At 34.5% G+C, this 144179-nt stretch overlaps 3 protein-coding genes across 4 annotated transcripts; 1 reads left to right on the plus strand and 2 right to left on the minus strand.

Moving 5' to 3' along the window:
• Nucleotides 1–36488: 36488 nt before the first annotated feature.
• Nucleotides 36489–106349, minus strand: LOC121739317 (knirps-related protein-like). 2 transcript variants are annotated; one of them, XM_042131707.1, is made up of 3 exons: nucleotides 106055–106349; nucleotides 56055–56132; nucleotides 36489–37918 (listed from the first exon to the last, which is right to left on the minus strand). In XM_042131707.1, the coding sequence occupies exons 2-3, from the start codon at nucleotides 56130–56132 to the stop codon at nucleotides 36902–36904; spliced, it is 1095 nt and encodes a 364-aa protein (XP_041987641.1). In that variant the 5' UTR covers nucleotides 106055–106349; the 3' UTR covers nucleotides 36489–36901. The 2 variants fall into 2 exon arrangements, with proteins under 2 accessions (XP_041987641.1, XP_041987642.1); XM_042131708.1 differs by lacking the exon at nucleotides 106055–106349 and adding an exon at nucleotides 56808–56900.
• Nucleotides 106350–134556: 28207 nt separating this feature from the next.
• Nucleotides 134557–137435, plus strand: LOC121739078 (transcription factor Adf-1-like). Its single transcript, XM_042131397.1, has 2 exons — nucleotides 134557–134921; nucleotides 135925–137435. The coding sequence occupies exons 1-2, from the start codon at nucleotides 134780–134782 to the stop codon at nucleotides 136635–136637; spliced, it is 855 nt and encodes a 284-aa protein (XP_041987331.1). The 5' UTR covers nucleotides 134557–134779; the 3' UTR covers nucleotides 136638–137435.
• Nucleotides 134953–137422, minus strand: LOC121739077 (protein ALP1-like). Its single transcript, XM_042131396.1, has 2 exons — nucleotides 137127–137422; nucleotides 134953–135855 (listed from the first exon to the last, which is right to left on the minus strand). Exons 1-2 carry the CDS (start codon nucleotides 137420–137422, stop codon nucleotides 134985–134987), a joined length of 1167 nt encoding a protein of 388 aa, XP_041987330.1. The 3' UTR covers nucleotides 134953–134984.
• Nucleotides 137436–144179: the final 6744 nt, after the last annotated feature.

A 144179-nucleotide genomic window follows, 5' to 3' on the forward strand; every position in this document is an offset into this window, starting at 1 on the left:
ATCATTACTGACAAAATTACGCTCGTGTCATCAAAATTTCTGCCAGCCCAAATTCTACAACTTACAACTCACAAATTACGCTCGTTTTGCTTCACCCGGAACCATAAACGCATTGTAATAGACAATACAATTACAAGTTCACATCTATAAGACCTACAGCGTTGTACTATAAATTATACTTTTGAGTCCCTTACGTTTATTGGCCAATCAGAGTTCCCGCCTACACGGAACTCTATTATTGCTTTATTTATTATTTGTTTATTATTTATTGTATTAGGTCCGCCATTTTATAATCGATAATGAGATGGTGACGACAGCGTATTATATAAAAATAATACGCTGTCGTAGTTGTGTCTGTCAGTAGTATAGTGTCGTAGTCGTAGGTTGTGTCTGCCAGTTCTTAGGACGTAGTGTAATCTATCCACTGCTCTACTCGCAGTTTACAAATATAAAGCTTAGGCCAAACCTACGCGTCCAGGCGACTGCGAGGCAGAGCGTCAAGTTGTCAAAATATGTGTTTTTTGTATACAAAACACACATTTGACAACTTGATGCTCCGCTTCGCAGTCGCCTGGTCGCGTAGGCTTGGCCTAAGCTTTATGATTAACTGCCGCACTCAGAAACGAATATTAATTACTTACTGTAACTAAATAAAGATATTGTCGTAAGCTCCAGGCATGATCTGTCAAACTATTTCGTAAGCTGCAGGCATGATCTGTCAAACTATTTCGTAAGCTCCAGGCATGATCTGTCAAACTATTTCGTAAGCTCCAGGCATGATCAGTCAAACTATTTCGTAAGCTCCAGGCATGATCTGTCAAACTATTGTCGTAAGCTCCAGGCATGATCTGTCAAACTATTGTCGTAAGCTCCAGGCATGATCTGTCAAACTATTTATTAAATTGAAGTTTTATCACCATTTAATGTCTTCGAGTGCAGCAGTTACAGTCTTTTTGCTTTGTGTCGTGGCAAGGTGATGCGACAAATTCGAAATTGGAATAAAGACAAGCTGAACCGCATGCACCAATGTCTGCCAAATCAATGCGTACCTCCTTGCCTAGTTATTAAGATTCAGTTTTAAGCAACTCATTTAAATGTACCATCGAGAAAGTTGATTCCTATGCAATTGACAGACCAACGTTATTTGGTCGAATATGTCAATTCAATGTTAACTGTGATCTGTCAGCAGCTGACAGTCAGCTGGATTTGACGTAACGCAACCAAACTACTTAGGTCCCCGATTTGCATAGGAATCAACTTTTCTGATAGTACATAACGTATCATATCCTCGTGACCGTCTCTGTTGCGCCAAAATTAGTTTATCGCTCGGAAACCGTGCATTTTATTATATCATAAATAAATGTATACTAATATTAAATAAAAAAAAAGCGGAAGAGTTTGTTTGTTTGTTTATTGTGACGCGCTAATCTCAGGATACAGTACTGGTCCGCTTTGAAAATTTATTATATGGATCTTCACTCGTCATAATACAATAATTCTCTATTTCTTCGAACATAATAAATGACATGTGTAACGCTCTTGCTACGTCAGTCGTCCGCTACGAAACTCTACGCGGGGCTCTACGAAGACTTTAGTAAGCGAAACGCAAAACTACATAACTTTTAGCATTCGGGTGAGCCACGAAGCTGCTGTCATTCTAATGACACCATATTCTTAGTTTACATTTTCCGACATGTAAATTGGTGCTCAGATGACACAAACGAAGGGGCGAAACGTCCAACGACTGTTAATTAAGTGACACTTAACACTACAAGATGCACTGTACTAGTTTTTAAATCAATCGTGTTATAAGTATTATTTAAACGAAAAATCGATAATGTATATAATATCGAAATATAATATAGAACGGATCATATTATAATTATCTAAAGTTATCATACGTGCAGGCACAACCTAAACTAATTTCTTTTCATTTACAAACATAGAAAATCAAATATAATTACAGCGATTAAATATAAGGTGTGTCGGTTTATCACGCTATCCGGAACGAATACATAATCTTATCTATAAAATCGATTTAAATCGGTCCCATAATTATTTTCTCAAAAAACTCGATATACTAAATTGTTACATTTAACTTTTTATTACTAACATTATAACATAGCAGAAATGTCACTTTAAATAATTAAAATCGTTAGAATAGACATTAGCTGGCGCCTATCTGCTATCTCGCTTCTGGGGACTTTATTTAGATCTTATTGCTATAATGATAAGGCTAAAGTATATGTATTGTGTGTGTTAAAACGAGATAGCTGTATAGGGACTGATAGTATCGGTTCTCGGGACTCTTACTAATTAAGAGAGCACAGACTCGGGAAAGGATTATGCAGTGTTGCTAGCCTGAGGGTATTAACACACCTAAGAAATTACCATCGTTATATGGTACACATTTATGTACTTTTAATTGGTTAAAAAGTTGGCATAATGCTAACTGTATGAAATGGCTTGTGTATTTATTTGTGTAACTATAACATTAACTGTAATAGTAAATTGAATGGAAAACTGTATTATACATTTACACGACAGTAAATACACTACATCATATTACTGGACTCAAAATATTTCCATACATAGCATTAAATTAAATAAAGAGTTTTCAGCGTGACACTGGAGAAGAGAGAGAGAGAGTAGGAAACAAACAGACAGATTCGAAAACGATTTTTGTTTTAATTTCCCCATATAGTGGGAAACCTGAGGAGCTGACAACACTATCTTAATTTGTTGCACTATAAGCGCCACAGTTTTGAGAATCTTAAAACAAAGTCCAGCTAGAACAATTTGTATTCAAATCGATAACGTTCTGCCCGCTGTGTAATAATGTATAGTTTTAACCATGAAGCTATTATAGAGAGGAGATGGCCTAAGCAACTGTGCACTGTGATTTTCAACTAGGTCCTGACGTCATCTTTGTGGGCAGGGCTTAAGTCAGTACACTTTCAGCGTTTGTCAGGTGCACACGTAACGGGACTCCCAACAAATTGGTGTTTTTTGCGTTTTTAACAAGGAAAGGATGAAGTATTGTGTTTTACAATGTCGAAAACACTCAGACAGACGTTCTGATAATATAAATACCATTACATTTCATTTGTAAATAATTTTAAATGTAATTTAAATATAAAAGTTCTAGAACATTTTAGCTTTCAGCGTTAATTATACTACTTGACACTAGATGGCCAGACCTTTGAAAGATAATACAGACGTAAATGCTTATAATTTTGCATAAGTTTATTGCAATAATCATACTTGAATACTTAAAACCGTGATACACTTTGTCTTAAACACATTTAATAGGTAAAACCGTACTTATATAGCTTTTATTGTCATATTACTTATAAAGCGCCATAAGTCGTCATCTTGGATAACTATTATGAACGTAACAAATATCCAGGGCCGTATTTACGTGGGCGGGGGCGCTGCTGATAAAGGAGAACTGTAAAAAATGGCGTTTTTTGTATGATGACAGCGTTAGTTCCTTTTTTCGCCACGCGCATTTAAAAGGTTTTAAATGAGCGTGGCGCCATATTTAACCATAACCATAGGGTTATGGTTAAATATGGCGTCTTGATGGCGTCAATTTTTAACTTAAACCAAAGATTTGACATTTTGAATTATAGTTAAAGTTAGTTGGTGCAACCCAGTCTTAATGTACAGAATTGGTCGATTACTTACCTATAAATTAATGCTATCAGAAAATTTTGCTAACGCTACTTTTTTAGCAAACAAAACTATCATTGCGATCCCATTCTGATCGCGCGTGGATTCATGTACTTACCATCGAAGAAATTGATTCATAGCCCATAGTCCCCCCCCCCCCCCCCTATTACCTCTTAAAAGGCTGGCAATGCACCTGTAGCTCTGCTGATCTTGCGAGTGTCCATGGGCGACGGAAGTTGCTTTCTATCATCATGGCATGGTAGGCATCATGTAGACGTTCAGAGAACATTAATTGCAAAAATTTATTCTGAATAAAAAAGTTTGAGTTTCTCAGGTGACTCGTTTACTTGTTTGTCCCCTTATTTTACATAAAAAAACCGGTCAAAATACTAACCATTATTTTATTAATTGAACATATTTAATATACATTTTTTAAAGTTCTGAGTACGTCCCATAATATTCAAGAATTTTGACATCTAGTGTTAGATAGCTGAACTACGTAGTAACATCAACATCGACCTAAGCTAGTAGTTTTGCTTTTAGCCGATAGATGAAATATTGAAAAGTGGGCGGAGCTTGACACCCCCTCACCCCGCAAATTGTCACGCGTCGTTTCTTAAGGAAATTCGATTACGACACCTCCTCTCTTTATTAGCTTCATGGTTTTAACTGTTTAAACTTTTAAGAAGGATTTCAATTAATTCCTTTTAGACAGTTAAGATTGTTATGGCTTTTTGTTTACGACTAGCTTAGTATACACTGTATAACTGTTCGTTATATTAAGTTAAGAAACCTGACATCCCAAAATTAGTATGTACTAAGGCGTGCGAAGAAAAGACTTCAACGCGTTTAATATTGCAACCAATGTAGCTTCAGAGTAATTGATTTATAGGCAGAGGCGGATCTATTTTATTCAGTCGCATTATATCAAATTGACGTTATTCGTGATCAGTCAGATGAAAATTGTATAACCTGTTTGACACTTATCGGAGTTGTATATTAAGAAGGCGACTAATCCAAAATTGTCGATTTTATAAATCATTTTTGTACTTGACAATAAGCCCCGAATTGTTTAATTTTCTAAACACAGATACTGCATTATATTTCCGAGCATTCGATCTGAGCGAAAACACGATATCGTAAAATTTTCTCGATAGAAAAAAATCATGAAAATGCATCTAACTTTGACGATTTTTTTCATATATTGCCAAAACCATGCATTAAACTGAGTTAATATTTTTACACATCTAATAAAATTCTATCACCGAGGGTTCGACCCAGCCGATTTTTAATATTCTTTATATTTTTAAAGATATTTAAGAAAAACCACATTGGAGCTTCACCGCTAGATTTGTCTCGCCTCTCAGTCGCCAACAGTCGCGTTCGCGCGCGCCTGAGGAGAGGATGTACTTCTTTTTCCTTTACTCCGGATTGAGAAAAATATTTAATCGAAACCATGGGAAACAAACAAAAATTAAATAAACACACTAAAAGCAACCATTACAGGAGAAAACGGAAGCCGATGAACAGTTGTAGAAGGCTTTTTAATTTAATATAAAATATGTTTATTTGTTTACGAATATGATAATATTATCATGACAAATAATTTGTCAAACCTAATTGTTGCCGCCGTACTTGCGTAGTGCTTCGTGCTTGAGATGATACCATTGGACGATCTGCGTGTATCGTCCAATGATATCGTCTCATAGCACGAAGCTTCGTGACGATAGACGAATCAGCGGCCGCGGCAATAGAGATTGAAAAAATAAATCGGCTTTAAATCGATATTGTTTTGACAAAAACTAGAGTATGACAGCGATTTGAAAATCGATTTGGTTTCAATGAATTAATATTTAAGGGGGCTACCATACAAAAATTACAATTTTTGGGCTATTTTTAGCTCTATAACGGTACGGAACCCTTCGTACGTCTGACTCACACTTGGCTGATTATTTCGAACTTACTGTTATTCAAAGTAATCACTCGTGCAATCAATGCACCTTTGCCAACGCAGTGGCAGTGTATGGATGCCCTTCTTGAAAATATCAGCTGGACGGCAGACTACACAAAATCTTTGACATTCCCGAACATGAGATTTTACTAGTATATCGAGATGAAATTTGAGCTGGGTTTTTTATCAGCACCAGCATCAGAGACGATTTTAGTGATACCATGGCGGGTAACTCCGCCGTTAGTTGACGGATTTGCAAAATTATTTTGTTATTGTATAAGATGTAGTCCGAATTTCGTAACATGTTAACAAAAGTGGTGATCTGATGGTGCAATTCATGAGAAATCGTGGGGAGCTAAAAGGAGGAAACTAGCTGACCCGGAAAACATTGTTTTGCCAATTATTATTTTTTATAGTATCAATATAAAAAGTAAATAAAAACCTATTGTCAGGCCTAACGAATGTATATAGCATTATAATCGGTTTAACCGTTTTGAATGTGTTCGCCCACAAACACTGTGACCCGAGAATTTTCTATAAGTACATATTTGACTAGATGATCCGGCAAACGTCAGTTTGCCACATAAATTATCTCTAGTATCAATATAATTTCTAGTATAATATATTAACTATATCAAAAAGCAGATAAAAAATGATCCTCAAGCCTAACGAATTAAATATGCAAAATTTCATTGAATCGGTTGAGCAGTTCGCTTACAAACATTGTGACATGAGAATTTTGTATATTTTAATCTGACAAATGTTAATATATTTTACGCAAGTACACACAAAAACTAACCAAATTCGGACGTGGACGAAGACGTGATTATATTCACGTCTTCGTCCAGAATCGATCCAGTAGTGTCAGAACCTCTTCGATTTCGATAAATAAACCTAATAATTATCATAAAGTATTACTAGTGTTTATGGCAAAAAGTATTAATTTGATTCTCAAAGTACAGATAGAAAATGTGACTCGAACTTCTCAAAATTTTATCTGATATATTTAGTTATACTACGTTCGTACTAAAAGTGATTACGAGAATAATTACACAAAATAGCCGCGGAGACATTTTAAATGCGCTGGGCGAGTGCGGGGGGTATGAAGTGCGCGGAGTGAAAACCAATTTTTTCTGTCATAGGTCGCCCCCTTAATTTAATTTCTTAACATTATACATATAATTCTCCATCCTTCACCATGGCTTAAGACCACCTGGGACCACCATGAGACCACCATTTACCACGTGACCACCAGAGTGGTGGTCCGGCGGATACGGGCGTGGTACTGTTAATTGTGCTAAACGATATCTCCATTCCGACTCGCTAACGAACTAGTATAGTTACCGCTACAAAAGTTACAAATGCGGCTACGGTTTTAAGCGATTTCAATAAAAAGGAGTTTCTTATTTATTAGTTTTTTCTGCTTTATTTAAGCGCAGTTGTTTGTTCGTGGAGCCTATTGTCATGTATGGCCTTAAACATGGCAATGTACATCATATTTTATCTGTATTTCAGTAGTATCTTCAGTTCTATGTTAAGTGTTTAGGGTTCTAATAAGACACATTATAATAATACCTGTTAGTGGAAAATGGTGCTTTGACAGCAATAATGTTACTATAATCTAGATGTCTGGTTTTCCGTAAACCTCTAAACAAAACGTAGTTTGTTAAACCCGATTTGTTAAACAAACGCCTCAAGTATTGTTTGAATGGGCATTAAGATGATGCGAGTAATACCCGAGTAATAAGTGGAACACCGTACAAGGCGTCGCCGTAATCGCTGGGAATCGATCGCGTGACCCGATGAAACTCATTTAAGGATGAACCATCGTGAACATCATAGAGTATGTTATAGATACTCCGGTTGTTACTACTATCGAAAGAGATTTTTTTTTTCAATTACAATCAGCTTAAAAATCGGTTCACAGTTATAAATGTTTGTTTAAAAATTTTGAATATCAGAATGTATAGGAGGAAATTTAAAGACTAATATGAGGTTACTTACGTTTATACGTGGGAGAGCCATGCTTCGGCACGAATGGGCCGGCTCGACCGGAGAAATACAACGTTCTCACAGAAAACCGGCGTGAAACAGCGCTTGCGCTGTGTTTCGCCGAGTGAGTGAGTTTACCGGAGGCCCAATCCCCTTCCCTTACCTTTCCTACCCTCCCCTATTCCCTTTCCTTCCCATTCCTACCCTCCCCTATTACCCTACTTCCTCTAGAAGGCCGGCAACGCATCTGCAGCTCTTCTGATGCTGCAGTGTCCATGGGCGACGGAAGTTGCTATCCATCAGGTGACCCGTTTGCTCGTTTGCCCCCTTATTTCATAAATTTTGTCGACTCCAACGATTTTCATGAAATTTAGTTTTATTATTTAATTTTATTATTTATTTATATATGTATATATATATATATATATATATATATATATATATATATATATATATATATATATATATATATATATATATATATATATATATATATATATATATATATATATATATATAGGTTTCGGGGGCGATAAATCGATCTAGCTAGGAATCATTTTAAGAAAATGTCATTTTATTCGTGTTTTATCGAATACCGAGCAAAGCTCGGTCAAATAGCTAGTATACTTTTAGAATAACAAATTAAAATTCCTCCTTTACTCATTATCCAATCATTACCGCTTTTATTCGATTATGAATATTTACCTATAACGTTTCAAAACTTTTGCCCTATCTGTTCTCTTATCTATGGAAACCGTAACGTATTTATTTAATAGAGACGATTAAATGTTGCTCTACGTAAAAACGTTTGTCAAACATAATATTACTCAGACAATTTAAATTTCCTCTGTAACAAATCGATTGAAGTTTATATGGAACTTCACAAATATTAAATTTTCGTGGAATGGTTTGGTAATTGAGGTTGAGTCCGACAAAAGTAAAACTGTGGCGATTGGTCATGGGAGATTATACTTTTGTAACACAAAATGGTTGTGTACTGCAGGGTGTTAACTATTTTTAACTCTTGGGTAAAGAAGTCTCTAAATAAATATTGTATATTCTGTACTTTAAAAGTTATTAAATGTTCGTAGGAGGGGACTTTTTATTTTATTTTAAACTTACAGACGTGCTAATGGCGACTATTTGACAAGAAAAAACTTCAAAAGTCTGCATTCATTTGAAGATTTAAATATTACAAGTAAAGCTGTGTAACAAAGTAGTTTTGTTCTTTTTTTTCATGAATATTATTTAAAAGACTGGAACGAAAGTTTAGATTAAAAAAATATCAGTCCAATAATCTGAATTGTCTAAACCGAATAAAGAATAACCTTTACTCTTGTAACGAATCAATATTATACGTAGAACAATAACAGTATATATTTATTAATAATTTAATATGTAGCGATACATCATACAATTCGACTTAGTAGCACTGTGAGAATATGTATGCCCCGCTTTACGGTTAAAACTAATAGTTATAGCGTCTAGCCAGCTTAATAGCTTGTTACAATTTTCACGCACCAATAAGACGAATAGGGATAAAATAAAAATATTAAACAAGAGCGAAAAACTTTCTCGTTAAAATATATCCTTAAGTTTATTAATACCTGGAAAAATTACAAAGCTCTCAATTAATCAAATTATTGTGATATTATACTATCAAGCATGTTTTACGAGAGAGTGTCTGCCTGTCTGTCCACCAATTTTGCTGAAATTTGGAAATGACAAATATATATAATGAATTTTTGCCCAACGGAGTCGCGGCGCGTCTCATGTCTTATAAAGCAAGAAATCAAGTTAGAAATCTATCGAACAGAGCTATCAGCTATCATATTGTATCACTTAGTGTAAGCACAGTGTTCGGTAATGGCGGCTGATGGAGCACTTAGGGCGTTCGCACGGCGCCGTGATCGCATATTGTTTTATAAGTACCTCCATATACGTAACGCCTGAAGGTATAGAACCATCTGGAGCCCTTGAGAATTGAGACCTCACTTGGAGCTTTGTCTGACTATTCCTTAAGAGATATCTGTGAGTTTTGTTCGACATGTGGATTTGAAAGGGGTTTTTTTTCAGGCGGATTATAATATAGATTCATTTTAATTAGTGTTTTACTTGTTTAAACTACTCCTCTGTCCTTTTCTGGTATAAAAAATATAAAATTTCATCTGACTCGGTACAGCAGCTTAAAGCTAACAACTTAATACATTGAAATGGATCACTAAGATACCGTATATAAAACGGCCAAGTGCGTGTCGGGCCATGCGCAATGTAGGGTTTTTGATATTAATTTTTGTATGGTCAATGAATGTCCATTTTAACATTTTACACTACTAACAACCATCTCAGTTCCGTTTAAAGGAATTTGAACGAAAAGTTATATTTATACATTTTTTTAGTTGATCGACTATTACTCAATAACTTTTGAAGTTTAAAACACTTCTTGCATCATTTATGTTACTCTCAAAACCTTTGTCAAAATTTAATTTCTTATGAAGCTAAATTAGCGCACTTCAATTTAGTCTCACTGGAGCATAGGCGTTGCATCTCCGATATTGTTTTTTAACGGGAATTTAGACAGCACCCCACTTCTAAATAAGATCAATTTATCAGTTCCTCGACCGGGTAGCCCTACTCGAAATTGAAAATCCTTTGACATACCTGTACACCACACAAATTATGGACAAAGCTCCCCATTATATCGAATGTGTGCCTTATACAATAAGACCTGCGGTGAAATCGATATTTTTGGTACTTCTGTCTCATTATTCAAAGATAAGTTATATAAAATTGTAAGCAAACATTAGGTAATAAGAGTTAAGCACCATTTTTGTAACATAGATTAATTTTGCATGTAGTATTCACTTCATGAAGGATGTACACTACGTTATGATACTTATATACTAACTTGTATTTAGAAATAAGTTGTAAATGTGTATTATCTAGTTTGGTGAATCAATAAAAGAAAAAATCTTCTCAGCCGTAATAGTTTTCCTTTCACATATTGTGCAGAAACAACCCCTTATAGCTGGTAGAGGGACTGGTATACTGGACTCGATTTTTCCACTTTAATGATGATTGAATACTCATAATATTTTTTTAAATCCTGTGCAACGACACCCCACACGATGGGGTGAACGCGAAAAAAAAATCATCCCCGCTTGATGTGTAGGGGAGGTAACAAAAAAATGAGATTTTATGTACCATTTTGTCGGCATCATTAATATGCGCAATGTGCATTCATGCCCAATTACAGTTTTGTAAGTCCTATGGTCTCTGAGCAAAACCGCGGACAGACAGACGGACAGACAGATAGACAGACAGACGGACGGACAAACCGAAACTCTAAGGGTTCCTTGTTGACTACGTAATCCTAAAAACATTCCGAAATACATCTGGCGACTTAGCGTGGTAAAAATCCGTTCGATTCATTTAACAAACTAAACGCATACCGTAAATATAACGAGGTAATGAACATTTTACTGTCCAATAAAGACATTTTGGAATGCAATAAATTGGGCATAGACAATGTGTCTACGTTACTCTATGCTCGTAACTCTATAGTCTATGGTGTCATGGCGCTCCCGCGTTTACTGTAGCGGGGGGCGAGATGTTATCAGTCCACCTTGTATCGTATTTAATGGTACCAGTTATTAATTACAGGTTTTATTAATTTACATCGTTTCATAGTTTTGTCTCGTTATTAATACGGTTGTTCACATAGTTTTCTTTTTTTGTCTGGTGACATTGGCTCGGTTAACATTTATGCCAAAGGGAGAATCGATAACAGATTTTTTATATAATATTATGTTCCATATTTAAAAACTCCTTTATTACTATCTGATAATATCATCTGAATATCCGATGCCGTTGTTACAGAAACCAATTCGAAATTCAAAATTAACACCTTACCTAAACTGCGAATTTTGGCGGTTTCCAATCTTTTTTTCGCGCCATTAAAATAATTTTTCTTTGCTTCACTACAGCTTTGTATGCTGACAAATCCTTATTTATTATCACACACATCCGTGCCGTAAATATAAAATATAATTTACGGCACAAAAGTCACAACACGAAATAACTCGACCATAAACAATCATAGAAAAAAATTGCGACACACGCATTCCACAGACAATGTAGCGACGCGTTTAATATAAAATAATTACATCAGTTTGGTGGCCATAACAATATTTTAGAGGCGACCCGCGGCGTTCACAGATCACCAGATATCAACCATAACTTACGTACATTTTAAATCTTATAATAGGGTTATCAACAATACAAAAAATTCCAAAATAAAAAGCCTTAAAACGCTTAAAAATGGCAGCTTTTTGCCAGCCCTACGCTCAACATCGGTGGAGCATTATTTTTATTTAATTGATGTGAACTACACGAACATGGTAAGCGATATCGATCTATCGAATGTGGTTTTTGACGACTACTTTACTCGTATGTTTGAAAATGTTAAACATTATGTTATGTCAAATACATATTATGTTATACCTTACTAAAATTAGGTAGTCGTGTAGTAGTAAGAGCTACATAACGGTCGGTAGCATTTCATTATATTCTATATATATAAAAATGGATTTTCAATTATGTTAGTAACGCTAAAACTCGAAAACGGCTGAACGGATTGGGCTAATTTTAGCCTTTACATATTTGTAGAAGTTCAGGGAAGGTTTTAAAGTGACACGAAGTTCACCGGGACAGCTAGTAATAGTATAGATGAATGACATGTATGTTGCAGCGTGTGAGAACGAGTTTTCAGTGCGTAATAAAACGCGCAACGAGTGTTGCCAGTGTAAAAACCTTCTAAATTATTATTCATTCAGTAGAAAAGTAAACTGACAGATCTTACCAGTTTCTAATCTCGTATTTTTTGCGACCCCGGTTTCTCTAGGTTCGTGACGCATATTATAATTATAATGGTATCATTTATATTAAAATAACTACAAAATGTGTTTCTACCAAAATATAATTAATTTGTTACCAATTTTTTTCATAATAAATAACAGAATTATTTCAGTAAAATAGAACATTCTCGGAATCGTTGAAGATCGTATATCATACATAATGTACGGTCTATAATTTATGTGGGATCGGGTAAGCGCCCCGCGTAGCGCCCTACGGCTAACACACTGAAACATAATATCGCCTATGTGCGACATGCTCTGTAATGTGATAGCCGTACAGTAGGCTATATTTATTGTTTACATATTAACCAGTTCCTATATTTATATCTTTTTCTAATGAGGTTCTAGATACTTCATCTGTTGGGGCAGCCCTGACTCACACGAAGTTCCAGTGGACTCGTGTTTTCAACTGTCAATAAGAATTTCCGACACTTTTCTACCTAACACTAGGCGGAGCTATGTGGCCGTAGGGTTTTTCGTGTGTATAGTCTTGTCAAACTCATATAATGTAATAAACTATTACGAGCCTAAAATCTGCTAATTGAACCTTCTGAGCTTTTCAAAGAGATCTTTTTGTGTTGGCTATAATATTTCAAATTACCAAATAGCGAATAGATGAAAAAGATGCATATAAAATATCAAAATTAGTATTAAATTCTGTGACTCGTTATTTCGCTTATTTTATACATATTTCTTCTGTCAACTATACAATTCTATTTTTAATTTGAAAAAAATATATTTATTATAGCGAATCAAAACTTATTTAAAAGAACAACACTATGTATTAAATTACTAATTACTAAAACTATCAGTTATTAGTAATTTGAAACATTATTAGCATTAACAAGACTGTTTCAATTCTCGTATAAATATATTACTTTATCTTATTTATGTTGTAGAACAAATTAATGTATCTCGCTTATTTATCAGAAGTTAGACAACTTGCGTTCGATAATTTAAACAGCGAAGACAGGAATTAACAATATAAAGCGGGATAACTACAGATGAAAAAAAAAATGTGTTAAGGGGGCACGACACGCATCGTGAATCGTGGCATCGTGCGCGGTCTATGTGAATCAAAATTAATTTAAAATGTTGATAGTTTCGGTTAAACTCGGGAATGAACTGATTTTGCTAATTTTATTCTTGAAATCTTTGTGGAAGTGCAGGGTCCAGTTTTATAGTAGGAAAGAAGTGATACGAAGTTCACAGGTCATCTAGTCCATACTATACACCAGAATATCACAATACCTACGAAACACTAACAGAGTAGACAGAATGATAGAGTATGCCGACTTAGAACTGATGTTGACATTTTTAATTTTGACGTATTATGACGAAAATCGTCGCTAGGGTTGTTAAATTGTTACCTACGAATTTAAAACTATGACATATTCGCTGGACGTGTTCCTCTTTGGTCGTATTGTTGTTTGTGTTTTGGCACATGCGATTAAAATTGTCAGAATCCAATTTTGAAATCTTTATTTTAAATATAAATTAAAAATAAATTATATCAGCCAGCGCGAGGCACAATCCGTTCATAATCCTAGTGAAACCCGACGAATTTGACAGATACTGAAACCTGTCCGTCTCTTTGCAGTAGAACTACTGGTAGTTATGTCTATTGTGACACTAACACTCAAGTTTACGAAATAAAGCCGTTGACAATAATTGTCACTTCTATAAATACACAAAATTGTGTACCGAATACACGCATAAAGTATTCACGTATTCCGGTCTCATTTTGAAGACTCGCGGAACAAATTTTTACACAGATACTCTTCCTTAGAGTTTATTATGCGTAGATTAGTATGGATCAAAAATGTCCATTTCTCGAAGTCTATGGGATGTAATTGGGATGTAACACTTGACAAATCCATCTCTTTCTAATTGTGAAATGTGGGTATCGATAATCGAACATTTGAAATTCGAATAGCATTAACAACACGCAAGCCTATCATCAGTTTCATCAAATACCTATCGACCTGACACCTGTACATGCCTAATGCGACAAGTATTTTGAACTCTACTGCTATTATAATAAAGTGCCGTCGTTTTATATTATTACTAGATGTCCCGCGCGGCTTCGCCCGCGTAAATTAGAAATTTTACAGAATCCGTAGGTACATTTTCCCATAAAAAATATTTCCCCCGTTTTTCCCACATTTTCCTGAGTTTCTTCTGTCGTATTAGTCTTAGAGTAATAATATAATATAACCTTCTCGATAAATGATGAGTCTTACTCGATAAATGATCTATCTAACACTGAGATAAGTTTTTAAATCGGACCTGTAGTTTCTGAGATTGACGCGTTCAAGCAAACATACTCTTCAGGTTTATAATATTAGGTAGATATAGATTTTTTTTAATTATCGCTTGACAAACTCGAGTCTCGATCTAAAAGACTATGAAATGGTATAATATGGTAGTGATGATGATGATGATGATGATGAAGAATGTAATTTGCATAGTAGCATATGCTTTCTGTTCTTAAAACAACGCCGAAACTCCCAAACTTGTATCTATAAAGAATCAGGAATTCTCTCAGCACCTTCCGAACCACGGTATACCAGGTATATCTCGGTGCAAAATCTTACTTGTTGGTAGCATATGCTTAGAATACTTCTCACGAAACCGAAGTCACCATAATATGTTTCCCTATAAGTTTTGAGGAGTTCCCTCGATTACTTATGGATCCTTCATCAGATCACCACTTTTCTGAATATAATACCAAATTGGGATGATACCCTATATACCAAAAGAAAAATTTTGAAAATCGGTTAACAAACGGCGGAGTAATCGTTGAATATAAGAAAACGAACATAACACCTCCCCCATTTTGAAAGTTGGTTAAAATTGTAGCCTATGTGTTATTTATTTAATATTTTAATCAGCACATGAATTGAATAACAAAATTTTTTTCAAATTAATCGTAGCACCATCTGTCAGGACAAACTAAAATTGAAATAGAATAATATTGAATGCGATGATAGCGCCGTCCGCCGGATCTAATGTAAAACATTCCAAAATCAACAACTCCTTATAAATAAGAAATTAATTGAAAAAACATTTTCCAGTAGACCAAACTGTAAATCTAAACCATTCTCGAATCTCCACGAACACACACAAAAAATTTCATCAAAATTGGTCCAGTCGTTTAGGAGAAGTTCAGTCACATACACACGCACACAAGAAATATATATATTAAGATAGGTTAAGCTTATACGGAATATTTGGTCTCGGAAAGCTCATTTGGAAGATCACGCGATAATTCTAATGGGTTCATTATAGACAGTCGATATCGATAAACAGGCGTGAACGACCCTAATTATTTATAACATCGATATAGTCTCATCTCTAAGATTTATTCGAAATTTTCGGCCGTTCTACACTGTTTGGTAATTCTCTGATAAGTTGAATGTATAAGTTTAAGACAGCATCATATCATCAATAAATAGAAATATTTTTCCCGTAGTTTAAACTTCAAACGCAATGATATTCTATGTTACTAACGTAACTTTAGAAACTCATTGTTCAAACGTGATACTAGAGTATAATGTTTTGTACCTTACACTACAAAACTTTATACTCTAGTATCACGTCTCATGATTTTGTCTACATTAACGACGTGCGAGTTGGACTCGCGCACGAAGGGTTGCGTACCATTATAGAGCAAAAATAGCTAAACAATAAACATGTGTTTTTTGTATGGGAGCCCACCTTAATTATTTATTTTATTTAAATTTTATTATTAATTTTTAAAGTATAAATACAACTGAGTATTTTGTCAACATTTCAAGTAAGTAAGTATCTATATTGCCATTATTGATGGCGAGCAAAAAATAGCATAAAATTACGTTTGTTGTTTGGGAGACTAAAAACAAAATACTTTTATTTATTTTGTTTTTAGTATTTGTTATTATAGTGGCAATAGATATACACAATCTGTGAATAATTTCAGAAATCGAACTATAGCGGTTCTTGAGATACAGCCTGGAGACAGACAGACATCGAAGTCTTAGTAATAGGGTCCCGTTTTTACCCTTTGGGTACAAAACCCTAAAAACTATGCTCTATCTAAAGCGCGCCAAAAGTACACTAGAAACGTACAATTTCTCTTATTATACTCTCCTTTTTCTTTGTCACTGCTGGTAGTAGAACATCGTTTGATTGCTTCTTAAGATACATACTTTATACTCGTAGATTAATAGCATATTATGTTTTGTTAATGTTAAATTACAATAACATTCCTAGCGCAGTTGGATAAACTTAAAAAATATATGTGTGGCACTTTAAAATTACTGAATAGAATTTTTTATCAACTTATGCAATCATATCGCATACGTCTAGTCGCACGCACACATACACCGTACCGAAGATGCCCGGCAACGCTGCACCACTGTACTAGTCGGAGTGAGGGGTGTTAGGTTTTTTTCGTTACGGAATATCTTGATCGGTCGCCGCCCTCGATAAAAGCCATGTAATAGCTTAAGAGGATACTACAGCGGCTAGAGAAATGAAAAAAAAGTACGTGTAATATCTATAGCTGTCTCCCTTACCTCAAGCCTATACCGCAGAACGCGATAGAGACAACTGCAGAAAATCCAGAAAATCGACGATTCGTTGTCCCCTGATTCCTTCTCCAAAACTAAACCGATTTAAGTACTTTTTTCATTAAAGATTAAAAAAAGGCTTGAGCTGTGTTCCTATGTTTTGCTTTTTTTGTATAATCTATCCAAATCTGTTTTCTGGACGTTTGAACACAGTGGAAAATCTGGCCATTTTTTTGGGTTTTTGAACGTTCATATCTTATTTAATAATTAAATTATGAAAAAAAAGAAAACATAGGGACATTGTATTAGTGGCCGTAGATATTCAGGAAAAAAATAATAACTCTACTAGCATTATCCAGGGAGGAAACAGGGGACAACGTTTGTATGGAAAAAATGGCGGTGTGGAATCCTCTTAAAGATATCAGCATTTTATACACAATTTTTAGCGCTTGAAAATATCCGTACCTATATCTATTATATTCCACGCCAGATTAAATGACCAATAATTACAGAATACAGCCAATTTGCATTATGGCCGTCATCGCCGCGACAGTTAGTGTAATGGCTTCATCGAGAAGATAATAATAATAATAATCGATGATCGAGTACCGATAGAACCATAAGTATGTAGCTTTAGATAGCTCTACTCAAGTTAAACTCTAGTGTTTTCAAAACAACTCTTAACTTTGGTTCATAATATTTTTTTTACTAACTCATCAATGAAAAAGGCTGTCGCTTGGGGATTGATGGGGGAAATGTATTGTGTCCGCGATACCCACGATGGACGTGTTGAGAATGAATTTTATACGAAAAAATAAAATTCACAACCGAATTCACCTCCTTTTTGGAAGTCGGTTAACTAGATGACGCGGTGAACTTCGTGTGACTTCCTAATATGTTATTTTCTCACTGTAAAAACCTTTACTGAACTTGAACGAGATTTTCTTAACTTACTATTTTCCAATTTTAACCCAAAGTTAGAAGGAATTTTTTGGTATTGCATTTTGAAATTATAAGATGATGATGATGATACTGTAAAGTGATTGTTCGAGTTATATAGTATATAATTAGAGTGCAACACAATATATTGTGGCGATACTATCAGTTCGAAGCGGTGGCCTTTTGGCCGAATGTCATATCAGCCTATCGAACCTGCAATTGATGCGCTCTGTAGTGATGTGCAAAATATAATAGGCATGCATCGATAAATAATGTTCAGAATTTATTTATACTGTTGATACAACTGAGCTAGCAACTCTACATTCGTCGTGATAAAAATATGGTAGAATGGGTGTTAAATAAAATAAAGCATTATGATATACTTAGTTTACTTTATTAAAATCTGCTGTTTCTCACATGCTCATGTGCGTACATTATATAAATTATAAAGTGGCTGGTTTTCTTTTAATATTTTTATTTTCCTTTTAAAAATATTACACTAATATTACAGTTTTTACTTGATATGGTCGTGATAATATAACTAAGCAGATATTTATAATAAGTATTAGTTTTAAGTTTAACTTTTACATATTTTAGTCTTGAGTACTAAATTTTTAATATCGTATTTAAAAAATCTGAAGAATCGATTTGATGACGTCACTTCGGCGCCACACACCGTGTTATCGCATATTAGTCGAGTCTACATTTAGACGGACTCAAAACATCGACGCCGGCACATCCCTACACTAATAGCATATAATTGTCATTTGAATGCGCCCTCGTTTCAGTGGATTTACGAGCGCGGTGGATCACGAGCCGCGAGTAACTGCGGCCCGGACTGATTTGTCCTGCCCCCTCACCCGGACTAACAAGATTGCGAAATAGTGTTGTACCGGTGTCGATAGGTCAGAGGTATTCAAATTGTTGTAAAGCAATGAAACGTGCGCTTGTCATAGTAGATGTTTATTTGTGTAAACATCGATATCCTTGTTTAGAGCCTACGTAAAGTGGTGGTTTGGTTTTAACCAAAAGGCCAGTATTAAAACTTCATATGAAATTGCAATTCTCTGCGTAGATTAAACTTTATAGTATTTATACAATTTTGGTTTGTGAATACTTTTAACCTAATGTACACGTTAAGTTAATTATTTTAATTAATTAGAGGATATTTTGGCAATCAAATCTATTCATATTGATGTATAGATTTGATTGTCAAATCATCTTCTAATTAATAAAAAAATCAATGACTGACCCAATTTTGATGAAGAACATATACAAAGTAGACCATAGGAAGATAGTAGAAGTGAATAGAAGTGGATAGAAGCGGATAGAAGTGGATAGTATCCACGATGATGGAAAAGACGCGTTTCATGGTTTTCACGAGGTTCCCTAAGGAGAAGAATCAACGAAGTTTCTTAATAAAGATTTTTACAACAATTAAACCTTTGAAGTATATTATGAAACGTGCGCTAGCATTAATAAGGGTCACAGTGGGCACTGGCCGCATATATATCGTCGAAACCTTCCATCTCGTTTCGTCTGAGAAATGGTCGCCATTTGTCAAACATCGCCTTCAATTTGTTCGAACCTGCCATTGAAATAAATTGGCGCTGGTAATATACGACGCTACGGCAATTATTAACTAATTTGCTAGGTTATTTCTGTAAGCGCAGACGGGCGACTGAGGTGCGACAGTAGCTGCAGTTGCTCTTATAAGTTTTATAATCGCACCTTTAGTAGACCTTATTGCTATTGTGTGGAAAGTATTATATTGTTAATGTAGCTAACTAACGCTGACGCTAACGCAAGCGCTACAAAACGTATGCGATTTGACATAAGCCACTTGTCTACGGGGGCAGGGTTAGTTTACATTGAATCGAAATAAAAAGAGACTTGGCGATGGATGATGCAATAAAATTAAACTGTCAAATAGCCTACGGATGAAAACGGAAACGCTGTTGTGTATAATCAAATATTATACTTTACATAATTTTTTAAAAGCATTTTAGAAGTACTGCATGTAAGCACTGCTAACGTTTCAGTGTAACGCCACTTAATTATTTCTATTGAAAATGTTAACCACGGAAACTTAATATTTTCTGCAAAAATAATTATTCGATATCCTTTCTTAAGACTAAAAGTAATAATACTCCCCACACCGGTTTCGGTGACGGTGGCCAGTTTCATTGAAACCAGGCCAGGTACGCAGGAGTAATTTTATAGTGCTCAAGTGTGTGCGCAGTACACAGGAGCTCTCTTTCTATTCCTTCACTCTCATAACCCAGTGGGACGGAAGACTGACACGACTGGCGAGAGATCAGGCGCATGATCGACTTTTTACATACCCATCTGACGCATGGATCATCTTACTTGTCAGACAATCAGGTGATCAGCCTGCACTGTCCTAATCAAACTTGGAAATAACATGTTTCCAACGCGGGAATCGAACCTACGCTCTTAACCACTAGACCACGGAGGCGTTAGACTGAAATTATCTTTATACTAAATCAGTATAGCTGTTTAAATCGGAAGAGTAGACAGGTTTTCCTTTATAAAATTAGTACGGACGTCTGTGTGCTCGCATCTTCTTGTATCTCGTCTGCGCTATCCTCTAACAAATTTGCTAGCTGATAATAATTGAGCATTAAATGAAGCTCATACCATAGCAGACACTAGACAGCAGGTGAACGCAAAAGTTGTGATAAATGCGAGCGCTGAAACCGTCATTACAGTAATTAGTTTTCAGTGTTCACAGCCATACTTATATTATAAATACGAAAGTGCATCTGTCTGTCTGCCTATTATCACTCCTCAACCTCTGAATCAATTTTTCTATTTCGCATGGAAATACTTTGAGTCTCGGGAAATGACACAAGATACTTTTTATGTAGACTGCCGAATGTAGGTCTCCGTGAGTGCCAATCATTCCAATCTTGGGCACCTTGAGACCTCACCCATCCGCTGCCTGCCACCCTCTTCAAGTCTTCGGTCCGTCAGGCTGAACTACGTCCTACGCTGGACTGGCCTAGTCGTCGACCGTGGTCCTTAAGAATATGCTACTAACTTTAAATTAAATGTCAAAATTGTACTTGTCCCGTAACTCGTCTGTAGTTATATCAATCAATTAAGTCTTACAGTCGCTCTTAGATAAGTCTTTATTAAATAACTTTAATGAAGAGTTTCACAGAAAATTTAAGGAGTTTATGTCAAAATCTTGATGAAATAATCATTAAAATCTGTCAGCGAGACCGGAAGTAAAGGACATTTAGAACAGAACTTAAACATTTAGTGATAATTTGTTCTCTCGTTAAGCACGTCCATTAAAACATTAAGTGTACTTTAACGGTAACAGGGGTCCCGTGGGCAGATAATTCGCGGCCCCTGACCCGTCTCCGCTTGGGGCCGCCTGAGAAAGGCCTGTCCTTTATCGGGGACACTTGACGGATCGTCCGCAACGATCATCGCATGAACCGAATAGTGTATAAAACTGAGTACTTAGACAAATTGCATTCGAAAATTTAAAACTGTTTTAATTAACTTCGTCATTTAATTCAAAATATTATTATTAATATTTTAAATGTGAAAGTATGTCTCTCAGTTTGTTCAGCGAAGAGTCTTGATTAATCCGTCCTTCCTGGATCCTTAAAGAAAGAGACAAAGTAATAATACTCCCCACACCGGTTTCGGTGACGGTGGCCAGTTTCATTGAAACCAGGCCAGGTACGCAGGAGTAGTTTTATAGTGCCCAAGTGTGTGCGCAGTACACAAGAGCAATCTCTCTTCTCTCTCATAACCTGCAGCTCTTCTGATGCTGCGAGTGTCCATGGGCGACGGAAGTTGCTTTCCATCAGGTGACCCGTTTGCTCGTTTGCCCCCTTATTTTATAAAAAAAAAATAAAAAAAAATAACCCACTGGACGGAAGACCGACACGACTGGCGAGAGATCAGGCGCAGGACCGACTTTTTTACATGCCCATCCGACGCATGGATCATCTTACTTGTCAGACAATCAAGGTGATCAGCCTGCATTGTCCTAACCAAACTTGGAAATAACATGTTTTCAATACGGGATTCGAACCCACGACCTCCAGAGTCGAGAGCCACGCTCTAACCACTTGACCACGGAGGCGTTATGGGACAAGTAGTGATAGTTGAACGGATTAATTTCTCTCTGTTCGGTGTCCGGCCTATATGCTGCGTCCATGTTATTCCAAGAACGTTATGTAATTCACCAGGCAATCAAGTAATGATGGATGCTGTGAAAAACTGTGATAAGTCAATCAGAGCTCATGAATAAAATGCTCGTTAGTTAGATAAATAGCTCATGCTACGGGTCATTGTAGGTCTGTGGCTGGAATGTAGCGGGTTCGATATTATGAACAAACGAAATAAGAGCAATGCCATGTTTCGACACATTTTGTTCTAAATGTGGATAAAGAAATAAAGGGTGGAAATTGCATAGCATGCTGGCTGAAGAGAAAAGGAAATAGCAGAGCAGTTTTCACAGCGTGGTAGAAAGATAGGGCCAAATTACTCCCTCTTATACACCGTTAGCGGCTACTCACCGTTCGACTTGCGAATATTCTATCAGGTCCTGGCCCTTTAGCCATTACCTTCCATTACCACTTCTTTCTAGAATCGCGTATCAAAATGTATGGAATTGATATAAGCGTTCGTTAATATGACGTTGACATTCTACTAGTTTAATGTCAATTCCATACATTTTGATCGGTGATTCTATATAGAGAAAGAAGGGATACAGAGAAGTCTTGGCTACATGCTCAGATGCAAGTTTTAATCCCATCCAAAAAAAGTGCAGCGAATGTAAATTTAGCGTCTGATGTGCCCTAAACAGAATGACTGATTACGATCTATTTTTTCTTGTTTTAAAGGTAAAGTTATTGACTGTCTTTTTTATTATCATTATCAATTTGCTTCCTGCTTTTATCTTTATAAGTTAAAAAGTTTTCATTAAAACATATTGATTTATTAAATTAAACAAGGATCTCGCTTCGCGCCCATTTACGATAATTAGTAAAATCTTAACCGCGGACTAACCATTCTATTATTTTAACTGTACTGGCGATTAACGTGTTACGTCCAGTTAGTGTCTAAACTGTTTGACTAAACTATTAAGGAAACCATGAACTGTGACTATAGAGCTTGGAGAAGTGAAGATAGGGGTGTGATTCTTGGATAAGTTGAATCTCGTCCATGGTAATAGAGTTGTGTCTCCCTCGTTTGTCAACAAAGTAGTAGAATGTGTTAGAATACATTCGCTAATAAATAAGATTTTCTGATATGTATACCTTTACCGTATTTTAAGACAGAAATTATTTAAGAATGATACAGTGAAAATTTTATATGAATGTCTTTTGCTAATAATAGCAATGTCTTTAAAACGAAGTAAATATTCATAAAATATGTTTACTTTGTTTCCAGTGTAAAGCCCGCTTACTTGGCCACAAGTTGGGGGCGACATTCGGTATTCCACACGTTGCCACAATGAGCCCAATAATTACAGCGGGATTCTCGATAAATAGTCGCTATTGGATAGAATCTCAACTAGACATTGTCTGTATTGCACGTAGTTTTTACTAAAGGTAGTCGCAACTTGTCTATTTAATACCAGCGTTTCTACATTAAAAAAATGTATTTAAAAAATACTTTAATTCGTGATTTTTGCATGTTTTGTTATGTTTGTTACTCTTTGTGTTTAATTAACTACCGACTTTAAATTTCTTGTTACATTGTTGTCTATGTGAAAACTTTTAATTGGCCTGCATGTGTGTGTTCTTCTGTTTATAATTGTTTGTAGCCATAAGTCTTCCGAATATTGATAAAATAAAATAAACGTGTCAAATCCATACTTTACTTTAGTCTATGGCTCGACCACATGGTTGTGGCTTTAAACAATTATACACCAAACTTTCTTCCTCATAATTTAGTTTCCTCTAACATTATCATCAGCCGCGCGAGCCGCTAAGTGATTCGATAAACGGAGGAGGAGAGAACTCTGTTCGAATATAATTCAAATAGATGCTGCTCGCTTCTTCGTTGTGCAGCAATGAGGGCTTTGAAATTCGTGACATGTGATCAAAGCTGTTTGACACTACGATTGACACGAAAGATACGTAGCTACATAGCTCCGTCTGGTGGTAGGCAGGAAAGTGCCGGAAAATTCTTGTTGACAGTTTTTGAAAACACGAGTGCACACGATGATGTTTCGTGTGAGTCGAGTCTGAAAAATCTGTTATATATAACAGATCTTGTGCAATATCTACTGACAAAAGCTTGTTGCATACTTATTGCTTTACGTAATCGTCATACAGCCATGTTTCGATAATATTCCTGGGATTAACAATACACACATTAAGTCAATTAACATGGGTAATGACAACAGCATCTCATGTCAGCTGCGCGTGCGCACGAAGCCGATCACTCGATCATGAATAAGTCATTAAAAGTTATCAGCTGAACCCGCGACCTGTTACATACTGGGGCCCACTGTTCGCAGAGTAGCAAGGAGGTAAAGTACAGAGTATGCACAGACAGACATATTGTACGTATAGGTCAAGCTTAGCTTTAAGATCGTCCAAAGAGTGGCAGTAGCAGTGGCAAAATGTGGAGGTGGCAACGATGGGACTCACTGTTTGCAGAACACTGATTAAGTAGAGTAACCAGTCAAATATAAATATACAAGATTTTTCCGTTTAAAGTGCAACAATAAATATTGAGGTCATGAAGAATTAAATGGTATGATTTATCAGCTGAAATACAGTGTAATTACGCATAGACTTATTAATAAACTTTTTAACCCGTAATCGACTAATTTAAAATGTATGTATCAACAGGTCGTTTATTAGAAAGCATCGGAAATATATCAAATAATCGATTGGCTCATATCGATATTGGTACAAATGAGAACCGGAGAGCTTATCTAACGACACGTTGGTCGCGTGAAGCCGCGGTGATAAATAACGCGATTATTCAAATTATATTGACGGCCTGCTACATTTGGACATGCTTGAGAAAAAAAATCGTTTAAAAGTTTTATATCGAGTTTAAACTGAAAAAAATATAGAATGTTTATTTTCCGCAACTACAAACCTGTATAATAAAGAGCTTTTTTTTCTTTTATAGTTTTTCTAACGCTATTGTATTATTCATCTACTAGCTGTTGTCCTTAACTTTGTTTCAAATTGTGCATTTTGCTCCATGAAAATTGTACTATTTTACTGTGACTCAAAGTATCTGGTTTAAATCGGTTCGGCGATTAAGGATGTTACAGACGAACATAGTTTCGGATTTATAATTTGTAAAGTATGGATAGCGGAAACCTTTTGATAGGAATATTCATATTACACACGAGTTATTTAAAAAAATGCGAGGTGTCGGGAAGAAATGCATTAATATTTGAATATTAGGTATAACCACTACGTCTATTTGAATTAAATAATATCATTTTTTTGAAATTTAATATTTATTGCTGTAATTATGTGAATATTAATTTATTGTATCATGTATTATGATAATTGGACGTCACGGTTATTTTTTGTAACAGTTACAAAAACATGAACATGTTTCAATGTAATCCATACCTCTCTCCTACTCTCGAGCAAAAAATGATAGAAGAATAAATTTTCATAGATTATTTTTAAAATGTGTAACTACATTCCTTATTAGGACCACCGACTGAATATAGAGGATTGATATGACTCCTAGGTGACCCGGCTCTCCACCAAGTCAATGCCACGATATCTAATGGAAAAGAAAAAAAAGGGTGGGACATCACACCGGGCGATATCTGATGACTGTCTTGCTATTACCACCGCTCCTTCAGGGCACCAAATATATTTTAATGTTGTAATGATATAATAGCCAAAACAAATCCTGAGCTATAATGGACCTAAAACACACTAAGATGTAAACTATGAACCTTTGTACGCGAACTATTCTCTTCTTTCAAATTGATTTGAACCTCGTTAGTATAACTTAAAGTAATATCGATAATACCTTTCGTCATGGCTCGGCTTATGTCATAAATACAATCAAAGTAACCCGTTAGGTAATATGTTTGATACACATAAAGTGTTAATGCGTGCTCTCAACGAGATTTGTCATTTTAATTCGGTTATTAATTATAAAGAAATCGATTTTGTTATCTAGTTCATTATCGCTTATCGCTTTCGAATTAGCATAATTATTAGATGCTGTTTAACATAATAATATAATATCTGTTATAACCTATTACGTTCTCTCATATAGATCCTATAAACGAATTAAAATGTGTGAATTCTTGATGCTGACCAATATTATTATAAAAATTAATTATTATATCGATCGATTGATCCGTTTACATATTTATGTCTGTAATTATACTAGATTTATTTGGAATTCTATTTTGGAAGTTCCGAAATATTTTACGGTAAAATGTGTCTTAATGGATAAAGTTTTGTGCTAAAACAAAACCACGACGACAATAAATTTTACACCTTCTTCCAAAGGCCACACTCTCTATTGTGCAATTACGCTGTGCAGTATCACTTTTATCAAAATTATTATTATTATTATTAATAGATGGTGTCCCACTGCTGGGCAAAGGCCTAGAGTACTAACTGCTATTGGCGCGTATCACTTTAGAAGAAATCTCTATGTCTAAACTACTCTATACAATTTCTCAACTAACCGTATAATATTGTATGTACTAGTACAGCAGCTAATAATATAAAAAGTACAGATCATCCGTCCCGCGGGTCGCGGCCATATTGATAGAGCCATTTTTTGCACATCAGCTACCAGTTATATTATTATGTTTGGATGTTTCCTAACATAAGGTAAAGTAACCATACATTGTAGGTCTTGATTTGTATTAAATTCGCATGGACTTCATAAGTTTTCTTACATTAGCTAATAATTGTGATAAATTATTTACTCAATTTAATCATCTTACTTTAAAATTTACGTCAAAATCAGTTCATTATATCTTTTTGACCCACGATGCCAATAAGCGTTAAGAGTTTTAAAGAGACATCCTAATTTAAATTAGGTAGGTATAAACTATTCATCTTAGGAATCAGATACCAAAATTTACTATTTTCGAACAATCCCGATCGATTGGCTTATTGACAAAATATCACAGACGGCTCGCATTACCTTGGTAGAATATTGTTCCATGTTGCTCATCTTTTCAGTTATTTCCAAAACGAATTTTTTTTTGTTTTTTTTTTTAATGAAATAACGGGCAAACGAGAAAACGGGTCACCTGATGGAAAGCAACTTCCGTCGCCCATGGACACTCGCAGCATCAGAAGAGTTGCAAATGCGTTGCCGGCCTTTTAAGAGGGAATAGGGTAGGGGAGGGAAGGGAAGGGAATAGGGGAGGGTAGGGAAGGGAATGGGGTAGGCCTCCGGTAAACTCACTCACTCGGCGAAACACAGCGCAAGCGCTGTTTCACGCCGGTTTTCTGTGAGAACGTGGTATTTCTCCGGTCGAGCCAGCCCATTTGTGCCAAAGCATGGCTCTCCCACGTATAATAAAAAAAGAGGTGATCTCTTAAACGCACCTTAATTCTTAAGATAGAAACATTGATATAAAAATCATCTCATCCATATTTCTAAAAACATATTCGCAAATTAAAAATTATTTTATTAGTTGGCAATTTATGTTTATCGTGTGAATTGCGCGCCATTCGTCACCCCACGTCACCGCCCCGCTGCGCCGCGCCGCGTCGCCGCTCGTTACGGCCGTGATATATCCTCCGCGTGATATATGTCCGGCCATCTACATTACCATATACATATAATTGCTCTGCACTTGTGGGGTTGAGAAAAAATATGCATACTATAAATTATACAAGCTGTAACAAAACTAAATGATACTTTAGGGTGCGTATGGGTCCACTATATAGGTACTACACTGTAAAAGTAGCAAAGACTTTTTTTAATGATTGTATGGACAAACTTATAACGCTGGGGCGCTTGCCCATACAAATCAAAACAAAAAAATATACTCTTTCAGTGCTGCTACTTTTACGGTGAATTCTATATAGTGGACCCATACACACTTTAATTCATGAAGCCCTAAGCGGCCGCATCCGGCCGCGATAACAATAGATAAGCTATTGTGTCTCGTTATTCCACGATCGATGGGTGTATTATCATTTAATTTAGTTTTGTAACACCCTGTATAATTGCTCTACACTTGTGGAGCGGAGAAAAATGTGCATACTGTAAATTATAATATAGAAAACTAGTTTACTGCCCGCAACTCCGTTGCGCCAAAATTCGTTTATCGTGCGGAAACCGTACCGTACCGTACCGTACCGTTTTTCAGGGATAAAAAGTATCCTATGTCTTATCCCGGGATAGGTCCAATACTTTGAGTCCCGGGACTCAAAGTATCTCCACAACAAATTTCAGCAAAATCGGTTCGGCGGTTTGGGCGTGAAGAGGTAACAGGCAAACAGACGGACACATTTTCGCATTTATAATATTAGTATAGATGTGTCTGTCTGTTACCTCTTCGCGCCGTTTTGCCGTTGATACAGGGAACATACAAGAAATTACTTGAAACAAATATCGTGATCAGTATTCGTGTTTTTTATTTATAAAATAAGGCGGCAAACGAGCAAACGGGTCACCTGATGGAAAGCAACTTCCGTCGCCCATGGACACTCGCAGCATCAGAAGAGCTGCAGGTGCGTTGCCGGCCTTTTAAGAGGGAATAGAGTAATAGGGAAGGGAAGGGAAGGGAATAGGGTAGGGGTCAGGGGATTGGGCCTCCGGTAAACTCACTCACTCGGCGAAACACAGTGCAAGCGCTGTTTCACCCCGGTTTTCTGTGAGAACGTGGTGTTTCTCCGGTCGAGCCGGCCTATTCATGCCGAAGCATGGCTCTCCCACGTATATCGTGTCTGTTTTCTGTTAGTTTTTCACGCTCACTACTGAACAATATGGATGAAATCCTTAAGGCCCAGTAGTCCCTAAAATTAGCAGGTCGATGTCTGTCAGTACGAATATCGACGTTAAGGACATTAAAATAACATTCATATCAGCGCGCCTTGTACAGTGGCTGTTACGCGCTCGCCGCGTGCCTTGATAATAGAAAATAGGAGTAAAAACCTTTTGTTTTTAGTATTACAATTTACACAAATTAAATATATCAAATCGTTTACGGTAGGTTACGACACATATACTACATTTTTTGTTTTTTCTAGAAAGTGTGTAATTTAGCCATAAAATGATTTGATTATGAAAAACAGCGTTATAACAGTCATCTTTGAGATTTTTTTCTATCGAGCAGAATTTTTCAAATTGTGTACTGATATACCTTTGCGTATAGGAAATTTTCTCAATTTTAAAACGATACTTATTTTATACTTAAATAATGACATTTCCTTTACTAAAAACGTGTTTTAAAAAAACCCATTTTACGTAGTTGCAACAACCACAGCGCCTTAAGGGCTAAGGCTGCCTTCACATTAAGTCGCGAGCCGCGCGGCAGTAGCGCGACAGCCGCGCGGCTCGTTTTAGTATAGCAGTCGCGCGGCTGCCGCATTACTCGCGACTTAATGTGATGGCAGCCTAAGGCGCTCCCCCTACGGAAATGCCGTAGGTAATTTACCGTTTTTAGAGTCTTATTAACTTTGAAAAAATTATGAAAGCTACAAAATTATAATAAAAATACAGCAATTCGCCGTTTGAATTTCTTTAGGTCAATTTTGAACTAAGATAAGGATTAATAAAAGGAGTAACCGATTAATCCATCCATCACACGATGGAACAGCTTCAACGAACTGGTTATCGTATCATATTAAGTTGTTTTAAAATTAAGCGCGTTGATGTTCTTTGCTCGCGTGTGCAATTTCAACGGATTTTTGTGTTATTGTATTTAAATTTACTGTTATATTTAATTTCTATATTATTTTATTTCATAAGATAGATCATATAGAAAAATCAAAAATCTTTATTATTTTCTCCCACAATACAAAACAACATGTACAATTATTATGATGTACCAAGTTACAAAATATTATAGCCTGACTGGTGCCCTTACTAGGTTGCCCTGTATTAAGGGGTAGATAATATTTTAGTAAAGAAAAAACAACTAGGATAATAAAAATAGAATAAGGATATAATCTTGTATGAGTAATGTGTGTATGCTGTGAGTTGTCTAACTATGTCATATTTGTCTAATAATGAAGACCTATTATTGACTTTCTTTTTTGTATATTGTTTCTACTGTATTATAATAATTATAAGCTGTATTGCGGTTTTCCCAATAAATAAATAAATAGATAGCGCAAAGTACTCTATTCGCTAATTACAATAAAATTCCTTAATATAAAATTATAGTATTCAACTATGAAGTCATTACCGTTGTCTTAACCCTTTAACCATTGAGCTTAAAATCAATTGTAGTGCCTCTAGCGCCGGCACCATAAATCGAAAAATTTATACCTACAACAAATAGTGATGTGCAATACTTATATTTTTCGATGTCGAAAATTTATTTCTTAATTTATAATTTATATAAAGTATAAATTGATATCTAGTATTTGAATCCATAATGTTGTTAAAAACGCTGGCAAAAACATTAGATAAAAACAGCTTGAATAGTGAAGTGACATAATTCCCGATATTTGTTATTACATTTCAAATAATATTAAGTTCATAGTTTCCACGGATTAAATAACTAAGTTGTTGAAATATATAACCTACTACAAATATACATTTTCAATAGTAGATCGATATCCCATCCCCTTTACACGCATACAATTTCATCTAAATGTCGTAGCAGACAGACAGATAGGAAAGCGTTACTTTGTAATTTATTGTAATTTTATTTCTAATTTAAGTATGCACTACAATAAAATTTATCGATAGCATCATCATAAGCACAACACTAGTGGAAAATTCTAGAAGGCGGCACTCGCTTATGACGTCAGAAGCGGTCGTCTTTTTCCGACCGTGGCGCAGGATGTGCCGACAACATTCATTTCTAAACATGCAGGCTAGGGATGGGAATCGTCAATTCAATCACTGAAATTTTTATACTATATTTATTGTAAATTAAGTAAAACAAACACGTTTATTTGTTCAGTAACCATTGCTTTATTTGTTTTATAATGAAATTAGTTAGTAAAAACAGAAATGTTTTAATTTATGTGGATTTTTGTATTTTTTTTTATGAAATAAGGGGGCAAACTAGCAAACGGGTCACCTGATGGAAAGCAACTTCCGTCGCCCATGGACACTCGCAGCATCAGAAGAGCTGCAGGTGCGTTGCCGGCCTTTTAAGAGGGAATAGGGTAATGGGGGAGGGTAGGGAAGGGAAGGGAATAGGGGAGGGTAGGGAAGAGAATAGGGTAGGGGATTGGACCTCCGGTAAACTCACTCACTTGGCGAAACAGCGCAATCGCTGTTTCACGCCGGTTTTCTGTGAGAACGTGGTATTTCTCCGGTCGAGCCGGCCCATTCGTGGCCAAGCATGGCTCTACCACGTGCAGTTGTATCAGTAAATCATTGCTTATGTCCCGTCCCTACTGTCGGATTTTTCCGACTCGGTATGGACATCAATACACTTTTCTAAGAATATTTTCGGTAATTTATTTAACTTTAGACATTATTTTTAGGTCTTCTAATTAAGAAAGAAATTCAATTGTAAATGATTACTTCGTTAACTGTTTACCAAGTATAAACATTATTTTAATATAATACAGTGCTATCAAACAAAAAAGGCAGATTAACTGAGCAGTGGTACTAGTCGTAAATATCCGACCTTGGCGAAATGGGCACGAAAATATTTGTCGGATTATTCCGACCTTTTACCAAGCAGTGTCATGGCGAATCGAAAATCATAGACGAAAAAAATTACAACAACTGTCAAGTTTTGATAAATGCGTTTGGGTAGCTTATGTATCGTTTCTTGCTTTTTTGTTGATAAAATAACGTAACTAGACTCCAAAATGATAAAACCATGTAAAATCATCGCGTGACGTCACATAACCTTTGATTTGCGAGTTTCTTACGCCGGTTCTTCTCGGCGGGGTAGTTCCCGAACCGGTGGTAGGCAACGTAGTTTCTTCGTTCGACTTTCAAAAAGTGTATCATGATACCTATTTTGAATAAAAATATATTTTATTTATTTATTTTGTTTATTAATCGTGATTAAGATTATGAAATCAATTTGAAACAAAACGAGATTTACATCCCCGTTAGTACGCGTTTAATGAGAACTAAGTTTAATAAAACAAAGTTGTATGATTGGTGAAATCCTCCCTTAGACATTAACGACGTACTACTGAAAACAAAATCAATAGCATTATATTATTTTTATGGGAAACATGGATACGACCGCGTCGAAGTTCAAAATGAAATTGCTAAGCAAACTTGCAGTAATAAGCAAAATAGTCACTAAATCTCGCAAGATATATCCTAATATATCCTACAATCTCACAGTCAAACAAAATTCTTAAGTAAATAAAGTTCATACACAATATTATGATCAATTTATCATAGCATTTACTAAATCGTTTGTTTGGGAAACATTGTTAAAATAGCACGTAATTTGCCAATAGTTATGTTAGTTTTAGTTTTAGTTTGTAGTTATTAAATAAGCCTGCGTTTGTCGTAGAAATAAAATTCAATAATATAATTTCGATAACAATAAGTTTAGACAATTTAATAAAAATAAAACGAAGTGCTAATTTTTGATTTAGGACTAATCTCGTAAACATAATCTCAAATCATGATATTAAATAGATGACGTGGCGAACTGAGCCGAGGCCTCGCTGGCAAACAAGCACGAGTTAACTGCGAAGTTTACCGAACGACGCATGAGTTTCGGCGGGGCCGAAAGTTTCGGCTATATTTTGGCCGAAACCGAAACTATGGCCGAAACTAGATTTTTTGGCCGAAGCTGGTCGAAACCGAAACCGAAACCGAAAGTTCGGTCGGTCACTACAATTTGTATTTTGGATGTTTATTTTTCAGTCTCTCTCTTCAGAGAGTTGTCGCTTCATAATATGTTTTATCATTTAGTAGCTTCAGTTATCCTCATCTTCGTGTCTTATACAGTCCACCTCTCCCGTCGTTATCAGCATAAATATTATTTATTGGAAATCTAGGCAAAGCTAACGAATCGATGAAGCCAGATCTAGGTTTATATTTGTCATAAGTTTATGTATGCGGAGTACGGGTTATTGTGAACTACTGTTACACAACATGTTACTTGCGATAAACAGATGTATAGATATACAAGTAACTAGATGAGACCTAAAACAGTCAGTACCTAATTTAGAATTAGATATTGTCCATTTACGGCCGTTCCCAATATTTGATCTATCTCTGGTTTTGCCCTACTAGAGATAGGAATAGCTCACAATTGACATTAATGTCTAATGTGAGCTATTCCTATCTCTACTAGGGCAAAATCAGAGATAGATCAAATATTGGGAACGGCCGTTAAAAAAGCTCTGATAAGATGTAGCCTAATCTTCTTATTGATAGTTATTTGAAATCAGTTTAGTATTTTCAAAGCCCATTTACTAACGGAAATAGAGAATAAATAATAATATTAATGTAGTAAATATAACTTAAAATAATTTATTTATTTCGGAAAAGTAACTCAACAATCTCTTTTTAGTATCAAAATTTTGCTATTTGCTACACGAAATTTTGCAGAGTCGAAATAGATATGGCATATGTATGCCATATCTTGGGTGGTTTATTCAACTAATGTATTAAAAAATACATTAGTTGAATAAACCACCCAAGTTTTGGAAAGTAGAAATAGATCACATATAATACAAAATATGTATAATGTATATGTATACATTATACATATTATGTATATGTAATGTATATGTATACATTATACATATTATATATTATATGTGATCTATTTCTACTTTCCAAAACTTGGGTGGTTTATTCAACTAATGTATTTTTTAATCTCTTGAATATCATCGAGATAATACCATATCAGAAACACACGAATCGATAAACCGATCTAAATTTATAGACACTGATTCTAGTTCTTTATTTTGTTATCTTTTCAAAGGTATTTTAAGTTAATTCTACAATAATGTGAAGTGAAAGCATGGCTCTAGGGCGTAAATTTGCTTTGGAAATAATAATTATATTATTATACAGCATTTAAAGACACCACATACACTGCTCATTAAATAAACTTCTTTACTCGACTGTCGCAAAGAACTATAATAGCCCTTATTTTTAGAACTCAATGTACCATCAAAAAACCAAATAAAGTAGGTCCGTCATTTGCCTATGAATTAATTTCTTCGATGGTACATAACATATTTTTTTCCATCAAAGCGCCAAAGCTATGGATTGTGGTATCAATATTTTCGTAATAAGGACCAATGACAAAGGCTACAATAATAACCATTTAGGTCGTCATCAATGTGTAGCTAATATATGTAGCTTTTGATTATTATGTTTTATAGTTATATAAAATACTAACAAGCTTACTATCTTCTAGTATCCTTCTAAACTAAACCGTCACATCCAGTAGCCATACATCCGCGTGATGTGCACCGCGGGTCAAGGCGCGCCGCTCACACGCGCCGCGACCATCGCCCATCGCACCGCCAAATGAGATAGCCCATGGGCCGCAATGTCAGACGTGTACGGTTGGTGACAAATCTAGTTTATCACTTTTGAATCTAACCACGCTAGCGGATGGAGTGCGCAGTGGTTGCGAGGCGATCACTAGATCAAGTCACCAGCAGTATTTCCGGATTAATACGACTTCAAAACCTGCAAGAAGAGATACGCTCTCTTTCTAAAGGCCGGCAGATCAAAGATGGTTTGAATTCGCAGCATTCGAGGCGTTCAGCAGATGACGTATGAACGCACCGCGCAATCGCTCCACTCGCAAACCAGTATGAAATGATCCAAGGAATATTGATACATAAAAATGTCGTAACTTTATTTTCTCCCCAGAAAACAGAATTTTGTTCTGAGATTTGAGTCATGTAAAACAGTTTATATTATGAATGGTATCTACTGTCGATCCTAACTTGTTGGGTTTGCAGTAGTGCGATTGTGGTCATTTGCTGAATAGGAAAGATCCAGTATTTGAATTAAGAGCCGTGCCCTACGAATTCTGTTAAAAACTGTGAAAACTTGTACCAGCGACTTCTCAACGGCTCCTGATTCTATTTTAAGTCAGAGTTCATGCTAAACTAGATGACTGCAAGTCGGAGAAGTCAGGATTGACATCCATCCACAACAAAAATTTTCATTACGTATACGTTGTTGTTAATACTTCCTACTGTTTTCCTACATCTGAGGCTTCGCTACAACCAAAACCTACGGACACAATAAAGAGCCATTCGAAGACCATAATGGTCTACTAAACGACCATTTAACAACTCAATTTAGACTCATAAACCATAACAGCCTTCCCTTAACTGAGCTTTGATTCTCGTAAACACAAATTAACAATGATTAAGTTGCGATTCAGCGTTCGTAAAATTTTGAATTGGCTTGTTATAGCACAGTTTGTTAAAACTAGTAATTGGTTCGTCTAAGTATTGCTTAAGACTTAGTAGTCATTAAGTAATGTGGTAAGCTGATAAGACAGTTAACATAGAATACTATGTCTTAATTTAAACGAACTATTCTTAAAATAAATGTTACTAAGAGGAGAATGAAACTCGGTTTACATTTCCATTCATACTTAATATTATAAATGCGAAAGTGTGTCGGTCTGTCTCTCTGTTACCTCTTAACGCCTAAACCAATGACTGCCTATGATCCGATTTGTTACAATTAATTAGAACTTCGTAAATTCTTTGACGTTTCCTGTTCTCTAGTTTTTTGATCTGCGACTATGGTAGGATAAAAGAAATAAAACAAAATATAAGTGCTTCATTATTTTATTTTGTACGTGGAATGATTTGATAGTAACTAAACACACCATCAAGCATTCAACCATAGAGGTGTAATGTAAGACATATTATAGTGTTTTACCACTGATAAATAACAAATCACATTCGTTCTATAACAGTAACGCACCAATGGCTGCGCAGCCTTAACAATATCGGCCAATCAAAACGCAGGAATTTGTTTTCATTAATACAGCTCTAGTAAGTATATTATGCTCAATGAAGCATACTGTATATAATATACTTTGTACAATTGAGTATGTTGCGACTATAGTCACGTTCAGTTATTTTTCCTCTTGGTTTCTTTGAATTTGATCCTTATGCTTTCGACATGAAGGTCCTGTCAGAGGTAAAAACAATCTGAACGAATATATTTGAGTACATTGGACATTTGAGCAAATATAGGAATGTATAATATTATTACAATATTGCTCTTACAGCACCATATTATTAAATTCTTGGCAGCTAATAAATATGAAACAATTATTATTAAAAATTTGCTATGATATTGGAATGTCTTTCTAACACCCAAATTGGCCTAAGATTTTAATTAACAATATAAAAATACTTTTGTAAATACTAATATTGGAATGCAATGTTCTAGCTAAGTCTTGGAGTGTCCCAATGTTTATGTATTAAAACATACACAGTATACAGATACACGTATAAAATACTAACAGGGTTTACCAAGGAAAGTAAAAAATGTTATACATTCACAATACATTAAACTATCGAACACTTCAATGAAACCACTAAAATAATTTAATTAATACGCCAGCATATATTACAAGATCCATTTTATAAAACCAACTAACTAACCTAACTTAGAGTACAATAATTTATTATTTACATAATTAACACTCGTACACCGGGTCGGTGCCTAATTTAAGTATTTGGATACTAAGTATTCACACTAATCTCCGCTACTGGCCCTTACTTTGTATAGTGACGTCATCGTCAGACTTTGGTCGTCAGGTCGAGGGGGTTCTGTTTGTGCCTCTTCATGGGCGAGAAGGAGATATCTTCCTCCTCGCTCGCGGACGCGTGGTCGCTCAGGGAGTCGGCGTCGTTGTCGGGGGCTAGCGCCTCGCTGTCGTCGGACCCCCGTCGCTCCGAGCTCGACCGCCCGTCCAACTTCACCGACAGATCCATGGGATTCTCCTGCAACGGTGACTCGGATGCTCTCCTCTCCGCTGGAGGTGTGGGCACGAACTCCGGCCCAGAGACCACTTCCTCTCTCGGTATTGCTGGCGTCGTCCGCTCAGGTTTTAGATTGGTGTCGTAGAAGAACCGCTTCGTCGGACTGCTGTTGTGGTCATCAAATCTAAGATCGTTGTTGTTCTCCGCGACCTGTCTGAGCGCGGCCTGCTCGAATAGGTGCCGGGAATACAGCGGATGGAATCCAGGTGGCAGGAGGAATGGGTGATTCGGCACAAACGGGTTGAACGGGGGCGGCTGGAGGAAGGTGGAGTGCGCGAAGTGGGGCAAGGGGAGCGGCATGGGCACGAAGTCTCTGGGCGGCGTCAGCGGTCTCTCTGGTTGCCGGGAGTGGTTGATTCTGGTTTTCTCTTCCTGTTTTGGAGACGGGCCGCTCCGGTGTGAGTCCGGGGAGCTCGAGCAGGGTGCTTTGTAGTCATCGAAGCCGAGCAAAGCAAGCTCCTCTGCGGTTCTCGGTCTGGCGAGTCCAGGGAACAGATGAGGGGGGAACGGCGGTGCCAGGTGCGGGGAAGGAGGCACCCTGGGCGGGGACTGCGATTGCGAGTGCTGCTGCTGCTCCTGGAGTAGGCAGTGGATCTTGAACCAGTTGGATCTTCGGCCGTATCTGGAGCCTGACTTCGACATGCCGACGATGAGGCACTTCCGTAACCGGCACGCCTTGCACGCCGTTCTGTTCTTCTTGTTGATGACGCATTCCCCGTTGTTCTTGCACTCCGTTATCGAGTTCAAGTTGTTGTAGGAGCGCCCGAAGAAGGACTGGAAAGAAAGAGAAGGGACTATTAATAATTTGAAGACAAGAAAAGTATTTACTAAGGTACTAACATTATTAAAGCTGCGAAAAAGTTTTGATGCAGTCCGTATAAACGTCAAACCTATCAACGTAAAACCAGCATCAATCGCGTTCTTATCGGTAAAAACAAGGTAAAAACTCCCAAAGCAATTATTTTCGTTTTCGAAAAATAACTTGGTACAATCCAGGCGCGGTCGCAACCTGAAATTTTGGGGGGGGGGTGGTTAGGGGACACAGTGGTGGTTAGGGGATAGCTAGAAATTTCCTTTTATTATTTAGCAAGATTTTAAGATTTTTCAATTTGACCTTAGATTTGGGGGGGGGGGGGGTCATGTCCCCTGTGACCCCCCCTTCGGACTGCGCCTGGTACAATCTAGATCAAAGCTGTAATAAGATCAAAGGTGTTGCAAATTATGTTTGTTTAAGCTCAAAAACAAGCGTTTACACGGGTAGTTGGTTGTGGAGGCTCTGGGCCTCTATCATGAGCTCTTAAATCCATTCTTTTTACGTCCTTATCTGACTGTATAAGGACGTAAAGTGAATGGATTTAAGAGCTCATAATAGGGCACCTGGGCCCGAAAGCGAATGGTTACGGTTACGGTTACGGTAACATCCGCGGGATATAGGCCGGCCGGTTCTGCTCGGTTACGTCCGTTTATGTACGGTTTCGATCGCCGACCTTGGCGTTTCGATTAATTGCGTAACCCATTGTTTTACTTTTTGCCATTATCTGGACTGAAGTAAAAAGTTTTTGATTTAGTTGCTGACCGCACGATGAAAACGCTTATGTGTACTGGTATTAAAATAAGATTTTTTATGTTGTTCATCTTAATGATTTGTCTTATAAAGACAATCACAGTATAGAACAGCAGATGATCCTAATTTTGTCAATGTCTGTTAGTGTTGATAGCTTATGCCATGTCTTCTCTATCATTAACACAAAAGCTTATGTGTACTGGTATTAAAATAAGATTTTTTATGTTGTTCATCTTAATGATTTGTCTTATAAAGACAATCACAGTATAGAACAGCAGATGATCCTAATTTTGTCAATGTCTGTTAGTGTTGATAGCTTATGCCATGTCTTCTCTATCATTAACACAAAAGACGACATAATTAGCATGATTATGAAGCAAACCCTTATTCAACAAATTATTATAAAGTAACCTCTTTTCATTTAATTGTTTAAAAAGATTTGAACATTAAACCTCCTCGTTTTTAGTAGAAATTTAAAAATATATTTTGAGTAAACCTTTAAATTTTTCTTAATTTAAAATCAAAACTTATTATGTCGGGCGGCGCGGGCGCACCAAAATCCTTATCAATATAATCTGTATACATAATGCAGATCACGCGCCGATTTTGGTATTGTTTCATTTGGACATTCCTCGGACATTGCGTAACCAATAATCTCATGTATGATCACGATGTCAGTGGCTTTGGGGAATTGTCAATTTTTGGACGTCTGTAACTTTAAAAACAATAAGCATTTGAATTTTTTTTATTAGTGAATTTGTGATAGCCACGTTTTGAGTGCTGCCATAAATTTGCTTCTGTACTTTGATTAGATAAAATATGCGCAATCATATTTTAATAAGATATCCGTGTTTTTGCAGAAGCTGCAAAGTTTTTGACCTATATTATGTTTGCTACCGCTTCACAATGAAATCGCTAAACAAAATATGATGTTTGGTATGGAGATACAGTTGCATAAGAGGCATAGAGTAATTTCTAATTCGGAAAAATATACGCGATAAACCATTTTCGGCGCATCAAAGCAAGCAACATCCAGTTTTTAGTTTAATTATTTTATTTTAATTTAGTTTAATAAATAATAATTATATCATTATTTATAACCTTTTCTAAGCTAAAACGTGTGCATCATGTTATGCTATACTACCAGTATGAGCTGTGATCGGCAATGCCATTTATGTACTGCAATAAATAATTTTCATAATGCGTTACACGTTATAGAGGTCGTCCATTACCGTTTTCCGTGTGACAACATTATAATATTAATGGTCCATATAACTGAGCCGCCATTGCAACAGGCTTCCAGTGTGATCGAGCACACAAGTGCTAGAAATAAAGGTAAATTAATAGTAATAAACATTGTGTGCTTGCTAACTGCTAAACAGCATCTATTTTTACTCGATTCACCAGAAATTTGTCATTTTGATTCTTAAGGCAAACAGTGAACACTCCAGAGAAGCTTTTTATTAAGCTAAACTGAAAATTGTGTTATTTGGTAGAGTATTGAAAAAGACCAAATATTATGTTTGTTTATTTATAAAATGTTTGTTTATGTTAACGCGAATACGAGTAATGTGTATGTATAGTTTATTTATTAATTAATCCTATCGGAACTCTCATTTTATTTCTGACGATTTAGAATTATAATAATACTTTCAAAGTCCAACTGACAGAGTTTATAGACTCTATTAAACACAAGTTAACACTTGTGTTCGTGATATTACGATGTTTTCCTTCGAGCAGGTAATACGAAGAGGTCCGCGAGACCTCTGCCCTGTAGTACGCCCGTGTCACCGCTTCTCTCCCATACCTTATACTACATAAATTTATCTATCTACACTAAATTATACAGAGGAAATTTTGTTTGTTTGTATCGCAATAATCTCTGAAACTACTCGGCCGATTTTGATAAAAGGCGTAGTGTAGACGACGGGGATGAGTACAGGATACTTTTTATTGCAAAATGTACGATTACCGCGGGATCTAGTATTAGAATACTATGTAAGTATACCTTTTTTAATTCATTACGTATTATAGCGCAGGAACGTAAGGATGCAGATGAGATGTTGAGTGTGAGATGTTAAACAGACTCACACTCAACATCTCATTTATATAAAAATACTAGCTGTCCCGGCAAACGTTGTTTTCCCATAAAATTATTTTCCCTGTTTTCCTGCTTTTTTCTTGAAGTTTTTTCTAATTTTTTTTCTATAGACCTCACGGAGCCCGAGACCTTTCCAACGAATGCAAAACCGTGGAAATCGGTTTGTGTGTTCTGGAGTTATAGCGTCAGGAAGGAAAATCCGACTTATTTTTATATACTAAGTCAGTTTTATTTCGTCATAAAAACTACATAAAACGGAATAAATTGTAATGCAAGTGTCATAATAGACGACTGAACGTTTACTATTGCATTTTCCGAGGGAATACAAAAATTAATAATGTCCAATAATATAATAAATCAACCAGCTGAGCCGTCTTATGATTTATCATTATTAATAATTGTTAATAAATAATAGGATGATAATCAATATTGAGCCGGTTTGCTTGTGAAATATAACTTAAGTAGGTATTATACCCGCGGTAAATGGTATTATTTACAACATTATATTAATAATAAACATAGGAATGCAAATGGAGCGAGAAGAGCAAAAGTTTATGAATATAATATTATTTTTACATCTGGGGGTTAAAAAAATATCGTAAGGTAGATTAAAAAAAATAGCCTTTCTACGGTCTCTGCGGAGTATGACGCATAGGAAGAATGGTTTAAAAACTAGCTTGTTGTCTACATTACTATGTGTTAGTACAATAAGTAAATTTAAACTATTAATATACATCTATATTTCTAGCTAATGATCCTATGAAGTAAGATCTTTCTAGCTAAATAAGCAAAGGTGGACAAAGGAAAAAATGGGAAGATGATCTGAAAAGGGTGGCTGGTACACTTTTATTATTCGAAGCTGGTACAGAATGGATCAGAGTTGCAAATGACAGAGAAATATGGAAATATTTGGGGGAGGCCTATGTCGAAAGACACGCTTTAGCAAAAATATAATCACCCAAACGCCGCTAACTTAGCTACAACTAGATTAAGTTATAGTAAAATTTAATGTTTTATAACTTTACAGCAATAAAGGCTAATTTTATTCTTATTATTTTATTATATTTCTAGCTGTAGCTAAGTAAAATGTTGTTATTCTTACAGGTAGAGTTATAGAAACTATAATACATAGCAGTTTGACAGTTAGTCTTATAATTTTCGATCGTGACTTTCTCGCTAAGAGAATGAGAACAGACAGAAAATTAACAAAAACCTGACTAGTTTCAGAAGGACATACATGTCACTTTGCTCTATGAAAAAACATAGCAATATGTTGTAACAAGGTAGCAGAGATAATTTTAACATACTGTTGAGATATAACATAAGTATGGGTTTTGAGTACAATGTCAATAATTTCGATATGACCCCGCCTGGTTAATAGGCCCTTCTAATGTCGACCTTGTGCAGACCGTATAAGGCTCATTATGTTTATGAGCTGGCGATTCTGACAGGTATTTTGAAATATGTAAGATCTTCAGCTTAGAGTGAAGTTACACTGCTTCTTTGCGTTGCGCCGTTGGAAAAACGCATTGTATCATGTATGGCGTTGCGGCTGCGCCAATATAATATAATACCTTTATATAAAACACACAGATCGCTAAGGAGTTGCTATGTATTATAAAAAAATATTGAAGTAGATACGGCATCGTACCGCATCGCTACTAGTAATTATGGCTTCTTGTTCTCGTCTAAATGAAATCCCATGGCACTTTTACCACTATAATACTAGCATCTGTTATTAGTAGTACTGTAATCACTTTTTCATGAGTATATTATCTACCATGTACTCATGAAAAAATTACCAATACAAAAAGTATATCCTCAACCAAAACAATCCCTCTTGCTTTAAATATGGTGCTAATTATACAATTCATCATCAAAGTGATTTTTCCGTACGTTACATTGTAAGAGACATAAACAAAGCCTTGAGCGCATCGCCATTAGATGCTCGTAAATGGGGTATTAAAATTATGGCATCTACCTACCGCACTATGCCACATAGTGCCCCGACTTAGATTTACGCCACACATTATCTCTTATCAATACTGTCCGCCATTTTAATCACCATATTTTATTATGTTAGATGTCTCTGGAGGTGTAGTAAAGTAACGATACCAAACAAAGTAATGTGGCCTTGTAGAAAGGAACTGAAGCATTTTGAAGAGTTAATAATAGTATAATATGTATGTATATTGGTTCTAGTTAGTTATGAAATCTGATCTAATTTAATTCAATATTGTAATAAAGAAACTACACAAATAATATAATATTATAACGCCAGATATATACAACACTAGAAGGATCTTTTGGCGTGTGGCCAAAATCAGAACTAACACTATGCTGTAAAAAGTTGCAGAGATCTAGCTTTGTCCACATTGTCCCTTTTTATGTTCGTCAAGGGCATGCGTTATAGCGCAGTCAACAGCGAACGTGAGGCATGCCCTCTGACCGTATCCAAAACTTCAAAAATGACAATATTGGCGTTGCGTTCCTTGACGCATTCAATTATTGAATGCGCCAATATGTAAGTTGATGACGAAAATTGAAGATGAAAGTGCACAGTGTGGACATAGCTAAAAGCTATGTCCACTCACTCCTGTCAATGTCTTCTAAATGTCAGTAAATAAAAAACTAATGCTGGTGTCATATTAACGGCTGCTTTGTATCCACGTCCTCATGATATCTGTACATTAAATCACTTTTAACTTACGGCGGTTCCCAATATTTGATCTATCTCTGGTTTGGCCCTACTAGAGATAGGAATAGCTCACATTAGACATTAGAGACATATATTTTATGTCAATTGTGAGCTATTCCTATCTGTAGTAGGGCAAAACCAGAGATAGATCAAATATTGGGAACGGCCGTTATAAGTTATAAGCCTTGTTTAATGTCATTCCAAACTCCCAACCTTTATGTCACGGAATACAATCGCAATTATTTGGTACAATTTTTGTTTTCGTTCAAATTAAACGAATACTAAACAAAGTCTACTCTAAATGTCCCCGGTATTTCGCAAAGGAAATGTTATGATCATATTTTATGGGCATTTATGTTTTATGATTCCGTTTACGAGCACAATAAAGTCTGGCGGGTCGAGACACGAGGGTAATGCTTTGACATTACCTTTTCCATCAGACTTTGATGGTTAACCATTAAGGCATTACGGAGTTATTAACGAAGTCTTAGTTATTGTTAACCCGGGTTTGGTTTCACAACAGTAAACTATCTTGTCGCAAGGTGCTTTTTGACGCTTGGTCGCATGTCAATTTTACGCGACTACGTTATGACGATTATGTTTTTTCAATGCTATTGAAAATACATAATCTTTGTATATCTATATTTGTTGAGGAGGATATTTAGAGAGCCTTAGTGCTTGTCATATTTGAGCTGAAGATAATATTAGGTTAGACTAAAACTGAAGCGTTAATTTGGACTAGCTGATGTATGATGGAAGAGAATTGAGAGCGATACATCAAATCTGAAGTCTCATTATTTTATTAGAATAAAGCTAGATGTAGCATAATATAAATTGGTTTGTTGGCAAGTGGTAAAGGAATTTGATCAGAATATGTCTAACCCAGCCGACGTTCTACGTTCTTTGAAATAGTTTAGATACACCCAACGTCCGTCGAGCAAACGAAAGCCTTATTTTTCTAAAACAATATCGGAATGAGGACAGCAGTCATCGCCGCGGGGCAAACCTATTCCTAACACGTCAGATTGACAAATTGTATGTTGCCTGTCCGAATTTTGACAATTAAACTGACGTGGACAAGCGTGAGAACGTCTTCTGACCCTGGACTGACCCTACAAGCTGATATAAACTTTAAAATGAAAGAGCTAAAGTCGATATCAAAAATAAATTTGAAGATCGCACGCGTCGGATCCTACGCGCGAAATAAAATTGAACTTTAAACTTCAATGTACAGGGTAGATTTCAAAACGTACGCTTTATATCAACTTCCATGTAAACTAAAATCAACTTTAGTGCTTTTCAAATATGGTTGAACTCTAACGTGTATGTCATACCGTCATATCAAATCCCATCTAATCAGAAATGGAATCTAACCCGCCAGTATTACGGTTGAAAATCCACTGCGTTAGTCGGAATGCGCACGCGTCAGTTCTCGTTTACATCCAGAAGCGGTGACCCGGGTGTTGTTGTGATTGCGGCTGGCATTACAACTCGTGCTCCTGATGCCGATACCGATCTTCGGTATTCGAACTAATTTTGACAGACGAACTTCGGATAACGATATTCCTGGTATGAGGATGTGGCGTATCATTATGGAGCAGCAGAGTGATACGTTAAGGTTTTCTAAAATATTTTGTTTTTGCATTTATGATTAGCGCGACCCTTAGTATCCAATAAAAAGGTTATTTAAGTTGCATATAAAGTGTAAGAAACAAAGTGTTGATAGTTTAGGGTGTGTGTCACATGCGTCCCTCATGTAGAGTTCACTGTGTAAGTAGCAGCGCTGTTAAAGTAAGATTTCAATTCTATGCTTCTATGAGAAATGCCCCGATTCCATGCCCCAATGGCATGAATTTTCTTATAAAATAATTAATAACAAATGTTATTTTTTCAGCTCTGCTACTTTTAAAGTGAAATCAATATAAGATAGGACACTGGGTGTTTTAAATGTATTTCAGAAGATATTCAAATAACTTACTACAGTCCAAAAATACACTACAAATTTTGACATCTAATTTCATATTAGACGCTTCCTAAGCGCGTTCATCTCGATTAAAACGCGCCTTGTGCTCACATCCTTATGTTTTAAAATAACAATCAAACGACAAATCTGCGTGTCATGTGATTGGTCAATATTGATACTGTATCAGCCAATAAGCTATAAACTATATGTAGGTGTGGACCGTGACACCTGATACGGATGTTATAGATATGGCGTTTATCATAATCTTAGTAGGTATGTCATTTATTATTATGTGGCGAAAATGGCGGTCTGATTTGCTAAAAGTTTTATCTAAAACAGACAGAAAAATATTAAATAATAGTATTATAAAGTACTTGATAAACTGTTAATTTTTTTCGGGATAAAAAGTATCCTCTGTCCTTTCCCGGAACTAAAAGTATCTTTAAACTAAGTTTCAGCAGAATCGGTTCGGTGGTTTAAGCGTGAAGAGGTAAAAAACAGGCCCACCTTTTAGCAAAAGGATGCGAAAATTATTATTTTAAAAATGTGTAATTAACTACAAAAAAGTTCTGTAAACTTACATCTTATATATAAAATTCTCGTGTCACAATCTTAGGCCGCGTAATCCTCCGAAACGGCTTTACTGATTTTAACCAAATTTTATATGCATATTCAGTGGGTCTGACAATCGGCTACTGGGTACTTATTATATTGATCAGTGTATTTGTTGAATAAATAATAGTAAATTGTTACAACTCGAGACTGACGACGACCATTGTTTGTGCGACGGGATAGCGATGTATATTGCCATGGTGACATACTTATTTAGTCACTTCATTAAAATATTATGGGCGAAATCTTATATCTTTAAACGAGCAATTCTTGTATAAATATATATATATATATATATATATATATATATATATATATATATATATATATATATATATATATATATATATATATATATATATATATATATATAATTGGAATCTCGGAATCGGTTATTCTATAAATTTTTAGTGCTCATCATCTGCGGCTAAACTTTCGCAACTTGTTACTCCAATGACGGCTACAGTATTTTAAAGCGAATAGAATTAGACCCCTTTCACAAAATTAAAAAATAAATTCTTTGACATTGGCTGTATTTTTATCGTCTTGTAAAGGTCTTGTATAATTAATAAAGCGACAAACAAGAGCGAATTCAAATTAATCGATACAATGCAATACCATTCGATACGGGGGTTAATTGTTAGCTATATCCCTTAACCGATCGACGTTAAGACGTTGGCGTTAAGGTCGAGAGTCCTCTGACAATTGAGCAATATTGGCAACAGTTGGCACACGATTACTGGAGCGAGTCGTTGTCATTCGAACCACGAAATGATGCCAACACCATAAATACTCGATACAATGTTATATTAGTCCGGCCAAATCCATCGTGAGTCAGTGCTAATGTCAAAATGGCTTTGATAAACGTGAATACCGTTTCGCGACATTGACTTTTTGATTTTTGTATGAATGGTTGCGAATAAAGGCCGGCAACGCACCCGCATCTCCTCTGATGTTGCGACGGTGGTTGCTTACCACCAGGTGACCCGTTTGCTAGGTTGCCCCCTTTTTTAGGGTTCCGTAGCCAAGTGTTTAAGAGGAGTCCACACCGCCCTTTTTTCCATACAAACGTTGTCCCCTGTTTCCTCCCTGGATAATGCTAGTAGAGTTATAATTTTTTTCCTGAATATCTACGGCCACTAATACAATGTCCCTATGTTTTCTTTTTTTTCATAATTTAATTATTAAATAAGATATGAACGTTCAAAAACCCAAAAAAATGGCCAGATTTTCCGCTGTGTTCAAACGTCCAGAAAACAGATTTGGCTAAATTATACAAAAAAAGCAAAACATAGGAACACAGCTCAAGCCTTTTTTTAATCTTAAATGAAAAAAGTACTTAAATCGGTTAAGTTTTGGAGAGGGAATCAGGGGACAACGAATCGTTGATTTTCTGGATTTTCTGCAGTTGTCTCTATCGCGTTCTGCGGTATAGGCTTGAGGTAAGGGAGACAGCTATAGATATTACACGTACTTTTTTTTCATTTCTCTAGCCCCTGTTGTATCCTCTTAACTTTACTACATTTATATACTATGTATGAATATTTGACACAATAAATTATATCTTCATAGGTAAATCCATACTTACATAATAATTATAAATGCGAAAGTTTGTCTGTCTGTCCATCTATCTGTTACCTCTTCACGCCCAAACCGCTGAACCGATTTTGTTGAAATTTCGTATTTTGAGTCCCGGGAAAGGACATAGGATTATAAACTTTTTATCCCGGTGGGTTTGACTTAACGCGACCAAATTACTTAGGTCTCTCATCTGCCAAGCAATCAACTTCTCTGATAGTACCTACATATTATATTTTATTCACAGTCCATATTTTTATTCAACCTCTTTGCATTAAACCAATTTTAAACAAACCAGTTTACAAGCCCAGTTTAATGATAATGATAATTATCTGTCTAATTATCTGTTAACACGCATCGTGACCCCATCCCACGTGACGGACGGGTTTGATGTTCATGCTGATTATTATTATTGCTATCCAAATGTTGATATGCTTAACATTTTAAACTTTCGCGTTGCATTATAATTAAACTTTTTAATCGGGACTTAACGGCCGAAACGTCGAGAAACTCGTAGTAGCATTACTACTTAAATAAGTCGCGTTAAGTCCCGATTAAAAAGTTTAGTTGATATGCTTGTTCAAATTTAATTTTATATCAAGCATGCTGACAGATCAAGGTACTAAGATGAATCGCATTTAATAATAATATCAAATAATAATTTAAGTAAGCATTCGATAATTTCAGCACCGAAATTAGAAATAAAAATAAAATAAATCGTCGCTAAGGCATGGGCACTTTCGAAGCGTAACCCTGTATTAAAATATTATGTATTTACGATTGGATTCAATTAAATTGGATGTCGAAATTATATTTTAATGTAGCTTGTCCAAATTCACAAAAAGTGTATTTGACTTTAATTAAGGCATCACTCAAGTCACAGTCTATAAGGAGTCAAGAGTACCTACTTTTGTACTATAGTGATACAACCAGAGTAGACTAACATATACACCGCGTATTTATATCGACTACCGCATAAGAAGCGACAAAAGTTTATTAAAATCGCTATGCAAATAGTTTCAATACAGACGGTATCATTAATCGTATTTAATCTGCAGGTGAGCTCCTCCAATTAGTATTGTCGGCCATTTTGTTTTGTTGTGACAAATTACGCCGGCGGCTTTGACTACCGCCGCCCCACAATGGACAAAAGCACCACAGATATATATGTGGAGATGCTGCACGAAAAATGTTAAGCTTTGTAAGGAAATAGAAGAAACTGAATGTGGCCCGCAATGCCTTTTTGATTTTATTTATCACAGAAAAAAACTTCCTGGAATACAACAACAATGTATTGGGATAAAAATTAAAAATGTTGCTTTGGGACCTGAGAAAAGAAGTACTTATTTTCAAAGCATTATTAATTAGAATTGCATAATATCGGTTCAGTAGTTTAAGTGTGAAGAGGTTACTGATAGACAGATAAACATACATCTGTACAGGTTTATATTTTAATATGCAAGTATCAATTGGTTTAAAAAGGTTACAATACATTCCAAAAATCACAATGACTGGTTTTAACGTCTAAATAATAATTTTGGTACGTTTAGGATTTATCAGACTGTGACGCCTTAATTTGCTTCTTTACATCATTTATTTCCTAATCTTATCTGATAATGATGCCTGAAAATTATTAAATTATTACTTCTTGTTTAAAAATATTCGTTCTCATGCGGTGGGATCTATGTGTGTATGTCTATGTGCCGGCGCTTGTCTCCAGTCTCCAACTCTCCACACAATACGATTACACACGCAGATAGCACAAAACCTTTAAAAACAAATTAGTGGCCATGATTTATTGCGTAAGACCCGCGCCACGGACCTGCGGGCAGCGGACTTGTGAGGTAAACTTGAGATATGACAGTCTTAAGAAAAAATATTTCTATACAAAATACATTTAAAAGAATAAATAATTGTGTCTTAACTCTGATTTCTATGCAAAATACATGAAGATGAGTCTTAAAACAATACATTATTGTGTCTTAACTCCTAAGTGAGCGCTTGCACAAATTTAACTAATGAACTAATTTAAAAGTAGTCAGCTAATTTGAAGTATAGGTCGTTCCACGTTCATGAGTTTTATAGAGAACAAAACTGACATTTTTTTTTATCATTCCAATACGTTTTCAGTCTACTAACAATTACATAGTGCCCTCGAAAATTTGTCCTAATTTCAAGTAACTGTCACTTTTTGCTACCCGCTTCGCTTGTCTCAGTTGCCGGCCACTTGCTGAGCGTTTTCTGTTCGCGTGCATTACTGCAATTTGAGTTGCTCTCAATTCGAATATAATTAGCCGTGTGACCCCTCAACTGTCGTTTGAAATCGGAATACATTTTGAAATTCATAAATGGAACTCATCCAGTTTTTTCTTAAATGCCGTATTCTCTAAGCAAACAACAGCGAAGCCTTCAGCCAAGGTTATGAGTTACGACTCATAATATACCTATAATTGTAGGATAATGATACCATATTTCTATAAGAAACACAAAATTATCTGTAAACGCAAATCAAACTTTTACGTCCAAATTTGGGGCGGGCCTATAAGGTAATAAACTATAATATAAATCAAGAAAAAACGTGAAATAGGTGATTTAAATAATAAATGTATCATTAATAAGCTTTAACACCTTATACGATTCAATTTTATTCGATGTTTTATTTTATTTTATACCCGGATATGTGATTAGATCATGAATAAGAATAGGCCAATGTATATCCATATCTTGGAGGATCAAAAAAGTATTACTTTATAGTTATATTGTTAGAAATGATTAATATTTTTAACCGACTCCCAAAAAAAGGAAGAGGTTCTATGTTTGGCTGTGGATTTTTTAAACAACACAGTTTAAAACTATGTTGAGACTTGAGATACATTGTGCCATTCAACGCTAAACTTAGACAAGTAGTATTATTTATTCCAAAATATTCAAATTAAACTAAGCTCTGTTGCTAAATTGTTAAAAACTATCGAGCCACATTCGTTGTATAAATATTTTATCGGTTTATCTAGATTTTTATCATTTAAAAGAGGAAATAAAATTAAATGTGTAACGGCCCAAGGCAACATAAAATTAAGTAAATTAAAGTTTAAGACGTCATGTCTCATATTAATATGTGTCTGAAACTCAATGATTAATTTATTTGTCATAAATCCTTTTTTTTACTCAAATAAACAACTTACTGGGCTGTAAATTCAGAAATTAACTCTAAATTGGTAAAAAAGTAACTCTGATAAAAAATACTTGATTTGATTTGTATCATCATCCGTTGAACTAATCACAATTTAAGGTTGTGTAAGATTTGGTATTGAAGATTTTTTATTATACGATACACATATTTGATACACATCCATGACCCAGGAACTTTTTGAAAACTTTTTGTTCCGTCGGCGGGATTCGAACCCGCGACCCCCGGCTTGAGCTACCAATAGCCTGCCAACTGAGCCACAGAGGTCGTCAATTAATTTTACTACAAAATAAAGTTGCGAGTATCATATAGTATTATATTGCTGTTTTTACCCAAGTCGATTTATTTTTTAAAGACTGTTAAAACAAGAGCATTCCTACAGAAACAAACAAGTTGTAGAATTGTTTTGCACCGCAGCTAATTTTTTGCCACATCTCTCGGCAGTTCTATTTCTTACTACCGCCAAATATAGGGATTAGTTCCTATTAAAAAGTAATACGGCACGAGAAGCTTTAATACTTGATAAATATTAAACTTACAACGTGACCACTAACAACTAAGTCCACTAACTAGTAACCACTAGCTGCTCCAATTATCGACACGTCATTTGTAGCTTCCCTAGGTCTTTTTCTGTCTAAAAAGTGTTTATAAATTAAATATAACTTGCTTTGGTTTGGAAAACAGTGATATTTTAATGGCAATTTATTTTTTGTTATTATGGCATAAATATATGGCGTAATAACAAAAAATAAAGTAACTGAAAGAGCTGACAATATAATATTATTCATTATAATTACGATAAATGTATGTATTTATTACGTGTAATTAGATATTATGTGGAAATTGATACCAATTACTATACGGTAAAGTTAAATTCTTTTGTGTCAAAAACATAACATACTAAGTATATCGAAATAACTGATAAAAACCGCACAAACCACTTCTTTTGCAGTATTTTAATTCGTCCCGGTCGGGACAAGCAAAGGGAGCGTTGCCCAGCCATTTCTATGTTTTCTCTATTTAATGAATGATAGTGAAGGCCGAAGCCAAGCAGTATTTTAGGTAGCCTAATAAAGTATTTTTTTTAATTTTGAAACTATTAGAACTAGGTTTTTATGCCTAATGCCCGTTATAGTCAAAACGACAAAAGGAAAAGTGGATTCATCAAGGTCACTTTTCATAGGTCAGGGACTCACGACAATTTAAATAATTACTTAATTTGAATTTGGAACATAATATAATTAAGATTACATTTTAATTACTTTCGTCATAGGTGAACATTGATGACATTTTATTAAAAATATCTCATTAAAGATAGATTTTTAAATATAACCTAAAATTCTCTCTCTTTCTCTACTAGTAGTTAGCCAGTTCATGATGGACAAAATACACAAGCGATTACGAATGTGATTGCTCATAATCGATGTCAATTGTAAAGTTTTCTTGGCAGATTCGAAATCGTGATGGCAATCATGGACATTGGATATTTATTATGGCCCTATGTAGAGATATTTTACTTCAAAATGTTACATTTTTTACAGGTTCTAAAAAGCCTTCACGTACGGTGCTGCAGCAGCGCCAAAAAGGCATCCTAATACTTATGAAATTTAATCTATAAATTAAATAAAAATTTTGAAATTCAAATACTTAAGTAAATAAATTATTAAAAAACTATATAACTGCCAATGAAATTAGTAGCATTATAACATGTTAATCGTTAAACATCATTATTGAATGAAAACTTAACTGAACTATTTATCTTGTTCAAACAATTATGAACAATTAAACGGTTAGTAAGCACATTGTAATACTGTAATCAGTAACAAGATAACTTTATGTACAACTAATTGACCGCGGCGCACGTGCCGTGACGGACCGACACGCAGTTTTTACTGTACATAATATATATTTATCTGTAAAGATGTTAAAATCAGCTAAGCTTTTTTGGCATGTTATGATTTACTCTTTGGTTGAATAGAAGTACTTAATACACAAAATAATTGTCATGGTCGAAGAAAATGAGAAAAAGGTTAAGGCTGCGTATCCACCAGAGATGTGTTGCGAGGAATGTGTTTTTAAGACCCAATAGCATCGTCGCGCTGAGCGATGTCATGGCACTCAAGAGTCATGGCGAGCTCACGTCAATGAAGCGATTCTATTGGTTCTCAAAAACACATTCCTCGCAACACATCTCTGGTGGAAACGCAGCCTAAAACTGAATGTTACCAGTATGAGACGAATTTTCACAATCAAAGGTCTACTACATCAGCTATAATATAATAAACTTCTCTGATAGTCCGTTTTGTAAGGATATTAGTAACGTTGGAAACACAGATTTTTCTAAATAACTACCTTCTTAGAGCTACCTATATTATGTGGGAGAACCATGCTTCGGCACGAATGGGCCGGCTCGACCGGAGAAACACCACGTTCTCACAGAAAACCGGCGTGAAACAGCGCTTGCGCTGTGTTTCGCCGAGTGAGTGAGTTTAGGCCCAATCCCCTACCCTATTCCCTTCCCTACCCTCCCCTATTCCTTTCTTTTCCCATCCCTACCCTCCCCTATTACCTCTTAAAAGGACGGCAACGCACCTGCAGCTCTTCTGATGCTGCGAGTGTCCATGGGCGACGGAAGTTGCTTTCCACCAGTTTGCTCGTTTGCCACCTTATTTCATAAAAAAAATAAAAAATAGTACGTATCATAACGCTATGTCCAAAATATCCTTCGTTTTGTAAGGATTTTAGTAACGTTGGAAACACAGATTTTTATGAAATGATATTTTCTTAGAGCTACCTAAACGATGTGCCGATAAGATCTATGTGGCAACAATGTAGATCATTAGGCAATTGATATTTCAGAAATTTTCCGGCCTTTGACCCGTATTGGGCAACGGCCATCATTTGTACATTATCATCAATCATTTTTAGGGTTCCGTACCCAAAAAAAACGGATCCCAATTACTGAATTCATGCTTGTCTGTCTGTTTATCTGTCAGGCTATGTTTAAAGTGTTTAACAGTTAGACATTTTTACACATGATATGTTACTGACGAAGCTAAATAACAAGAATACGTCTATCACAAGAGAATATGGAAGCTAATTGGTTCAATAATAATAAACGTAATTTTTGTGGTTTATACAGAACCCTACGTACCTGTGTCAGAATCACACTTCGCTGGTGCTATCGGTGAACGTTTTGGTAACAAGTTAGTTTATGATTATATTTACATCTTCACTAATAAACACACCTTAGATCTAAATGTAGTGACAGCCTTGCAAACCTGTACCTACATTGTTCGAAAACATCTTTAGGTTGTTTAGATCTCGATCTAAAATCGCGAAAATATAATATGTAGCCGTTTTTATGAAAATTTTCTGATTGCTTTTGTTGTTTGGGCTATAATTGACTGCCATGCTTTCTGCACGCATTTAAATATTTCGTCGTTTGTGACGTAGTCTAAGAGCCATAACATCTACGCCATCTCGTTTCCCTACGAAACAGTACTCTACGTAGTCTAAGAGCATAGTGATGCTGATCGTGTTTCCCCGTGAAACTAGTCTGTTTCCCGCGTCCTGTGGTGGGTTCCGCGTGACGCAACTGTATTGTTGTTCCACATCAATGGACATACCTCGCCGGTACATTTACATAACACGCACTTGTTACCTCACTGATACTAAGAAATTAGGGTCCTTTTATTATAATATGCCATTTTATCAACAAACCTAAAAATGTAGATGAAAGTTCACTGCCGCTTGCTACGAATAAAATTAAATAGTAGTTATTACTATATTGCATCGAAATAGCAACAATAATGTAATTTCAATGGCCTACGTGTAGCCATAAAAATTACCTTAATAACTATGTGAAATATATCTTTGTATTTAGTCCTATTCTCCGATTCCCAGTATCGATTCGCTTTAATATCGATTTACATGATTCAAAACCTAGTAAACGTACCATAATATCTTTAGTGCTTTAATATTCAATAAATAATGTAACATTAATAACTTGTAAATTGATACATCCATATAAATTTTAGTGCATAATGAAATTTGGTCCGGGTACGGTACCGGTGGGCCATAATGCTACCGACACTAACACAACTACTTATAGAATACATAAAATATGTGGAAATATTATATGTAACATACATTACTATGTTATGTATGTTACATATAATTACAGCTACAATATTGGTTTAATAACTTTAATATAATTGTACATATTTGATGTGTTTTGATACTTAAATATGACTTAAATTAAGTTTTTGATGACTTTTAGCTGAATAAATATCGGTATGTAGACTGGAGAGTGTTGACAAAAGAAAAACTAATGGGTGAAGGAATTGGTATTATTCAGTATTTTAAATTTCTGAATTGATTTAAATGATATTTGGTCTGAAAATACTTGAAAAAAAAAATGTAATAGTATATGCTCATATGACGGAAAATGCGATCAACTAATTTCAACGCGGACAAAGTTGCGCGTAATCCAGATCATAAAACCTCTTACACGGCTATAACCGTTATGGCGACCGTACTTGGACACAGAATCCAAAATATCTCAATTATATATCACTCGGTATCTATTAATTAATATGATTTTCTAAGGATTGTTCTAATTAGGAGCGTCAGCAAAAAAATCGTAACGGAAACGTTGCATGCCGATCGAGTTATCGGCGTGCATCGCCCGGATGGACCTCGGCAGGCGAAAATGGGTTCCTCCTCCTACACTCGACGTGGCGATAAGGTGCAAAATTCCGCGACGGGACAACCGATCAATCAATTAATATTAGGTCGGATGTTATGTTTGTTGTAATGTGGATCGGTAATTCGTTACCGTTATATCATTTCCGAAAATGACTTTAGCGCCTTTAAAAAAGGAAACTGAAAATGAAGATATACCGCAAGTATCTATTCTGCACCATGTTTTTTGTTGCCTACCTTCAAAGTAAAATTTTGGCCATCTTTATTTAACAGTGAAACATTTAATGGGAAATCTGTAACACCAACTGCAGGTGAGGAGTTTAAATTATAGTAATTTATGGAAATAGATGTCAAAAGTTTTTGTCAATTTTTTGCACACCGTACTTAATAAATCAAAACGTTTAGAGATCTAGTTATTGCAATCATGCCTTATTTGCAACACCTTTGGTCCTTGCGTTGATGGAATTTTTATTTTTTTTAAAGAAAAATAAGGAAATTACCTTGCATCCTTCGCAGGTGAATGCTCCAAAATGAAACCCTGCCGCGGGCTCCCCGCAGACTTTGCACTTTTGATTCATCTGAAAAAAAAAAAAAAAGAAATGTCAAATTTAAATAGGAAATTAAAAATTATAAAAACACTTTCACTGCAATTAGAATAATTAGCCGACACAGTTTTCTAAACATGGTGGTAAAGTGTACATTATTTGATGTACAAAATGTGCAATTGACAATAATTCACGATATAGCCAAATAAAATATTAAATTATTACACACCTTAAATTTCTATCACAATTAAAATCTAACAGGAAAAGTTACGACGACTATGCAACGGAAAATAATACGGTTTCTATTTAAAGTGCGGAAAATTTTCAATCACAAAACAAAACGTGGCACAGATATTATTATTATAATCCATCTTAGACAAAATAACAATAGCATACGGCTTTGCAAAAACTTAATCTACATAATTTATTTTTTTACGCACACAGGCAAAAAAAAAAAACGCTTTATCTGTGATTGGACTCACACATGAATGAAAAACTGACCTCACTCTTATTTGTAGAACTGTGTGTAAATTTTCTTTGTCTGAGATGTCAATATGAAGTTTTGTGCCTGTCTTGACTATAGCCACGATGCCACATGTTATAGAAATCTAACAACCTCACCAATAAAGATTATTACGCAGCATAATATTATTATGGGCTCGCTTTTTTGTAATATTTTTATTAGAAAGACGATAAAAATTACATCACCTGCGCCCAAACCACGCGTCTTAAATCTAAAAAAAGAACTGAAACTAAAAAATGTCCACCTTATCAGCTCACATTAAAATCGCCACACAAATCTAATTCAGTGTTAATACTCCGTGACCGCGGTTAATTCCGAGCCGTGGTATTGTACATAATTGTGGTACGATTTAATTAATCCGTGTAACTGGAACCGTGGAAAATGGAAATGATGAGAAAACTCGACGAAGAAAAACTGGCCCTTTATACAAGTCCTTTTCTTTATCGCTTCTTTATAGAATCGATCGAATTCGACTCGTCTAATGTCAATTCCATACATTTTGATCGGCGATTTTATAAAGAAGCGATAAAGAAAACGTCTTGGCTTTATACGTGGGAGAGCCATGCTTCGGCATGAATGGGCCGGCTCGACCGGAGAAATACCACGTTCTCACAGAAAACCGGCGTGAAACAGCGCTTGCGCTGCGTTTCCCTTCCCTACCCTCCCCTATTCCCTTCCCTTCCCATCCCTACCCTCCCCTATTACCCTATTCCCTCTTAAAAGGCCGGCAACGCACCTGCAGCTCTTCTGATGCTGCAAGTGTCTATGGGCGACGGAAGTTGCTTTCTATCAGGTGACCCGTTTGCTCGTTTGCCCCCTTATTTCATAAAAAAAGGCTTCGGGTACTTGCATTCGATAGAGCAGTAAGCGAAATTAGATGTCGAAGATGAAAGGGATTTAAAGCAGCGCTTTGCTAGTGTTTTGTTAATAAAACGGGTAATGGGTATATTCTCAAGATGAGTTTAAGTCCATACAAATATTATTATTAGTGCGAAAGTGTCTAGCTGTCTGTTACCTCTTCACGCCTAAACCGCTGTAGGAAAATTCGTTTTCTGAGTATGGAGATATTTTGAGTCCCGAGAAAGGACCTAGGATACTTTGAAAAGTATCCTAGGTCCTTTCCCGGGACTCAATTATATTCACAATATATTGTGCGGGACCCGTACTTTGGGTGAAACCCAAAGTACGGGTCCCGCACAATATACAGGCGCAACGGAATTGCGGGCGTCATCTAGTAGCACTCAAATAAATTAAGAAATTTTGCAACAGGAAACGAGCCGATGATGCTGAAATATGGCTAAGAGGTATGTCAGCTTAAAAACAAAAATTTGCTCAAAATCGGTCCAACCGTTTAGATGGTTCGATGCCACGAATAGTCACACAGACATCTCAAATTAATGGAACCGCTTTTTTTTCGTCAGGGATTAAAAAGTAAACACTTAACCATCGGTATCAAATTTGAAAACAATGTATCAGTGCTTACATAATATTTTCGCGTATAAACAACGCTAATCAGGATCAAAACGAAGCGTAAATCTCGCAGCGGGTGCTTATCGTGGCATCACCCTTAAATTAGACCGAGCGATGCCCTGATGATTTGTCAGTATTGTCGCTGCGAGTAAGGGTAAGGATATATTAACGAGAGAACAGATTTTTTGGACTGTCAGTGATGCTTCTTTCTTATCCTTTTTTAAACATTTGTAAGATAAATATAATTTGTAACGTCACAATTCATTATTTTAAAACATCTTTTTACATTGCTTTCAAACATATTGTTCACAACGTTGATTCGTTATGAACAATATGTTATCTTAATTCTAATGTGCCGGATTCATTGGAGTTAAATTTTGAACTCATTTGAATTTCAATTTAACATTTAATCGATAACCAGTTAATTAAAACCATCAATTAATTGTAGATAAGAAATATTAACGAACCGCTATTTAAATGAATTCTGAACATTACTTAATATATTTTTACGATCGGTTGAATTTTATGTATGACATTTACGTTTGAATTAGCTAGATACTAAATAAAATTTGTAATCTAGGTTTATCTAGCAATATGAGCTAGGTATCGAGGATATACCTTATTAATCGACTACATGTTGGCATATTATGATGGACAAACAAGGCAGTTGATAATGTGTAGAGGGTCCTATTCGTCTTTGCCCAAGATCTATACTAATGGTACTCACTGTAGTACAATCATAGTCATTCGTTCTTAGATGACGTCCAAACTCCAGTGCGCTGAAAGTCGTTTATCATGCGGGAACTTAACTTTTTCTGTCACAAAAACTATCTTATGTCCTTTCCCGGGACTCAAAGTATGTGCATACCAAATTTGATCACAATCGGTACAGCGGTTTAAGCGTGAAGAGGTGACACATAGACAGACATACACACTTTCGAATTTATACTATTAATATGGATGATGGGGTAGGAAAGTATTTTGTGTGTGTGTGTATTGTTGGACCTGTTTCAGATATTATTAATAAGGCAAATCTAATAACAGCAAAGTATGGACATAATAAAATTAGATCAACATTTTAATGCCAATTATAAAGAAATAAAAATGTATCTACGTTTGACCGTCCGCCAATTTAATGGTTTAGGCTTAATTTATTGTGAATAATTAATTTTAATGTTCAATAAGATGGTAATGATGTAGTAAAACTGCTAAAAGGTGCTAAATGTGATCCATATCAGATCGTGGAGATAATGCTACTGAGTTGAGTAATGGCTACGTGCACCCATAGTAAGCTAGCGTAGACACTAGAGAGTAGAAGCAGCTTTTTATGACATGATGATGATAAATGTGAACCATGGATGATAAATGTGAATACTTGACCAATCAAACATAAATTTTATTGTAGGGGTATAACAAATTCGTATATATTTTTTTTAACTTCGCTATCAAAATAATTGAATACAAGTCTTGAAGTAAGGTCTTTAATTCTCAGTAATGGTCCAAAAGCCACAATGTCTATAGTTTCTTAAATCCATGAGTCATGACATCATCATCATAAAAACAAAAATGTCAGGTTATCTGTCGGTCAGTCCTAAAACAGTTTTCGCTACCGCCGCGGAAGCACAAACGTTTAACCTTATCGGAATTTACGACTCATAAAAGTACATTTTATGTCCGAATAATGATTTTATTTGAGCTTATTTTTAATATATTTTACCGCAAAAATTAAGCAAAGTTTCGAATATTTTAAAAACGGAAACTTGTGCAAGTGTTTGTACAGTCCAGTGACAGTTTCAGCGCAGTTTCAGTGCAGTTACAGTTTGACCGGAATCAAAGTTGTCAATAGATATTTTTTGTCAGTAAGTTACAGTCAACTACAGTGGTGTTACAGTGCAGATGCAGTTATACTCTATTCAGCAGTTTTAACTTCATGCGACATACGACGAACCTATCCTTTACTCAATTAAAATCGTTCACTGTAAAAAAATTGCTTCATATCTTTGAAATATTTTTAATCTTATCAAAGGGACATAGTCCAGGGGCTGACGGTGAAACAAGACCACTCGGCACGTTCACACCTTGTCACTAAGCCATCACCACGTCCGAGAGGAGTAATTAATCTGGTGATCGCATGTGTAGATCCGAGATAAGTAAACGAACCTGTGGTTTTTAATCGTCGATTTTCCGTTTACATGCCCGAGTGAACGTCAACCAGCGAGGGAATTTCAACCTTAATTTTAAGGGCGTAGAGTGCAAATCGGTGTGGTGATTTGAGACGAATATAGGTTGGTCCGGACCAAAAAATGTAAGCGCAACTGACAAATTAATTAAGTGGTACTCGAAGGGAATCGATCTGTCTCGTCTCGTTTCCTGCTCGAATACCCGCGATGTGTACTCGGACGTTTTTAAATTTTCGCATACGAGATCACTGACCGAGATCCGTTTAATGCGAAAATTCCAAAAGCGACGGGTGGAAAAAATGAGAATTATGTTCTTTACATTGTCGCGAAATCACTACATAGTATAATAAAAAGTCCCGCTGTCTGTCCTTATGCTAAAATTCTTTGAAGGATGCAACGGATCTAGATGTGCTCTATTTTAATAGAATTCAAGTGTAATATATAATTATTATATAGATGTTATGCAATATACATGTACGTATGTAGGCAAAACAACGTTTTCCGGGTCACCTACACTTAAATAAAATTATTCATTATATTAACATAAAAGTAAAACATTGATACATTGTCAAATCGTATTGTTTCGTATTTGCGAGATTTAAAGGTATTTGTAGCAAACAATAAGTAGTACAAAATAATGGATCTGCATACCTTCACGTCAATAAATCAAACACTTTATCACACCACATTCTAGACTTCTAGACTAGACCCACACAGTCAGACAATACCTTAGCTGATTTGTGGTCGCTCGCACTAAGTAGTATTAATAAATTGATATATACAATGACACATTGCTTATTTAGAGCCCGGTCTATAATTGTTTGTTCGACAGATGACATTTATTTGGCATAGTTACTAGTTGATCTTTTCAATAAGAACCTCCTTAATCTTAATAACACCATAATCAAAGTCATTAGGAATTATATCAGTTATTAATTAATAAAGTTTTTCACAGAGGAAACAGGTGTTATTTAGAGTTGTTTGTTACAGTTTAGTTTGACGATTCTGCATATCTGTAATTATTTAACGTAGCATCCAAACTGCACCGATTTTGACCTAGATTTTTGTTTAAAACTTTTATTGGGATATAGTTATTTTATATACGCTATAAAACTATATTCTTGTATACTATTGAATTAAAAATACATCAATTGCAATAACTGTATACAAAAGAAGTATTTGTATCGTAGTACAGTTCAGTGTTATTGCCTTTAAAACGCTCCACATTAGAGGCAATTGTTGCGCGCGTGTGAACGCCGCCCTGTCATTTGCCGGCCATCACCTGCGTGGGAAAGATCATGCCAATCACACTATCAGCGCATAGACTATACGTTGGGACTTGGGATCCACTGTCAGCGCATAGACTATACGTTGGGATCCACTGTCAGCGCTTAGACTATACTTTGGGATCCACTGTCAGCGCTTACACCATAGTTTCTCAACCTTATTTTGCTCACCGCCCACTTTGAGAATATGTTTTTTTCTAGAGCGGTGACCCCATCTTAATTTTACTTACCATCTGTTGTGAATTAAAACAGCTATTGCCACGATTATATTTAAACGTAAGATATTATATTATAGTCGTAAGATAGGAATATTACCCCTTTCATATTTCTGAGTTTTAAATGAAGAATGAAAGAAGAATGTTTCAATGGGAGTAATTAAAACGCATGCTTAGTTATATTGAGCAATATTTTGCATACGGTATATAATACGTGCATACGTGACAAAAATGATTACAATACTTAGGGGAGCCCAGCTCAAAGCGGCCATAGGAGGCAAAGCGGCCACCCTTAATATTTCGGTTATTTATAAAGGCAGAGCAACGTTGCTGCTCTGGCGCATAGTGAACATCCAGCCCCGCCTTGGCGGTTGGGGAAGGCGCGAGCTTGTAGCGCCAAAAATATTGGAATTGCACGTTTTATTAAAAATATGCAAGGTCAATTCTTCCTGTTTTAATTATTTTCTTGTATATTTGAATGCTTCTATTTTCCCGGTGTCGTTGCTTATCTATTTAGCTTTATCTATGTTGTTTTTATTCTGGAGTATGATAAAAAATGCGAAAGAAAGTTTAAAACAGATTGCCAAAGGGCAAAGCGGACCGGGCAAAGCGGTCAATAGGCCGCTAAGCTAAATGATAGTTTTTATATGATAATTACTTAAAACTATTTTTAGATGATGAACAAACTTATCAAAAGAAAACTATCCAGTCGTGGGAAGAGACTACGATGGCGCAGCTATTAAATATGTTTAACAAAATCGGGGTTCAGTCAAATTAGTAGAAAACAAACATAGTCATACTTAAAGGAGACATTTAAAAACAGGAATATAATATCGATAAAACAAAGTTTTATAGGTATATTTTGACTATTTTTATTTTATAAGAGTTAATCATTTTTTATAAAAAAATATTGTGATTGTTGGAAGATAAACTCCTGTTAAGAAACCTTAGAAACCGGGCAGAAGCGATCTAAGTAGTAATTTACAGAATTGTTTTTGATAAATACCTATTTTTGAACATTTTTAGCATTCATTTTATAAAAAATATATTTATTTAATAGAAAAAAATACCATTTCGTGTGAACATTTGGGCTGGCCACGCTGCCCTTACTCCCAACGATATCAAAATACGATCTAATTCTATGCTTACCCCTATGGCAGCCTCAGGCAAAGCGGTTTTTGTGGACTTCAAAATGATGAAGATTGAGTACAGAAATAGTTGAGGTTTAGCCGAATTCGGAAAAAGGCACCATTAGATAGGAAAAATTATTTAATACTTTTTAGTTCATATTATAAGGATGTTATTATTGTTTTTACCTTGGAAGTCGGTTTTAATTTTTTGTTAAAAATAATTTTCAAATTGAAAGTTAAGGTATAGTGGCTATATAAGGCTTACACTATACACTTTGAGCTGACCTCCCCTACCTACAATGACAAAAATTAAACAATATTAACTTTTAATTTACTTTAGTACGTGATTAGCGTGTATTTTTTGTCTTTATAGACTATATTTTTTAATCCACCCACGTCCCATCTGCGCCATCTCAATGCCCCCTAATTTTCTCTGAGTCTTCTACTGCCCCCCCGAAAGTCTCACACGCCCACAGGGAGGCGTTATCGCCCACGTTGAGAACCTATGGCTTACACTATACTCTCATATTACATTCAGACTATTTTGGACATCAACATTTTAAGATGGAAAACCTCAGTAGTGGTTGTCAAACTAATATGTATTCTGTGGTAGTGGGCATATCTTTAATAAAACTCACCGTTAAAAAAAACCTACAATTTTTAAGTTTGATCTCAAACCTTTGATGAATGGGATATTTGTATTTAAGGCTTTCTTTCTTCTCACAGTGAACCCAAGTGCCGAATAAAAATTTGATTGTGTTAGAATTTTTGTTATACGACCAATACTCCTATGTATAAGTTACAACTATAACCGTGGAGTAGGTGCAATATAATTCAATAACAATGAAGTATTTTGGTAATTGTTTACCTTGAATTACGATACTTTATTACAAATCAGCAAGTCACTACTGGGTGTACTGGCACTTGGCAGGTACTTGTCGCATTAACTCACTACCTATGTAATTATAGGGCATTATGCCTCAAGAGAAATAGGGTTTTTTTTTTTTTTTTATTATAAAATTGGGGCCGTCTATAGACTGTTCGTCCATATCCTTTTTTTGTTATTTTATTATTTAGATTTTTCGCACCAAGGATAATTGAAATAATGTGAATAATATTATGAATTTTAATTAATTGTGGTCCATCACGCCATGGACACTTTTTTTTTTTTTTTTTTTTTTTTATATATATATGTGTATATGTATATTTAATAGAATAGAGTATAATATGTTATACATATAATAAATAAATATATACATTTATTGTTTTATAAATTGCATAATAATAATATTAATGTTTTGAACGGTGAGGTCCCAGTCGGTGTGGCGGCCAGTAGATCCGACATTTTCCGATTTCCTTAGATTTTATGCTGCTCCACCCTTTGCCTTTAGATGTTGTGACATTGGCTTGGTGGAGAGGGGTCACTCAAGCTGGGTGGAGTTTCTAGGTTGTTAAAAAGACATCGTTCTGTGTCGAATCTACCCGCCATGTGGCTTAGGACTTTATCGTTCCTGTCTTTTATAGCCATTTTTATATTATAATCTCTTATGTGTTCGGTTGACACCTCCGTGGCTCTTTTTATGAAGCTTGCCACAGCGTCTCCATCAGTGTCAGTGTAATAGACACAGGTGTTAGTGTGCCGGGATATGGCTACAACTGCATGAGGAACGCTGTCATGGATTGCCAGCTTTCGGGACTTGGTCTGTATGATGATCACCGAGGGACTCGTTAATCCCTGAGCTTCATGGATTGTGAGGACGCGAGAGTCCGTTCCCGATCCATAGCCTGTATTAGTGAGGGCTGCTTTCTCCTCTTGTGTGTGGACAAGATACAGGGTATTTAGATTGGTTTTAGGTATTCTCGCTCCTGAATACTTCATTAGCTTTAGGGACCGCACTATTTCCTTCGATGAATAGATGTTATTATAGACCATGCTTAAGGCGTATGCCACATCCATAGGGCTCCTGTGTGTGCAAGACAACTCCTGGGTGATGCTGGTTACCAGGTTTGGACGAGTGTAATTAAGTTTAAAGAGGTTTTCACGCTCTATAAACGGGAGTTGGTTAATATCTCCAATGAGGATAACATCGTTGGCGCCTGTTAAGAGAAATAGGGTTGTAACTTTTCTAACTAAGATAAGACACCTGTAATATTTAAAAATAGACGTTTTAAAAAATGACTAAGTGTTGCTCGGAACCGTGTTACACCGAAATTAGTTTATTTCATAGGAACCTACATTTTCCTGGAATGGAAACTACCCAATGTCCTCTCCCAAGACTCGTAATATCTCCAGATGATATTAAAATCGGTTCATTGGTTTAAGCGTTAAAGGGTAACAGCCACAAAGACTCGGGAATAGTTTTTAAAGTTTTACAAAATATTTTGATACAAAAAACTGGTGACAGCCCTAACTATTGCCAAATTGTTGCATGAGTTCGGTCGGAGGCTTGAATACTAACTGTGTATTGTTACAAGTTGGGTTAGGACTTAGGACAATAAAATGACGTTGGACAGTTGAATACATGAATTAAAACGGTTTAACATACAATAATTTAATGCGTATTTTTTAACAGGCATTATTATATTTCTACCACTTAAACTCATGTAAAGCAGGTATCCAACCACATTTTCCTATAATATTTAAAGGATATATTATACTTAATGATTTTTTGCGGTGTTGCAAATCTTTTACAAGAATATTAGGCGAATGGCGATTAACGAAATAATAATTTTATGACCGTTTCTTCCTGATCCAGCTACCGTGTACATAAAATTTTATAGATAGGTTTTATTGATCTATTTTATAGTGTAACAAATTCAGATATCACGTCGGTTCACAGACTATTCAGAGTAAGTGGGCGCGAAGAATCAGTAATGCGCGGGAACACGGATAAAAAGTGTTTTATACTTTTTAAATTACGTGCGAGAATTGTGTGTTTTGCCACTTAGTGGTATATTGGTGAGACGAGTAGACATAATATTATGGATTTTTAAATTTAAGCTTTAAACATATTTTAAGTAATTATTTTCGTACTTATATAGTATATTTTATATAGTATAGTATTTTTATCGTACTTATTTTTTTCATAAAACTGGTATAATGTAATTAAGTATGACAATATAGTCCAAGATTTTGCTAAGGTTTAAGCGGAAGGGAGATACGACTCCTTGGTAAACACTCTAGAAAACTTCATATTAAGTAAATGTCTTTTATACGGACCTTTTGGTAGAGTCTCTGACAGAATTTAATATGTTTTTTATACAATAATAAGTCGAGATGGTGGCGAACGGTGGTGGATCATGGTCTTCCCACAAGAACGAACCATATAAATATTAAAAAAAGGTAATAAGGCAGTGTAATCAGTAATGGCGCATAGACAGAGCGCTGATTTCGTTTTGATAGGCGCTAATTTGTTCTGCTCTCGCACTTGGCTGACGACCTCATTGACACTGGGGTATCGTGATTTGACGATTGTAGGTTATTTTCATCGTGTGGCAGAAAAGGAGGAATATCACTGCCTCTATCACGCCACGCCGGCGGTGTATTGTGTAATCTCCCTTTGACTTATCACTTAGATATTTCGATCATTTACATTTTTTTGCCAACCCCTAAAGAAACTGTCACTTACAAAATGCCAGTTGTATCCGGAATGATTCGTAAATGTATTCATATCACAGAGGCGTAATAATTTAAAAAAATCATTCATACAAATAATAAAAAAACATAAAAATTGAATGAGATTGTACAAATTGCACGTGAGATTCGTAGATCATGAATGATCAAGCCCCTAAAATGATCGATGATCGAAGATCTACGTCACGGTGACCGAGCGTCGCCATGACAAATTGTTGTGACAAAATATTTCAACAGTTGCCTCATTTGTACAAACCAACCCCCTGCAATTATTGAAACTCACCTAGTATTTATTCATTTTGATTCGAATGACAACCGAAATTGTACCTTATTATGTGCGCTTAAAGTTCAATTTTTCATTCTACTGACGTTTGAAATATGCGACTTCTACTTAACAATCAAAATTCTACCATATAGCGTTTGTATAGAGTTGATTTTATAACAAGGGATAGGCAGGTCACCAATGACGTAGCAATCTGAAAATGTATGAATGAAACGGTTATGTAAAATCATTCGAATGTCTCGTTCGAAATTCAAAAATTCAAACCATCTGCGCTTAATCAATACAATCAATCTGAATGCAGAATTTAAAAATAGAATCATTAATTTTAGAATAAAATATGCGCATGATCGTTCGATTAAATTAGAATAAACTTCATTTATCATTGTAATAATCAGTATAATTTGCAAGTAACGTAAAAATTCTATATATTAAGCTCTACAAGTACATACTGTAATAAGTACATTAAAGTAATATGTAGCGACTAGCGATGCTACTTCCCAAGCTTCTCCGTCTGGACCGATAATGTTGAAATCTGTAGCTCCACCATGAGTTTAAAGCTAAAGTATTTATCGATAATCGATACCGACTACGTAAATATTTATTATGGCGATTTTAGTTCCGTAAGTAACCGCTAGAGGCGCTGTAAAATTTTCCACAAGTACTAAAAATTTACTTATCGAGTATCAGATAAATCAGATAAATACTATAGCTTTAAACTCATGGTAGAGCTACTGAGAATCGGCCAATACTATAGGTCCTGATACAGGAGATAACAATTGCTTCTTTTAAGGTATCATCATTTTTTAATGTTGGTGAAAGTAAGTTAATGGAGTAAAACTTAAATCAATCTTGTTATGGAGTCATATTTGTTACAAAAAAATTAAACAAAGCGTTCCTCTGTAGACAGAGACGTGGGCAGAAACTACATATTATTCGATATTATTATGTACAAACGATTCTTTCGCGTGTATAATTTTTCGATGATCGTAAATGACATCGATTTAGGATGGAATGTTAATCGTCGTCTCGTAATTGGATATCGATATTCGATAATGAGATTTCATCGATATCCCATCACTATATGGCGCCGTTTATGTATAACAGTTTAAACTTTATTTTGTGTCGTATTATTTATTGTGACACCTCCATTTTAGTGTTGTGCAACATTACACATTGTTATCGATAAAATTGTATAATTTAACGGCTTTATGATTTTTATTTCTGATAGTATTTCTAATGTGATGCATCTATTGACTATATTTCAAATGGAAAGTATAATATTATAATTATAATGATTTAAATATTGTACAGAACTCTATTCGTTTTAAAAGTTTTAAAACAAAACCGAAATGTGATGTATCTTCATGCTTAGACCGCTGAAGCAATTTTGATGAAGTTTTTTATGGATATAATTTGAGTTCTACAAAAGAAAACAATATATTTTTTATCTCGGAAAATGTTTAGCTCAAACACGAATGATTTTCATTCAACGAACTTGCGGCCATCTTAATTTTAAAAGACGATAGTGATACTGATGATTACGAAATGAATTTTTAAGCCATTAGTTTAGTGGCGTTATGATAGTATAATTAATAGCTAGTTATACCGATTTATATCGTTATAATTGCGACGATACCTTCTATAAATAAACCAAATCGTGATCAATAGACGTAAGCCGATTATAATTGATATAATTTTTGTATATCCAAGCTTAACCAAGGTTGTTAGAATGACTTATGACTTTTATTCTATTTTGTTGCCTAATTATACGTATACTAGCTTCATGTAGCGTCTTTGAATAGGAATGCTTGAAATAGGATTCCCGATTCCCAAACCATGTATGTCGTTTCGATTGCTGGCGGTTTCGCTCAGGCAAGAGCATTTGCGCACGATTTGACATAGCCTGTAGTCGAAATACATTCGATGCTTGAGAGTCGGGCCCCTGACAATCAGACGACGCTTCCCTTTTACCCCCTTCGTAATTAAAAAACTCTTTTTTAATTCATCTCTTGATTACCTTGAGTCCACATAATATATAATGTTATCTCATACACAGTTCATACATTGTCACATAATATATTATTAATCGAGCAGAATAGAGCACCTCCATACTAAAAAGCTATTAAACGATTATATGTCTATTTTATCGACGCTAAAGAACGTGCAAATTAGGGATGTGCAAAATGGACCTTATCGACAAACATAGTATAAAAAAAGCCGCTTGGAATAAAAAAAATGCGAATTTGTTTTAGATTAGCCCAATTGTTTTAGTGTCGGCTTTTTTCTTTGTGTTAAAAAGTTAAAGGCGCCTGAAGGTTTACCTAAAACAATGAACTTAAAAAGTTTGGGTGTATTCGCAAATAAGGCGGCATTGTTTGATATTTCGCAATGTTTTATCTCTATCGTTTACTGTTTTTCCAAGTTTGAATGTTTTTATTCGTCGTTAAAATTGTAAGATGAGATAAGCATAAAGGCGATTGATACATTTTTGATTCCGTATTCAAGCTATACGAAATTAAAATATTGTAGAGTTGGAGTCAAAATTATTTGATGCACACATAATATTATGGTTTTCTCAGATATATTTTATTGTAAGGATTAAGATGGGACTGACATGGTCACTCCGTGGAATGTCCCTTAAAAATAAGGTAGGAAAAAATATTATGCAGCCAAAGGGCATTGACTTTTGGTTCAGGTCACATAAAAATAAGTTAAAGTGTTTAACAAATTCTGATAATTATACAAATTGTATCGATCAATTAACTCGTCCGTCCGGCGGCGCCGCTTGATTTATTCGAAATTCGAATTTGACGTTTGAATATAGAACACTCACGAGATAACGGTGCGTGCGCGCACCTGATTGGCCGCGCCCCTCGTCCCGCCCCTCCTCATCATTTTCGCTAATAACAGCCATCTGTCACGTGTATGTAGATCATACGAACGCGTCGATACAGCTGCACGGATAATGATCTATATTGCTTGTGGGTGGAACATCGCGTAGGCCCTCTATTTTAGGAAAATAGTGATTGATCATTTAATCCTAAATATTAGCTTTCGGTTGAAAATCAAATGAAAACGGCAATTTAAAAATCTATTTATGACTACATTTTCATATGCCTAACCAACGTTACTCTCATAAGTCACATTAAAAAGGACTCTAGTGAAACCTCTCAATCTAAAGCAGTTCAGACTGAAAAGCGTGCCAAATACATACATACAATATACATACACACATACATACGTATATCTTTTTTTTAATATAACCCTTCTTCACAGCGCAGTCAGTTAGTCCGTAATAAAAATGAATAAGGAGCAATGACGTGACGATTGCTTATTAAGTTCTACCGAACATACGTTTTTTTACTGCAATAAGGGGGCCCGGCCTTTTAAGAGGGAATAGGGTAATAGCGTAGGGGAGGGAAGGGAATAGGGGAGGGTAGGGAAGGAAATAGGAGAGGGTAGGGAAGGGAAAAGGGTAGGGGATTGGGCCTCCGGTAAACTCACTCACTTCGCGAAACACAGCGCAAGCGCTGTTTCACGCCGGTTTTCTGTGAGCCCGTGGTATTTCTTCGGTTGAACCGGCCCATCCGTGCCGAAGCATGGCTCTCCCACGTCGTATCTGCTCGATTCTATTTTTAACGAAACTAACGTTAATCGATGACGAGTTACGACAAAAGTATTCAATCAGAATTAAACACCGATCACCATATTCACACATGCGCAATATTTCTCGATCTCATTCACATTCGGGAATGAATGAACGGATCAATATGGATGATCCATTCACGTGTCCCAGCTGATCGATCACCGAACACCATCTGATTTATTTGCCACGGAATTACGAAATTGCGATAAATATTTATCGATTGTCGATGCCCATCACTAGAAAGGTGAAAACGCTTAAAAGGGATATTCATGATTTTATGAATATCGCTTAAGTAAAAGTCCGGTGTTCACGAGTACTCGTACATTGTACTCGACTTTTTGAGAAAGGCTGAAGCATAAATATTAAATATGTAGAGCTCCAACATTTTACAAAGAGATGTGATGTCAATTGTCATTAAAATTGGTATAAGATAATGCTAGCCATAAAAAGTAATTTTGAATTTTGGTGAGTTAGCTATAAGTTATAACAATCAACCTTTTGACGACCTCTGTGGCTCAGTTGGTTGGTTGGCTATCGGTAGCTCAAGCCGGGGGTCGCGGGTTCGATTCCCGCCGACGGAACAAAAATTTTTCAAAGTTCCTGGGTCGTGGATGTGTATGAAATATGTGTCTAATATAATAAAAATCTTAAATATATGTATAGTATAAAAGTATTAAATATATTTCCGTTGTCTGGTACCCGTAACACAAGTCCTTCAGGTACTTAGCACGGGGCCAGACTGACGTGGTGTGAAGTGTCCATAGATATTATTATTATTACCTTACCTAACCTAACATAAGCCTTACATAATAAATAAGATTTAAGCATTAGAGTTATGTAGGTTGGTCTATTAAATAATTTTTGTATATAGACAAAACCGTGAGACAAGTCACAACACTTTTACTTTCCACTTCACCTAGCCCTATGATGTTTTGAACAAGATTATGCCTTCTGCGACCTTGCCTCAAAAGCGGGACAGTATATAATCAATATACATAATGACACGCTGTCCGTCCGTCCGTAAACTGTGGAAGCCCGTCCGGGATGCGCTGATGCAAATGACAGATTATACACCACTCGATACACCTTATACAGAGTGTGTAAGAAATTGAGTTCTTCAATGATATTTTGTATTTTATTGCAAAAATATATATATTTTATTTTATACAGTTTTTTGGGTGTGGAAATATTTAGACTGATTTATGCACGTTATTCACACAACATAATATAAAGCTAGCAAAAAAAAACTGAATCTAAAAATTTAATATTCGCTTAGTTAAAAACAAAAGTTCTGACTTCTGAACCCAGCTACACAATTCGAGGCACATAACTTTATATTATATCAAAAATGTCATAAATTGTATGAAATTCTGTGCCTTAATATTTCGTCATTTTAATTAGAGACTATTATCATGAATCTATTCTTTTACGCGCTACGCTGTAACAGACATACACAAATCTCCGTACACCCTGTATCTGTCACGGTGGTTGGCGGTGGCGCAAGCGGACGAGCCACCGAGCTGTGTCAGCCTTGTGCAGATGGAGTAAGCTGATCACATGATGATATGATGCACTTCCGAGGTGATGGCTGTGTCAATGTGATTATAGTCCTACTAGCTGTCCCGGCAAACGTTTCTTTGCCATATAAAGTATTTCGCCCGTATTATTTTATTGAAGTGACTAAACAAGTATATCACCATGCCAACGTCCATCACTATCCCGTCGCACAAACAATGGTCGCCGTCAGTCTCGAGTTGTAATAATTAACTATTATTTATTCAACAAATGCAGTTATCAACATAAAAAGTACCCAGTAGCCGATTCTCAGACCCACTGAATATGCATATAAAATTTGGTTAAAATCAGTAAAGCCGTTTCGGAGGAGTACGCGGCCTAACATTGTGACACGAGAATTTTATATAGTCCTATAAGGTAGTAGGTTTAAATTGCTTAATTCAAGATTTATTATTTGGAATTCACTTAGGCCAAAAGATTAGAAAATTTTGGGAACATACTAGTATTGAACCTTTTAATGAATATATTTAAATGTAAAAGTGATAGTTTCGGTCTACATAAAGGTGACTTATCCAACGTATTATACAATGAAAGCAACCTTATCTAAGTTGACACTGTGTATTTTACGTGTAAGTCTAAAACTATTCAACGATAATGATGATACAGGCAATCTAACATTGATTTGCAACACAGACTGTAATGTCCTCCGCCAGCAATAACTAAAATCCGTCCGGAGCGAATCTGCTTACAAAATACATGAGATTTTAATAAAACACCCATTACTTATACAACTAGACTTGTTAAGGGTTAGAAGTCACACTTTCTACACCTCGCCTCTTCAATATTCAACTTTATTGCCTTATGAATAAAATCTGTATTCATTTAACAGCTGACCTAACTTTAGCTTTAGTTCTTACCCCCTTGTGTTAAGGTTTAAAATAGGTTGTATTATCGAGTGCACTTTCTGCGGGTCACGAGATGCGCCCAACCTTTCACACGTGGTCCCATCCAGCTCGGTCGTGTATGAGGTCAGGTATCGCCAACCGTTCCACTATAAATACTCAGTGAAACTTGAAAGGAAGGAAATTGTCGTTTGAGTGCGAACGAAAGACATTTTTTAGGGTTACGTACCCAAAGGGTAAAAACGGGACCCTATTACTAAAACTTTGATGTCTGTCTGTCTGTCTGTTTCTCTCCATGCTGTATCTCAAGAAGCGCTATAGCTAGACTTCTAAAATTTTTCTGTTGCCGCTTTAATAACAAGCGGCTCTCATACAAAAAAAAATGTTGGCCTGTTTTTCTCTTTAAAGGTACGGAACCATACGCGAATCCGTCTCGTACTTCGTCGATTTTTTATTACATAATATTTCAAAATAAGGCGAAATCTTTATAAGCACAATAAACAAGTGCAATGCTAGAGAATTTATAGGTGCCTTACTTATGCTTAGCTCCTCAGTGTAAAGTTTACACTTGAACAATCTTTCATATTATATTTTAAGTTTTAGTGAAAAATATTATTTACCAGTGTTAAGATGGGGTTCATTATTCACATCTGTAATCGGCTCCGAAACTGCTGTGCAGATTTTGATAAAATTTGGCACACATATAAATTAGAACAAAGAAATGATAGGCCACTCTTTATGAAGAAGGAAGCAGGAATATCTAATATGGTAAGAATATACAGGGTGTAACAAAAATAAGTGATAATACTTTAGGGTGTGTACGTGTTCCTTGTAGAGAGTTCACTGTGAAAGTAGCAGCGCTGAAAGACCAACATTTTTTTTCACTTTTGTATGGGGAAACTCGTGGCGCTCGGGCCCTTGCCCGTCTTTCATTAAAATTAAATTTCGTCTTTCAGAGCTGCTACTTTCACAGTGAACTCTCTACAAGGAACACGTACACACCCTAAAGTATTATCACTTATTTTTGTTACACACTGTATAGGTACGGTACCCACGGGATTTAATTACGTACAAATCACGGGTAGAAGTGTTAAATAAATAAAAGTTCAAACGTGCGAAAAGTTGCACTGCACTGTAAGGCATCCCCAGCTTTTCGTACTGAAGATGTAACATACAACAGAACTGATTGTATGTTAATATATCTTGACATTTCAGGAATCATCATCATTATATGTAATAACATAGTAAGTTTGAGTGAAAACATCTTTAGCAGCGTTATGCACTTTTTTGGGATGGGTAGAAAATGTAATAATACTCGCGTCAGGATTCAGGAGTCAGGGCACATGACTTGATCGAAAATTCGTAAGACGGATGGTGAGTAGACAATAATTACTGTTGGCGCGGCGTAGCTCACCTGAGCTACCGAGATTCTCGTACTGCAAAATATGATATTGATATATGATATTTTTATATGATAATTTTTAACACTTCTAGTTTTGTTACTATCTGTGTTCCTTGTAGGAAAAAACATTTCCTATTTTAAAATGATTTGAGTTTTTGTTGTTTCAATAAATATGGATATCCATTAATTTTATTACAGTAATCCAAACTATAATTATCACCATACCGAGATAACATAATATACCCAGATGAACATGAGTATATAATCGCATTTAAAATGAAGAACATAATATACAAATCCAATAACATAACCGTGTCATTATTAAAAATTGTAGGATCATTATAAAATTTTTATGCGCGGGATTAAGCTATGTTTTATGTTATTAATAAAGGCATATAAGGTGAGAAGTAATAATGTTGCGGGGATATACTGCAATGATATTATCCGCAATGCAATAATGCAATAACTCGCGGAATAATTGGTCCCGGGATTTACTGTAACTACCCCCGACCTCGGACGACTGGATACGTTGCAATGCTATAAAATTAATTGGTTGCAATAAAATTAATATTGTTATTATGACGCAATATGTAAACTTTTATGTATAACAAAATGATAAGAAAATTAGCTTTTCCATTAATGACATTTTAATATAATATGCAATATATTATTCTGTTATCTGTAATCGATTTTTTTTGTTCAATTTCTTTTTGTATTTTTGGTATTTAGCAAAGGCCAATACATATTAAGTATTAAATTTTATAATATAGATATTAAATTTTATTATATAATATAGAATTCAGATTCTGGCGAAAAGGAAAATCAGAGGATAGACGAAGGTTACAACTTACAAACGAGAAAAAAAAACTACTAAATTAAATAAACTTTCACTAAATTCTTATTCGAATGTCGCACTTAAGCATAATATTAAGAAAATACATAAAATGAAAATAAAATGCATACAATTTCAAAGGGGGAAACAACCCCCCTGCCCCCTGATTATTATCCCAGTGCCATGTCACATCTAGTGCGCCACGAGCCATGTTCTGGCGCGGCGAACTTTCAACCTGCGCGCGCGCATGCACATTTTATGATGCAACATTTTTACGACGCCATAAACAGGACCTAGGCTCAAATTAGTATGACTAGAGATATACAGACGGACATAAAGTACATGACCTAAGAATACACCAATGCCCTATATGTACCATCAAGGTGGTTCATATCATCTTTCTTCTTCTTATTTTGTACGATTGTCGACTTAAAGAAAACTATACAATATATTATTATAATAATATAAATAAAAATATAACATAGACGCTCTTGTCATTGAAGTAGCATTGTTTTTTTTTAATTACCTAAAATCTTTAATTTCTAATTCTGATTGTAATTATCTGCAAAATAATAAATGTCAAAACCGGTATCGATTTTCTTATAAAAGTGTAATTAATGGAGTTAAAATATGAATATTCATGTTACTTAAATTATAGAGCGGCAATGTAAAGTAGAGTATTAACATAATATTCATCAGCTGCATTTGGGCGAAATGTTTAAAAGTAAATTTTGGCATATCTGCTAATATTCAGATAATTTATATTGTGTGTTTCGTTAAAAATGACAATGATAATTTTCTGCAAGCTGCAAGCTTGCGAATTTATAATTTTTTTTTTAGTTTAAAGGTGGCTTACTCACACTGAAATATATTTAATGATTACTTAACTTCAATTTAGGAATAATGCATCCCAAAAACTTCAAAATAATCCTGAAAATATTATAATATCATTTAATTAAAAAAAAAACTTACTTCATTTCATGGTTGTATTTGTAATACATCTACCATGCTTATAAGTCTACTACCTCACTTTAACCACATATCACTGACAACAACCCAATTCCTCCTTTTGTTCCCAATTTCAACGCGGTATTATTAACTTTATTGCGATTATTATCTCGGGAATTCATTTTTGACATTTTTATTCCAATTTATGCGATGGCAGTGATAATTTTTGTTCTTGTTTCACTGATAGTCTCTATTACGTTCCGATAAGGTTGAATATACGAAACTCACATGCTCGAGTGTCGTTCGTCCTAAGATTTTATTATTTTCGATATTGATGTTGTGTTTCTCGTATCGCCTAACGCTCCCAGCGGGTGGGATATTCGTTTGTACGAATCTCCTCCTTATTTACATGAATTTAAGGTAAGAATTGCTGGACAAATTATTGTCCCATTGAAGGCTTCTAAGGAATCGCAGTTTTGTCCTCTTATCCCCTGGAAGCTCGATATAATCTTTAAGCTATTAGTTATTATTTCATGATTTCTGTTATGAAAATAAATTTTAATATTTATTACGACCACCCTTTAGTTTTAGTGGACTATAACATGTGACGTTAAAATTATGTCAGGAATTTCGACGATTAGATCGTATCTAGAGATAAGACAGTAAAAATTAGGTTTTTACTATGTAAGAAACAAATACTTTGGTTGTTCTGTAACGATAAAAATTGTATTTGATTTTTAGGGTTCCATACCCAAAGGGTAAAAACGGGACCCTATTACTGAGACTTCGTTGACTGTCTGCCCGTCTGTCTGTCTGTCTCCAGGCTGTATCTCAAAAACCGCTATAGGTAGACTTCAAGACTTTTTGGCGACTATCGCGGTACGGAACCATTCGTGCGCGAGTCCGACTCGCACTTGGACGATTTTTTTATTTAGTTTCTCAAACATAAATAACTTATTAATTTAAGTCATACGAATTGTATGTTACTAGCGGTGCGGACAGACGTTGCCCTGTATATTTGAAAATGTAGACTGTAGACTGTAGAGTCTACATCATAGACCATCTTAAGCGCATGCATACAAAATTCATTCAAATTGGTCCAGCCGTTGAGGAAGAGTTCAGTGACAAACACACGTACAGATACATAAAAATATTAAGGGTACTACGTAATTTGCACCATAAATACTTATGCAATGGACATAAATATAAATGATTATTATCACGTTAAGAAATGTCAGAAGATCAGTTGCCAAGCAATTTATTCCAACACATTTCTTGCTCTACATTTAAAATGCGTTTTAAATAGAGTCGTCATGTCTATTAATATGTAAACATTCCATTCCGAATTAAAAAGAAAAAAATATTTATGCGAATAAAAATTAATGATACGATTTCTTTATCAGTTTACATCTACAGTATATACCATACTAGTCCAAGTGTAAATATACCAGAATAATTTTCTGTCATCTGACAAGATATTATGGTGTATTTACATGTGGGGTACTTGTTGACAAACCGTAACGAACACAAGCGTGTGAACGCTGTTTAGTGTTTGGGTTGGTCCGTGTATGTTTGTGATGGCTTGTAGCTGACCCGGGTCGCTGTTTTTAGACACAGATCAAAAAACATGTTCTATGTTCGTCGCTTGCTCACAATGACGTACTTGTAAACGTGTAGCGCAAACTACCCCATCGTTAGACTAGTAGTCCCATTATTGACAAGGAATGCCCATTGCGATTGCGAGTGTTTGTGAAGGTTTGGAGTTTATTGGAAGACAAGTCTTGGCCGACGTGTAAACGTACCATGATAGTCCAAGTGTAAATATTCTAGTAATGAGTGTTTGCTCAGTAGCCGATTAATGTTAGTATCAATAATACCGCAGGTTTACTACTACTACTAGTGGTATTTACAGAGGATGTGCCTATAATTACAACGACCTTATAGATGTTATCAGATACTAAGTGTAACCTGCGGCTGCGTCTGTCTAGAAATTTCAATATTTTTCTAAAAAAAGTGCTAATGTGTTACGACTAAAGCAAAAAAGAAATCGAATGCATCATGAGCTTTAATCCGAGAAGCTGTTTAGATTTTGAAGTGTGTATATAGTGTGTCAAAAATATTGATGGCACGTATATTTTTATTCCGGCACAGTCAGTCAAACGGCATATAAATATGAATCCTAAATAATATTTAAATGAATTTGTTTAAGATACTCCGCAGACTCGATCGCACAAAAAGTCTGTCGTCTGCGATCTCGCTAAAGAATTTGTTATAATAAATGTTTTTTCTTTCTTTTTAAATTGTTGTAATCCAATTACTTATTTGATAATATAACTAGGCGAGTCTATATTCTTGACAAACATACAAACATGTCTCTGCATTTAACATGCAACATAAAAAAGTTTTATTTATGTCTATAAAAGTGAAGATGTGTGTAATGTTGTTAACTTTTTATTGATCTGTCTATTTGTAACTCGATATTTTGATCGAAATGATCTCGTTTTATTGATCGTGATCTATATTTGTACATGTTTAGCATGTCACCTTTAAACATTCTAGGCTGTGACTTTTATCGTAATCTTTTCATATTTCTATGGTCCAAACTAGAAAACTAGTTAAAGTATTTTATACGAAAATAACAAACGTGTAAATATTTTTTTTTAGGTAAGTTTGAAGGTTTTACTCGCCTAGTAATTTATCCATACTAATATTATGAATGCAAAAGTCCATCTGTCTGTCTGCCCGTCTGCCTGTCTGTCTATCTGTTACCTCTTCGCGCCTAAGCCGCTGAACCGATTTTGCTGGGTATGGAGATACTTTGAGTCCTGGGGAAGGACATAGGATACTTTTAATCCTGGAAAAATGTACAGTTTCCGCGCCATAAACGAATTTGGCGCAGAGGAGTTGCCGGCGTCATCTAGTATATAATATAAATTTCATTTCGCGTGACGTCACCAGAATATTTTTTAAATAATTTATTTCTCTTTTTTTAATGCGATTCTTATCTATGAATAGAGTTCTCGTTTCGAGACATATTAATTTGTTACAATAAAAGTATATGATATAAATACATTTATATATGCAAATGGTCTAAAATAGTCTATAAATTAGTCCAAAGTATTTAAATGCAGGCAATAATTGTGTCTCGATGAGCTAATGTACTATAATATTATGTGTATCACTTTTTTTAAATATACGGAATTTGGATCGACATTTATGAAGTAGAAAAATAAAAGAATTTAAATGATTATTGTCATCCATACTAATATTATAAATGCGAAAGTATCTCTGTCTGTCTGTCTGTCTGTCTGTCTGTCTCGCTTTCACGCCAAAACTACTGAACCGATTGCAATGAAATTTTGTACACAGTTATTCTAGAGTCTGAGAAAGGACATAGGCTACATTTTGATGTGGGAAAATATCTTATTTCCATGAAAATATCGATGAAAATGAATTCGTATTGCGCGTGGCCAGCGCTCATCCCGGGGGTCCTGGGTTCGAGTCCCGCAGGCGGAACAAAAAGTTTTCAATGTTCCTGGGTCTTGGATGTGTATTAAAATAACATTTCAAAAATCTTAAATATATTTTAAGTATAATATTATAAAAAATCCAGAAATATATCGATGCAATGAACATTTTAGTTCTAATACGATTCAACAGATGGCGTTTTATTTTTTACTTCATTGTAACATAGAACTAATCATACTTATTAGTTACTAGCTGTTGCCCGCGACTTCGTCCGCGTGGACTTCAGTTTATAGCGCGCGATGGCAACAAAATTGGTGTCAAAAGCTTTTATAAAAAAACCCTGGTACCCCTTAAATCAATACGGCTGTGTAGTGTGCACACAATAAGTATTTCATTTTTTTATATTAAACTTTATATTTTATGCCAAATTTTAAAGCTTATTTAGCCCTCCAATTACACAACTTTACCCATAAACTATTTATCATTGATAGATTTAAGGTTACGTCGCTGCATAGATAAAGTACTGAGTTTTTTAATACCGTAGAATAGATATAACAATCGAAAAAAATCGAAACTTAAATGTAAGATGATACCACGTCTTATAGGAAGACTTTTGAGCAAGCGTCAGCGCGATGTAGAAGACGCACGGCGCCATCTATTATGAATTGTTGGAACTAACTTAATTTGAACAAATTTACGCATTTTCACCCCCTTACAACCCATTTTTTCCAGTAAAAAAGTAGCCTATACAGATAGTCTAAAGCCTCCTTTCTCAGGCTTTAGACTATCTGTATACAAAATTTCATTACAATCGGTTCGGTAGTTTTGGCGTTTGGCGTGAAAGCGACACTGACAGACAGACAGACAGACAGAGATACTTTCGCATTTATAATATTAGTATAGATTATGTGCACACTGCACAGCTGTTTTTGGGTATTTTGATTAATTAAGGGCCGCGCTACACCGGAATGGCAGCGGCGAGGCGAGCACTTTCAGCGCTGCCATTCCGGTGTAGCGCGGCCCTAAGAGGGGTACCACTTACCAGGGTTTTAAAAAGTTTTTAAATTTGACACAAATTTTGTTGATACCGTGCGCTATAAACTAAAGTCCATGCGGACGAAGTCGCGGGCAACAGCTAGTACACATTAAAATGTATTTGCCGCTTAGTGCCAAAAATAAATTTATAAATGTTTAAGACGAATGAGTCGAATTTAAATTACTCCAATCCTGTGATCAAAATTCAAATCCAGTGCAAAATTTGTTAAAGTAAATACGGTATAACCTTTATTAACCCATCAAGCCCCATAAGATAAGTGAGCGAGACACAATAGATTTCCAACAATCCACGATCGAATGATTAAATATTGTTTTTTATCATTCGCAATAAAATCATTGTGTGTAAATTAGTGATCTACCTGTAATGTGTAGTAGGATTTTTATTCAAAAACTTTTTCTGGTTTCTGTAGCATGACCTATTTTATGCATTTGTACATTGCCTTTTAGTTAATTAACCAACAGGCAATGCATAAAATGTTAAGATTTAAACTAAAAAATATTCAGTTTACACCATAAAAACATTTCTTGTCTTGCATGACCCATTTACGCATATCTTATATTTCTTACTCGGTGTGTACAATCGGAAGCATACATTTCGCTAGCCCGGGGCGCGCTAGAATAATCATCATTAGGTTTCACGGAACTTTTCAGTTCCCATTCTATTACGATATGGGAACGGCTCCCAGCGGTTCGTGGTGTCGGCGATAGCTCAGGGCACGATCGGGGGTCGAAGGGGACGAAGTATAGGACAGAAGGTAAGAGCATGTGGATATATATAAGATGTGGGAGCGGCGGGGGATGAGTTGTTATTGCGCACAGTTAGAAGTAATTTTTAGGCGATTTCCCAAAAAAGTAGAAGGGTCTAAAAGTGGAAGGTTAGACGAAACATAGAAAATAGTGAGGAAGAAGATAAGATCACATGACTGAGTTTGAGATGTGAGAGCAGTGTGGAATGAGTTGTAAAGGTATTGCGCAGAGTTAGGGTTGATTCAGACCACAACGCGACGCGTAGACGCATTTCTAAATTTGTATGGATTTGACAGATTTCAATTGCGTCAGACGTCTTGCGAATCTGTCAAATCCATACTAATTTAGGAATGCATCTACGCGTCGCGTTGCGGTCTGAATCAACCCTTAGAAGTAATTAGGCGACAAACAGAGGTTCTATGTTCAGCTGCAGAGGTTGTTTACCGAGTATGGGCTACGGGACAGACACACAACGCTCATAAGACTTTCTGTTTTTTGAAGATTGACAAATTAAATCGAAATTTGCCCTTACATGTAGGTAATTACATAGAATTATACGCTTATTTTTACATAGTTTTTTATTCAAAATAGCAAGCTACATTTATTTCAAATGAACCAAACTTACTCTCAAGTCTTACCTTGCTTGTGTGCATTTATTCTGTGGCAAATGGGAACAGTCACTACTTAGATAACTGTTGTGTGATTTGAGTTTTCAATAACTTCACTGCTAAATTACATAATATGAACATAATATATCCGCGGTCACATACTAGATAGCTGTCATTGATATGTCAAATTAAAACTTTTTTTGGTCAGAATGAATTTTATACAGAGTGTTTCTATAAGTCTTTAAAATATGATATCCAATATCTTATTAGTTACGACTTATGATTATGGTAAAAGAAAGAACGTCATATTGTGATAAGACATTTTAATCGTGCGTATTATATGTTCGTGTTAAATGCCAGTTACAACTTATAGCTTTAGGTATTTCTATGTTTTCAAATCTAGAAAATTTTAACTTGATACATAATAATAATAATATCTATGGACACTTCACACCACGTCAGTCTGGCCCCGTGCTAAGTACCTGAAGGACTTGTGTCACAGGTACCAGACAACGGAAATATATTTAATACTTTTATACTATACATATATTTAAGATTTTTATTATATGGTACACATATTTAATACACATCCATGACCCAGGAACTTTTAAATTTTTTGTTCCGTCGGCGGGATTCGAACCCGCGACCCCCGGCTTGAGCTACCAACGCGCTCACCACTGAGCCACAGAGGTCGTCAACTAAAACATAAAACTAAATTTAACTAACCGTTCAGAAAATTTTCACTACAATTTTAATTGAATTATTTATATGTTTTTATATATTTTATATAGAATATAAATTGATTAAAATTATTCTTATATAATTAGCAAAAAGGGCCTGTCAGAGGTGATATGACTTTGAACTGTACAGTTTATAGTCTAGATTTCTAGATATAGCTGAACACTAGGCATCAGAGGCGCCGACAGATCTCAGGTTTAGATAGCACTTTACGACCTTAACTAAAGGTTTAATTACAACGTTTTTCGCGGGAAAATTTCTAAGCTATAACACAGCTTTGTTAAAGATAGTTAAAAATATTTTTAGACATATATGAATATTGAACATGTACAAGTTTATCTCTGTGTAATATAATGCATATTATTAATAATGCGTGAATACCAGTCTGAGGTTTCCGTAAGCTTAAAGTGCCAGCTACTTCGGTATGGAGATGCCTTGAGTCCGGGCAAAGGACAATTACATAAAGAAAAATTTACAGTTCATGCATGTTAGACGAATTTCTGTGCTTGTAAATCTGCAAGCGATATCCACCTTTTTATCTCTGTACTTACATATTTTCCTTCTATTTTCTCAAAATTGTTCAATAAGTACACTTTACAACTTTTCCATAACATCATGGCTAGCTATGGTGTCCTAGCTTCTGAGTTATAAATATGTTTTTACCTATATAAGTGTGGCGACGTGTTACTCCACCTCGGTCAATATCGTATCATAATATTCTGAATAGCTATCGCGTGAGTGATCCGCGCTGACGCGTGGGCGCGTCGTGGGAACTCTACATAGAGTTATAGTATTGTTGGATATAGTATCACAGTATAACAATACACTCAATACACTGTACAGTCGACTATCTTCACACTTAAGTGTTTAATTGTTTCTATAAATCGGAATAAATAATAAACCAGTTTCATGTTAGAGCGCACGAATTTCAAAAAATATTCCAAACTTTATTTTAAATAATATAAGGCTAAACACACACGCACACACACACACATACAAGTAGCAAAACAACACAGCGTCACGTTACAAGAGACCACATTAAGACAAAGCATTTACAATAGCCCACACGTCTGGCTCTTAAAGGATACGTTACAAATAGAAGCGTGCGCGTTGATGTCTTTTATATGAAGTCTAATTTGATGGATCTATTTTTATATATTTTATCTGATATTATCATAGGAAAGGTAAGAAATGTCAATGTAATAAAATACCGATCGACCTTGAAAGATAATATTGTTATTTTTACTAGATACTATTTTAAGATAATATTATTATTTTTACTAGATACTGTTAAACGAAATAAATGATAAGAAAACTCAGCTTTAATTTAATAAAGAGTTTGTCAGAAAGTGTATTACGTCATATGCTTAATTAAACTAAAGTTAACTAGTAATTAAAATCTCTCTGATCTCCGTTAATCATCATCAGCGCTTATTTAAAACAAAGCGTTGTAATTAAATCGCGTTTTATTACCGGCCTATTTCAGGATCAAAGTTCATTCAAAAATGACAAAGCGGAACCGTGAGCGAGGAAGACATATGTGTGATACACGCGTGCGAGAGGGACGGAGCGATAGCCTGGGGCGGCGGTATGAAATGAGCTGTAATTTGGTCTGCTCTTATTTTGTAGCGATTTGGTACGCACCAGCGGAACCCTCTCTGACTTTAAGTTCGCTAAATAAAATGGTGATCCATACTTATATTATAATTGCGAAAGTATGTCTGTTTGTCTGTTACCATTCATTCATGCCTAAACCGTTGAATCGATTAGCTTAAATTTGGCATGGAGATACTTTGATTCCCGAGAGAGGATATAGGATACTTCCCGTGTAATGGATGAATCTTGGCGCAACGTTATCTGGTTTTAAATGAATGTTATTATTATTATATTTTAGGCTGGTTATAAAGTATTTTTTTGTTATGATTTAAAGGTGGTTTTTGAGTGTGTGAGGTGTTAAAATATCAATAACAGATGTATCAATAGCAGTATGATAACTTCTGATGATGGACAAAAACATAATTATAATACTCGAGAAATATCTTTCTTTATAATTTATTTTTGACCGACTTCCAAAAAGAAGGAGGTTGTATATTCGACTGTGAATTTTTTTGTCTTTATTTTGCAAATATATACTGTTAAATTATTTTGCACGCTAGAGGAAAATGCGCTATCGCTAATAGTTATGCATATATATACTGTTATGTGTTTTATGTTTATATTATTGTCAGTCGTTAAGTGACCTATATGTTTAATGATATTTTATTCGATTTTAATTGCCTCATAAATTTTTATAAGCTATAAAGTTCATACAAGCCCGGGCTACTGGAAAAAAGTAAAAAATGTCGTTTCAAGTTATTTACCAAATATAAAATCTATACTCATACTATAAAGTATACCTGTTTGTTTGTTATCTCTTAATACTTCAATCGCTGATTCATTTAATAAACTTTATATATTTCAAATTTTAATTCCAGAAAGGAGGATAGTTATATCCCTAAAAAAATTACAGTACGCCGTGATAAAATGACATGACATGACATATTTTAACAGTTAATGTTTGGGACTTGTGTCAAAATCTTTATTTAATTATATTTATTTCTTTATTTAATATTCGTCTCTGTTATTGGTTAAAGTCACAGTTAAAAATAAAATAGAGCAACCAAGCTGCTAACCCCAAGAGGCCTCGTTTCATAATAACCTAATTAAAACGTTACATTAAATAAATCATTTTAATTGCTCAATGTTATAAATAATAAAAAATATAACATTTGAATATAATAACTTAATTTGACTCACAGTTATGTTAATTCAATTAGGTTATGCTAATGAGAAAATTTGTTATCACAAAATTTTTGGTAACGAAAATTTGTATTCGTAACTTAAGTTGCGATCGGAAAATTTACAAGTGAAAATTAAATTGGCGATTCTCTACACACATTTAAACTAATATTATAAATGCGAAAGTGTGTCTGTCCGTCACCTCTCCACGCCCAAACCGCTGAACCGATGTTGCTGTAATTCGGCATGGAGATACTTCAAGTCTCGGGAAAGGATACTTTTCATCTCAAAAAATGTACGGTTCTCGCGCGATAAATGAATTTTTGCGCAACGGAGCTGCGGGAGTCATCTAGTATTATTCTTATCTTTTCTTTACTTCAAGATTTCAATTATAAAGTGTAGTGGAAATGTAATTTAGGATTAATTTAGTTTTCGTTCGTGACTATACCTAACACGTACATCGCGAGTGTTGTAAGGAATGATGCGAGATTTTATAGAACTAAGCGAGTAATCGATATAGCTCATAAAAGTTCTATCGTTAATTGTCCATCGTCCGTGCTGTTACCTCTTCACGCTCAATCCGACTCTCGTAAAGTCGATTCGGATCGGAATCGAAATCATTATATTGTTTAAATCGATTTTAATATCGATTATGATAAGAAATTAAATTAGATTTTTTTTCGATATTTCTAGTAATATCTATAAAGATACTGTCGCTAATGAAAAATAAATTATAAATAAAAGACGATATAGAGCAATGTTCAAATGATGTTCTACACTCATATTTATAACGAGCTTTTGCACGTGGCTTCGCTCGCGTTAGAAGTATTATTATATACAAACTTTCATCTCCTATTTTAACCCCTTAGGGTTGGAATTTATCAAAATCTTTTCTTAGCGGATGCCTTCGTTATATCATCTACCTGCATGCCAAATTTCAGCCCGATCCATCCAGTGGTTTGGGCTGTGCGTTGATAGATCACCATGTCAGTTAGTCACCTTTGAGTTTTATATATTAGATATAGATATATTTTGTGTCTAAAAGATTCTAGTGATTACTAGAATCTTTAATTCTGTAAAGTAAAACTATAAAGTAAATTGTAATAGATTTATTACAATTACCCTTTTTTACTGACGAAGAGGTTAAATTCTTTGTCAGAGCAATGGTTCAACAACCAACCTATGGCTCGTTACTTCTAGTTATGTTGGTTAAGTGACTTTTATTACTATTTTAACTGTGCTTTATAGACGACATGTTACAAAACTATTTAAATATATTTTACCTCATCACACCACTGTTGAAGTACGTACCTGAAAAAAACAAAATTAATTACTTATAGATATACAATAATACAGTAGTATTATAATTATAGACAACATTAACAAATATTTTATCTCTGTGTGTTCCTAGTAAATCTATATAACCTGTTTTTTTCACTTCTCTTCGCTATTTAACCCCCAATAGCTTCTCCTAACCTAACATCCCCTCTCTACATTACTTTTCCCCCTTCTCCATGCATCATTGTCATTATTTCCTGCTCTAGCCCATACTCGGGAGGCTCTAATAAGTTGAGTGCGGCGCTAAGTAAGGGCAACTTACAGTAACAAAAGACGTAGATATGGCCCCCAATATATGGCCGCCGAGTTCCCAGGCTTGAGTCTATCATAAAACTTACAAAAGACAGTAGTGCTAAAAGATGCTCGATAAAAAGAAAAATGTCAGATATTTCTGATGTGACAGGTTTTTTTGCAAGACTAGATGTTGCAGGCAACTTTGTCGTATCGAACATTTATCGCGTAGTAACTGCGTAGTTATTCGTTTCCTTTTTGTCCGGAAGTAAAAACTGAGTATTTTTGAGTAAAAACCTGAGAAACAGTAATTAAACAGTATTATTCCAGGCCCCTTAGACAAATTATCTTTCGTTAAAATAGGTGAAGAAATTCGTTATCAAAATGTATGCGGTTTGACTTAAGTCATCGCTAAATGACATTTCGGTTGCGAAGGCTAATGTCAAATACCATTCATTTTGTTAACGAACTTCGTGTTCGTTTTTAACGAAAGGGACTTTGTCTAAGGGCCAGGTCCTCAATTGTCTAGAAGTTTTTGTTCAAAATAAGTTTAATTTTATTTTTGGTCGTGATACACTTTCGCCTATTTAAAATTTTAAACGAGTATCAACAAGTACGGATTTAGCAGAATCTTCCTAATCAATTATGCTATCTATGAACATCAAAATGATGTAACGATATTGGAATTTGATACAAAGGGCAGGCTATTAAATCATCGATATAAAAGGGCAAAGAAGAAAAATAATACGTTATGCGTTGTTATCAAAACGTCGTAGTTTTTTTCTCAATTCTTCAATTTGTTTATATTAGTAATATTATACAGCTATAAAGTTAGGCTCATCGATATGTGGACCAAGGAGATTCTCATAAATTGACATCAGAACCCCTTTGATTGTTGACGTCGTAGAGATAATAATACGAAAATAATCTTTTAAATATGCAAATTTTAAAGAAATAGTATTACTTTTACATTTTACAGTTGTGTAAGGCTAAAAATAAAAAATAAAATAACAGCCGCACTTAGATTTAATTACTACTTTAATTCAACGAAGAGTTTGAATCAAAAACTTCATTAAAATAATCATTAAACCTCTCTGAGTGTGGCCCGTTACCCCTTAAGCCATTTCCACCTTTAACCAGGATATAACTAGAGCATATTATGTAACGTAACATCCAGAATGTTGGTGATAACGATCACACAAACACAAAGCGAAAGTGTAGTTTCTAAATTAGCGGACGGAGCCGCGGGGATCGATAGTGGACGAATTAGCGGCTTTTGTTGGTCGCACACGCTGCTGGGGTGACCACGAGTTGACGTAAATGTAGATTAAACAGGAATTTCTTCTGTGGATTATACAGGAATTTTCTTATTATGCAGATTATATTAAAGGTATTTTTTTAATAAGAAAACCCAACTATAATGGTGTGTCCACAACCCAAAACTATCCGTGTCAATACAAGATTTTTTTACGGCTATATTGGCCCAAGGATCAATACAAGAGATTACAAACGTTACACAACTTTGAAATCATGATAATCCATCATAACGTATTTATTTAAAAGATTATCTTAATCTTTTAAATATCTTGACTATAACAAAACGTATAAAAATTATCGTCACGTGAGAAGCAAAAATTGAATCTTGACGCTGAAAAGTTTATTAATACGAACGAGCTGGCAGAGGAAAAATAATTCATAAATTTCAACGTCTCCTTCAAGCTACTGACCTATAAATTCTTAAAATGTAAAGTGTACGTGTAAACTCAGTAAGCGCTTATTAAAATTAATTTATGGTTATTTTAATAAATCGCACTCAAAACCAACGACATGAAACGAAAACACATTAAGACCAGCTCAAATATAATTAGATTATATTAGCATACGGTGCTTACGTAGAAATTACGATACCACGGTCTAGTGATAATATAATATTATGAAACTTACACAATAAAAAAGAGAGTTTGAGAAATATTTACTTGTTTGCTCCAAAAAAGTGTATGTAACTGTTTTTTTACTCTTTGTAGAAAAAACATACTGTTTACAGATCTTTTAACTACACAAACTTTGTCTGGCACTTCTACCGTATCAGTCAAAGACAAAGCATTAAATATATTCTGTATTCTACACCATGTAGTTCTTTTTAATTAGTAAAGGAGTTGCTGGCTTAGAAGACCTGTAGCAGTGTTGACAATGTGTTGTGGGGCAATGCCCGTTAGAAATTGGGTTATTTGCTTGTACATCCAGTCCTAGTAAAACCAAAAGCATATGCAGCCTACCGCACTGTTTGCTACACATTACAGTGTCCGGAGCGATTGTGTTAGCACTCACGGGGCCAATTCACACACCTCTCACTACATGTCCTATAACGCAAATGCTCGATAGTTTACGTCGATTAAATATCGATATCGTAAACTGAAGTGTCAATACATCGATTAAATGTAAATGGAAGTTGTGTTTAGCTGTTTTATTTTATGATCTTTAGCTTTTCATAGCGCCTAGTATTGCTAGTATGTATAAATAAGTTGATCCGGCAAATATGTTTTGTTATGTTCGTTGTGGAAATATGCTTGAAAGCGAAGGAAGATCTTCCTAACGATCATAAAATTTTAATTTCAGACGTTGTATACAAAAAAGAAAGATATTATTTCTTTCCATTTTTAGAAAAACTTCGATTGTGCGTTGTTTGGTCCGCTATATTTTTGTAACACTGCTTATATCCTTGTAACCAAAATCATCATACTTATGGGTGTTCCAAAATGACCATTAATGCGTCAAATAAATCATTTAAATTAAGTTACATTAAAATATGATCTATATAATAAATAAACATGTTTCGCAATCAAAAACACAATAAATAAAACAAATTGTGCCACATACAGTTACCATAAACTGGAGGTCCAGCGTTGGCATTACATATATAAAATAACAAATGAATTAATCCAATACTATATATGTTAATATATGTTAATTGTATAATAATAAAATCATAAGAAATGTGAGCGGCGAGCGCGATCTTTAATTTGAATTTTATTGAAATTGCCAGTTGCCGAGTCTTGTGGGTTCTATAGTGGGACACATTATTATCAGAAACAAGCAATATAGTATACAATACAATATACTATGTCTGATGCAGTCTTTGCAAGTGGTTTTAATGATACATAGTTCACCGTCGATGTTCGAAATCAAAAATTAAATGAGCCAAGTGCAAGTTGGACTCTCGCACAAAGGGATCGTACCAATATGAAGCAAAGCCTACATTATGTTTTCATGTACTAAAAGCGATAAATAATATTCAAGTACCGATTTAGATCGCCGTCCGATAAGCTGATTATGATGAACTATTTCGAAACTACTATTTACTAGTAGTAGTAGCATTTAGTAGTAAGTAGTACGTATGAATCAAACTCTTATTCCCGGAAAAGGAAAGGAACATTTTTTTCAAAATAAAAGTTATCTGCGTAAAATCACCATTTAGTTTCAAATAAGCCCAGCTCTCACGCCAGCTGCCGCTCACATAATGTCTTTGAAGTTGATGGTTGATATTTAGACATGTTCATGTTCGTTTTGGAGGTTCCTGTGGGCGATTCACGATCAATCAGCGGTCAGGGGGTCCGCTGGTCGGATCTACATACAGTAATAATCTACATATCGTTTTATATGGACGATACCCTGCGCACACTATGGTTCAAATAATTTTATTGAGTTTGGCATTAAATTAATGAGATTTTTCTGTTATTGCAACATTAAGTGTTACGTTCCTTGCTCGTGCTTTTATTACATAGGTAATATTTTAAACCAGTGCTTTGTATACCCACAAAAAGGAAATTTTCAAAAAACTATTATGTATACCTATTTAATATTACATGATTCATCAGCCGTTGTACAATTTATCAATTTAAATAAAATATATGAGACACGTTTTGAAGATCACTTTAGTTTTAATCAAGATTACAGATTTTGAGGTTTCGGTCAAATCTAAAATATGAAATAACATAAGGCCATATTATAATTACACAATCAGAGCATTTGCAAACGTCATTTTTTTGCGTCTTTTTCCTCCTCTTCCTTGTTTTAGCTATTAAAACTGGATGTTTTTTTGATGCAGAATATTAGATTGTAATAGATTAAAATTATTCATTAATTTATCTGCAAATTAGGCACCTAAATGCAAAATAATTTTTTATTTTACCGCAGAGGTTAAATAGTAAAATATTTTTTGTTTTAAACACGCATCATATGAATAAAGATTTAAATAGAAATAATTGAAAATCTATACTAATAAAACGAAATTTAAATATGAATAGACTAACAGTCTTGCTAAAACTCGAGAACGGCTAAACTGATTTGGCTAATTTTCATCTACACTATTTAATATTATAAAGCTGAAGAGTTTCTTTGTTTGAATCTCAGAAACTACAAGTTCGATTAGAAACAATATTTCAGTGTTCAATAGCTCATTTATCGAGGAAGGCTATAGGCTATATCACGCTAGACTTATAGGAGCGAAGAAACAGGAAAATTTGGAAAAAATGGGAATAATTTTTTGAACGGGCTTATTACGCGAACTACTGGAGTAATTTTTATGTTATTTGGCACAGAGTATTTATTTGTTTATGTATTGATAAAGAGTAGAGACCACGTGAAGTACCATAGGCTAATTTTTGTGGGCTAATTTGTCTGTGGAATTCCTAATTTACGCGGGCGAAGCCGCGCGGAACGTCTAGTCTTTAAATATTTGTCTAAGTCCAGGAAATGTTTATATTAGGATTTAATAAGGAAGTTATACGAAGTTCACCGGGTCATCTAGTATCTTTATAAATTCCAACATTTTCAAGTAAATTTTTGCGCATCTCTTTAATGTGCGCTGGCTGGAATCAATCATTATTAGGTCAAAGTAAAACAAAGGCTATAAACGTTATCTCTCATCTCGAAGTGTGATCGAGCCGCGTTTCGGCGCCGAAACGGTTATTGTTAGGCGATAAGGCCCAGATCATCGCATGTAAATATGTGTTTTATTACCTAATTATTACGTTCCAGTCTTGCGTGCAAAGGTCGCCGCGATAGAATCTATTAATTATATATGCGCCGTCGATTTGTTGGTTTTTGAACTGCTTTTGAAAGTTGTCTATAACGTGTGGTGAGGTTTTGCGAAACTGTATGCTTTTTCATCATCATCTCGTTTAGTCTATAATCTATATGGAAACAAGTTTTTATTTGGAATAAAATAATTGTTAATAAAAAATAAAAATTAAAGGACATCTTTAAAAAAAAGCTACTACCAACAGTGCCCTTTTTTGATGCGCAGGGGAAACCCTTTATGGGTGCTCCGGGTTGGGGATGTGCCTCAGTTAAGCTAAAGCACCCCGGGGATATGTGGGACTGCCGGCAAAGGGCTTACCCACTAAAACCACCTGCGGTCCGCCTTTAGCCGTATACGCAGGGATGTCCTGGACCTAACAAATACAGGACTCCCTCCACGACCGGCCGGTCTACTTCAGAAGGGATCGGACTTCAACCAAAGTTTGGGAACGCTGCGGCAAACCACCAACAGTGCCCTGCGCCAATCTGAATTGCCCTATATTGTAATGCTTATAGCTTTTATCACTTATTATTGGCTTCAATGGTTTTAGCGTTACATAAATACTTTATTTCTACCATCTTACTGTCACTTAAAAATCTAAAATTAAACAAGACGAATCCTCTTTTTAACCGAATTTCTAATTTAGCTGTTCACCATCTATTGTTAAATCCTTTATCTATATCCGACCATTATAGTTTAACATACCGTAACATATTAGACTAACAATCAAGAGGGCATAAAAATAATTGACCATTTTGTACCGATTAATAATAGAATTATTAATTAATCGAAAAGATCAAATCGATTAAATTTTTGGTTATAGAGTCATCAGAGATTAATTGGTCTTTATTAAATATGTAGTTCTATTTTATAATTGAGATGTTAAAATAAACTGAAATGTCTGTTCTTATACAGGTTGATTTGCTTACGGTAGAAAACAGATCCTGCTTACTTTTAAACAAGCTGGATGGCTGGGTTGGCTGTCGTATTGGTTTTTCCACAACTATCAAACGTAATTTGGCTAAAAATATAATCGGACCCATCTTATGACATCCAGCTACAACGTAGATGCTTCGATTCGATGATGATGATGGTTCATTTTATCCAAAAAATCACCAAATAGATAATGTAGACATAACGTTTATCTAAGAGGATGATGCTTCCTCATTCAACAGTAATAAGGAAATCAGGCGAAGTTAGAGCCGACATTAGCGCTAAACAAAACGGGTTACAAGTAACAATAGCCTGTTAAAACCTCTTCAACCCGGCGAATCAATATTCAATACGATCACACTTTTATACATTTAAAGCTGCGCCAATCTCAACCCTATACCGACCACATAAGGTTCAATGTTACCGAAAAGTAACTTTGTAACGTACACCTATCGACACAGATTAACACTTGTCGGATTTGTTATAACAATCCCTACATCATTAACGGTCTTAAAAGCGAGAATCACATCGCAGGTACCGTCTAACTGGTACGTAAATTGTAGGATTAGGGGGTCGGGAGCGGTGAGCGATTTTCGTCTTTATTGTTTCGATATTTGTTAAGCCGATTGTTTGCTAGCCTCGATTAGTTCGTTATGATGAGAATTTCGGTTATGCAAGGGTAGAAATTTATTTGATTATGTCTTGATAAAATGTTAGTGTAATAGCTATTTGCATAAGATATGAAAAGGTTAAAGTATTATATGTAAATGTTGTAAGGCTACGTATTCGCGAATGCTTTTTTTAGGGTTCCGTAGCCAAATGGCAAAAAACGGAACCTTTACCGGAAATATTAAAAATTTTAGGGGTCCCCATAGGTACAACTGAAACAAAAAAAAAATTTTTTTCATCTAACCTATGCGTGTGATAAAACCACCAACGAAAATTGGTTTGAATGCGATCTAGCAAGTACGAGTAGTTTTTTTATACGTCATAATTGGTAAACCTTAAATTAATTTTCATTAAATCAACTTAAATATAAAAATAAATCAAATTCCTTTAAATTTCATAATAATAAACCTTACTGCAACTGCGGAACCCTTCATGGGCGAGTCCAACTCGCACTTGGCCGGTTTTTTATTAAGTTGAGGCGCAAACGAAGAAACGGGTCACCTGATAGACGGCAAATACCGTCGCCCGTGGACTCTCGCAACACAATAAGAGTTGCCGCTTCGGTGTTGATTTTCACCGGTTATTTAATCAGGCTACAAAAACGTCATTTCTGACAGTTCTTCTTTACCAGCAGCGCCCATTGACATATTCATTTAAAGCCTTGGTGCACTATATATGTTCAAATTGTAATTTTCCATCTTTTTAGTAAAAGATGGCCCCGTGCGAGTTTCTTACGCCGGTTCTTCTCGCCGGGTTAGTTCCCGAACCGGTGGTAGGCACCTTAGTATCGACGTTCAGAAATATTTTTGTAAAAAAATTACTCTGAATAAAAAATATTTTGATTTTGATTTTGATAAATAAATAAAATAAAATATCTTTTTATTCAAAATGGGTATCATGATACACTTTTTGAAAGTCGAACGAAGAAACTACGTTGCCTACCACCGGTTCGGGAACTACCCCGCCGAGAAGAACCGGCGTAAGAAACTCGCACGGGGCCATCTTTTGCAAAAAAAAATGGAAAATTACAATGTTATGGCTTACAGCTATGTAACAAAATTAAAAGAAAAGTAACCTGCATGGAGCCACCCTATTCCCAAGGTGTGCTGTCCTCGAAGAAATCATTGACTTTATAATACGCTTTAGCACACAAACGTTCTTTAACTGCTTTTTTAAATTTGTTTAAAGGTAGATTTTGAACATTTTCTGGGATTTTATTGTATAGGCGTATACATTGGCCTTTAAAGGATTTGCTTATTTTGGCTAGTCTGAACATTGGTATTGCTAACTTGTTCTTATTTCTAGTATTTACATTATGATTATCACTTTTCTTTTTGAAAATATTTATGTTCTTTCTAACATATAAGAGATTTTCCAAAATGTATTGAGATGTGACGGTCAGAATTCTTATTTCTTTAAATTTTTCTCTTAGAGATTCCAAAGACGACATCTTATAAATAGAACGAATAGCTCGCTTCTGCAGCACAAATATTGTATTAATGTCCGCCGCGTTTCCCCACAAGAGGATGCCGTAAGACATTATACTATGAAAGTAGCTAAAGTAAACTAATCGCGCGGTCTCTACATCAGTGATTTCACGAATTTTTTTAACAGCATATGCTGCAGAACTAAGCTTATCTGCCAGTTTCGCAATATGTGGACCCCATTGTAACTTACAATCCAGCGTTATGCCATTGAGGCTATGTTTATTGAGTTATGTTATTGAGGCTATATAATATTAGATCGTTTGTTCCCCAAAATACTTATTATTTTGGGAATCTTTGAGTTCAATCTTTTCAATTTTTCGGACCATTTTACAATGATATTATGACTGTAATGTAATAATGTAAAATTCTCCCTTTCGTAATATTTTTCGAGATATTATGTAATATGTAACCATCTAAAGGTTTTTCATAAGTCACATTAAACTTGAAGATTTAAGTTAATTTCTGTTTATTCATGTTTTAGGTAGTCATATTTGACAGATTTTTATGATTTTATTATTGAATTAATGTAATTAAATATTAAAAAGTATAAAAAAATCTTGTTTTTAAGTGTGATATACAGTAAAATAATTTAGATGCTTGTCTTCACTGCGAACGTACTTAAGTCAGGTATTAAAATATTTTACTCATTTTATTACAAGCCGTATAATTTTTAATTTAGTGTAGATATAAAAGAAATAGTTTTTATTATTAGTTATTTCATAAAATACCTTAATTAAAACAAGCATAATAATATTTTCCAAATTTGAATATTTTTTAAACAACATGCTTAAGAGAAGCCTGAACTATAATAATTCATTACTTATTATATATTCATCGATACTAATGCAATAAATTCGAAAATGGGCCTCTATATCCTCTTCACGCTTAAGCGGCTGAATCGAATTTTAGACGTGGGAGAGCCATGCTTCGGCACGAATGGGCCGGCTCGACCGGAGAAATACCACGTTCTTACAGAAAACCGGCGTGAAACAGCGCAAGCGCTGTTTTTCGCCGAGTGAGTGAGTTTACCGGAGGCCCAATCCCCTACCCTATTCCCTTCTCTACTTCCCTTCCCATCCCTACCCTCCCCTATTAACCTATTCCCTCTTAAAAGGCCGGAAACGCACATGCTGCAGCTCTTCTGATGTTGCGAGTGTCCATGGGCGACGGAAGTTGCTTTCGATCAAGTGACCCGCTTGCTCGTTTGTATTATTCCTATTTCATTAAATAAATTATATCCTTATTTCATTAAAAAAAAAAAAAACGATTCGGATGAAATTTGGTAACATAATGTGAAACATGCTATACGAGGACATATTTCATACACAGAAAATTATTTGTTTGCCAAAACATCATACATCCATACATTTAAAACAGCACAGCTTTCACTAGCATGCGGGCTGATGATGATGCAGTATGAATGAACGTAACTCGACGTAACACCGTAACGGGCCGACAGTGAAAAACTGCCCGCTCCAGTTCTCACGACATACAGCGGTGCGAGACATAAGCTGAAGCGAATTTTTGTGGGTCAGTGTTTGCTGCAGAAATTTGTCGCAAAATCGACCAAGCCACTGTGTTAAGATAATATTTTGCCTTCAAAATTGACAAGGCTTTGCAATTGTTATTGTAAAGATGCAGCAAACTTTTATTCTAACTATATTTTATTTATAATTACAAGACGATATTTAAAAATGCTTGATTATAAAAAAGGGTTCCTTTTGTCAAAAGCTGACGGATTCAACAATGCTGAATTGACTGAGAAGAAAAATATATAAGTTTGAATTTTTTTTTTCATAACTTTTGATTTAAATACAATTTGGATAATCTAGATGTATATTACCGCTAGAAACCGTTATTCCGTTCACATGACATAATATTGAACAGTTATATTCTAGCTACATTCGATTTGTCTTTTTTATTAAATTCTAGCTTTAAAATAAATTATTATAATATTATGACAACACGGACCATTCCCCTTTTAGGGTTTAATTTTTTGTTAAATCGCTTAAGCACGTCCCTCACGGCGCGGTGAACTAGAGCGCAGTCAGCCTTGATCTTGCGCCGTAATTGCGCACGCGCCGACTTACACTTTTTACGTCAGTCGAGACGTCACAGTTCATAGCAAGTAGTCGTGAAATGTAGGAAAATGGATGATGACTTGTGAGAAATGTTGTTGATGACTTTGCATTAACTTGGGAAACGTTAGCTGATGAAATGTTGACTTTTATTGAAATGTTACACCAGAAAAATTATTTAAATTCTTCTGTACCTGCGACGAAATAAAGACTAGGCTTTTTTCAAATTTATCCCTGGAATATTATATTACAATTTGTCAATTTATCCTAATAATCTCAGGAATATTAATAATTTGCGATTGTAATAATTATTATATTCCTAGGAGAAATGAAAATTTGTACCCAAAGATTTCTAGTTCTACCTCTATTTATTAACTTCAAATAGAACGGTACCGCACAAAGGGAATAATCATTGATCAATCAAATCCAACATTAAATTATTTACAACAAAAGTGTTATTCCGTTTTCATTCAGTGGTAATAATCGAGTGATATTGACATCTAATTCTGATTAATAATCAATAAAGTACCCGCTGGGGCCATTCAGAGGAGTGACAGGGTATGAGTGCTGTTCGAGTATTGTGGGAATCAATCATGGCTGCTGCGAATCTACGTTTAGAGGCTACGACACGATTTTATTCCAACATATTCAGATCGTAACGTAAAGGCCCTTTGAAATTTTTGTATCGTTTTGTACTGTAAAACATAAAATTAAGAATACTAAAACTCTCTTTCTAAGTTTGAAAAAAGTGGTATTGTAACATTATTAATGGTACAACTAGAAAAATTGAAATATCTCTATAACATCTCAAGGGGTTGTAAAAAAATTAATGTACATTTATAATTATGTAAATAAGTAAGTTAATTTAGTTTATAATAATGAAGTAGATAGCGTTATCTTCTTGTATCGTTCCGCGCCGTTTGTGTTCAGGTAAACAGGTGTTACTCAAATTGTAACAAACGTACATCACTTAGACGCTGTTTCATAATTTAATTAAGTTCAATGAAGTTAAAGATGATTTTACCTATATAGTTTACAAATTGTAAAATTATAATGACATAGTATTACAAGATCAAAATAATAAGAAGGCTGTAATAAAAGTTATAAATAATACGGAAGGTTTTTTGCCACTTTAGTTTGCAACAAACTCCGATACGATTTATCGTATAGTCTAAATACAGGATGAGCGATGGCAGACATTGCGGCGCCGATGTCGTGAACAGCAGTTTATCAGGCAAAAGGTTTTCCTCAAAATGTAAGATTTCACGCAACGTTAATTACAGTTTGGATTTCATATTAGCAGCTCTATAGTAGAGTAAGACGTTAATCATTGCTTTTTGATTCGTCATGAATTTTGCATTAAATATAATGGGGAAACCATTTTGTCAATCTTTATATGTATAAATACTTAAACAAATTTTATGACGTTTTATGAAAAAGATAAGATTTTACTTTCATTATCGAAAAGTTTCACACCAATACAAAGTAACACCATTAGAATGTGTTAAAACGAAATTAAAGCAATAAATTAAGTGTAACATGTTTGTGCCAGCCCTGTGTCCCATAACTCAGGGCTGTCAATCGCTAATGTAGTTGGGAACGTTCCGGTAACATTTCTGGAACAACTTCATCGGAGCGAGGTTCGTGAGTGCCCCGACATTAACATGGTATGTCGTATGTCGTATCGCTGTTAGGGTATATGCATAGCGACGAAGTTTCGGAGAAAATTCTTACAAATATTATAAATGGGCAATATATATTGTTCGGTTAGTTCGGTATGGAGACACTTTAAGACCCAAAAAAGGACATTTTCTTTATATCTCGACAATATATGCGGTAACCGTGAAATAAACGAATTTATGCCTAAAAGAGTTGTAAGTACAATCTGATTTTTCAAAATATTGTTACTAAAGGCTTTTAAACACTTAAACTGTGTTTTTACCACTACTCACAGGATAAACTAAGGGAATATATTCTTTACAATACTCTTCAACTATGCCAGTGTGAACTAACCTTTGTATACATGAGCGACATTCTTGTTTACGATCGGAAAACAGTTAAATTTTATTGAGACTTCGTGACGTCTCCTTCATAGGGTCCACATCAGTCAATACAATAGGAAAACTTAATTTTGTAACTGCGGTACTGAGTTCAACGTGTAGTCTTCTTACTACTATTTAGTACTGCATTCATTTTTTTAAATAAAATTAGGTAGCAAATTAGCAAATGGGTCACCTGATAGAAATAATCTACCATTGCCCATGGATTTTCTCTGCTCAAAAAATAGCCACATCAGAAGAGTTGCAGGTGCGTTGCCGGTAACCGGTTATAAATACATAATGTTAATTAAGCCGAAAATAATATTTCTGGCTTAATTAACAATATAAAAAATACTATAGGATGTAATGTAATATCCTACTGCAGAGAGTAGAATTCTTATGTCGAGATACACATAAGTCCAATACAAACCTTTAATAGAAGTAAATTAAATTTTACTAACATTTGACTGAAGAGCTACAAAAAAGAAGTGAAATAACGTATAAAATCCATACTAATATTATAAATGCGAACGTGTGTCTGTCTGTCTGTCTATCTGTCTGTCTGTCTGTTACCTCTTCACGCCCAAACCGCTGAACCGATTTTGCTAAAATTTGGTATGGAGATACTTTGAGTCCCGGGAAAGGACATAGGATACTTTTATCCCGGAAAATGTACGGTTCCAGCGCGATAAACGAGTTTTGGCGCAACGGAGTTGCGGGAGTCATCTAGTTATTTATAAAGCTTTTGTATAAAGCCTAAATATTGTTACAAAATCGCATGATCAACATGTACATAATATTATTAATACTATTGAATCATTGGTATATTTTAAAACGATCTAGCCAATCACGAGAATTATTAACTCTAAGTAATTATTGAGGTTTTTAATCTACTCAATTAATTTTAACTGTTCGTCAGTTTAAAGAGCGGTTACGGATGTTTAACGTATTGATTTGAAGACTTCTTTTATCAAAATCCTCTTCTTTATGTTAGTAGAACTATGAATTTGGTAGAGATTAATGAACTATTAATTACAATGCCAATGTTGTAAATTAATATTAATTATATTGATCTCAGATATTGTGCTAACTTAGAAGCGAGTGGCGTTTTTTTTCGTCTCAGAAAATATCCCAACCGACTTGTATAATAAGTGCAAAAAGTATAATTTTATTCCACTGATGTTAGTCTAAATTGTAGATCCTTTAAATATGTGACAACTTGACCCATAGAAATCAAAGCGAAATAAAATAAGTACATAATAAAACAATATTAAAATTATATTATTATAAAATAATATTTCTAATAAACCTTGGAAAATCATCTAAAACAAAATTTTAAAATTATTATACTAGTGAACCAACATACTCTTAAATATTATATAGAAAACAGAATATTATTTAATAAGACCTGACCTCTAATTATGGCAAAATATTTGCTGGTGATACGAACATTCGTTTCGCCGCCGGTGTCATACGAAGTGAGAGAAGGCTTTTTAATTTATCATTACGATGACAAGGGTTAAATTGTGTTTTATGTTGTGCGTAACATATATTGTAGGCAATGAAACAGAATTTAGATGCAGACGTTTTTTTAATAGAAATATAAGCACTTGCACAGTTTGTAATATTAATGTTATGACATTGATTCTTTTTTATTAAAACTATATTTATTATACATTCTTCTACGCGAATATGAGGCTCCTAGAGAAAAACATATCTACATTCAGTGATATTGAATTTTTATAGTATTTAAATGAGCACCGTATTATTGATACTTTTACCTCTACTTATCTTAATGGCTAATGTTATGAATTTAAGATTGATTTATTTCTTTGTTTGTACAGGAATCACAGAAAGAAAAAAACATTTTAGTAAGACCACTTAACCACACTAAAATGTTTTGTTGTTGCAACATGGCAAGTATATTTGGTATTATTAGTAACCTTAGCTTGATCTATATAAATAGTGTTATTGTTTGACTTCACCATTAGACTATTTTCTCTAATTAATGTGCTATATAAACCTTATAGGGATGATTGGGTGTCAAGTACTCTGAATTATATAAATAAAGGACACATTAAGGACGACTGGATATTGTTATGTTATAGTACCTACAGTCAGTTTAAACTTTTTACCTATATTAGTATTTGCATAAGTACACTTTATTACAATAACTTGTATTTTAGTAGTTGGCGAGACATTTTATTTAAAAAAAGCTACAATTAAATGTATAAAGTAGGGTTTGTAATAATTATATTCTTAATTGAAACTGATTAAAAATAAATAAACAGTGTTATTATTTAGAATAAGAAATTCAACAAGTATTATAACATAAGCAACATTTTAACTATAGTGTCATTATCCGTTTTTTCAAACAAAATATAAACATATCAATAAATGAGTTTACAATAAATGCAGTTACCTCTTTAGGATCTAAAGTGGAAGTCTTAAGTAAGTTACAAAAAAACATTTTCCTTTTTTTTCAAGAACTGTACAGGTTTTTGTGATCACTAGTAACTAGTGGTTCTCAAAAGCCATTAGTGAGTGCACTTCCTGCGGCGCCCCGCGAGGTTACCGCAACCAGATCAACATTAAACCTTTTTACCAAATGGCTCTACAATTAAAATTGTAGAGTCTATTTCTGATTCTGCTGTCACCTGTTTTTATAATATTATACACTAATACCAGAAGAGTTGCAAATGTGTAGCAAATCTTCTGGAATTGAGACTCCATTTTTCCGGGAAAACTATCTTACTAACTTAGGCACCAATATCAAATTTTGATTTAATAAGTTCAAGCCTTGAATGATAAAAAAGTTACAGACAGTTATAATTTAAGTACGTAATTTAATAAGTACGAGCACTCAATTTCAGCATGAAAAGGTAACAAACAAACACACATTTATAATATTAGTATGTCATTTAGCAAAACGTAAATTGCCTATCGGTGCTTCTTTTCAATTTTGTAACCAAAGAGGTCAAAGAGCAAATAGAATAGAAACATTTAAAAAGTCATTTCCCAACTAATGTCGACAGATGGCGCTGTCGCAACCGTCATTTGTTAGCAATTAGCTCTGACGATTACGAAACGATAATTGTTTGCTAATTTCACGGGAAAGTTGACATTGGTTTAAGGTTTTAAAGTCGTCTACGTCTAATTACCCTTAAACCTTATATAGAGTACAATAGTTAAAAAGGTTAAAGTAATCGCTTACTATCTGAAAACATTACGGTATGATATTCATAGTTATGTTATAAAATATGCCAAAGTATCTATCAGTAACCTCCTAAAACTATAGTCGTTCAATCAATTAAGATAAGATATACTTCGAGCCTTGTAAAATGATATAAAATCTTGAAAAAAATAAAAAAAATAAAAAATAACGGTCCCTGTTTGATTTAAAAATAATCGAATAGTTGCACTTACAGCACTTTGAACTTTGTACCCATAGTTTATTATTAGATATAACAGTCAGAACAAAAAATATTCATATTCAAAGTAAAAATGAAAGTGAATCTTCGTGAAGTCTAAAGTCAGCTTACCTTGAATTCGGTAAACGTTCAGAAACGTAACAAATTTTAAATCTACAAAACAACGCAACCGTAAGAGGTCCTCGCTGCTTCTAATCTAAGGGCAGGCGATAACCAACAATGGGACAGACAGACATAATAGCAATTATTCCTTATCACAAAAAATAAAAGGCTACCTTACATTCGTCGCGTTTGACCCATTTAATATCAATTGAACAATTGACCATTATGCTCATAATAGTTATTATAATACAGAGATAAAACAATATAGAGCCACACAATGGCCCGTGGGATACGTTCTCACGTTTGGGCCGCGGCAAAAACGCAGTGTCACTCGGTGTCCTACGTTACGAGGATAACATAATCGTGCTATACATGTACTTGATGGTGCTCTATGTTTGGTTTCAAATATAGCAAAAAAGTAAGCGGAAATGTAGAGAAAATGTTTTTCGTTGAAATAAAATTGCTAAAAGGTAGAGCCTATAATGTCTTGCTAAGCATACTTGCTCCATCTGCAAATCTTCATATGTAGCTTGACCAGTGTATGTCTTTCTGTACACTACTGTATTTTATGGAATTTATACTTACAACTTGGTCATTGAGGACCTTACTGTGACTATATATTTAGAGAAAAGAGGCCTTAATAGACATCACTACAAAAATTTCATGTCAAATAAGATTGATAATTTAGATTTTACGAATGCTTTCCTAAATCAAAGCGACGGATTACATTTCAGATTTTATCGTATCATCGACGAATAAAAGTATAACATTACATACTCTACATCATACATTTTATTGCCTCTATATTAAATGATACCAATTTTGGTATACCGATATTGGGATCGATATTGCCGATGTAGAGATGGGATATAAGTTAATCCAGCAAAATCCCAAGATCATATCTCACGTAGAGTCGGTGGCCGGCGGAAATCGTGGGCGGAGGTTACGGTAGAGAAAGATGATTATTATTTCAGTAAACACTCTTAAATCCTTTAAGGTAGAGCTAAGAGTATTGGGAAATGAATCATCATCATAATTATATCAACGTTATCATCATTATCATTTTGAACTTTCTATTTATGATTATAAAAGGATGTACGATTATAAGTTGGTTTATTTTGGTATTAAAAGAGCCACACTGACGATTGTTATTTTATTATTTGGTGATATATCAAAAAAGATAAAGATTGTACGGAAAAAGATAAAAGTAATTCCCTACCTCATATATGAATATTTGGTAGCTGTTACAGATTGGTAGGATAATAAAAAGACTACGATCCAAAGTTGTATTTTTGTTATTAAATTCTTGTTTATTCATAAAATTTACTTTATTTTTTATTTAAAAACAGGATCTCAAGTCAATTTGCATTCGATAATTGCGACAGTGAAGTAATTGACAACAGGTATAGCAAGCGCCGTGTCAGCAACATTATGATAGATCCCATACGTTTTTGTTTTCCGACTTCGTTGTCGACTTATCGAATGCAAGTTGTCTCAGTGCTTACTCCTTTTTATTTTACATTGTGAATTAAAGTACGGCAAAGGTTATTTGGACCAATGCTAATTACATTTGAATTACAAAAACTGAGGGCACTCATTATATTTCACAACATAATTGAATTAATTATAATTAATGCTGTGAGAATAATTCAATTATTTTTACTGTTTTATTTTAATTCACCATGAGAATGTTCGAGTTAAAATTATCAAGGATTTTCTACATTTTATTATATTTAACTATTTCACGAAATATTTTCGTCTAACCTATATCCATACTAATGTAAAAAATTCGAAATCGTGACTATTTGTCTTTCTGTAGTTTCAAGCTGAAGCCGCTGAATTGAATGTTTGGGTAGGAAAATACTTTGGAACCTACATGAAGAATTATTTTTATTAATGTGAAATGTACGGTTCTATTGCATTAAACTTATTTGTGTACTTGTATGCGTGTAGTTTGGTACAAACATTTTTTTTTATTAAATGAGGGGGCAAACGAGCAAACGGGTCACCTGATGGTAAGCACCTACCGTCGCCCATGGACACTCGCAACATCAAAAGAGCTGCAGGTGCGTTGCCGGCCTTTAAATGTATGTAGAGTTTTATTAAAAAAAATATCGAAATACCGTTGGCTCCACATTCTGCGGATATTTATTAAAATGACGGTAATTCATCAAAATAACGCATAAATTAGATATTATATAGTACCGTTACATCTAGACGACATTAATTTAAAATGGTTTTAAATTCTTTGAATATTTAAATAGTTTTGACGCCATATAAAATTTTGTAGAGACATGCGTCCCCGTTTATGTCTTTTCTACTATCTCATATTATGGACTTAAAATATGCATTTAAAACTGCTAATTAGTAATAATCACTATACTAAAAAGTTATTAAATTACAAGACACATTGTCTGCTAGGAGCTGTCCATCTCGCAGGGACCGTACATTTTTCACCATAAATCATTATCAAGGAATTCAAAACTAAAATCGGTTTCGCGTTTTAAGGGATAAAAACAGACGTATATAAATCCTTTTATTTATTAAAATGATTAATAAAACTAGACTATAATTTACGTGGGAAGCTACTGAATGAATTGATGTAACAATAATTAAATTGTTCCGTAAACAATCAGGCAATCATTATAATTGTCATTAATTATAAGTCAACGACTCTGAAGTCATTAATTGATTATGTATTATTTACCTAGCATCTAGCAGCTAGTAATGACATAATTAAATTTAATTTTATGTCGGCAAAATATTTTTCACCGTTACGATTGTAAATTTTTGGCTGAAAGGTATTTTTAAAATTGACGGTTATATTAATGTTAGTCAAGGGGTCCATTAGAATTTTCGCTAATTTTGTAAGAAATTGAAGTAATAATTTTTAATTGTACGTTACTTTTTTACTGGTAAAATTTTTAACCATTGAAAATACATAAACCAAAATTATTCTAGTTTGCCTTTTTTTTTAATAATATTTTATCAAAGTTTTAAATAAATATATTCTAGCAGAATTTTATGATACTCAATTTATGCTATTTTTATTTTTTCGTAACATATTCCACAAATGTTACAATTTCAAATTTTGGGAATAAATAAAAATATTTTTGAGTCACTTTTAGGACCGAAATTTAAAAAAAAACGGTACGAGATTACTGACGTGTTTATTTATTAATCCTAATCAATTAAAAGATAAATACCTTGTTATCTTTGGTGTCAGTTAACACAAGCCACACTCACTGCACTATGTCACGCGGTCACCAAATTGTCACAGTCACTTTCGTTCTATTAGTATCCTACTGAAAAACTGTTTCATACACAGGCACTTTCGCTACGTGCGAAGTGGCGCTAATACTAAAAGTATACGCCACTTGAAAAATTTTTACTGTCCACCTAAGAATACGGCACTCGAAAAAATTCAAAGTTCTCACTAATTTGGGAACTGTACGTAAGGAACTCTACATGCGGAACATCGCGCTGCGCTACGCACGCGAGTCTGCGATTGCGCGCGCGCACGAATGCCTTCGGAGGTGGACACGCAGGCTCGATCTCCGAAGGGGCGGGGCTAATTTCTAACGCAACGTCTATCAGTATCGTCGTCTCCCTCGCACCCGTACCGCTCTACATATCCCCGTCTCGGTCTCTAACGCCGTGCGTTACTGGTGGGAGCGTGAACTTTGGCACGGTGTAATGAGGATTCGTTATTTCGTTATAGATCGCGATTGTGCTGAACTTTAGATGCGCGCTCTTACGTGTGCATTATTACTATTAATTATTGCTTTTCACCTGACGCGATTTGCCTATATTATTTATCGTCTGCGTATTTCATTATATTATCTATGTCGTTTGCTTAAGATTTGTCGTAAAGACAAATTATAATTTTCCGCGGATTCTTATTGCAATTTTTTTTAATATTTTTTCAAACGGTACATTAGTTTCGTTTAAATTGAAAGGATACTTTAATAGTATTGAATTAACAAAAAAATATAATGGTTACGTCATTTTGCAGTTTTTAACAACAATGTTGTTTAATTACGTGATTACTGATTATTAATTAAACTAGTAGCAGTCACGATATAACTGAACTGTTGATAAAATGTTGTGGAAATCAGCGGGTAATAAGCAATACGCTATAATATTAGCAGTCGTCTAAAATATACAAAGTATGAAAACACATTTAATCCTTAAAAAAAGAAAGAAAAAGTTGTGGGTAAAATTCTTGAATTACAAAATTTGATGAAATAATTACTGTAGTGTCCACTAAAACGTTACAAAATTTCTCTTCTATTTAAAACATGGTCTTTATAAAAAGAAAACAAAACAATACTAAAAGACGTTTCTGCGAAAAGAAATTTTGCACAAGTTCAAAAAATTGTTTCATACAATTGTTTTAACTGAGGTAGTTAAAGTAACAATAAAAAATGCGAGAACCGTTAATAATTTAACCATTTGTTTGGCAAACGAACTCATCATAGGACTGTCCTTTTTTCATAAAAAACTAGAGTGTCAGTTTTTTACTTTCTTTCTCCTTTTTGCTTTATTTGTTCTATTTTGCAATTGTTGACAGGAAGTAATGATGTTCCTTTTAAGGATATTAGGCATGAAATTGACATGCTTTCTTTTCTTTCTTTCTTATTCTTATTTCTCTTTTTATTATGTTGCTATGATAGCTCAAATAAGGTTAGCCCCCTTTTTTTACTGTACCTAAGCCAAAAAAACTTAAGGTTGTTTGGCCAACATAATCTAATTATTTAAACTAAAAAAATGTTCCCCGTTTAATTGTCATTTATTATGTATCTTTAAATAAACTGTTTTAAATTAGCTATGTATTGTAAAAAGTCATTTATTTAAACTGAAAACTTTCGTAAATTTGCCACAAAGAATAGTCTTATTATAAAGAAATATTAGCACAATGAAGTTTATTGTTTAGGTGAAATTGGCTAACGATACTTATCAGACATACAACATGAATCGAATGTAAAAAGGGCTTTACCTTATTAAGTACTAGAACCTTTTTAATAGGCAGATGTTTGGTGCAGGGCCTGAAAGTTATTGTTTAATATTTTAACGAACAGTTATTAAAGGATTTTTATCTGGCGCAATATCGTTAATATAACAAGCGAGTAGATAACAACTTTGTTACAAAAGCTGTATTTAAATGCGTTTGTAGTTAATTATTGTACTAATCAATACAATTTATACTGTTCAAGTAAAATATTACTAGCTATGTACTCGTATTTAGTAATAATATGTGTGTTGCTTGTTTGTACTTAAGCTATTATAAGTCTATGAACGGTGTAAGTTGTTACTCGACTTAGCCAATATGCTTTCGTTGATTTCACAATGAGAAATTTGCATCGTAAACAGTCATTTAATTTTAATAACACAGTAGATTTTCCACGAATTTGATTAGTATAATTTTTCATCCAAATGGATCCAATAGAGTATAGTAAAATAGACCAACATCAAATGGAATAAAAGCGTCGCACTAAACAATAGGATCACGATTATTTTTGTTTTCGCCAAACCTAGTTAAGCGTTTCTTACGAAGGATGTTTGTTATGGGATTAAAATTGAAAGTAGCTTATGAATGAAGACATCACGTTCTCAAACATGCTGAGATAAGCTTCTGCTTTTAAAATAATGTCACTTTACTGACCAAAACCTGCCATTGTAAAGATTTGTGATGTTTGTTACTCTTTCACGCAAAAATTACTAAGAGGATTTTCCATGTTGTAAAGAAGGCAAATGTTACTAGATGAATAAATAGCGAGATAAAAAATGGTAAAATGAAAAACTGTTTGTTTTTTTATTAATTCTATTTTTGATCGTATTCAAAATATAATAGGATATTTTAAAACAATGCAGGTAAAAGTCTCATAACTCTTGCAGTCCAAGTCTCAATATGGTAGCAAGTATATATTATAACTGTAACTAAAACAGAACTTGTAAAACTTCAGGGGGGTGAGCCAAAATCTTTTCGTTTTCGCTTCGTTATAGAATCGCCGATGAAAATATATTTTTTTTTTTATTTATTTATTACAAATCACAACTATCATTACAGGTTAAAACCTAATACAATAGAGCGTTACTATTACTTACATAAAATTATATTCTAGCTTACTTGCTACACAATATGTGACTTTGGTGAACTCATTCAATGAGCACGTAAACAAATCGACCGTGTTTGCGACCGTGTTCAGCGTCCGCAGCGCCCGCGTGAGCGGGGCCATCCGCAGCAGGTTGGTGCGCGCGCGCGACACCTCCAGTAGCGGCGGTCGGCGCCGCCGCTCCGCGTACCCGTCCGGCACACTCAGTCTGGCTGCTTGCAGCACAGCTGGATTGTGCGTTTCACCGCGCAAAACTTTAACTACATAAGTAGCTAAAGCTACTTCCCTCCTAGCTTCTAATTTGTAATATCCGACCATACCCAGAACAAATAGCGTTGGATACAGTAAAGGGTAACCTGGGTAAACCCCGTACCTCTTGAGGTATATGAAACGCACAAATTTGTTCTGGATACGGTCTAGCATTTTAATGTACTTGTCTTCGTGTCGTACCAAATGACGGCATTGCCTTCTAAGTGGCTTTTCACTAGAGCCTCATAGAGGGCTTTCAAAGCTGCGATGTTAGAGAAGTGATGCGCTTGCCGTAGCGTATATATGGAATTGACACAAGCGTTCGTTAATATGACGTTGACGTTCGACTCGTCTTATGTCAATTCCATACATTTTGAACAGCGATTCTATAAAGAAGCAAATACAAAAAAGTTTCGGCTAAATGGCCTGGTCCGGTTAACAAAAAAAAATATTTTTTTACTCTACTATTAAATGGACGTAATTTTTTCCCATGCACCTTTTTAAACAAAAAACACTAAACAGTTACGGATAGAGTTATAAAACAGTTGAACGTTGCGCAAAAATTTCTTTTCTGCGAATTTTTATGGCGTCGGCACTTTTTACTTCTTTAGCTTCTTTTTATTCGCAAATTATTGACAGCTAGTATATACCGTTATAGTTTTATGGTGGACTATAAACGCTTAGTAACATTGTAGATGAGATAGAAGAATTATTGTTGTCCTTTTTACTCATTTATCTACGTTACAAAATATTAAGTTTCTAATAAGTTCGTGATAGCTTTAAGTCTATTTCGAAAGGAACAAAGGTTCCTGATTAATTCGAGCGATAAAAAAAAACTATCTATTTAAAATATTACTGAGGAGATCCTTTAAAAATTAAAAATATAGTCTTACACTATAAATTCGAAAGTGTGTCGGGGTCAATTCAGACCGAACGCGACGCATGCATTTCTAAATTTGTATGGATTTGACAGAATACAATAATTGCGTAAGACGTCATCATGCAAGTCTATCAATTCAGTACAAATTTAAAAGGGGTGACAGACGTGCGAGTAAGTACGCGGACTTATGGCTCGACGATTTTAATTGCCTGTGTGTCAGCAAAGAGCCGCGAGCCGCGAGCTTAGGGGCATGGTAATCGAGTGTTTGCGATTCTCCTGTGTCACCGACGCGAGCCAAGTAAGTTCGCGAACTTAAAACCCGCGTGCTTAAAGTTCGTACGCCTATCAGGCCTTTAAAAAATCATCTACGCGTCGCGTTGCGGTATTAATTCATCCTTTCTGTTAATATCTTTTCACACTTGAACCAAGAAGTATATTTTCATTTAAAAGTAAGTCTTAGAAAGGGACTTTGGAAAGCCCTGCAAATATTACCGTTTCAGATAAATTAATACACGAAAGTTACGGACAACATCCAGCTTTCAATGAATTAATGCTGGGCCAATTCTTAAACACACGTTCGAATTTTGACGATATTCTTCGAACCATTGAGTGTCCCTTAAGCGTTATCTACCGTAGTTGTAGTAATGTATCAAGACACTCTAACGATCACTTATCTTGAGTTCCCGCACCAATAAATAATTGTAAGAGACTCCTAAAATTAATGTTGTCTAATTTGTACCGATGGTCCTACAAGTTTTTTAGTTTAGTTCATTTCTCACGACAACCAACTAGAACCATATTGATTGGGTCTCAGAGAATCATTATCATGCTGATAGCGTCATCTTATACTCTTCTAGTGTAGACTTGGATGAAGCTAAGTAAGATCAAACCATGTTAGTTTTGGTAAAACTGTATAACTTTTTTAACTTGCTTAACTTTAACAAAAACTATGATATTTTAGTCTAGACCTGATTTTATTGCAATCTAGATTAATTAAATTTAATACCATACTGAGAAAATATTGTGTTGTGGATCAACCACCTTCGTTACACCAGGTTGGTATGTGTGACTCAATTCCTTAATTTATCTGACGGGTTTTTGCAGAAGGACCAAGATTTCGTGAAAACATCACTCCATTTTATAAGTATCGCTTATATTTTAATAGCTGTAGACAGTATATATTTACCTATTGATATTCGAATAAGTCAATTCCATATCATTTACGACAATCTGATATACATTATCGTAGTACGACATATTTTTAATACATAAATTTATTCCGCGTATAAATCTTCCGACGCGATTAGATCTCGTTCATACGTCTTAATTTCGGGAAATTTATGGACGCGACTGTACGCACTTTATTTATGGCGCCGACTGTACCTAATATGTCGCGCGTAACGGTGTAAGTCGATTTGTCATACTATGTCCACAGAGATATAGCTTTACCGTGGTTCTGATAAAACGAAAGTTTTAATCTGGATGCTATATGAGTAGTTTCCGATGAAGATAATGTGGGATCTATAGGTTTGTTTTATATTACAGTCAATTTACATCAAAACAAGAATAATAGGATATAATATTACTGCAATGTTTTAGATGGCAGCACCTGCACAGATAGTAAATAAAGTTTAGTCAGACGCGACGTTTGACAACGTTTCTGTCAATATTCTGATAATATGACGCGAGCAGCATGACGGATTTTGGTCGGATTATTTATTGTATGTGCTAGTAGCGTAGTAAAAGTAATTGCGTAAGATTAACGACTGAGGTTCGATTTGTCGGTGCGTAACCAGCCCCCGTAGACAAGTGGCAAAACGCTTACGGTAACGCTAACGCTAGCGCTACAAAATGTATGGATTTGACATTAGTATTCGCTAGCGAAGCGATGACTAATGTCAGATCGCATACATTTTGTAGCGCTAGCGTTAGCGTTAGCGTTAGCGCTTTGCCACTTGTCTACAGGCCCAGGCCGCATGAAACTTTAATTTTCGCTTTACTAAATATTATCGTTACATCGCATCTCGTCTGGTTTCGTTTAAGTCTAAGCTGACTGTTTTAGTTAATCTACATGCCTTTGCTGGCTGAATTCGTAAGAATAAACCATACATTACTTTCAAAATCTATTTCGTATCTTTTGACTGAAAAGGTCTATCTAAAGTTCATATATCTTTCATATATTTTATTTGCAACAAATGTTAAGCTCGCTAAATAAAACATTTGGCGAGCTTAAAAAAGCGGCCAAGTGCGAGTTGAACGGTTCCGCAGCAGTAATAAGGTTTATTTTAATGAAATTAAAAAGTTTTTGCTTTATTTTTATATTTCAGTTGATTTAATGAAAATTAATTTAAGGTTTACCATTTATGACGTATAAAAAAAAACTACTTGCTAGATCTCGTTCAAACCAATTTTCGTTGGTAGTTTTTATAGTAATGTACATCATATATTATTTTTAGACTTATCATACTTTAGAAGTTAGAGGGGGGGCGACACAAATTTTTCCACTTTGGAAGAGTCTCTCTCGCAAACTATTCAGGTTACAAAAACATTATAGAAAAAACTTCAATATGCTTTTTAAAGACCTATCTATAGATACCCCACACGCATAGGTTAGATGAAAAAAATTTTTTTTATTGGTTTAAGGTTTACCATTTATGACGTATAAAAAAAACTGCTTGCTAGATATCGTTCGAACCAATTTTCGTTGGTAGTTTTTATAGTAATGTACATCATATATTATTTTTAGACTTATCATGCCCCTACTTTAGAAGTTAGAGGGGGGGGGGGACACATTTTACCACTTTGGAAGAGTCTCTCTCGCAAAATATTCAAGTTAGAAAAAAATGACATGAGAAACCTCAATATGATTTTTGAAGACCTATCCATAGATACCCCACACGTATAGGTTAGATGAAAAAATTTTTTTTTGTTTCAGTTGTACCTATGACCCCTAAAATTTTTAATAATTTTTCCATTTTTGTATCAAAATCTTAAGGCGGTTTACAGATTACATCTACTTACCAATTTTCCATAGTATAGCTGTGACATACGGACGGACAGACAGACAGACAGACATGACGAATCTATAAGGGTTCCGTTTTTTGCCATTTGGCTAAGGAACCCTAAAAAGTAAATTAAGTAAGTCGGTGGCTTAAGAGTATCATTTAACAACTACGTTTTTACCACGCTAATCGCTATCAAAATATCTAATGTTCGCGCTGCTTCAAGCAGTTCTCATCATCAACGTTACGAATACGTAGTCATCATACGGTGCTAGGCTGTTATATTTGTCGAATGAACACATTACTCAACAAAATCAAGGTTTGTTAACTTGATAGTTACGATTTATACTTTTGCGTCTTTGATTAATCTCTTTATGAGACAATGTAAAATACACCTTATATCAAAGGCATATGATCTAATTTACCTAGCTTATATAGTATGATTATTTTATACTAATTTATGCCTTATTTCTAGCATTTTAGGGTTAATATAGTGCTCAACAAGTATTATAGCTCTGTTGATATGTTGGTATTAAGATGGCATCTATTAGAATTAAATCATCACACTCATTTCTTTCATATTGTTAGTATTACTGTTTGTTTGGACTAGACTTAGAAATCAGTATGCAATTACTGTAGGTCTATAATTCAGCCAAATATTACAATTTCAATATGATTTCAATGCTGGATCAGTGTAATAAAATTACAAAATATTGTTCTCTCAAATGCGATTGGTCAAACTTTGAAAATCAGCTGCATAAAATTTGTTAGTCACATTCTTGTCTTGACTTAAAATGCGCCAAATTCTGGAAACTGTTAACATTAAATAAGATTAAAATTAAATTAAATAGCATTAAAACACAACAGTTAAGCTTCTGTGCCGTTACAGTGAAAGATATTGTTGAAAGCTTCCAAAAACCGAGCAGGTTGTCTAATCCTATTCACCTATTGTGATGAAACTCGTGGGGTAAGGATTCGGGTTTCCTGTTGCGAAATAGTTGATACTGGTTATTTCACATAGTATTTGACTTTATAAGACTACCAAGTATAATTCGTTACAAGTATAGTTATTACCAAGTATAATTTTCTATTTTTAAGTATTTAACAATTTTAACTATTCCGGTTAGTTACATAACCGGTGTTAGGCATCTTTGTAGACTCGACGTCCAGAAAGAGTATAAAGAGAATTATATTAATAAAAAATTGATATTGAATTTGAGTTTAAGTATTTTCCTGTGTTTGAAGCTTTCCTAGCCTAGTCTTTGGTTGCAGTCTTCTTTTACAGGATCTCACAGGATCTCAAAATTAGAATACTCTATCACAGAATTTTCCTCAGGGTCAGCTGACACTATAATTTTTTTAAATTTTTAAATCAATGGAAACAGCGGATAATAATTTCTATTCGATCATAATGTAGTATTAATGATTTAGAATTAAAACAATCAAATGTTTTAAATATTTAATAGCCTCCTCATCAAGAGTAAATTAGTTGTGAATTCATAACAGCACATCAAACTTATTGATTATTGCTTATTAATTGCTGTTTCTAACAATATATATAACGTTATGCCCATGATTCATAGACTAGTGCTAAGGTGCGACGATGAGGAAAATGATTTGCATGTTTTTTTTTTTTTAAATACTATTAGTGATTTAGATTTCGCTCTGGAATGAACTGTCACCACCAGTATTTCAGGACCAAAACGACTTGCAAACCTTTAAGAGGACAGTATATTCAGGTGTCTCGTTTGCCCCCTTATATTATAAAAAAAAACTGATATGCCGTACATTTTTAAACAAGCTTAAAATCTATTGAGTTTGTATAAAATTGCGAACAACACCGTCTAGTTGTTTATCACACATGAAATTTTCTTGTACGAAATTGTTGGATATATTGATGTTGTTCAATAGTGCTAAATCTAAAAATCTTATTAAAAAGTATTAAGTTGCTTAATGTTCAAGCATGAATGCTTACAATATCATATTATTTTATAAAAATATATTATTATGTACCATTTACAAATTCGTTTTCTGGTTGTATCAAGATATTATATTTTGTTTATTTATAAAAAAGTGTTAACTTATATTATAGTATTTTGCTACACGAGTATGTATCACAGCATTAATGATTCTAATGAATAATATCAATATCAACTAATTATTGACATAATCGAGAATGTTCAATTTTCATCTTGTTTAAATTGTGATTTATATTATAACGAACATTTAGTAAATTAGTTTTGTTAATAGTTTTATTATACGGTGTCACCTCAATGTATCGCAAAAACTATCTAGCAGATGCTCTTTATAGGATAGAAAAAACTTGTTTTTTTAATTTTGAGACTTTTAATGATTTAGATAAAATTTAATAATTTAGATTACTTTTGGTTCACATGTGAATTTTGTTTATTGAAATAGATAGATTATTATTAAAAGTTCTACAGTAATTTATTTCGTTTCTTAATGTAGTTAGATAACTTTCTTTAAAAATAGAAATAGTTCATCTTTACCATCTACTATACTATACTCATCATCTACCAGAGTAACGGTTAGGTTCCATTATAAGATATTCTATTCAACATTTGACTGACTTTTTGCTTATTCTATCCCAACGGGTGCACTCTGAGCTGAGATACTTAAGGCCCTTCACCGTATTTAGAGCCTTATAAACTCATAATTTGGAAGCTACAAAGTTATAATAAAAATACAGCAATAATCTTCAGTATATTAAAATTCCTTTCCCCGTTTTAAATGTTCTATTTTTGTTTATTATACTCATGATAATATATAATAAATTCCAAAGTAATACCAATTTATCAAAATTGAAGTATACTTTCAGCATCTCCCTAGTATTTACAAATTACGTTTATTTGAAACACACGACAATAGATAGACAAATTCATTAACTACGTATTCCTCGTTTAAAATTTTTTTAGATCAATTTTCAACTAAGATAAGTAAAAAAATAAAATTTTCGTGCGATCTCGGCAACGCGTCAAATGTATGGTCAAGGTCGTTTGCTCGGGGGATGGCCTTAATGAGTTTTTCAGAAAACATATTAAGTTTTTGTCAGCATTTTCAGTCACTTAATGTTAAGTAATTATTAAACATCTCTGAGTTACTTATGACCAATAAGTCTATTGTACAAATTTTTACACCGCTTTCACTTTATAGATGCGTACTGTGTTGCTGCAGGCTACCACAGGGCTCCATTCTCTCGCCGACACTTATCCCTATCGATTAAAATATTTTGATACAATCTAATAAATGTCAGCGATTTATCACGTGCTGTGAATACCTCTGGCTCCTGAGATTACGTTATACTACTCTGTGTGTTATTAATCAGTGATTGTGATGATGGCAGATGGTGAAAATCACTGTGGGAGAATTGTTTAAAAAAGTGAATTCTTGACAGAACTATTCAACAATTTTTCTGCGTCTGTCTTAAAGATATCGCGACTTCAAATAAGAGTCACGCTTGAAGTTTTGAAAGAAGGCCTATGGACGCTTCACACCACGTCAGTCTGGCCCCGTGCTAAGTACCTGAAGGACTTGTGTTACAGGTACCAGACAACGGAAATATATTTAATACTTTTATTTAAGATTTTTATTATATCATACACATATTTAATATACATCCACTACCGGTATTTATGGTGAAGTCGTATTCTAAACTTTTTACAGTGAATTTAGAACAAGAATTTATTGAGATTTGACAAAATGTCACTTGGCTAAAGTTTTGATTTCTAACTTCACTTTTTAAAATCTCAATTTAGGCAATCAAATGCCTACAATTCAACTACATGTCTGTTAATATAAAAGTGTTCGAATTTAAAGTTTTTTTTAAATGAAATAAGGTGGCAAACGAGCAAACGGGTCACCTGATGGAAAGCAACTTCCGTCGCCCATGGACAGTCGCAGCATCAGAAGAGTTACAGGTGCGTTACCGGCCTTTTAAGAGGGAACAGGGTAATAGGGGAGGGTAGGGAAGGGAAGGGAATAGGGGAGGGTAGGGAAGGGAATAGGATAGGGGATTGGGCCTCCGGTAAACTCACTCACTCGGCGAAACACAGCGCATGCGCTGTTTCACGCCGGTTTTCTGTGAGAACGTGGTATTTCTCCGGTCGAGCCGGCGCATTCGTGCCGAAGCATGGCTCTCCCACGTATAAAATTAAGCGTACTAAAATCATAATATCATATAGCACTTGAGTAACAGTGGCCTTTTTATAAAGTTTATCTTTTCAAAGACGTTCTCAAATAAACAACTAGATTGCAACATACACATGACAATATATTATATTCTGATATGTAAAGGTCTTAAATAATTTTCATGACCTAAACTGAATAGCGTGTTTTCGAAAACAATGCGCCAAGATTCACATGAATAACATAATTAAAGCGAAATCTAATTTAGAAATAATATGTAATCTAAATATTCAAAACTAATTGAGTTTTTGTTAGATAATATTTTATGAGTTTAGAAACAAAAAAGTTAAACTAGATAATTGCAATAGTTCAGCGACAGAAAAAAATTTAGATTTAAGACCATGATATTATGGTTGTTATAAATTGTATAATATATTTTTATGAAGGCGTCGTTCACAAGACTGTACTTAAAGATATTTAACGATTACTTAAGTAGTTATATAATGAGGACTTTGTCAGAAATTGTATAAATTCATGTAAAAACATTCCAGGCCCCCATGAAAATTTCATCAAACTGCCACAAGATGTAGGTCCATGATCTTACTGAGCTATGTTTGAACTGAATCATAAGTGTAAACGTAAAAATTTTCATACAACAATTAATATGTATTTGCAAAGGAAGTTAGACTATCGCACGAGCGTGATTATATAACTACATTTTATTAAATATCAAAAATGATTTATTTCCTATTTTCCATATTGTTTTTCATTTATTTATTTGACACACCAACAAGGAAATACGTTAGGAAAGATGTAGAAAGTATACAGTTGTTGTGGAATAAATATTAATGTGTCCTAAATTACAGGTGCAGTTCAACATGCACAAATCTTACACACATTATCTTAAGAACTATGAATTACGATGTATCTAAAGTGGCAACAAACAAACAATAATTAAATGTAATCAAACCGAACAGAGAACAGTTAACACAAAAATAAAACAAAATTTTTATATATATATATATGGGCCAATCACTCGGTTTGCTTATTATGAATGTGCTCGGCCGAGGGCACTGTCTCGTCGCTCTCGGTAGCTGTAATCAAGCCCTTAGTGTATACTATCTGCAATTTTGAATAACTTCAAACAAACTCAACGCGAATGGACTATTACTATTGTATTATGTCTTTAACGGATAAAAGCTAAAGTCCCTATAGTCACATAAGTGATTCACCATTATATAACCAGACAATCGCCTCATAAAAAATCAATCTCTATCAAAAGCGCAAGTATGTTCCAAGCAATTGTTATCAAACACAATGATATCAGGCTAAAAAGCGGCGATTGTTGCCTGTGAACGGGGGCGCTCCTTGACCGGAGCTGCCTTCGGAGTGAACCTTAGTTACATGTGTGGGTTCTTATTCCACTTCTACCGGCTTCCCTCATAAATATTTTGAAGGTCATCCTAATTCTTAACTCTAGCTAGGGCTTATAGGGAAGACAATTATAGTCCTATGTTAAACTATGATTAGGCGCATTGTATGAAATTTTAAAAGTGGCAAATGCTGAGTATTTGAAGACATTTGAAGAATGTAATTAATGGGACGACATTTGCAACTGTTACTTAATGTACCTTTTTTTCTATTCTCCATTTAAATTCAGTTTGGTCTCTATTGGTCGCTTAATATGTGACATTTAAATTGTAGCGTCATAGCAATCCATACTTTGCTTAAATTAAATAAGTTGAAATGAAGTAATCACCATTAAGCATAAGTTTCTCCCCTTGATGCCTTGAATTAATTCGCTAAAATATTATCTGAGGTCTTACATAGAAGCCTCTAGCTGCTATTATCCTATAACTAATGAAATTATAAATTTCAAACCCATTTTGCTCAACGGTATACCCGTATGTAACCTTAGTGGTTAAATGAAACCTCATACGTTCATATTTTATGGTATTATGCTTATCGCGTCATATCTGTGTGGTTGCAGCCCGGTGGCTGCTACAAATCAATTTCAAGTGCACTATTCTGTTCCCTCTAATTGTACTTGTATCTGGTATCTCCTGTGTTATGGTGGGCTTTAGTTGAAAACTTGTTATGAATTTTCTAGACTTTAATATCATAATATGTCTAAGATTTTTGACTACTAGAATTTAAAAAATCTTTTTATGTGTATCATGAAAGTTAAAAGAAATGCATATTAAATATTTACTTAATATGCATTTCTTTTAACTTTTAACTTGAGAGATTTTTTGCTTGAAAATCGCTACCGGTAGAAATGGCATCAGTTCTGTTTTCAACCACGGACCAAACCATCCTTGTAAGATTGTACTCATGATTCTTTATAATAAGCCCAATAGAGGAAAATAACATCATTGTAGTTACATATGCAAAGATCATAGAGATGACATTTAATAACTAAAATATGAATCTAGAATATGCCATACCGCACGCATCTATATGCGGCTCCATAATTGAATACATCAAGTACGCCGACAGAGACATAAAATATAGACTTTAGATGATCTAAGCGAATAACTTACAGAAATCATTGTTATAATAAGCAGTACTATTAAAAATAATTAAAATACATAAGCCAGGTCATAGGAATGCTAAGTATATCTGTACCCCGAATGTGCTATTTTAATCCAATATTGAAACAGCTTCGATAATATTTCGATGCAGTCTCTGTATAATTAAAGTCAAACCCATAATGCCAATGTAAAACAAACGTCTTAAGGCGAATTTCGGAGAATCGGAAAGCCAACTTAAAACTCTCTTATTGGTGAAAACTCAAAAAAATTAAAGAAATACTGTTCTGCGACTTTAAAAAGCCCAAACAGGATAAACTGTATTAATATTGGACTGGATAGCAGAATCAGAATACTAATCATAGGCATATCTGCCATCTTCGCAAGCGACTTGCGCGTTATGTAGGTGTACATAAGGCTCATGTGCATTTTAATTTACATTTCCGTTTTTCGAGATCGCCGCAAATGATATGAAATCTCTAAGTATGGCGAATATGTCAGGATTCAGCAAAAAATTATGCTTGGATAAATTTTGTATTATAATTTACCTTAAAAAGGCCTACCTCAACGAGCGCTAATAATTATCCTGATCCTTAGATTAGAGGCCAGTTATTAGATGGATGAGGACTGTCTAAATTGCCCTCATACATCCAATGGTTTCTTCTTCAAATCGTCAATCTATCAAGGTTCATGGCTGCGATACGTTTGCCTAATGGCGGTCTCCAATCTTTTATCTGCTACTGCGTAAGAAGTAGCTGGCATCAACAATTTTCTACTGAAGTTACCAATCATAATATTATCATCTTCTATGCAAAATATAAAGCAAAGTTTATGACCCCCACAGAGGTCGAGCAACTCATTTTCTCATAAGATCCAGGACTAGAAATCCTATTTACAGTGATTTCTGAGACAACAGCAATATAATTATATAAGTAATTCGAGATGCGTCAGTTCCTAGCTGATATGATCATTGAGTGCCGCTTTCAAATGGACCTACCTTCCTACAATCGTCCACATTTTATGTACAGTTGAGGAAATGGCGTAACTACTCTAAGAAATACCCTCCATTTTTTCTAAATGACAATGAAAACAAATAAATTTCGACTAAATGCGTCGGTCCTAGTAATCCCATGTGATATCCCAATGATAAACATTTTTTTCGCTTTTAGTTTCATCCAATCCAAGCAACATGGCCGCCTAAAATATTACATATCTTACCACAAAAGCTCATACTTCGTTAAATTATATTTAATTATGAAGATATTATGAATGTAAACAAAACATTAACGATACTTTATAATTTCTTACGTTTTACTTTAGGAAATCTTGTATTTAGTGTTATTACTTTTACGTATCCCACTGTACCTGCTCATCATTTCTGCACGCAGAACAAGTCCAGCGTTTGACCTCGTGTCGGGTTACAAGTGGAACTAAATCGTTTATTTATTCACTTGTGACGTCCACATTACGCCTACTTGTTGATGCTTTCTGTCCATCCTTAATTGTATCGTTACACGTATCAGTATCATCTTCACCATCAACATCTTCACATAAATCAGCATCGATAATATCATTAGATATCACATTATCATAATAGATCTTTGCGTATCTGTTTATTGATAATCTCCTAAACACACCTTATTGGGATCCAATGATGGCTTATTATCTTGTATATATTTGGCTATTATATGTAGATGGTGTCTAGTAAATCAACAATCGAAAGCCCGTAAATCAAACTTGAGTAGATCTGTGATAGTAAATACGTGTCATAAATTTCTAGTTACATTTAAAATATATTGAAAGATATATTTTAACAAATTTATGTGCCCAATTCTTAAATGTCACGTATATGACCCTTTAGTGCAGTCATTGAATAAATTTGAAGAGACTCACCATAGAGTCTCAGACATAATGTGGTTATCAAAAATGCGCATAGAATTTGGCTGGTTTTGTATTGTTTACATTTATATTTTGTTTGGCTACATTCTACATAAAATACATTTTGAAAAATATTTTTATTAAGTGGCGAAGGGTGATATGTAATTTGAAATAGTAACTTTCAGTTTAGAAATCTTATGTGAACTATAAAGTTCTTTTTAAATAATATAATAAGGCGTCGTTACATAATATAATATTATCTTATGCAGCGACTCTTAATTGAGTACTCTAAGAAAGGTTTTGACAAAGTCTTCTTCAGAAAGCTGTACTCAGTAGGTCTGAAACGTCTTTTCTCATTTCTGGAAATATACATCAACATAACATCACAACTCATTAATACAATTGGTTGGAATCAAATCTTAGCTTACATTCACGAATAAGTTTAACCTTACAATTTTGTGCCCTAACATCGAGAAATAGAGTTCACAATAGTGTTTGAGACGCTGTATTGTTTTCGTAGATTTATTAGCCTTTGACAGAGCTGACCTTGATGCGCCATAGTTCACACAGTCCCTTCACTGTGAAAATGTGGAAAAAACGCCACAAAAGCACGGCCCTCACGCATGACACAGACAAGACAATTGATTGGATTCGTATGAGTTTTATTGAATATTGTCCACGTTATATTGACTTGAGAAATGCGTGCCCCAAGGCGTGTCTCGAGCCCGTTATATTGGGTATGCTTTATTATTTTGTGAGGTTCTTAATTATTAATTTTGTCTCATCATATTCACATTATAAACGTGTTGATTTTACACATGATTTTATTTTGGATTTTGAGTACCAATTTGTAGGGCTGTTGTTTGTTATAATAAAAAGTATGAAATGAGTAATAAAATAAAACATAATAATGCAATAGAAGTAAGGACTATTTCTAAGCTGACTGCTAACATGTAAACTTCTAAGATACCGCGAAAACACTGGTAAACTTACAAGTACAATGCTTACAAAAGCAACCACAGATAGCGTAGAAACAATAAATAAGACATACGGTAGTTAGGTGGTTACGGTCACAAAATAAACAAATCGCGATGCTAATCCTGGAACCGGGAAGTCCATAATTGGTGTTAAATCAAACACGGCCGAGGCGCGGAATCCGATCGGAGATGACCGGGGGTTCCGCCCGATGCTATCGCCGCACCTAGACCTCGGACCGAGCCGCGAACAGTGGATAAGGTATCTATTAAGTGTATAACAAAGTAGGGAGACTTTAAAAGTGATATCAAGTAGATTAGGACACGATCCTACTTCCTTAATAATAACGATATCTACAAAGAAAATAAATTAAAATACAAGTTCGGACAATCTTGTCTAGTATATTGGTAACTTCACATGACAGGCAAATTAAGTAGACGCTTCGTAAATATTTTTATTAGTAGACTAAATGTCCTGGTGAACTTCGTGTCACTTATAAGCCTTCCTTGGACGACTTCCACGATTATATTAGCCAAATCGGTCCAGCCGTTATCAAGTTATAGTGTTAGCTAACACAATTGAAAATCCATTTTTATATACTATATAGATATGTGTATAAAAGAGCTGGTGGATTTAGACTAAAAAGTGATATTAAATAAATTAAGGCACCGTCTTGGAGTCTCTTGTGAATAAATGTTGAATATTAAGTAAATTATATATTACAAAGTAAGTAAAGGAGTAAAATATTACAAGTTGTAATACTCGTTATTATGATAAGTCATTAGGGCATCGCAAAGATTATGTGAGTCATCAGTCGTGTGAGAAGCAGCAAATAGAATGTTAGGATAAATAATTGAATACAAAAAGTTTCCAAGGGCATTTATTTGATCGATTTCCTCAAACATTGTCGTTAGAGCCAATAGCATTAAATTTTTCAAAAAAATCAAAAATACAACACACATTATGTATTTAAAAGTTAGGCTTTGCACGCTCTAAAAATTCGTATAATTAAATGGACGTTAAATGTCATTATGTCTTGTTCAAAATTAGAATTAACATATTCTAAATCTATGAGGTTATTGCCACCTTGAAATTACTTTTATACTGGGTTTCTATATTTCAAGAGGTATTTTTATTAGTGAAAAGAATCATGACTCGGAACGTCATTTGTATAGATTACATCTTTTTCATAATAATGAAAGAATTTAATTTCACTCATGCACATTTTTGCTAATAATGTCTACGACGCTCAATGCGTAAATAAGAATCGCATTTTTTTATCTATTCGGTGAGACTGGTCAATATTCCCATAGATTCGCAAGATCTACAAAGTAGTGCATCCTAATTTGGACCATATATCCGGCAATTAAAATTCAAATTTATCTATCGCATCTCCGTCGCCCCGGCATTCGTGGCTTTCAGCGCGTGCGCATGGAATTTAACGCCGAATCGCCGCAGTAATTGTGGCTTATCTGGGCATTGTTCGTAAGGAGCACAAGGCTGCGCGACCGTTGACGTGTGAGTTTATACTATTGTCTGTCCCTTTAGAGCCTTTTATTTCGTCCATTATGTTTGTCTTTTTGAGGACTGATTATGATTATAAACGCGTTTTAGATCGCGATCTGTAAAACGATTGTTTTATGCTAAGTTTCCTTTGCTGATTTCTTATGTTATGTACTTGGACTATTAAGTTTGGAATGATAATAATCATATTATATTTTTTGTTATTAGTTAATTATGTATATCTACTTCAGTCTTCAGTTATGAATTTGATTTTTTTCAAGTTGCCACTATTATTCTTTATTTGACATAAGATTTCCTTTTAATTGTCCTTGATTTAATAAAACATAAAAATTTTACACGTGCCTTTTTAAGGCACTTTAATTTATGTTATCATATATGTTGTATTTTTTAAAATGATATGAATATTGTTGTGTATGCTACTTATAAATAAAAACTTGAGAATTGGGGTCTTATTTGTTACAATTAAATATATTATTAATTTCAACATAATTGGCCTTACGGGCATTAAGACCTTTGTTTTTGCATACGGTCACATCAAATGTTATTGTCCTTAGTGGACACGCTTCGTTTAGTTTCTGTGTTAAAAACTAAAGCAAATTATTATAATTGTGTTATAATGTCTTGATTATACATAATTGGAATTGTAACATCATCATCACTCTTATATCCTCTGCTTGTCATTTCTCGTGTAGCGTATGATTTACTTAATTTGATTTGCAATTGAATCATTATAACTCATAATAATCAGGCTTGACATCTTACCTTAAAAGTTTGTCTTGTAGCTTTGAGTTTTTTTTTAAATATTTATTGTTTTTGTCTAAAGGCCCTCTGCTAACTGTTTTGTTCTTTTAATTTCATTCCAGTTGCAAAAGGAAATTATTTAAACCCTTGGTGTAAGATGCTAGAGTATATTTTCGATTATCACAAAAAACAACCCTTTGAGAAACATCTCAATTCGCATCAGACCCATGTGATATAATGCGTTTATCGCAATGACATAAAGGCGATAATCGCGTGTCACGCGTCCCAGTCTACGATGAATTGAGATGAAAAGAAGGATTATGAGATTAAAAAGTCTTTTGTAGATGATATCTTAATATGTTTTTAATAAATGAGGGTTGTAATCTGTAACTGTCCGTCTGTTTGTTTTGTCAGTTCCTTTATGACTTTTGCACCTTTCAGGCGACTACTCCGTAATCCCTTCGCTAATAGTTTGTAAACAAAAGCAGTGTAGATCTTTCCGGTTATAACTTTTTTTGCTTACTGAGTTATTAACAGTAACCACTACAATAGAATGCCATAACGTTCTACTAAATATGTGCATACATTAGTAGATGATGCACTTATTTTATTTATTACGTTTGAGACTAATAAGTATATCGCAAAGGTCTGAGCAGAGAACAAAACTTTTTGTTTACTGTTTGTGCTGGTGTTGCCAAAACATTACAGTAATATATCTTATTCTATAGTCTATACCTAGAAGTATTTCCCCAAATATTCGAAGTGTATCACTTATTATTTAACTATCAGACTAGGCATTAATTAAAATTTTGATTATCATGCTTAAACCCGATGTTAAGCTAAATAAAGTAAGGTTCCAATAATCTCACCTAAAAACGAAATTACTCACCTCGCTAGGCGTTGATTTATCGCATGCGATAACTCCCATATCGGGCGGGTTCAGAATAGCGTTAGGAAGTGCGTAAGTTATGCGACGTCACGCCCGATAGGATCGCGGGTTCGGTTCCGTTTGGGGTTGTGAATAATGAGATATAACGGATTCTTCATTGATATAAAAATACGTGATCTTCAGATGTTTTAACGGGCTTTGATATGTCGCCATTATGGATGGACCTGGCAATAATAAAATTTCTGGATCTTTATACAATAAGGGGCCAAGTGAGCACACGTTGCTTTCCATCAGGTGACCACTTGATGGAAAGCAACTGTACTGTACTATCGCCCATGGACACTCCCAACCAAAGTTGGGCTCCCAAGGACTCTAAACTTAAACGTAGCTAAAAATTTCGTAACATTTTTGTTGGCGGGTAAATGTCACAAGCTAATAGCAATAAAAGAAAGCACTAACAACTATACTTAGGGCTTAGTGATATTTAACGTCTACTTAACTTTCTTTTTGACAGAAAAGTGTATAGATCAGTTTATGTCAAAATATTTCTTAGGTTAAAGTTAATAATTATTCCTTACATATCTTTGAGTGGCCGTGAGCCTTCTAATTTAATTTAAATATTAGATTAAATTAAACGTCATACCTTCTTAGTTAAATTAAACGTTGCCTCGTGTAATTCTTTAACTAGATTTTTATGTTTTATGTTCATTATGTTATAAATATAATAAATCATATTCAGCATAAGTACCTGCACGAGAGATAAGCCACTATTTTCAGAAAAAAAAAGTTTTTTAATAATATAAAGTTTTTCGTCTAGCCTCGTGGCTTGGACCGTAGAGTGTATTCCCATTTTCTTAACGCGAAAGATTGTTTCTCATGGGGGCTATCCCAACGGATAGACTGTTATATCCGTTCTTGGCCCTTAAAGTAGCTCCATCTAAATCGGCTTAATAGTTTAAACACTGAAACTTTCACAGTTATATGGAACTATGATAATACCTGCAATTCCGTTGAGCATAAATTTCTTTATCGCGCGGAATTTGTAACAAAAACTATCCTATCTCCTTTCCTTTCTCAAAAAGTATATCTATAACAAACATCTGAACCTGCTAAGTACCTTAAACAAGAAGATCAGTAACACACAGACATACTTCTACATATTTTATGATATTAGTATGGTGAAGATCCGCATGTCCAGTCATAGGAAAGCCCGCTGGCAGCGTCCCAGGCGCGTGACACCACTTCATATCACTTCATATCGATACATCACAGTTGTATTGGCAGCTATCACTATACTCCCTGTACTCCATCTTGTGGAATAATGAAGATCAAAGTTACTTGAGCATTGGAGGCGTGATCTGATTTTGAGTAACGCGGCTTCCATATTGTGTCGTGCGAGCGCCTCGCGAGCGAGGGCTCCCATACAAATTTGCGAATTCGCATCGGATCGCAATGTTACAGATTTTTGCTATTCGATGAGATAGACTAGACTAGACTTCTAGACGATGATGAACGTTATTTGGTACAACTCCTGAAAACTTCACTTTATTTTAGGATGCCTGCCTCTTCATGATTTTATAACCATGATTAGATGAACTGTAAGTGTATCTAGAAGAAGATGATGAGAAGAACATAAATAAATTAAATAAAAAAAAAAACGGCCAAGTGCAAGACGAAAAGTTCCGTACCGTTATAGAGCAAAAATAGGAAAAAAATGTGTTTCTTGCATTGGATTAATTATTATTTACGGAATCCCAAAAAATGGTAAGTTCTCCGCGCGACGTCATTCTGCATTGTTTTGATCTCATATTTTATAAAAAATCATGCCAATTAATCTAAAACCGTCCGGGCTTAGCTGACGGTCGACTGTACCTGTAGTGACCATAGTTTGAGAAAAATCTAAGGGTATTATACTGTATACTCACAAGATACTAAGTGTATTTTGTATACCTTTCAATAATTATAACAACGTCTAATTGACGGCAGTATGAGCGAGATTGATATCCGAGGGCATTGCCACTGTATTTACTGCGCGTACGCACTTGGACAACGTTATTCATGACAGCTGCAACTCTGTTACCGTACATTTTTCTGGGTTAAAAAGTATCATGTCCTTTCCCAGACAGACAGACAGACGGACAAACTTTCGCATTTATAAAATTAGTAAGTATAGTTATTATATCACAAAATATAAAGCTATAGGTGTTAAATGTAAGGGGTCACATCTTATAACTAGAAAATATTGAACGTATTTTAATTTTTAACAAATTTTGCTTCGCTAAAAATATTCTATGTCAAACTTATTTAGCAAAAAAAAAATATTTTTAGGGTTAGTATTTTGGTTAGGTTACGCGATACTTTGCTAACATACGATGCATAATATCATGTTAGCATCTAAAAAAAATCGGTAAGAAAACCTAGGCTAGACTCTGGTCTAGCCTAGATTTTCTCACCGATTTTTTTTCTTTCGTAGGAGAAGAAGTAATTGTATCTCAGATATAAAAATGCCACAGAAATGTTGCTAATTATTAATTTCTGTAAGAAAAAATTAAGCAAGGCATCTTTGTTCTACAAAAAACTGTATGCCAGTTCTAACTGCAACAGAAATGTAGCTTAATATCTAACAGCAGCAGCAGCTTTTTATAATCTAGGCCCGTGTCTAAACAGATCACGTCCCCAGCGATATATCAAACTGGGCACGCGCATCGCAGTAACGAGATTACCTTTCATCGTGCCGCACCAATATTTATCTATGACGTTTCAATTTTGTACAACAAAAAATGAAACCAGTCTCATAGACCCGTGAATTTAGGGCGTCCGGCGATTTCGTGAGGCCGTTTCTAAAGGCGAAGGGTTGATACGGATCAGGTTTGGCTGGTAGATTTAAACCAATTAGCGATGCTTACGCGTTGAAAACCTAGATTGAGATGTGAACGGTTTGTTGGAATATACGGTTGGAAATTGTCCGTGTTGTCGTCGCGTATCATCGTCACTGAACTGAGGATATAACGATATCGAAAAAAAAAACAACAGTCTGCATTTTACAGTTACAGAAAATTAAATAAATTTATACATAAAAGTATGATTATAATTTTTTTGTAAAATTTAATTAGGTATAATTATGATGCATGACGACCGGAATAATTAATAGGATTATACGAGCTACTTTATTTGATTAAAAAATGAAAACACTACATAATAATAATTTAAAAAATATAAAAGAATAAAATAGTTTGTGCGTCAACCATTTATTTATCTCAAGAAGTATCATTTGAGAGCTTTATTATTCTGTCAAATACAATTTTTATTTATTTCTGCATATTAGGTATTTTGGTTTATCTACATAATAACTTTATTGCTTATTGAGAATTGCGTTTTTCTTGAAACTATATATTATATTTTTCAATACAAATATTCCATACAACTGTACGATTATTTTAAACTATTTTGAAGCAATCAATTCCGCCAAAAAGTCAGACAATTCAAAACCTAGCGCACCATGTTACCAATTGCCAGGCGAACAAAACACTTCCTGATTAGGTTAGCTTCAATTATCTGGACTTATCCTGTATCCTAGCTTACCCTGTATCTGAAATTACCCTGATCTTAATATTTAATACCTCATAACCTTATAAGTTACCCTTTATTGAAAAAGGTACTATAATCCTAATGTTCAATAGCTCATCACCTTCCTAATGTTTATTTTCTTATAGCAACTTTATCTGAATTTACCCTGAAAAATTTACTCTGTATCCGAAAAACCCTGATTTTAATGTCTAATAGTATCCTATACTTAATAAATTATATCTAACAACGTAACTACACATGTTCATTTTATCATTTTGATTTTTATAAGGCTGCCATAATTGTCGGTTATGACACAAGCCTTAAAATAAAAAAAATAATTGTTAAAAAACACGCTTTTTACTTTTTATTACAAAAAAAATGCTTTGTCATAGGCTCTTAATACGTATGCAAAGTTTCGAATTAATTAGACTACTGAAGATAGGTGAAAATCTTGATCAAAGATTCCGTTACATACATACAGCCCAAATCCCAATACCCAATAAAAGCGTGTAAAAAAAACCACAGGAAACGAGGAAGTACGCATGCATGAGAAATCCCATCGATCAAGCTTTACCGTGAACCGTGTTGGTTTATACATTCGCCACACCTCCCAAACCTCCCAAACTATTGCAAATCTATAATAGACGTGAGAAAAACGAATTCGAAAGTTGATTGTGTACGGTTATTTTAATTGTTCTTAACTGGGAGTAGAATTACTGGGGTCATATTATATTTTGAACGAGTATAATATTAACTAGCTATTTGACCGAGCTTTGCTCGGTATTCAATAAAACACATCACATCACATCGATTTATCACCCCCGATACCCCCTATACTTATACTAAATTTCATGAAAATGGTAGGGACCGATTCCGAGATTCCAATTATATTATGTATACAAGAATTGCCCGTTTAAAGATATAAGATAAACGACCAGTATACCCGAACATTTACACACATGCAATTATAAAACAATAAATATATATATTTATTTATTATAATATGTATAACATATTATACTCTATTCTATTAAATGTATATAAACACATATATATAAAAAAAAAAGTGTCCATGGCGTGATGGACCACAATTAATTAAAATTTATAATATTATTTCAATTATCCTTGGTGCGAAAAAATATAAAATAATAAAAAAAGGATATGGACGAACAGTCCATAGACGGCCCCAATTTTATAATAAAAAAAAAAGAACATTTACACACCTAAACAGTATACACTTAAACAAAGATTTTGAGAATGACAAGAAAAGACAGAAATAACTTTGTACAAAAATTGATGTTAAAATTGTAAGTTTAACGTAAACCTTGTACAATATAACAATTATTATACTAGACGACGCCCGCAATGGAGTGTTTTTTAACCGAATCCCAAAAAGGAGGAGGTCATGTTTTTCGCGCAGGAACAGTACATTTTTCGGGAAAAGGACATAAGATACTTTTTATCCAGCTTTTGCCCGCGGCTTCGCTTGCGTTAAGAAGTATTATTAAATACAAACTTTCATCCCCTATTTTAACTCTTTGGGGGTGGAATTGATCAAAATACTTTCTTAGCGGATGCCAACGTCATAACATCTACCTGCATGCCAAATTTCAGCCCGATCGGTCCAGTGGCTTAGGCTGTGCGTTGATAGATCACCATATCAGTCAGTCACCTTTGAGTTTTATAATAATATAGATGTCCTTTCCCGGGAATCAAAGTCACATTTTCGAATGACACATTTTCGAATGTATAATATTAGAAAGGATCTATAAGGTACTACGTCCCTGTATTTAAGTTTTGTTTTAATTCAAAGTACAATTTTTAGCTTTAACGTTTTTCTCTAGAAACGACAAACATTTTTTTCCAAAAGCCATTGTCATCGTGGTCGCACTGGACTTAACATTTGACACTGTAACTTCTATTCGGATTATATTAAACCTTAACCTACTATATTTATCTAAATTATAAAATATAATACTTTTGTTATGTTTTATCTTCACAAACATATTACGAATATAATAACAATTGAAAAGACTAGATTACTGGGAAAAATGTTTTATATAGATAAGTAAAGAAATCAGATCTCGTATTGTTATACAATGTCACAAGAAGGCTAAATACATTAAATTATAACAATACATTATGACGCGTTTGTGTGCACAAGTATAATATACATGCGTCTGTCCGTCTGTCCGTCTGTTGCCCCTCCCCGCTGAGCTGATTTTGAGGCAGTTTGATTTAGATATACTTTGAGTCACGGGAAAAGATATAGGAAGGTAGTTGTACTTACTAATTGCTTACAAGCTAGATGTTACATTTTCGTTCGTGCAGAAAATCATTTGAAACTGTACATTTTTGACATTGGGAGATGGCTACATAAAAATTTTGTACGTAGGTTTTTAGAAATTAAATCGTTTATTATCCTCGTACTATCTTGCATGTCAGTTTCATATTTTACCATTTTAGGTGGCCTCCATAATTTGAAATGCAACACACAGACGGACAGACAATAACAGGACGTAGAATCAGATAACGTAGAGCAAGGTGATCCCTGTCTAACGCTATGCTAAATTATTATTAGATTTTTTGCTATATACGCGACTTGCCTCAGAATTCGTTATATTAATAGAATACACAATCCATGCTCAAATTACCTATATGTAGAAAGATGTTTGTTTGTCTTCATGCTGAAACCACTGAACCAATTTAGATGTTTGGTATGGAGATCATATTTTGTGTCCCGAAAAAAACTCATACTTAGAATTATAGAAAAATGAGCGGTTCCCACACAGTAGTGCTGCGCGACGAGGTTGTGGGTAACATCCAGTTGTTGTAAAACTAATTACAAACAATATTTCACAGACAAATTAGTCCACAAAAATAGCCTATGATCCTTCACGTGGTCTACTTCTTATCTGTGCCAAAAACCTGAAAAATTGCTCCAATTGAGATAAGCCTTTTCAAATAATTTCCCCCGTTTTTTCGACATTTCCCTTTATTTCTTCGCTCCTATTAGTTGTAAATAAATATACTATCTAACACTGAAATAATTTTTAAATCAGACCAGTAGTTCCTGAGATTAGCGCGTTCAAATAAGCCCTTTCAAATATATTTCCTTCCGTTTTTTCCACATTTTCCTCTATTTCTTCGCTCATATTTGTCTTAGCGTGATAAAATATAGCCTATATCCTTCTTCGATAAATGGGCTATCTAATAGTGAAATAATTTTTTTAAATCGGACCAGTAGTTCCTGAGATTAGCGCGTTCAAATAAACAAACAAACAAAGAAACTAACAAACTCTTCCGCTTTATAATATTAGTATAGAATATAGATAGTTTATATTTTATTATGGATAATATTTACATACTTTTGTTTCTTAAATAGTAATTTTTTAGTGACGATGATGATTATTTCGGCACCGAATACTTCCCAGAACTAATTACAAATAACTTATTAAGAATTAACATAGTCAGTGTAATTTATATTACCAGCGAGGTTATTTGGAACCAAGGCTTTTTTGTATCACATGGCTTCTCTAGCTAGGCTCAATCACAGGTAATAATATAATTATTGTGTTGTATACTTCGTGTCATAATTTTTAAGTTTTCAAAGGTAATAAATACTAGGGGAGTGTTACTGAATCTATAATGTTTCCGTTGGGTTATCAACTAGGGTCGGTCATACAATTTTTGTTGCCTGCTACATGGCTTAGTTAAGTCACTAAGAGTGTGACTCTTAGAGTCAAATATGACACTAAGGGCATGTTTCACCACTTTCTTATAAAGTGCCGAATAAGCTATTCACAACGTTTTTGACAGATTCTCCATACTTGATATGTCAAGTTAATTGGTGGATAGCCTATTTGTCACTTATCAGGAAGTGATGAAACAGGCCCTAAGAGTCATATTTGTGGAATTCCTGAACTAGAGTCACATTTGCGCGATAAAATGTATCAGAATAATAATTATTCTATACTGTTTTATGTCGATGGTCTGGCAGATGGCTAAAAAAATAGGAATTTTATTCATATTATGTGTTGTAGAAACTTTGGTTGATGTCTATTACACTGCGACTATCGAATCCCAGAACAGAAGTTCCATTAGACAAGTTATTTGCTGGATTTGAAAAATTTGCTCTAATTTTTTTTTTATGAAATAAAGAGGCAAACGAGCAAACGGGTCACCTGATGGAAAGCAACTTCCGTCGCCCATGGACACTCGCAGCATCAGAAGAGCTGCAGGTGCGTTGCCGGCCTTTTAAGAGGGAATAGGGTGATAGGGGAGGGTAGGGATGGGAAGGGAAGGGAATAGGGGTGGGTAGGGAAGGGAATAGGGTAGGGGATTGGGCCTCCGGTAAACTCACTCACTCGGCGAAACACAGCGTAAGCGCTGTTTCACGCCGGTTTTCTGTGAGAACGTGGTATTTCTCCGGTCGAGCCGGCCCATTCGAGCCGAAGCATGGCTCTCCCACGTATAATAAACAGTTATTTATCCATATTAGGCGTAAACGGATGGAATAACTGTCATAATTTTTTGGAAAGGTCGGTTAAAAGCAAATCAAAATTTTATATCCATTGTTGAAAGTCGCTCGTATGATACAAAGGTGGATATTTATGATATTTATAATTACTTTATTTCGAGGTCGTGGCCGTAATATTTAATTATATAAAGCCTCAAATCTAGTTGTACGATTTTCAGCATGCTCGAAATTGGATAGAATCCAAAATTATGCAAATTAATATTATTAAGTAGTATTTTAGTTGCAGGCCCATGTTGGATGCGAGTAGCAGGAGATCGGTCATCTTGGCGTCCATTGAGAGATGCCTATGTCCAGTGGACGAATATAGGTTGATTTGATTTGATTGATTTATAATTTTATGCTAAAACTTGTTATCTTATTTTGTGCTATAGCTTAATCAGCAATAGTAATTTTGCACAACGTATTTGACAGAATGTTGTACTTATTTATTATACTTAGGAGAATGGGAGGCATGACGGGGACGCGAGGTAAGATGGGGTCACGCAAGATACAAGAAACTAGACTCTTGCGAACAGTAAGCAATAGGCCAATAGGAAGCCATACTCGATCAACCATCAGCGCGACAGAAACAGGGAGTGGGAGTTCACGCGTTTTTTTTTTTACCAACGAAAATCACGTTGAGTGTCTCGTCGATCTAATTTTACGCAGTTAAAAAACGTCCTTACTGTAAGGCCTCGGTCTCGAATTTTGCGGGCAGCGGGGCGGCGGCGGCGGCGGCGCGGGAGCGGCAGGATCTTATGCGTATCGTCAAATGGACCGGGTCTCGAAAACAGCGGCGCGGGAGCGGCGCGGGGGCGGGCGACGAGCGGTGCCCTCCAGTCGAGCGGTGACCGTCCCGCGTTGCGCGTCTGCATTGTAGTATAGTGTTGTACTTTTTTTTGTGACGTTTCAAAATGTCCTCGGACGTGCAAGAGCAAATTATTTCGGCAATCTTTGAGAGGAGACCCATATGGAACAGCAAAGATGTGAACCATAAAAATAGAAGAATAATTAATCAATTATGGGAAGAAATAAAAAACGAACTGAATATTGAAGGTAGGTGAATATAAAAAATATTTATTATGTTATATACAATGTTTATTATGGTTTACAAATTAATTAGTAGCTAATGGGATTATTTACAAAATATTCTTTGAATTTTTCACGTATATATTGTGCTTGATAAGACGTCCGGGCGTTGGTTTGTAATCGTGTTTGTAATGTTTGTTGATTCGTATTGACAGTAATATAGGCAATGTCATTATCACCATCCTTATCTCGGATAATATTATGCAACAAACAGCAAGTTTTGATGAGTAATCTTGCATGACATTTGTTTGTCTCTATGGGCGATCTGAAAATATGCCACTTGGATCTTAAAATTCCGAAAGCACACTCAATAGTCTTTCGAGCCCGCGATAATCGCTTATTAAATAACTCATTTTGTGCATTAAGTACGCTTTGTGGATAAGGTCGCATCAAATATGTTTTGAGTGGATATCCTTCATCTCCAATAAAAACCATTGGTAGAACGATATCTGATGAGGGTAGATATTGTGGTCCTGGTATATTGTAGTTATTACTCTGAAGTAAACGGTTCAAATTAGAGTAATGGAATGTCCCTGCATCGCTTTGTTTCCCTCTTCCTCCAACTTCTATACAAATGAATCTTTTGTCAGCATCCGCGACCGCTTGCAAGTGCATCGAAAAGAAATGTTTATAATTATAATGCGATGATCCAGCGAACTTAGGATTTTTTATTCGACAGTGCTTGCCATCAATAGCACCAACGCAATTAGGAAATTGCCATTTTTCATAGTATTTTTCCGTTATATTTTTCAATAATTCTTCTGTCGGTTTTGGCATATGTAAATGTACCAAATTTTTCCATATAGCTTTACAAGTGCCATAAACTATGTTGGCCACCGTTGTTTTTCCCATTCTGAATGACAACGACAGTCTTTTGAAAGGCTGCCCACTCGCCAAAAACCTGAAAATTAAAGCATGTATATGTTAAAGTTATGTATGTAATAAATAGTCTGTTCGTTCTTTGTTTCAGTGACCGATTTAAAGAAGAAATGGAAAAATTTAAAAGATCACTATAGAAAGGAATTAAAAAAAAATCCTGCCCCTAGATCAGGAGATGCCGGAAATGTTAATCAACCCTCAAATTGGCAATATTTTTCTCAATTGAGGTTTTTGCAAGATGAAGTTGTACCAAATGTTACTGAGGGTAATTTAAGCAGTACTGAAGTAAGTAATCAGATGAGTAATGATTCTTTTGAGATAGAAGACATATCTGGAGAAAAATCTCAAGAAGATACAACCGGTCATAATGAAGAATCTTCTATTTATCCACAACAACCTTCTACATCCTCACAAGAGGCTCCTGTTTCTTCTCAAGAAGCTTCTACATCATCGCAAGAAATTTCTACGCCTCCAAGAGAAGCTTCTGCGTCACAACGATCAAGAAAAAAGAGAACAGCGAATGACATAAGAACTGAATTTTTAGAATTGGAAAGGAAAAGGATAAGACTGCTGGAAAATGATTTATCAAATCAAAGTAGAAACGAGGCTTCCAGAAATGAGAATAAGTCTGATGACTACTACTTTTTTATGAGTTTACTTCCACAAATGGAAAAATTCACGCCCGTTCAAAAGTTTAGAGTAAGACAAAAAATTAATCAAGCTCTTCTAGATGAGTTAAGTGTAAATGAAAGCACGTACCCTTCTAATGAATCATATATGTATGGGTATAGTACTCAACAATAGAGTTATATCAATCTTATAATGAAAATACTGTCAATAAATAACAAAACTGTGATTTAAATAGTTAACTAATCGTCGTACAAATGAGAACTTTAATTTTAGAAAGGAGATTTAGTTTCAAGATTAGAATAAGCGTGGAATTATTATACTGACCACTAAGTATATCGACCTTGTAATAAAAATACTGTAAATGAGTGAGAAAACTGTGATTGTAGAAATAATTAATCGTCGTACAAACGAAAACTGTGATTTTAAAAATAAATGACAAACTGTTATGTTACTTATTTCATACGAAACGTTTTTATATTATATTTTTCGTCAAAGATAAATAATTAAGGCTGATTAGTGTGTAGTAGGTATTTAATTAAAATTATTGTATCTGGGAACTTAATACCGATGCCAAACTATTTACTAAATTAGTAGGTACAACACTTCCTTTTTGAAACAATCAATAAATACAATTACAAATTACAATTTCGTTGTTTTACTTACCCAAGCGTTATGTATAATTTTTCTGCTGGAGATATACCTCTAAAACTTTTTGGATTAATTCCAGACTCTAAATCACTCTTGATAGTTTCTAGAATATAGTCAAAAGTTTCTACACTCATTCTGGTGTAGTCGTAGAATTTATCGGGATTTTGTCTCTGTTCTTCATAATTTCGATAAAACTCGCCATTTATTTTTCTTGCCCTATAGTAGGGATCCACTTCTTCTTTTGCCCACAATAAATCGAGCATTAGGAATACATTTGAATCAAAAAGATGTTGTCGCCGATTTTCAGACATTTCGTTAGCGAATGTCGACAACACAACCACAAACACAACACTACACCGCTACAGTGCCGCGCGATCTGCCCGCTGGTTTCGAGAACAGGTATGCGTTGCCCGCCCCTCTCCCGCGCCGCCGCCGCCGCCGCCCCGCTTCCCGCAAAATTCGAGACCGAGGCCTTAGGTCATTATGACTACCCAATTCATGTCTTTTGTCGTATATGGTTGTCAGTGTTGTTTACTTTGTTGTTCAGTTAATATATATTTTTTTAAGAAATTATGTTTTTCTAAGTCAGCCTTTGGGGTAAGACGGGGTATTGGGTTGTCTGAAATCATCCGAAGGTTTGGTAGGCTGTCAGCTTTGTGGACGTTAAGCTCACAATGGTTGTGCTGATGTGTATGATGAAAACACCCAAGAAATTTATATTTGTATTTATTGTGATTGGATTAGCCTACCCCATCTTGCCCTATTTTCATTACCCCATCTTACACCATGGTAAGGGCAAGATGGTTATTGGAAAGCTCCTATTAAATCATTTATTTAAAAAAAAATGCTATAAGTTCATCTCCCAAATACTATGCCAAATTCTAGTCAGATAAATAAGACATTGTGCCATAAATAAATAAGCATAAGAAACATAATGATTATACTATATTTTTGGTACTTTCCTTAGGTACCCTTCCTTCGGTACCTACATCATGCCCCCCCTTCCCCTATAGTGACGCCAAATCAAAATGTATTTCGAAATTATTTGAGAATGCGGGAACTATGAAAATTGTAATTATTGTAAATAATAATTTTAATATATTTTCTTGTATTGATTAATCGTATTAATATAACTTAATCTTAACAAAGAATGCGGGTCAAATGCGAAAACTTTGCATTAGAATAATTAACAACTTTCATTATATTATAGTTTACATCATAAATGACGATAATTTATTACGAGAACTAGATTTTAATGCAAAGCTTATGATTTTTTCACTTATATGATTAAAACTTAAACTTGTATAAGATAACAGATGTAGTCAACTTTGAAAGATTTTAAATCTTTAATATACAATTAACTGAAACTTGTTTTAAATATAATTTGTATTTTGTTACAATAATATTATTTTTAAACATTAGGGCATAATATATTTTTTAGGACTTCTGAACGAAAAAAAAAACTTGCTTTAAGCAAATCGCAATACTAATTAGTAAATTAATAATTTCATATCTTACGTCCTCTCAATGTTGGTAACATTTGAAACTATGACAGTAGGCAATCATATTCTTCACATCGTATATTATGATCGGATCAGCTAGTATATTACTGGGAAAAATATTTGAAATATGTTTATAGTTAAAATATCAAACCTATTCGAAAAAATAAAATGTCATTGGTTATTTTTCAAAGAATTAAAGGTAAAGAAATATGTAATAATCTCATAGCAATTAGTGCATGCACATCCTAACACCATATGAATATTTCAGTCCGTATTATTTTCAATTTTATTTTTAATGAAATGTATGTTTGATGTTCATATAATTTACTTTTTTAATTAAACTAATAAATCTTCGTGCAAATAAAAATCGTAATAAACATTAAATAAATTATGTTGTGTATAAATATAAATCATACCATGCGAAACTAGTGCTCCTTCATAAATATGTACAATTGTATATTTCAACACTCGCTCCAAGTAATTCAGATAAAAATTATTACAATAAAATAAAATAATACGTAGCTATCCTATAATTATTAAAAAACGAAGCAAAAAAATCATAAACAATTAGATATTTCATATCTTAAACATATTTTGTACCTCGATTCACCGTTTAGACTTCAGACATTTTTATTTGGGGACTTTTGACGCACAGTAAAGTCACAGCATCGTAACCTAATAATAAAATCATCGACCAAGTGCGCGTCTGAATCGCGCACGAAGGGTTCCGTACCTTTATAAAGGTAAAAGAGGCCAAAAATTATTATTTTTTGAATGAGAGCACCCCTTACTTATTTATTTTATTTAAATATTATTATTGATTATTAAAGTAGACAAGTAACTAAGATCTTTATGTAAATTTCAAGTGCCTAGCTGTTGCCATTATTTATTACGAGCAAAAAAGGCCAAAAAAATTACGTTTGTTGTATGGGAGCCACCCTTTAAATATTAATTTTATTTTGTATTTGTTTTTATAGCGGCAAAAGAAATACACAATTACACAATCTGTGAAAATTTCAGAAGTCTAGCTATAGCGGTTATTGAGTTACAGCCTGGATACAAACAGACAGACGAACAGACATCGAAGACTCAGTAATAGGGTCCCGTTTTTACCCTTTGGGTACGGAACCCTAAAAACAAGAATTTTACGTAAGATGAATTTGAATAAAACTTTACCTTAGGCATCTTTTGATTTCGACAAAACTCTTTGTCTTTTATCGACTTTGTTAAAATTTAAGATAATCAGTATAAAAAACAGGCTCATATCTGCCACAATCAGTTAAATAAATCAAGATAATTAGCCAATATCATTTGATGTCAAAATTAAAAATCAATTCGATCTAAGGCAAACGCCTCATTAAGCGCCATCATCTCCCAAACGTTCGATTTTTTCAAGACTATCGAATGCAAGTTGTCTAAGCACCTATGCTCTAGTCTGGGTAATCGTGCTAGTGGCAGTGGCCAAGGTTGGTGAACAATACGTGAGAATGTGACATAAGAGACGGTAACGGGTGCAGGGTCGTCACAAGGTCAACGTAATTTGATGAGAAAATACTTCTGCATTATGTTATACTTTACACGAGGTAGATTAGTATATTTTCTTATAAAAAGTTTGTTGGTGGATGTATTAATGTCATAATATTAATACGCGAACGAAAAACTTTGTATCCCTTTTTACGAAAAATGGGGAAACGTAGGTGCATGAAATTTTGCACAGTTATAGTTTATAAGGTGAGAGAGTGCATCGAGCTAATATTATTTTGAAATTATGCTTTTATCATACATTTTTTAACAAATAAAACATTCCACACATTACAACACACACACCCATATGAAATATGACAGATTTTTGAGTGACAAGCCTATACATACGAATTTATACTCTTTTATTTATGGTTGAAGTCTGTTAACAACAAGTTGGCAAATTGTAAATGGATTATAGTTTTTTTTATTGAATCCAAGATACTATTAGACAATGCTTGCACGGCCAGTCTGAGATCAGCTGTGTCCCAGAGACAAGAGTTGAAAAAAAACGATAAAGTGAATATTTTTTACAAAATATAGGTAGTAGTCCTAATGTCGTTGAAACTAAGGTCGAATTTCGACCATTGGGCGATCTCTAGTGAAATTTAATGCGTTTATGGCTTGAGGGAGAAGTGGCAAAGGTAAGTTTTGTTCCTGGTAAATCGGACATTTTGAACTTCAAGCTAAACTCGTTTATCCAGGTACTAATTTAACGAATAATTCCATACTAATATTATGATTAATTTAAACGTGCGTCTGTCTTTCTATCTGTTTGTCTGTTAATTCATCGCTTTCAAACAGTTTTGCTGACTATGGGTGTAGTTTCGTAAATTTGAAGGACAATACAGTTTTTATACGCATCTCGTGCGATAAACTTATTTTGAACGATAATTTATCATTTACTACTGCTTGAAGTAGTTGCCTGTCCAAGACAGATTTAGCTTATCCCTCGGGCATCCCCGAGATCAAAGGGTTTTCGTGGTTGGATGTCACTGTTGATCCTGGCGACACATGAGTTACAGTGGTGGGAATGTATGGTGGGCCTTTTGCTTGAAGAAGTTATGATTTGCGTATCAAAGCTATAGGTAGTTAGTTTTTTTCTGTCGGGTTATCATACCAAAAAGATAACAAGGTTTTTAAGAAATTTAGCAAACGTATAGATGGGACTACTAGGGTTATAGCCAACACCTAGACCACCAACATTTAGACGGAAATTCGTCGACGTGTGCCATCGCCCGTCGACAAGTGCCGTTTGCCTGTAAGAAGCCTTACCCAAAAGGTGGTGGTAAACGAACAAGTACTGTAATTTTCGGCTCCCGTGATTTTTTCGCCTCTGAATTCACGGCCAAAGTCTAGTTATAGTTAATTTAATATATAATTGCATATTATAATATGCAATGGTTATATTATTTATTATACCTATTAGTTGGATACAGCTCATAATATGATTTAATTTTGTTTAGATTTTCCTTTTATTTTAATTATGAATTAATTTAATTAAAAGTAATTGTGAGTTTCAGAAATATTGCTCATTATTATATATTTTCCTTGTATTTTTTAATTAAAGTTCTTAGATCATGGATCTTAATGTGGTTTAAATTCCGTCATAATATAATATCATCAGCATCATGCACTCTGTTTAAAACATGAATGAAAAATGCCGTCGCCTCACTGCGCCTTGTCATAAAGTACGCGTACACGAAAGCTTAACGTGCCCATTGTGACGAGTCGCAGAATGGCGGTCCGCATTTTTCTTACAAGTTTTATTATCGATTGCGCGATGGGTCGTAAAACTTGTATGAAAAATGCGGCCAGTCCTGATGCAGCTCGTCATAATATGCGCGTACGCTTATGCGACATACAAGAACTATAGTTCTCATTTGTATCAAAATAGAATTCACATTAATCCGAATGGCGCCGAATAATTTTTCGATGTCGTAAACCCAAATTACCCAAATAAACATTGTCTAAACAAACAATTATTATCGCCTATCAATAAAACTGTATAATTTCCCACTTTTTGTCGTATAGTAACAGCTCTAACAACAATTAAATAAATGTTCCGACATTAAAGAGAGCACACGATTTAAGACAAACGCGAGTGTGGGCGGCTCTTCCATTTGCATTTTGATGATCCGCGTTTACACGTGACGGGTACGATACGATTTATTCTTTAAAATGTGAATAAAAATCGTATCGTATTATTCTTCTTTTTAATACTTCAAATAATATTAAGGTGTGTCTATGGTACAATCTTCTGTATCAGGTAGCTGATAGTTTATATCCAATATCCATGTTTTTGGTATGAAGGTTGCAAAAAAAAACTTTAAAAGAACCAAAATAATGTAATATCAAATATAAAGCATTTTCACTCTTAAGTTCTCTTATCGTTACTTTACAATATTTGATTGCATCTATTAACCCGACATTTGAAATTGTGATTTTTTTGCAAAGTAATCGCGTATCGTACGTTAAAAATGTCTCGCATAAGACAATATGCTAACGGTTCTAGTGTCCCGCAGTGGCCCAATTAGTGGCCACACCACCCGCAGGCCACAAAATATCGCCTATCTGTCTAATTATAGCCTATCATATTATTATGCAAACATGAACATTGAACATAGCTTATTTATGTTAAAACCTACATATTTTGTAATACATTGTTCTGTAACACATAATAGTAAATTTCAGACAAATTATTATAGTATAGGCTTTTGTTTTATCTGGATTTATTAGTTACAATGGTTATAATTTTCTTAAAACCAGTCTGTTTGGTATATAGTGTTACTATTTAAGACAGTTATAGATCTATCTACAGTTGAAATCTTTGAATTTTAAGTTATCAAACAAGTGAATTTGCTGTAAGTCCTACTTAGTTAAATACCGGTACGTGAAAATAGGGGTTTTGTCCTAGTATGATAAATAGACGATGGAAAAATCAGTTTAGAACGAAACACAAATAATGTTAATAATATTTGTATATACAGTTTTTCGATTAGTAAATTATTGTCATGTCGAAAGTAAAAATTATTGCAAAGCTTTTAATTTTAAAAGTTATTCAATCAAAAAGCACTTTTGATTTTTAGCTTTTCGTAACGACCTTTTCTTTAAGGTTTTTGCTTGTTATATTTTATTTTAGATATATTTCTATCTAGACTAGATGCTGCCTGCAACTCCGTTGCGTCAAAATTCATTTATAGAGCAGAAATAAATTTTTCGGCATTAAAAGTATCCCATATCCTTTCTCGGAACTTAAAATATTTCCAAATATTTTAAGTTCCGAGAAAGGAAATATTACCAAATTGAGGGAAAAATTTGTTCAGCGGTTTGGGCGTAAAGAGGTAACAGACAGACAGACAGAGACACTTTCATGTCATTCATTTCTTTTATGCATTTACAATATTAGTATCTGGAAGCACGGTAGTGCCCCGCTAAGACTAGCCAAGCAAATCGCAAGGTGATATTATGTAGAATTTGTTGAAGTTAGGGTCGGTAGAGTTAGGCGGTGTAGATTCAAAGGCTTGGCTCTACATGAGATCTGATATCTCTAACCTTATGTGGTCGTCTTGGCTACTCTTTACATGAATATTTTTTGGTGGGATGGATGATTATTCTAGAAATTGTCTTAAATCTTAAATTCATCTGTGCAACAAACATCCTTTTTTGCCGCGACACAGACGTAAGCAATAAATTAAAAAGACGACCTGATTATACGTACCTAATATATTTTAAATTGTATAGTGGTACTGAATATAATATTAAAATGTGCATAAATAAACATTATTTCTATGTTTTTATAAGTCTACGTCAGCTTTCCTTCCAAATATTTTCCTGTTGTTCTATAGTCGTAATCTGTTACTTTAATACTAAATTTAAACAAAAATGTAGTATGTCTTCTTTAAGTAATTTTTACTTTACTAGACGACCCGGTGAACTTCGTATCACGCCCCTCCTAATATAAGCCTTCCTTGACCTTCCACAAATATTTGAAGACTAAAACTAGACAAATCGGTTCAGCCATATAGACGTGGAGAGCCATGCT

This window comes from Aricia agestis, chromosome Z (assembly GCF_905147365.1).
Source record: "Aricia agestis chromosome Z, ilAriAges1.1, whole genome shotgun sequence".
Lineage (NCBI taxonomy): Eukaryota > Metazoa > Arthropoda > Insecta > Lepidoptera > Lycaenidae > Aricia > Aricia agestis.

Coding starts and splice junctions, on each gene's coding strand:
- LOC121739317 (XM_042131707.1), bottom strand. CDS start 56,132: ATGAATCAAAAGTGCAAAGTCTGCGGGGAGCCCGCGGCAGGGTTTCAT. Junction 37,919..56,054: donor TCACCTGCGAAGGATGCAAG/GTAATTTCCTTA, acceptor CTTTCTTTCCAG/TCCTTCTTCGGGCGCTCCTA.
- LOC121739078 (XM_042131397.1), top strand. CDS start 134,780: ATGTCCTCGGACGTGCAAGAGCAAATTATTTCGGCAATCTTTGAGAGG. Junction 134,922..135,924: donor AAACGAACTGAATATTGAAG/GTAGGTGAATAT, acceptor TCTTTGTTTCAG/TGACCGATTTAAAGAAGAAA.
- LOC121739077 (XM_042131396.1), bottom strand. CDS start 137,422: ATGTCTGAAAATCGGCGACAACATCTTTTTGATTCAAATGTATTCCTA. Junction 135,856..137,126: donor AAATTATACATAACGCTTGG/GTAAGTAAAACA, acceptor TTTAATTTTCAG/GTTTTTGGCGAGTGGGCAGC.